General features: G+C 45.9%; 1 protein-coding gene across 30 annotated transcripts; it reads right to left on the bottom strand.

Moving 5' to 3' along the window:
• Window positions 1-22759: 22759 nt before the first annotated feature.
• tcf7l2 (transcription factor 7 like 2) lies at window positions 22760-131668 on the bottom strand. 30 transcript variants are annotated; one of them, XM_035404423.1, is made up of 16 exons: window positions 130784-131667; window positions 130556-130622; window positions 130278-130402; window positions 93409-93510; window positions 86380-86439; window positions 46077-46209; window positions 41681-41783; window positions 40532-40618; window positions 35025-35165; window positions 34199-34361; window positions 32919-33026; window positions 31673-31736; window positions 30849-30899; window positions 29463-29535; window positions 27474-27501; window positions 23317-23453 (listed from the first exon to the last, which is right to left on the bottom strand). In XM_035404423.1, exons 1-15 carry the CDS (start codon window positions 130970-130972, stop codon window positions 27492-27494), a joined length of 1476 nt encoding a protein of 491 aa, XP_035260314.1. In that variant the 5' UTR covers window positions 130973-131667; the 3' UTR covers window positions 23317-23453; window positions 27474-27491. The 30 variants fall into 30 exon arrangements, with proteins under 30 accessions (XP_035260294.1, XP_035260293.1, XP_035260296.1 ...); XM_035404421.1 differs by lacking the exon at window positions 27474-27501 and adding an exon at window positions 28413-28485 and having other exon boundaries at window positions 23324-23453; window positions 130784-131668; XM_035404403.1 differs by lacking the exons at window positions 27474-27501; window positions 29463-29535 and adding an exon at window positions 28413-28485 and having other exon boundaries at window positions 22760-23453; window positions 130784-131665.
• Between the last annotated feature and the right edge of the window lie 12511 nt (window positions 131669-144179).

Genomic DNA, 144179 nt, shown 5'->3' with positions numbered 1-144179 from the left:
ATATCTGCAAGATTTTCACAAAATTCACAAAGAACTTGCAATAGAAACCAGCTACTCAGCAATAACTGCCTTTCTTATACCACACTTAATTCCAGTAGGAATGAGTAGGTACACACATGAGAGTGTAAACATCCAATATGTTCCAGCCAGTAAGTGAACATAGCACATTAGATGCCCTTTCCTTTTAAAACTTCTGCTGTGTGGGTAACTACAATAGCTACAGACTCTCACACTCCTTGCAAACATTAACTTCGGTGCCCTCTGACCTCATGCAAAGACACATAATTCAGATTACAACTTCACACAGAAAAACAGACTCTGACTCTTCAACAACAGGCTCTTTGAAAGCAGGTTTGAATCTTAAGCAATCTACCCTCTGGTGAGTATATGTTGATGGAAGAACAGTAGAGCTGTAGCATTTGTCAATGATCTGTGCTAATACACCTTGATGGATAGCAGGCTGATGTTACAGTAGCATTAGGGTTAATTTAATTTCCTCTCTTTTGAAGCTTGGGCAAATGCAAACACTTCACTTAAAATATAGTTTTTTGTGATTAATTGCTTCAGTTTTTACACCAGGGAATTTAATTAATACTTGGTATTATTTTGCATGTAACCTTCACTGGAAATATGAAATTCAACACATCATCTTAAAACAAATAGATTTAATCATCATATATCAAATGTTTAAATCATAAAATACTACACTGCATATGTACATTCAGTATAGCACTATAGGTGCACAAAATATCACTTTGAAACAGTGTGTCTACAAGCCTGAATTCAGCACCATGGGGCACAAAGTCACCATTTAACACCCCCCAACACACCACATTACTTTCTGCAAGCAATCAGCCGGATATTTTGAATTTCAAATAACAAATTTGAATTTCTCATTTATGAAATTATTTTCATGGATCAAATATAATGGAATTTCACATTTCTGTCAAAAACTAAATTAAATTTTGTTATGTTTGTTCGTTCTGTCACAGAAGTCGCAGGTGCCACGGATTCAGAGACTTTTTTGGAATCGCCATTTTGCAATTTCATTTCCATTTTTAATGTATTTTCCCCTTAGAATCATCAAAATTTCACAGTGTGAGTTCTCATTCAAATTTAATAAAGTCTAGAAGTGATTAAATTATATCAGGTTCCAAAATCACTGTTTTACATTGGAGAGCTGACCAACGCAAACACGCTTAATGTAATTACTTTAAACTGATTATATTAAATTTTCATGATTATGACAAAGAAATTGTGGGTTGGACATTAATTGAAAAGCAGTGACAGAGATCATTCAACATTAAATCTACGGAGATATTTTTACTACATTAGGAACAGAGGAAAAATGTAATCAGCTGATCCTCAAGAAAATCATCTTACAAGAACCTTTTTTCTTTTGCATGCCTGGGCCTCTTCTATCATGCCTTAAATCACAGACCATTAAAACCAGGGAGATATGGTTAATTTGCAATATGATTATAATTACACAATAAGTACTACACATGCACCTCTTCTACATGATACAAGGTTCATGGTTTGTTTCATATTTTTTGTCACAATACCTTACATCCTATATCTTTTCCCGAATGACTGGGTGAAATACGTAAAATGATTGCACTTTGGAGTTTAACCATGTGTTCAAGTTTGTATTCTTTATTTCCCAATAGGCCTCTTTGCCTTTGCATGATACCAAGACCTGCTTAGAGTGTCTTTGTTTATTCTTTATCCAAACTGATCCCAAACTAACCATTACTGTAGTTTCACTATGTGGATTTTAAAAGAGAGGATTAACAAGGGTGGATTTTAGACTCCTGAATCTCTCCTCTGAATCATCCACGTGTAATGGTGTACTTCGTAGCACCTCACTTTGGGCAGATAGCTAGAGTGACCTTTGACCTCTCCCGGCCCCCCCAAGAAATGCTGCAAGGAATAAGGTGGCATATCAAAGGAGGGGGTGTGTTTCCCCGGCATAATAATCTTAATAAATAAATATCAGAAGAAGAAGAAGCCGTCGGGTAAAGCTTTGAACCGGAGGGGGGTCTGACCCATTCATCCCAAACACGGCTCACGTTTGCCAATGACCCACGCCCCCGAGCCTGTCTCCCAAATCTGAGCCTTTCTCTCTGATGACCAGTGAAATATCAAGTGGCTTTGAGGTTCAACGCTGCAGAGAGCACAAACAAGCTACTTTTTTGCATTCCTTTCATTGGCGTTGTATATCGACATATAATTAGAGTGTTCACATTTCCTGTTTTATGCTTCTTGAATAGAATAAAAAGGCAAAATAATTTTTATATAATATTGGCACAAAATAAGCAAATGTAAGCTGGGATCAGCTTACAAAAATGGGCCTGAGTGAGGGACATTTCCAGATTTCAAACATCCTCAGTATCTAAAACTAAACTTATTTCCTGTATGGCTCAATGTCAATCCTCATGTCCATCGAACCTACAACCTCCTGGTTTCAGAAGGATTTCATGGCAGGTATGTGAGCTGTAGTGTGTACAGAATAGACAGGGAGATTATATACAACCAAATCCAAGATCATTTGAATCAGTCAGTTTAACCAACCAGTGAGCAAGACAGGTAGTTTGCTTGAAAAACACTGTACTGTTTTGCAAATTAATCTTAATTTATTCTGCTTTGTTCATCTCTTTTTGATCTTTAATTGGCTCTAACATGAGCAAGCCCATTGGTGCATTTCTTCAGTTTGACAGTGTTGAGGTTTTTAAGCACATCTGAATACAGCTTGATTTGATTGATTTATTAAATACAGTGTTCAGTTCCAGAGCAAGCTCTTGTTCTGGAATAGAATTTTTGTTAAATAATTTTAACTAAATTTTCTCTATATTACTAAAGAACATTTTTCCAAAAGTGCATACACTGCAAAACGCACACACACACACACACGCATGTACACACACACACACACACACACACACACATAAATGACTACAGGTACTCAGACCAAAATATATTTTTTAAATGTAAAATTTTTAAAAGTGCCACATTCTTTTTGGATTTAAAATAATACCAAAATAAAGAGGGGAATCTCTCTTAAAAACTGAAATGTTAATGTAATTCTGCAGATGTTGAATCAGTTTTTTTTTTTTTTTTTTTTTTTTGCATCACATTTGGAAAACAGCAAAAAAAGATGTTAAATGATAAAAACCAAACAGATGTTGAAGAAAGGTTCAGGTAAACAAAAAGAAAGTTGAAAAGAAAGAGGAGCATTGTGGGTAATTTATTGTTGCCCTGGCAGTTTTATGTCTACATATGTATATGCACAAGATACAGGATTCCCTTGGCCTGTAGTGATGGAATGTATGCACAATGGAATGAGTGGCCTATTATTCTCTGCCCACTGAGTTCTTTTAATACAATTTTAAAATATATAACCAGCCACAGTTGATTTCTCATTCTGTGCAGGCATTTAAGCAAAAACCCAAGGAAATCTCACCACCCACCCCCATAGGTCACATACATTCTCATGTTACTGTAATACTTCAGTGATGTTCGCAGACCAAAGCAATGGGCCTCATTCATACAATCACATTTGATTGTGCTTACGATGCTTCCATGAATGTTTTGGCAATCATCTTTTTTTTTCTCGTCTGAATTAGTTCATTGGTGAGGTCATAATCTACTGCGTGTGCATTGGAAAAATGCGTAAAGGCATACCCATGAGTTGTTTCTATTTAGAATACTTTATTATTCATGCAATGTCATTTTAAGTAGTTACAGACCTCCTGTTAACAGATAATATGTTTGAATACAATTATTATATAAATATGATATATTAATATTAAAATGCCATTGATTTGAACTACATTAACTTATCTGAATAACCTCTAATTTTTCACAAGCTTTTCATTTCGATTGCTATAAATAGCTATATTTAGTTTTAAGAGCAGGTTTTGTTGTTTTAGTTTAGTTGAGGTGTTTCAAAAACTGGCTTTTATTTTCATTTCAGTTTACAATTATGTTTTCTTTTTTTCCCATGCACTTTTCATCTTAATTTTATTTTGTGATAATAACCTTGTCGGGAACACATGTAATACATTTAGTTTATTGATGAAAGTGATTTATGATGGTTGATAATGATGTGATTGATATATGCAAATCAACATGGACAGGCACACGCATTAGATCTACGAACAGTTGGCACTCATCATCATACACATGGGATACACACAAAATCAAAGGCATACGTATGTTTTGTGAATCCCGTGTCGGTTTTTTGTAAGAACTTTTCTTAAGAGCTAAAGTAAGAAGAATTTAAGAAATGTTTTGTGAACGAGGCCCAATATTTCAATGGGAAATTGTGCTGAATGTGTTTTCCTTCTGAAGCGCATACCCCTGTTTAACCACTACTTTCTTCTGTCCCTTTATGTGACGGTTTTATAAATAGAAGCCGCCACTTTAATCCCCAGGAAAGTGCTTCCATCACTCAGAAGTGCGTCCATGTTTATGATCCTTAAGACTAATCTTAATCTTAAAGTACACCGGGAACACCCCAATATATTTAACTTTCCACCAGGCTCTTTCTCCACGGGACAACTGCGTACAGTTTCAACCAGTCCCCAAGGTTCTATTACACAAACTAAATGTAGACGCCACGTAGATTGCAGAACACAAATATGCATATAGTTGTGTAATGATTGGGGCAATTACCTGTGTAATCCGGGAATTACAGTTACAATTTCTATTATTGGGCCAATCAGCATGAGACTGCTCATTTTGTGGGGGGAATAATTGTGGAATCGGAGCAGCTGCGAGTTACTGTGTGTAATTTCATGGGCATTTCCAGTCATTGCCTCATTCTCAGAGAGCAGAAGCCTCTCTTGTGTCATAAGTGTTTCCTCTGCAGCATTTTAGCTGTGTTCCTATCAAACTAAAGTGTTGAAAGCTACAGCAGTTTAAAATGCATAGTCTACATTAATTTGAATTATTTATTTCATTGTCATTGGATTTAGTATATTTTCCCCCATGCATTACATGATTTTAACACTGTAGCATGCATTTTTTATTGTTATTTCTCAGAGTTGCTCCAAGAGGAAAAGATATGAAAGATATTTATGACAATCCTTATTGCTGAATATTTTCAAGTCTAGCTCTTCTAGAACATTCAGTGCGTACTTAAAAAAAGATGCAAATAAAACAGCAAATATACGCAGCCCAATTATCAATCTACAACAGCAACAGCAACAGCAGAGAGAGAGAGAAAGAGAGAGAGAGAGAGAGAGAGAGAGAGAGAGAGAGAGAGAGTGTTTGTCTATTTGCCTTGGAGGAGGAGGGGTGGGGTGGGGGGGGGGGGGGTCCACTCTGTCCTGGAAGCAATCAATAACACTTAGCCCTTCAACATGGAGAGGAGAAGTAAATGCTTCATGACTGATGTTCATAGTATATAACTACATTGCTCCAGGGAGTTTATTATTGACTACAGAAAAAAAAAAAACTGTTGAACTGTGAAATTAATTTAAGACGAAATAACCTTCAGCTTCTAAACGCCTTCGTGTTATCGGCTAAGGATGCGCATCAACCAGAGGGCTCTGCAGGAGGACGAAATAATTATTATTCAAGCAAACAAGACACTTACTGAGGCTTCAGCCTTCATGTGTACATTCTTTACTGAACGCGCAGAGATCGTTACAAACACACTAACAGAGATGCTTGGGGTGTAAATGTCTGACGTCGAGTTTATTTTATTATCTAAACACAGCAAATGCTTTGCGGATGTGACGATTTACCAGATGTTTTTGGATCCTCAGATTTCCAGACATTCAGACCTACTGTAAGCTCGGCAAAACAAAAAGTGACGCATTATAGCGGTGTTCTGAGCAGCTTCACCTTAAAGCAGAGCCCTACCTTTGAATGAGGCCAGACAGGCACTGCAGTGTAATCACTGACTTTCCCCCTACATATTCCCCTTTATTTTTAGGAAATCGTGAACCCGTCCCTTCATTGTTGATGTCCTCCATCAGTATGGAAGGTGGCATGCTAGCGTGCACATCTGCCAACATACGCAGCCAGTCGCTTCTTCGCACAGCGGCTGAACTGCGTAGTCACCACAGTGCCAAAGGGTGCAGCTGTGGCACACTCTATCAACTTGGGGAGTTGCTTTTTGTTTGGGATGAGGCAAGGAATTGGCTCTCTCAGGGCAATGCTATGGCCAATTACGCGTTGCCCTGTGGGACTGCCAGCTGCAATCGACGCTGGCATGCAGTGACATTGCAGCCGGAGCCACAGAGGTGTTTTTACAAAAGGCGGCCCTGTTTCATATCAACATTACTACAGCATGCAAACCATATTTGTGCCATCCGACCTACAACATGCAGCTTTTTAAAAATTAAAAAAAAAAAAAAATTTTTTTACTGTAAACTGTGTTGTGTTTATTCTTTAAGTGATAAGGCCCATAACTTATCCCATGCTAGCTTAATGCAGTTTGGTTGGGGGGAGGGGGGAGAGGAAAAGTATTCATATTCACCACTGATTGTAAATCTGCGTCACACCAGAGATTTAACTGTTTAAAAGTAACCAGGTTTTGAAGCTGACTGCATTAGGCTTGGATGGGGCCGTGTGAAGCCTTGTGTGTCTATGTGCTCATGGACAGACTTTTTGCTGGATCATCACTCGCCGCTCACAGGGAGATTCTCTTGCGATACTTGGATATGCAGAACTCCACGGCATTGTTTAAACCTGAAAACAGATACTGGATTGAACCTCAGGGCACAATCAGGAGTCGGACCATAGGGTCACAAAGAGGTGAAAACCATTTTTGGCTCTCCAGACTTTCCATCCTTTCTTTCTTTCTTTCTTTCTTTCTTTCAGCGTCAAGTGAGGATGCATTTCTGTCCTCCACCTGGAACAAAGTACAAGATCCCCTATTGTTCCTGATAACCTCAGTGAAAAGATGCTCATGATGCACAGATACTACTGGCCAGTTAGTATTGGATCCTAGACCAATGAGCACATGCCTGCACTAAGTACTTTAGCTGGATGGATATGCCGCCCTTGAGTCCTTCTTAAGAAGAATTCATTCAAAACTGAAAACATGTGAGACCTTGTTGTGCCGTGATATAATGAACTGACCTTTTTGTAGTGAATGATGATTCGTAAATGATTTCACTCAAAGTATATTATTCTATGTGTACTCAAAAGATCTACTCATTCAGTTGGATGCAGGTATTTCTGGTGATGAAACCTGTCTATATGGGTCAATACAGGGTATTATAAGACCTCCCATTTTGAATTCCATTTTTAATTCCATATGTTTTATTCTTGTCAGTTTAGACAGCGATGGATTTTTGAACAACATCAATGTCCATTTTTCAAGCCTACGAGTTTTAATGGGCAGTGTACTGGAACAAACGCAACCACAGAGCAACTACATAGATAGAATGTCAGCCTAACAACTGCTGTTCTTTACAGAGTCTGTCACCCCAGCAATTACTACCCCATACTCGGATTCTGTCACTCCGGGAACTACTCTCCTGCCGTTAATTTAAAATGACCGCACGCTCAAATCCTCCACCTGTTCACCCAGCGAACAGATCGGGAAAAAAAGCGTGGTAAAAAGAAAAAGAAGAAGAAAAAAAAAAAAACACAAACACACAGAATCGGATCTCCTATACTGGCAACCCTTTATAAAAAAACAAACAGGAACCAGACTGAAGATTGAAGGACATGATGCGACGCTGGCTCCTGGTTTTCAGGGCAGATCGTTTTCGGCGGTTCATCTGCGACGCCCCGGAAAAGCAGCAGCCTCCCTGCAGATTGCTCTTGCCGCCCGCGGGACGGATCGCGGGCCGGCCAGCGGCCGAGCAGCTTGGCCGGGAGCCAAGCTCCTCTGATCCCCGAGATCGCGCCTCTTAAGACCCGCTAAGGTTCCTCCTCACACCGAGTCTTGTTGACGCACACAGGAGCGCGCACATGAATGGGGAGGCACATCAAAGGGAAGCATCCCCGACCCCCGCCCCCTCGCAATCTTCCCTAATTTTTGCAGATGAAATGAAAGAGATTAATTTCCCCCTGTCCTGTGAAGTGGCGCGCCGAGGCGCCGGGCGCGTACGCAAAATCAATCTGGTCCTAAGTGACAGATCAAACCGAGCGGGAGGGGCTCGCTTTTTGGTGACCACGTCTTGATTACACTGAACGAATGTCTAAGGAAAGGGGGGGGGGGCATTGGGAGGGAGGGAGGGAGTGGGCTGGGGGGAGGGGGGGGTGCTTGTGAGATGATGGGGTTTATTTTTAGATTTAGTTTTGTTGTTCCTGTTTGTATGTCAGCATTTCATCTGTGTTAATGCTGGGTCAATCATCACAGACACCTCTTCACTGAATGGTCATATTCTCAACCATCTTATAAATATATATGAATGTGTATATGTGTGTGTGTAACACTAGTTATGCTAAATTATTATTATTATTATTATTATTATTATTATTTTATTATTATTACTATTACTATTATTATTATTATTATTATTATTATTATTATTATTATTATTATTATTGTTATTATTATTATAAATTCACTTAGCAGATATTTAGCAACAATAATAGTTGTTTTGTTATTGCTGTTATTACCACAGTCCAAGAAGATCATTTTGGTAGAAATATAAGCATTGTACATATTCTTGTAATATTCTCAGAATATTGATTGCAATGATTATCTAAAAATCAAAGGGGACCAAAGAAGTGTTTTTGTTTGTTTGTTTGTTTAAAAAAATTTTTTTTACAGCTTTTAAAATCGGATAAAATGTAAGCCCTTTCTAAAAATTCAAGCATGCAGACCTGAACAGAAACAAATGTTTGTACTTGCAATATCGAAGGACAAAACTTTGTGGCAAAAAAAGAAAGAAAAAGAAAAGAACACACTCTTTTTGAATTTATATTTCATTTTTATTGTGAGATTGTGGAGTTTTTTTTTTTTTGGAGGTGGGGGGGGGGCATTGTATGGAAGGGGATGAAGACCAGCCTTGACGAGTCTGCAGAGAGGGATTAGCCTGAGGCTAGAGCACTGCCTACTCACTGCCATCATTAGGGACAATGACAGGTCTGAGGAGATGACATAAAATAACTGCTCTTTCAAATGACGGCAGGATTCTTCTCGCCTCAATTACAAATGAGCTGAATCGACTTCACACATCCTCAACATGCACACACAAGCACACCCACACTCACGTGTGTGTGCACGCGCGCACACACACACACACACACACACACACACACACACACACTGGTATATAATCACACCTGTATGCTAAAGCACCACAACACCCTTGCATACACCAAGACACACATATGTACACACACAGACCGGAAGTGAAACAAAAGATTAGCATTTATCACACCAATTTAAACTGTATATTTGAACCCCCCTTTTTAAAAAAAAAATAAAATAAGCTCTTTGTTCCATGTATGAACAATGCTTATACATTGTGAGCTTGCAGTACACACCTTGCCTCATATTTTGGCCTGATTATCAACAGCTAAATAATTTCATGGAGAGATTCCTGAACGAATTGTACACATCACAATATATCCATCTATAGCAAGCCGTCATTTACGATATTTAAGTCAAAGCATTTAGGAAATGTATAACAATGACTATGGCATTCTGCTCAGCATTTATCCTTCTCTATTATGCTCTTTGCTCAAGTGTGCTTTATCCTTTTTCTAGAAATTTCTTTGGAAATGTAAAATTTCACCCACATATTAACCTTTTGTGTGCTTTATTGTGTACTTCAAGGTTGTGAGATATTTGCCTCCTTAAAAAAAGACATGGAAACCCAGCTCTTTTCCAAATAATGTAAGATCTTTTCTTTATGGGCACGAAAATAAATCCTTCGGAAAAACGGAGGCAAAGCACGCCACACTTCTGTCAGCAAAATTCCAAATTCAACCTTAAAGGAACGAAACGAATAAACGAGAAGGTAGTACTCAGAAAGGAGCCGGGATACGTTTCTGCCATCAGCAGGAGCGCTGAAGCTGAGTGTGCATGTATGTACGTGCTCGTGTGCGTTCCCTCCTCAAACTTAACCACAGCTTATCACCCTAATGAGGACCATATCCACCAATCACGGCGGAGCAGCAGGCTGCTGGGAGTCTTCCATGAGAATATTAATGCGGCGTGCGGCTCGTAACATTAAACAAGATAAATGTGCAGAATAAGAATGTGCTCAGAGAAGGTGCGAGCGTGCAGCATTTGGCTAATGGGACAGGAGAACCTCACACAGCGTAATGTGCGCGTTTCCGTCATTTTTAGACCCTTGACCGATACTTTTCACATTCTATCCCCCTTTCCAGCAAACCACACGCACGCACGCACGCACGCGCGCACACACACACACACACACATTCGTGTGGCTGCCAAAACTCATCTTTGTTCACACAGCATTTATTTCCAATCAAAGTCAACACATCATGTCATCCATGACTTCTGGGCTAGCGGCGACTGTGTCTCTCCAGTCATTAGAAAACTACATGGAGTCACCATGGGATTTCTACCTTGTCTGGTTCCTTTCCACTGAAATAAAAAAAGAAAAAAATGAGAAAAGAAAAGAAAAGAAAGAAGGAAAGAAAGAAACTTTTCTCTTTTTTTGTTAAAAAGTATTAAGTCTCCCAGGAAAGTGGTGACAGCTTGAGGCCATTACTGGAGGAAGTGACAGAAGTATCAGTACAACTGGCTCTCATTACCATTCTGGCTGCTCTCTCTTTCTCTTCTGCGTATTGATGTACTGCACTTCCCCCCCCACCCCCCAAACCCAACCCAACCCCCACCCCCCCACCCCACACCACAACCAGTCATGATTTATTAACTGTTACTACCACAAGTGTCATCTTATCAACCCAAAGTGGAGCTCCAGGCCTGGCGTTCACACTGACTCCGGGGGCTATAATGGGAGGGCTTTTTTGGGGTGGTTTAGGGGATGGGGGTGGGAGGGGTGGGGGTTGTGATGCTGTTACTCCTGTACTTTGTCCTGCCTCGACAGCGGCGCAAGAGGACGTACATCCTGAAGTTTCCTTTTATGGAGATTCACCTGTGGCGACTGTCCGGTGAAGGGACATAAACTCTGTGGGAATGCAGGGGGATGGGGTGAGGGTGCTTTCGCCACGCCACGTACGCCTTTAGGAGCGCCAGATCTGAGCAGTCAGTGCTCAGTCACCCCTACTTGCATTCATTAAACGTGTCTGGAAAAGCACCCTCTGAGCAGGATTCCAATTACGCTCTGGCTTTCCGGAGTTCTGTGAGATCATGGATTGAGGGGAAGGGTTGGGGGGGTCGAACTCAATTCTTTTCAGGGAAGCTCAGGTATGTTTTGAGGGACCTCAGCTCCCTCTGGCTCCCCCATAACCATGTGGTACATTGTCTCCTAATGCACTAATGTAATAATTGAGTCAACCTTGCTCAGGCAATTTCAACGGTTAAGAAATGGTATGACCCACCATAGGGGTGTTTGAAATTGTCGAAGAATTTTACTTCAGACAGGGCTGGGGAAATAAATTTGAATATTTACTGTTAGAATTACTTACTGTAGTTTGTGTGAAGATTGAAGAACTCCCCATAATCTTTTGTTTTTACTTTCAGGGGGGTTACAGTCTCAGTTAGGGGGAGTCAGACCTGAATATAGACGGGTGCATGTTCCAGCATACACTGCAATAGGAAAACCATTCATGTTAAATTTCCCTTTCATTTTGTAAACAAAGTGAGACAGCCCAGAAGGAGTCAATTGCAGCATGCTTAGGTGGCTTTTAAAACTCAGATTTGAACCCCTAAACCACAGATCTGCATTACAACTGTTACAGCTATCCAAATCTATCTAATATGGATTATCTGTTCCACTTGTAATGCAGTTTTGTGGTGTAGGGGTATAAACCTGCAGCTAAGCACACTACAATTGACCCAAGGTGTTTTTCTCATACAGGAAATATAACTTCCTCTTTTGTCTCTACCATTTATTCTCTACCATGGTCTCTTACACTGTATAACCTAGCGTGAGTATTAATGTGCTAGATCTGTCGGTATTCCTGACAGTTATTATTCTTTGAAAAAAATACGACCAAAATTTATACATTTTCCAGATACCCAGAAAAAGGGACTGTGTCATAAAAAGATGTTCCATGTTGCATTCCCAGGGCAATGATAACATGGGAACATTGTGCAGTTGCAGTTAACAGTCCTGCCCTCTCTGGGGTGATGGCAAAGTGACAGAATGACTCCGCTTCAGCTGAGGCAGTGACACTTGCAGGGTAGCTCTCCTTCTTTGAAGACTGTGGTCGGACGTGGATCTTTTGATCTCTCCCTCCCACCCATCACCAGACAGATCCCAGGAAACACAGTGAAAATACAAGACTTACGGGACACCTGTGACAACTTCACACAGCCAGCTGAAGAACCCACAGTATGAAACAAATTTGACTAAACCCAGAGCCACATCCGTTTCCAACCTATTTCAAGGGAATTAGCTTTTTAGTAGGTTCGATTCTCTTACATCTTACTTGTTTGTTGGGAAGAGTCAGGGATTAATTTCAAGATTATATCATATTTGTGCAACCTCAATATTATTAAAGGACAGATGATGTGTAGGATCTGTTTTTCAGTGCTGATGGTAAAAACAAAAGCACATTTCTATGATTGTTGAATTGATCTGATGTCTGTAGCAGTGTTGGAGAACTTCATGACTTTGCCCAGGCCAACAATTTGTGGAAACATAGATGTCAATCCCTTCAAGATCGTATGAGGAGGCTGGGAAAGGAAGGAGATGGAGAGATGGCAGTTATAAAGAGGAGGGATGCTGTAATAATAATAATAATAATAATAATAATAATAACAACAACAACAACAACAATAATAATAATAATAATAATAATAATAAAAATACTGTATTATATTTCAAATAACAAAATTATATTTGATCCAGTGTAAACTGCATGAGTGAATAATAAAATCAGAAAATCAGCTAGCAGAAATGCATTAGGCATAAATCATATAAATGCAAATAATAAAAAATACCAGATTCATTATTATAGAGTACTTGATTGTATATATTGTACACTCTTTCTTATGAATTGACTGCAGGTCATTCATGTGTAGATGGAGGTTTTAGAGAGTGGATCTGTCCCATGATTCAGCTTAATTCAGCTATGGAAATAGCAAAACAAAAGTGAGGGTTTTCAAAAGCCTGACCCAATCATGCCTATGAATAAGTTTATACTTCTTTCATCCTGTATTGATCAGAAATATGTTTTTCAAAAGCATGAAAGCAAGAGAAAGCTTATATATTTAAGGAAATGCAATGAATTGAATACTGAAAAGACATTTTGAAATACCACAGTAGGGACATTGTTGAAATAGTCATAATGGGAAGGATGCACATTGACAAGGCAATGAATGCATGCACATGTCAGTAGAAAGGCTTTATTTCCTACAATAACTTTCCAGGAGGGACTTTTACACAGAGAGAGTTGTAATTACTGCACAGCCAGACTTACAGCTATCAAAGCCTTTTGTGGATATCAACTATCGCTTTAAAAAGGATGCCCCATCCACTCTCCTTTCAGAAGTGATTGTTTTCATCATAAGGCAGTGAACATATGAAGTGATTCTGAAAAGATATGTTCATGTTAGGTAAATGAGCCATTTGAAATAATAATAATAATAATAATAATTATTATTATTATTATTATTATTATTGTTATTATTATTATTGATTATTGATTATTGTTAGAATTAATTATGAATTAAAAGACTGTGTGAATATTATATGTTTTGATCACAGCACACAACAAAGTGGCAACAGGTGCTTAAAAATGCATCAAGGCTGCTAAAACACAGAGTGGGTATAGAAGTGTCAAAATTGCTGCATTTACAAAAATGTATTCTGAGAAAGAATGAGAAATACAGCAGAGCACCATTAATACCAGGTGAATATAAAAACCTTTTCCATCCTTAACCACAATTAACCACATAAATGAACTGGGCTTTCAGGCAGTCAACATTTAATTTATAAAGTTTTATGTATTTATTCATCTTAAAATTTTATATTTTACTTAAGAATAAATGGATATTAGACAAAAGTAAAACAAAAGTTAAAGTTATTTCTTTACAGTAAGGTATTGGAATGCAATCTTGGTAAATGAAGTAAACAGAATTCAGACCCTTATGAAAATATTAATTTGTGGCTGAAATTGAAAATGGCTGATGAAAAGCAGGTACATCACATTCTCACATTCATCAGATGATGCCCAGGTCTCCAACTTCCACATTGTTGTTCACTATACAATGAAGAAAAACATAAAGAGCACAGGCTGAACCATGAGGCTCATCCTATGTATTGTTAACGTTATTCTATGGCCAGAACTTTACGTGCTGCCTCTCATAAGCAAATTAAATGCTTATTTGTGTTTGTCACTTTCATGTTGCAAACTCATTCACTCATGAAAAAGAGGAAGATAGAAAGAGTGAGAGGGGAAGATAGAGAGGGAGAGAGAGAGACAAAAACAGAGAGAGAGAGAGCGAGAGTGACAGGGAGAGAGAGAGAGAGAGCGAGAGAGAGAGAGGACAAGATTATCAGAAACATGTTTTAAAATGTGAAATATTTATTCAATAGTTCAAGCTGAGAGTATAATTATGTTCTTTGGGGAGATTAAAAAGAACATCAGTCTTGATAAAATTCCGCTTTGAAATGAAGACTAGTTTAAAACGATAGCCCATCTTACACATGCAATAATACATTTACAAGCACTGTAATACATTCACAATACACACCAAGTGGACATGGTCTGTGACATATTCATGCAGCTTTTTCAGAAGTCTGATGCCTCATTCAAATGAGAAATTCTTCCCAGAAATTGAAAAAAAAAAACAAAAAAACGGAACAGTACTCATTTAAATATTATCAAATATCATGCTTACAATTTTAATATATTTATGTTCACGTCAAGTGATTTGCTGTTACAAAAAAGTGCAACAAAAAGACACAGCCAGAAGGCATAGGACCATGTTGGGTGATTTTAAGGCTAACTGCACAGGTGCAATGCTTTTGTGCTTTCACAGACATTGAACTGAAGCATAAGTTAAAAATGCAAACATGATTTACAGAGTTGATTTACAGAAAGAAAGAAAGAAAGAAAGAAGAAAGAAAGAAAGATCTGTTTAGTTCAGGGCCATCACATGGAGAGGGATGTTTGAAGGCGTGCCTGAGTTTCTGTTGAATTGTTCTTCCCAGACAGACAGAAACCTCCCGCCTGTGTATTCTGTGAACAATGCCTAAAGCTGCAGAGAAAGACCCCCCTGTATCTGTCTCGTGCCTGATGGCTGAAGCAGAGCAGGATTAGGCTTGGTTAACACTTGGATGGCAGATCTCTTGGGAGAACCAGGAAGTGGTGTTGTTTGGGGAGCGGTCATCATGGCAAGAGGGTTTTGTTAGGTGTGAGTGAAAGTTGAATGCTTGCACCCTCTGAGTCATGCCAATGTTCATGACATGTCACAGCCTCTCACGTCAAATTGTTTTAATAAACCCCATCACCCAAGTTGATGACACATAGCCCTCTGGGAAATGAAAAGCTGAGGCCTGACATAGTGGCCTGGCTCTGTGAGCATTGACTCCTACCTCAGGGTGCACCATGTAGCAGCACCAAGAGCAAAGCATTGTGGATGTGTTTTAAGCTTCCTCAAAAACAAATGCTGTTCATTCATTTTTTCACTTTGAGGAAACTCTTTTAACTTGGCAATGCACATTTTCATAGATTTAATTAGTCCATGGCTCCAGAAGTCCGTTAGTCCATTTCAGAACCAAAGTCAGTGGATGAGGAAGATCCAGCCAAGATTCAACACTAAAATCTCCTCAAAATGTCCAAAATAATAAAAAAACAACAGTATTTTTAGTTTTGTTAAATTGTCTTTTGATTAAAAAAAAAAGAAATAAAATCCTAGCAAGCCAGTCACTGCTCATTTTCACATTGTAGTCCACAGGTTGACCTTGCACTGATATAAATCAGAGGACACCTTCCTCCCCCACAACACACGCACACACTGTGAGCATTGGCAATGACTACATTCCATACCAGACTGTGAGGCCCATCCACACACTGGAACGTTGCCAGGGCTTTATTAAGACGAGCCACCCAGCAGCTCCTGTGAAACCTTTCTGATGGACTAATTTTTTAAAATTTTTAATTCAGTGGAGAGCTGCCATTGTCAGGTCAAAATATATTCCTCAAAGGTAGAAAATGAATAACAGACATTTTAAGGGGAACCTTCAACAAATGTTAAAAAAAACCCTGTAATTAATCATTTCTTTATTATCTTGAAATGAAAAAATGATGAAAGTTGACAACTCCAACCTCCCCACCCCCCACAATGGCCAACTGGTCGCATGGGCCACTACCTTACCTGGACAGACTGTCAGCCTGAGTTCTTTACATCAGCTTACTTCATCTACACTCAAATTTCCTTTTTAAACTTTAGGTGCCAATTACAGTAAGTAGTTATAATCTACTTATTCTCATGGTAGCAGAGACCTAAAACGTTCTCATATGCATTTTCCATATTGCTATATGTGGTAGATTGTTAAGTGAGTCATTAAAATGTAACCTTGACAACCTAAAGGATTTTATTGAGTCCAATTAAAATGATGCCACCTGACCCTACCACAGAGACAGAGGGGTGGCGTGATTGTTACCATTTGGAAAACATGGAGACAGAGCGAAAAATGAGATTGGTTAAAAAAAAATTAAACAAAAATGTAAAGCTAAAATGTTTATGTTGAGCTGGTGGCCGGGTGTTCTCTTTTGTACGAGAAAAGAACAGAAAAACAGACGGAAATAACCATTTGACCGGAGGAAAACGACCCAGCTCTGCTGGTCTTGCCGTTTTCTCAAGTTTATTTGGTGCTGTTCCAAGACAAGAAGACCGAAGAAACCAAAAATGCAAGTATCAGACATAAGAAAACTCATTTCATTTTTCAAAAATAGCCTAAAGGAATATTCCCTCTTGAGAGAGTCATTCTGAACACTGAGAACAGTGGGCTGGAGGACTTCAGTGATTCATTCAGAGGCTATGTGTAGTTACAGCCATATTCCTGATGACACAACCTTTTAAATTGCCTTGTTTTCATTTAAAAAATGCTAACAACCTAAAATGACAAAGGAGCAGCTGCTTGTTTTCGCACTGCAGTCCACGGGTTGACCTTGGACAGATAGGAGACAGAGGAAACGGCTTCTTATGCAGCTTAAACATCAGGCCGTGAGTGATTTGGTCAGCAGGGGTGGCTGGTTATGGTCATCCTGGAAGACTGAACCCTCTCTACCTGGGCGGTGTTACGGGCACATAACTACGCATTGCCCTGCAAGACTGTCAGCCAGGGGTGTGACCCGGGAATCTGGGCCCCATGAAAGGAATTGGGCCCCAGCACCACAGACAATCCAATGTTCCGATATTATTTGAGGGCTCCTGTGAGTCAGGGCCCCTGGAATCATTCCCCTGCTTCATTCACATTGCACAGATCTCATGCACTTATTGCAAAGGTGAGGGGTGTTCCCCAGTGTCCCTTCCTAATGCCCTATCAAGTACAAATACAGTATCTCTCAATCCTCCCACACCCCTTTACATCCTGTGAAATGGCCACTGTAACACAAATATAGCACAGGTCTCATCATGAACAGCTACCCTGTCATTTAGGACAAGCACAATACCTGGACAGACAAGTAAACTGTTGCTTCTCAAGTTTTCAACAGCACCCAAACAGTCTGTTCAGTACAATGCAATGTGACAATTCTGCATTCCACCACATCCTACTGTTTTACCACAACTCGGATAAGCTAGTTCATCCCCTAAATGGTGCACTGACAATAAGCTGATAGCCAAAGAATTTTTGTAAGATACTTGTTGTACAGCTCCCTAAAGGTTGTACAGACACGTTTTAAGAGACATCTTCAATGACTCCATTAGCTACAAAGAGAAAATATTAAAGGTAAGAAAAAGGATATGTAGATACAGTAATTCAGCTTTGGATCTGACAGAGTGAAGACGAGGAAAAGTTTGTTCAACTGCAGTATCTGTAGGAAAATCCATAAATTTAATGTGCATTTTACCAATATTATCAACAGTAAGTGTTCTTAAATGTATGATGTTCAAGACACGATTTAAAAGCAGTTGAATGTCTTCAGCATCCTATCTAATTTCTAACATTTATGTTTATAATGTGGACCAAAAATGAGCTGAAACATATGCTAACGCTACTTTAGCGAATTAACTGGCTTAATTACCCCTCCGGGCTGTCCCGGTTATTAGAAAATAATGTAGGCTACTTCGGTGGTAGTATGGGGTTACAGAAGAAATCATAGGACAGATGGACCGACGACAACGTCGCTTTTTCATACGTCAGTGGGCTAATTTGCCTAATCTTCGCGGGACTTTAGACCGCGGTGGAAACGCAGACAACAATGGGCTGAAGGAACCTTTTAGTTCCTTGAAAAGTAGTTCCTGGCACGGGTACTTTTGGTGGAAACGCGGCTTTAGAAATAGCTATAAAGAAATGGGCAAGTCACTTAAAAGTTAAATGAATTCCTTACATACACCTTCATTTCACATAATCAATTGGATTATTGTTAATGAGGACCAGGTTTATGATTATTATTATGTATTAAAAAAGCCTACAGTATATAAATTATATACTATCTATTTAGCTCATACTATTAAATGTTTTATTGCGAAGGGTCAAGAAGGTATTGATTATTATCCGATTACCAGCACAAAGAAACTGTACAATTTCTTCAGCATCTGGTGACACACAATTACATTTTTGATCGTGAAACATTGTTAGTCCACGACAAATGCTGTCTTCTTACTCTGCAGAACTGCATAGTAAACATGCGTTATGAATACCAAACAGACCCATATTCAGAATAATGCACATTTGTTTTATTTGCTAGAGATGTTTCCCTTAACTGCTATAGATTTTACTGCCTACTCAGTTTCAGGTTAAAATGAATGAAGAACGCTGCTCACAAACCTATTATTGCAGACATTCTACCAGCTATAAAAAATTAAAAAAATTATTCACATTAATAAACATATTACTGCTGATGCTGATGCATAACGTACTTATGAAACATATTCAGCAGTTGCTTTATTTATTTTGTGAAAAATGTATGAAATCAGTGCAGTAATCATGTGAGCATTCGTGACAACTTCATGGTGACCACACCAATTCCACTTTCAATGACACAAACTGATAACACTGGATTTGAGGGGGCTTATCCTTTATGTCTACACAAGCCTTTGTAACACCACACAGACCTTTATGATGATTATATTCCATGTCTTTGCCACAAATGACATCATGAATAAATGAATTTTGAAAGAAGTTATTTTCCCACAACCTTTGAGAATTCACTATGATTGTATTATGCTTGGTGTTATGAATGACGACTGGGAACCCGGTGCCAACATAAAGAAGATGAGTAATTAAAAATACGCATTATTGTAATTGTTATGTCAAGAACAGTGGTCCTGGAGGTTGATAAGGCAATCGTTTTTCAAAAACATTATGTGGAACATGGGATCTATCCAGCTTGAAGATTAAAACATGGTCCCTGCAGTTTACCCCACTGTATAAAGCCAGCACAGTAAACCACATTATGCAGTCTGCAGAGCAAAGCTCATACCTGTAGTTAGCCTAGGTTTGCCTTGCTTGGCTACTGTTCATTTTATATTGGACAGGCAGAGAGGTATTACTGATAAAAGGAAATGAGCAACATCTTATTCTGTGATATAAAAAAACAGGGAATCATAGGATTAAGAAAGACCATGGAGAAAATAAATCTTAAAAAACAAAAATGTAATAATGGATATCTATTAATGGGTGCAGATGAATAATCTGTTGTAACATCAAATAGGCTACAACTGAATAATAGCTAAAGCTAACTTATGGTTGTCTTGGGGGATGCCAACAATTTTCCTTTCTAAACTTTTGATCCTTAGGTTGTCTCACTTTGGACAGGTGTCCAGAACCCCCCTGTTCCGGACACCTGTACAAAGTCGTGTACCATTAGGACTGCAGGCACTGGCTAGTATCCTTTATCCATACTGTAGTATGAATGCAATAGAATAAACTAGGAGTGTATCCAAATCTGAATACCCTACAGCAGTGGTCGCCAACCCTGGTCCTGGGGAGCTACAGGGTCTGCTGGTTTTTGTTTTCACCTTAAATCAGCACCCAATTGAGACCCAAGACGCCACGTGAATTGAGTTTAACTGTGTAATCAACTGCTCTAATTGACTCATGAAGTGCAGAGTCACTATGAAAACCAGCAGACCCTGTAGCTCTCCAGGACCAGGGTTGGAGACCACTGCCCTACAGTATATGGAAATGCAGATATTGACTTGATATATGTTTAATATATTTTTTGATACATGCGGATGCATTTACTAAATAACAGTGCAAGTTGAACAGATACACTACCCCCCATAAAAATCCATCGCATTGCAGGTATGTAGGAAAACGTTTAATTGTTTCTTCTTTAAGAACTTGGTAATATCTATAAAAGTGGAATACTGTAGTAGGTAATGATTTTCTTCTTGCACAAACACACAAATACATACACTACATGGCCAAAAGTATGTGGACAACATCTCTAAAATTATGGACATTAATATGGCAGTGGTCCACTCTGCTGGCATGACAACTTCCATTCTTCTGGAAAAGCTGAAAACTAGATGTTGAGGCATTGCTGCCGGGATTTGCTTAACCAGAAGAGCATTAGTGAAGTCATGATTAGGCCTGGCTCACAGTTGGCTTTCCAATTCGTAAAAGGTGTAGGATGGGGTTGAGGTCAGGGCTCTGTGCAGCACAGTCAAGTTCTTCTAAACAAAACCATTTCCATATGGACCGCGCTGTGTGCCCAGGGACGCTGTCACGATGAAACAGAAAAGGGCCTTCCCCAGACTGTTGGGCAAGCACAGAATTGTGTACAGTGTGACTGTATGCTTTAGCATTAAGATTTTCCTTCACCGAAACTAAGGGGCCAAGCCCAAACCATGAAAAACAGCCTCAGACCAAGGGGTGTCCAGATACATTTAGTCATATAGTGTATATTTTGGGGGCAAATTTCCACTTTAAAACTAACAAAAAACAACAGGAGAGTTTGCACATACTAACTCGCTTTTATTAATACATACAGAACTGCATGCTACAGATACTGTACAGCATAAACATTTATTCATTACAAAAAATGGTTTTGGAACCATTAAAAATAACAAAAAACAAACAAAAAAAGAAAAAAGAAAAAGAATAAGAGCATAAAATAGAACAGGAACATCATCACAGCCGTTAGGAAACATTCAAACTATTCATCATTAGCATCTTAATAAACCAGAGAAAAATTGACAGTTTACAGTCGCGTCATGTCAACTACAATGGCACCGAATGGATGATTTTCTTGTAGCTTTTTTTTACAGCCTCTTGCAACATCAACATGCCTATTTTTTGCTACCTACCTATATGTAGTAGTGTACTTAAAAGTGGCAGTTTGTGTTTTTTTTTTTTCCATTTAACATTTTTTTTTATGAACCTCCTAATATACAGAGTTTGGCCCGAGTGGGATTATACAGTACAACGTCCGTCGTTTGTTCAGTTTAGATTTAATATTTGACAATCTGCTACCAAACACATTTGTTATAGCAACATTTATACTACATACATAGCAATCTATGTAACGTCACAGCAAAATATGGTAAAAAAACAAAAAAAAAAAAAACAAAAAAAAAAACAAAACCAAATACCTACAGCGTTAAGGAGGGGGCGAAGGAAATTATCACAAATTTTGGCACGGAAATCTGTACACAATTCTACAGTCTGGAAGAGATAAGACTGTGCATTAAAAAAAGAAGGGCTTTAGACATTTTTCCCACTAGTGAAGACGCTGTCCCCTACACACTTTCAAGTTTTTTATTCTTTTTGTATAATGGCTTATAGTTGTGTTTCTTGAAGTATTGTTGTGCACTTATCTATTCTTAAAATGAATCTACACTGTTCATTTGGTGGAATCCAGGTTTCATTGAGGAAAAACAAAAACAAAACTTCAAAAATCCTTGTAAAAATGGATCATTTTCATATATATATAAGCTGCTTACGCTAAGGAAAAAAAATATTTATACAATGTATTATGAAAAAAAAAATATTTAAAAAGGGACAACATACAAGAAACAACAAGCAATCTCTAAAGCAATAAATACTACTGGTCCTAGCGTTGTGACTTTTTGAATTTAACAACCCACCCCACCCACCCACCCTAACCCGCACCCTGCCCGATTCCCTGCCCTTCCCCACCCCACCCCACCTCCCTCCCTCCCCCAACAAACAACAAAATAAAAAAGATTTTAAAAGACAACGCCATGGAACGATGCATATTAACACAGTTTCCCCCAAATATTTCTGTACATTTAAACAATAACAAGTAACATCACAATTAAAGTTGTTCCGCACAGTTGAAGAGGTGACAATGCTTTCCACATGCCCTCTGTATCTGAACTGATGGAAAATGATTGGTTCGCAAGCTCGTATTTAATACAAATAATAAAGAACCACAAACTCTTTTGGAAAGGGCTAACGCAATTCATCAATTATCTCCGAAACCTCTGCTTTCTTTTCTATATCTAGTTTTTGTCGTAATTTCCTGTTGACAATTTCCTTGTCTTTTGAATGCATCTATGTGGAACTACACAACCTTGAACATATTTTCCGTTTCATCGTTAAACACTAAAAAGACTCAAAACAGTTGCTGATAAAAATTTTGGCAGATTCACAAAGCTTATAATCTACAATTCATTGTACTTAACTTTTTTAATATTTTTTTTTTTCCCGAGATAATGATGGGTCAAATATTGACCAATGAACTTGGTTTAACGAACTAAAAAAGAAAGAAAAAAAGGCACACGCACAGACAGAAAAAGTATAAACATACTGGAAAACCAGGAGGGGAAAAAAAAAAAGCCAAACAAACAAATAACTATAAGAGACTGCCGAGTGCTAAAAGGGCTATTCTACTCTATAGACTTGGTTACGAGCGAGAGAGGCTGGGGTAGCAGAGAGTGGGTGTGGCACAGGGTTGGAGAGGGCCTGGCCAGCGCGGAGGAGGACCCCGCCTGTCGCGGGGAAATGGTGGGGCGCTCCAAAGGCCCGTTGGTGGCGCCGGCTTTGCCGGCCGCCGCCGCGGTTTCCAACAGGACTAAAGACGTGGGCATGGAGAGGTGCGCGGCCAGGGGCGGCGGCTTCATAGTCAGTGAGAGTGGCTGCGTTTGATCTGCCTGCTGTTTGGAGTCTTTCGAGGGGGAGCCGATGAGGGAGGGGGAGGAGGGCGGGGAGTCTAACAAGCTTCCGTCCGAAGAGGGGGGGCTGGCACAGCTGCCTTCACCTTGAATGTAGCGGATACACTTTTTTTTTCTCCTGCGGGGGGGGAGGGGGGGGGGGAAGAAAGCGGAAAAAGGATGAAATCAAACGAGTTAAAAAAGAAAAAAGGGAAGCATCATCCCACGTGTGGGGGGGGACGACGGTACAAATGGAGGTCAGCTCAATGACTGTCAGGCTGTGCGACTAATCTATTCCCATTTTAAAACAACCCCTCCCACTCCCGTAATGACAGTTACCTGGACGTGTATTCTCGAACCCAATTCTGGGACCCATTAATTACTTAGTTAAATGTTCAACTCCCACCCTTCAGCCCCTGCCTAGTCTCTCTGTTCCGCTAAATCTAGAGCGGAAAAACATGGCGACTTCAAGACTGAATCTTGAGATCGTGAAGATTTTTCTGGATAAGTGCGGGTGCAAACCCGTGACAATAAACCCAGACACTGCACTGACACTGGCCACAGGACGGGAGAGATGGAACGGACAAAAGAGAGAGAGAGAGAGAGAAAGAGCGAGAGAGAGAGAGAGAGTAAAAGGTTTATTCACATTGAGGAGGTGGAGGTAGTGGTAGGGGTAGGGGTAGGGGTAGGGGTGGGGTGGGGTGGGGATAGGTTCCGTGGAACTGTGAAATTCTAATTCATGCCCTTAACGGGTCTATTAAAAGCGTACGTAAAACGTCGCGCACAGACACGAACAAGAGACGCTCTGAACTGTGCAGATGCCGAAGCGGACAGAGATTTAAGAAAAACGAGCAACGACTCCTCATCCTCCTCCTTCAAAAAATACAAATAATAATAATAATAATAATAATAATAAAAAAAACTCTTTCTTCCCCCGGTTATTTCCTTTTTGCCTTCTTCTTCTCCTTTTTTTGTTTTTTTTGTGTTTGGTTTCTTTGGGGAATCCGGATGTGGAGGTTAGCAGAACGGCGCCGCGCGGCAACCTGCCTCACAGACATGTCTGCTGCGCTGCGCGCGGGTCAGGGCCGGGGCGGCCATGTTTGCATTTCCGCTGCTTTTTTTCCCCAGCCAGGTCAAGGTTCCCCCCTCGTCTGCTACGCCTAGAGCCAGAGGAGCGCGACTGCGGGTGAAGTCTCGCCGACCCCAGAAACGCCGGAGCTCGGCTAACGCTCCGCGCGCGGGAGGGAGGGAGGGAGGGAGGCAGCAGTCTCTCTGAGGGGGCTAAAGGCTCAGTGTGTTTGGGGGGGGGGGAGGTGGGGGGGTTGTCTGGATGGAGTGGCAAGAGAGAGCACCTCCCCCCCCTTCCTCCCCCAACACCACCCAACCCCCCCCCACCCCCCACCCCCCCCCCTACCCTGACCCCCCACAGCTCCTCCCCATGAGGCATCTGCCTGCCCGAGGGCCAAATTCAGCTGGGCACAAGAACAAACGAAACGGAAAGATTCAACATTTAACTCAGGCTATGCGCTGTTCATACCAAGAGCGTGAAGAAAGGAAATGAGGGAAAGAGAAAGAAAAACTAAGAGAAAGAGCAAGGGAGAGAAAGAAAAAAGAAAAGAGACCGAGCAAGAGAGAGAGATAGAGAAAGACATTTCTGGCTTGGTTGAGTCCCTGCGTATGCATTTCCTTGACTACTGAAAGCCACCTCCACACAGTGGTCAAAGAACAGGACAATTTTTTGAGAGCGAGAGAAAAAAGGAAGGAACAGAGCGACCGCACGGAATGGCGGAAAGAGAAGGTAAGGTACGTTTCTTAAAGTCATACCCCTGCCTGCAAACCTGTGGACTTGGGTGCCAGACAAAAAAAAGTCATAGAAAAAGGAGAAGAGGGAGACACAGACACAGAGAGGGAGAGGGGGAGAGAGAGAGAGAGAGAGAAGGAGGAAGCGAGAGAGAGAAAGAGAGAGAGGGAGAAAAAGAGAGATTTTGGGAGGTGATTCTGGAACAGCCACATCAGCCCACAGTTTATGTAAATTGCATGCTGTACTGGAAGGAGCTCATGCAGTTCTCCAAGAGCGGAGAGGGAGGGCACACAGACAACGATGCGCAACGACAAACACAGCTACGACGCCGAGGTAAAAAAAACAACAAAGAGATGACTCATGTAAGAGCTACGGTACTGAAACCGGCAGGCAGAGAGAGCGAGAGAGGGGGAAAAAAAGAGGGAGAGAGAGAGAGAGCGATCTGACACGCCCTCATCACGGCGCTAATAAAGTGATTTGGAAGGACAGCGTCCCAGGCCAGGGAAGCGATCCCAGAGCCGATCGGGCTAATGCCGCAATAACCGCCTGTCAAACAGTTGCAAATAAGGTGATATCCATTTTTAAATAGGCGCATCGATCGCGGCCATTTGCCTGCGCGCTGTATTGATTGCGGGGTATCGCTGGGGATTCCCCCGAACGCGCGCGAAGGCCACGGGCTCTTTTAACCCCCCCCCCCGCACCTCAAATTTACACACCATTACCGCCGGCTGGCGTCCTCCGAGCCGAGAACCGGCGGCTCTTCGGAAACGGGCGCGGGCGCCGATCCGCTCGCTCCCCGTACCGCCCTGCGCTCCGACCTCTCAGTCAGCAGACCACGATGCCATCAGCGAGCGCGGACTCCCATGCATACGCGCATTTTACAATCTCCCCGTTCCGTTTTCATATCGACTGCTACCTCAGCTGAACCGTCGCTAAACGCTAATTCGCGTTTGATCCTTGCCAAACGCGGTTTGGCGAAGACCGCAATCGCTGAAACTAACTTTGACAAACTCGCGAGTCAAAGTTACGGGTGAATACGGGTTTGGCGCAGTCCAGCCGAAGGGCATAGGCGCCGAGACCTTCCGCTGCCGGGTTGCTAAGGAAACGGAGTTGGTGCGCGCGCCTCCTGATGGAGCGTTCCGTTCGGGACCGCGGTGGGGAGCTCTGGGAGCGGTCGCAGTGAACGCGCTAGCGCGCACCGGCCTCAGCGCGGATTTACACGCGGAGTGTTCGCGCCGCGCGTTCTGGCTCCGGGGCGAGAGAAGTGGGGCGAGGGGTCGAGACCCAGACAGGCGGTCCCATGTCTCGGCGTGCGGGCGGCGGCGGGCTCGGAACCCTGGCCTTGGCCCCACGAGCGCGCGGGTTAAATTTTAATGCCGGAGAAGGGATCGCGCAGAGGGAATCAAAGCAGAGGGCACGGAACTGCGCTCGCCCTGTTCTGAGGGGGCCGGCCCTGTTTCAACCCCACCTTCTGCACCTCGACCTGAGGAAAGCCCTTCGAACGCGCCGGTAAGCTGCCGGGTGAGGCCACGCCGGACTGAGCGAGAGCCGAGGGGAGAGCGCCACGACAGGATGGGACCGGTCCCCAGAATGACCACACTGTGACCGCGCGTGTGCGCATGTCAAAATGCCCGCGTGCGTAAGTGAACGTGTGCCGCCATTATACGTGTGTGTGTGTATATGTACCATTATACATGCGCATGTGTATACTGTATGTGAGTGTGTACCCTTATATATGCAACTCATGGATGGTGGCACTTGTCAAATGCCTAAATAGGAAATTGTGGACACATGGCCAAAATAACAGCATGTGCGCTTTTAACCGGTTTAAACCAAATTCCGGTTCAAAAATATTAATGACTCCAGATACACAAATGAAACATTACCAAATGAAAAAGGAAATAATGAATTCTGACCACACCGTGCGGAGAAGGGCTTTTTAGCGATACACACAGAGGAACTGTTCCATCTGCTGTAGAAATCTGCTTTCTGTGCCTCCCTTACAGACGCCGACGCTACTGAACAACGCACAATAATGCAACACAGAAAACCGTCCATCTCTGCCAGCCGCCTGAAATTAGATAGATCTCAAACGGTGGAGTGGGGTTCGTCCACACGAGAGACCTGGAAACCAGACTCGACAGTAAATGAAATGAAGAAATAACTCCACAGCTAATAATGGGACAGCGATGGAAAGTTATGGGGCACAGCATGCCTCTAAACATACAGTATGGATTTGATTCACAGAACCAGGACCTACATTGGAGTGCGGTGGTGTGGGGGTGGGGGTGGGGGGGGTGGGTGAAAGAGCAAGCGGGTCACAGAGAAGGGTATTACTTATCAGAAACAAATACCTACCATGAAAATATTCCAAATTCAAAGACTGCTTGTGTCAGAACAGAAAAACAACAGATTGGGACTAAGTAAGGTTATTGGGAAAAGAGACTGTGTAATGAGAAGGGAGAAGACAACAACAGTCCCTCCATCTAAAAATTAAGCTAAACAAATCAGACAGTTGAAAGGTACAGAGCAAATTGACAGAGTTATGAAAGCAAAGTTAGCAGGTATTTACCCTGGTGCAGGATTGCAGAAAATGCATTTTTTTACAGATTTGAATAAGTTACTTTTTAAATATATTTCAATAGTTATGTAGATATATTTGACATATTAGAGAAAGAAACTGCATTTAAAATCTCAGAACATCTCCCCATAAACAAAAAAGAGAGGGGAAAGTAATTTAAAATCTTCATATTTATGGAATTCTGGACATGTACAGAATTGTTAAAGTCTGACTAAATGTGTTCACTGAAAAAAGAAAAGAAAAAGGACAACGAAGGGTTTTTCTTTGGAAAAAAATCTACATAATTTACCTATATTTGGTTGGCGCTTCCTTGGTAAGGCCAAGACTTTGCACAGGTTTATTTTTAAAAAATGAACTCAGACTAGGAAAAGATTTCCGTTGAAGACCCATAAAAGTCCAATACACTACATTAAAGTCTAAAATTACGAGGTTTCAGATATATCACACAAAGAAATGTGAACAGGGTTCAAATCCATTTCATGCCACAGGACACATGTTACATACAAGCATGTAAATGGTTATGGGTGTTTTGTCCAAGTTTTTCATGTTGCAGGCTCCAATTCACAAAGAGAACTCTGTTTAAGAGTGAGTGAGAGTTTAAGGAAAGTAACAGGGGAAGAAAAAAAGGCAGACATTTTATAGAGAAGAAAATAGAGGTGGATTTCATTTTGTTCACCATCATCACCATGGGCCCAGAGGTACTACAGGGAATATACCTGCATGGTTTGCACCATGAACTCAGCTGCTCAAGGCCGAACAAGGCACGACACTTCTTTGGGGTATTTGCATCTGTTAGCCAAGAGGTAAACACAGAAATACAACAGGGAGGAAAAAAAAAAAAAAAAAACACACACAAGAAGTGGACATGGTCATTGGGGCACACACTGCAAGGGAGGCGGAGCTTTGGTTTCAGCTGGTGCAAATGGCAGCTCCCTCTGACTTACCGAGCTTTCCGCCCCACCCTCCGCTATCAACCAATCAATATGCACTGACCCACCCCGCCCCCAAAAACGCATACACGTACAGCTCTCCCTCAACGCTTGAGCCTTAACGAAGGCGTTATGGGTTGCTCTCTGCAAATGTGTGTGCCGTGAGATGTTATGACCTACACAGTGTACTATGAACCTTACTAGCCCGTGCTCCGTAAACCACTGAGGCATTACAAGCAGCTCTCTGCACGTCTGGACTTTCAGATGTTATTACATGTTCCTGACAGCATTCTGCTATAAGGCGTTATAACCTGTTCTCTGCTATGAGACATGGTGACCTGTGTTTTGCAAACATCTCTACTATGAGATGTTATGACCTATCTGTAATCATCTCTATTATATGACCGTATCTTCAGGCTTTAAAACCTATTCTCAGCAAGTCTCCTCTGTGAGGCCTTTTGATCTATTCTTTGTAAACATGCCATTATGAGAAGATAAATCCACTTTCTCTGTAAACACCCACTATCAGATGTTACAATTTGCAGATGCATGACCCAGAGATGGTTCGTGTGGAGGGAGGGCTGTATGTGGACGAGATCTATAATCCTGCTGCTCGGATTTTGGCCTAGGGACGGGAAACAAACACACACATACACACACACACAGACACACACATTCACGCACGCGGGCCTGTTTGAAATCACCCAAAAGGAGAGGCAGAGAAAAACGGGAAGGCTTCGGAGGGCGGGAGCAATAGCCAGAAAAGGGGAGAGGGGCGCCAATTTGTAAACCAGCTGCAACCTGCCCCGGCCAGTGTGCGAGCACCATCATACACACCTGCATGGACCGCACCAGTTATTCTGCTGATCAAGGCCAAAGCGCGCTCTGCATTTCTTAGGAGCGCTCAGATCTGATCAAATCAGAGAGAGAGAGAGAGAGAGACAGACAGACAGAGAGAGAGAGGGAGAGAGAGACAGCAAGGGAGAAACAGAGAGAGCAAGAGAGAGAGAGAGAGAGAGAGAGCAAGGGAGTGAGAGAGAAAGAGCAAGAAAGAGAGAGCGCAAGAGAGAGAGAAAGAGCAAGAAAGAGAGAAAGAGAGAGAGAGAGAGAAGCCAGCAGCAGGAGAGAGGGAGGAAACAGAACAAAAGTGAAATAAAGGAAAAACGGAAACAAATGAATCTGCTTAGTTCCATATTATGTAAATTATGCATTTTTCCCCCTTTTTATTCCCAAGTGGGAGCACTTAAACAGCAAAAGGTAGAAATGAGTTCTGCAGTGTCCCTTTTACTGTGAAGATCGATAGAGGATGCAGTTAGTGTACTCCACAAGCAAGATCAGATGTCGAGCAAAAACAAATCAAAACTTTAATTTTTAAAAATTTCTGGCTTAACTTTTCTCCGAGTGACGGAGAATCCATCTCAAACGATGCCTGTTCAAATGATATTCATAGGCTAGGCAGTATATATATATATATATTTTTTTTAAAACTCAACCGTTAAGGAAAAAAAATCAGAACATAACATAATGGGGAAGTGGCAGATTTGATTTCTGGTCTGCTATGTATGATTTTAACTGGAAAGAGGAAGTGTAGTAGCGACAGCGAGGAGGGCAGCCTGCAGAGTGAAGTGAGTTTGAAGGGGGCGAGTCGAGACCCAGGCGGGGAAGCGTGTGGATGTGCACCCAGACAAATGCAGTAGCAAGTCTCGTTCCGCCGAGCATTTGAGCAGAGAGAGCGCGTGTGGTTAGCTACGTGTTCATGCTAGTGTAAAAAGAGGACAGGTAAGGCTACTGAAGCAGACAGATTAAGGAGGTTTACTCTGACTGAATATATCACTTAATCCTCAATATCTGCGTATTCCTTTCAGTCAATTATTCGCTTATGTTAACATACTGCGTGTACAATTTGCCAAAACGGGGAATGCTGTTAAGTTATGTATGACTTTACAGAGAAACACTGTTGTTAATTTAATTAATTAATCAATCCATTATTAAAAAGCATACTTGTGGTGGAAGTAGCATAAATGAACAGTGAGCTTTTAAATCTTAGAAAAATTATAAACAAATCAAAAAAAACAACCATCGTGTCCAAAAATTACATTTTCGTTTTAAGTAATTGAATATATACACGGTACAAACATACATAAATATACATAATTAACCAAAGGAGAGAGAGAAATGAAATAAACAAGTTAGTAATTTAAGACTCAAAATGACATTAAGCACCTGTAATCGGAGGGAGGGAAAGGCAAGGATTTGGAAAATATTCTCTGTGGTCTGTAAAAAAAAAAAGAACAGACACAAAGCCTTAAAAACGGGTTCTGCAGCCAAATGGACTGCAATTACATTTACTCTACACTTCAAAATTTTTCAACGCACAAAAAAGAAAAATGATGATGATGATGATAATAATAATAATAATAATAATAATAATGATAATAATAATAATAATAAAGGAATAAATTATAGAATTAGCAAACCTCCTTAATTTAAAGACGAGGGTGATTTTTGACCCAAAAAGCATGCATCAAAGCAAACAGGCACAGCCCCAGCTAATACACTCAACACAGGGGAGGGGGGCGGGGAAGGAGGCGGGGTTCGGAGGGGGAGAGGGGGGGCAAGTCAGGACCAAGGCACAGGCAAGTAAAACACACAACAGTAGCATGTTAACAGCTTCCAGGACAATAAACTTTAGGACATCTTTAAAAACATACACACATCACGACATCAAAATAACAGGATGCTTGGGTCAATGGTGAAAGGGGTGGGGGGGGGGGGGGGGTGTGTGGTGGAAGCAGTTGCAGCGGAGGAGGGGTTGGGGGTGTTTGGACATGCATGGTGACTGTTGTTAGCATTTAACAAGGGGTAGTAACAAGCAGTCTAACATTTTAAACGTTGCATTAGATAGCATAGTCGCATACAGGAACAAAAGATGCCAGGCAATAAATGGATAAAAATGAGAGGAAAAGGCTTGACTTTTATCTGGGAGATGCCATGGCTTGACACATGATGCTCTCCTCCATTACGAGAGATAATTGCTGTGGACTCACCACTGCCCTCTCCTGGCTGCTTGTCCCTTTTCCGCTTCTTCTTCTTGCCCTGTTGGTTACCCGCCAAAAACAGAGAAATAGACAGGCACCTTAGTTATTATATTGCAGAAGACAAAGACACCGGAACTGAAAGGAAAAGAAGGAGCCGCATATTTTCTTTCCGTCTCTCTGCGTCGAGGCCCAGGCGTTTTACACAGCCACCCCCAAAACCATAACGAGGCTTCTTTCACCCTACACTTCTCACACTTGCTTCGCCCTGTCCTTTTGAAGGCCAGACTGGCCAAGTTGCAATTCTCCAATTCATGGATAGGTCATTGCCTAAAATGTAAACTTTATCAGAATGGGTAGAAAAAGTTTAGGGGCTTGGATTATTTTAATCATTTGAAATGTCAATAAGGGGTCGACTTCACACTAAAAATTTATTTTTTGTTTCATCATCACTTTATTGATAAGCAGACCAAAAAGCATAACTATATGTAATTATACAGACTGTACAACAAAAAACTGTTTAATGCCTTTTACATTTTACAAGCAAAGGTGAGAGCAATTTTGAGAGCAATGTCCACTGAGTAAGGATTTCACATCACTGAATGCATACAATTTGACATGTCATAGTTAAAATGACCTCTGAGGACTACAGACCTGTAGGTCAGTAGTTCTCATCCTCACATGATCAACTGACTTCAATACTGGTACAGGGAAACTAGGGTCTGAAAACCACATCCTGTCCCAAAAACACCCAGTAGAAACATTTCCCCGGAGGAAGACAAAGTGCGATTCACAGGCTGGTATCTTAAGATGAAAGACAGGTGACAAAACACCTCTGTTTGGAAAGTACTTAACCTGAATTTCAGCAGTTAAAATCCAGCCATACAAATGGATTGTAAAAAGAATGTAAATGTGTAAATGTAACGCTCATCTTTCCCGAGTACAGAGTCTCAGGCCCGTGCCAAAACTTTATCACTGGAGCAGACATTTAGGCCTTGCCTCCTCCACCTGGACACAGGTGTATAGTCCCCGCACCCTTTTAGCAAGGTAAAAATGCTTAGTCCCCACCCCCCTCCACCTGGACACAAATGTTTAGGCCCTGCCCTTTTTTAATCAGGGTACAGATGTTTAGGCACTGCGCCCTTCCACCAGGGTGCAGTGGTTTAGGCCATGTCCTCTTTAACAAGGGAACAGATGATAATGTAAAGAAGGGAAACAGCGTTAAAAACCTATACAACTTGAAAACTTAAAAACTTACATAGTTGTCTCGCGCCGACCAGCCGGGGTACAGCTGCATGTGCAGTTGTCGCTCTTTTCTGGCCAGCTCGTAGTATTTCGCCTGTTCTTCCCTGGATAGTGCGTGCCACTGAGGAGAGAGGGAGAAAGGGAGGGAGGGAGGGAGAGAGGATTCAAAGGATAAGCACAGAATCAAGGGTGAGACGCTATAATTAAAACTAATGAAACATGAGACAAAAGTTACGCGAGCCTCTACCTCAGACTGATTTCAAAAACACATTGTGCCGTCACCAGATGCTTCTTTAACCCGCCGCAGACTGCAGCGTAGCTCATAGTGCGGAGTCAGAGGAAGACCTTTCATTTGCGGTTTTCACTGCAATCTATGGGCACCCAATGGACCAGCAGGGGTCACTAGACAGCGATGGCCGCAGAAACGTATCCCACTGAACCCTCCCATTCCCTGGGCGATGCATTCCCCAATTGCGCGTCGCCCTATGGAGCTACCGGCCACAGCCGGGACTGGCGCAGTCCGGATTCGATTGGAGGCCCTGAGGTCATACATCATCTTTTAGAAAGCAAACCTTTTTTATTTATGCTGTACTATTTGTAACTATCAAGTGTCATATTTTAGAATCCTGTATCGTTTGTAAATGCTGACCATACACCCGAACATTTGAAAACCAAATTCAAACGCACTGACTGCCTGGAGTTGTTACTGACCACAGTTTAAAACATACGCACATGCACAGGAGCTCTACTCTGTGCCCATCTGTATCCCTCATCTGTTACAAATGCCCTGAGTGTGAAAAGTGTTACCTCCCCTCAGGAGAGAACAAAGGTAAATAATAAAGGTAAAACCCCAAAATTGTATGCTGCAATTCAGCTTCCATCTCTGTTCAGAACAGGCCTTGGAGCAGTAACTAACAATTTATCCACTGTCTACACGACCAAATAGATATTGGACAGAATTCACATATTGTATCATGAATTCTTTAACATTTTTAAGGCGACAAAACCAAAATGTTTAGAAGATTAAATGGCAAAACCTCCGATCTGATGGTATAAAAACAAAAAAACATACTTTTTTCATAATATATAATATAAATATCACATAAATATTTTGAAATTAGACGCAAAAACTACTTATCACTCATGGTTACTGGGTGGATGAAGAACAATTCCATGTACAGCCACCAGAGCATCAGCTGAGTTAAACCCACACACTCCCGCCCAATCAGTGGTGACTGCGGCGTTAGCCCCGCCCAATCAGTGCTGATTGCGGTGTTAGCCCCGCCCGCTTACCCGCCGCCCCAGAATCTGATTGATGGCCGCGCTCTCCTTCAGCGTACACTCGGCGACCACCTTGGCCCTCATCTCCTTCATGTAGAGCATGAAGGCGTTCAGCGGCTTCTTTATGTGCGGCTGCTTCTTCTTCTCGTCCTCCTTTTTCGAGTCCTGATGTTTCCTGGGGAGGGAGGAAGAGAGCGAGGGCGGGAGGGTTATTCAACGTCCATTATTTGTCTCATAAATGCCATCATCTAAGCATTTGCTTCTTTAACAGTGCGGGTTGTCTTATAAGGTAGATGCAGCATATTTCAAACTGAGAGGCAATTCAGCTTCTACTTCAGTGAAAGTTGGCAGGATGACTATCTGCTCCTTATATATACAGTGATCAACGCTGTGTGTGTGTTGTGAGTATTTAAAAATAAATAAAAACTGAGAAAACCTTCCTGTGAATTAGAGGGCAGAAAGACCTATGGGCAAACTGACCTTAACCTCGGACCTCAGTATAAGCAAAGACACTTTCTCCATGAGAGAGGCACGATACACAATAGCGAAGGACACATCACCACAACATCATTGACTGGCTTCAGAAAATTAGAAGACTGATATGGTGGTGCTGGAAGTGTTGTTTGTACACGGAGAAAGGACAAGGAGGCATGGGTCATGGGTTCAGACTGCATGTGTACAAAGCCATTGTGCCCCTGGGTAATCTAGGAACAGATATTTCTAAGCGACGGGCAGCAGAGAGAGAGATGTGGTGTTTTCCCTCGCTGGAGAACAAGCTAACAGTGAACTGGGGGCAACAAAGAGGACAGAAAGAGAGAGGGGGGAGAGAGAGACTCACGAGCTGTTGAGGGAGCCGATGTCGCTGTGGGAGGACTCCTGCTTGACGTTGGGGGTGACGATGGCTGGGTGGGGGATGCCCGTGGTGTGCAAACTGTGATGGGGGGGCACCATGTGGGGGGGGAACCTGGAGGCGAGAAAACTGTGTAAATCGTCAGAATGGACACAGGTGAAATGGGAGATGAACACACATGCACACACACACACTCTCCAATACAATAGCATTTATAAAGATATGCACCTTAACAAACATTCACTAAAAGGAACATACAGTACATCTGCAACTGAACACAGACACGCACATGCATACACACACACACACACACACACACACACACATACACACGCACTATAGCAGCAACAAACATGCACACTAAAGCCCCTGTCACACATCGCATCTAAACCCATAAACGCTCTGGCAGATTTTTGTGTCGCTGTCATGTGAGAACAGGAACCAGAGTCAATATTTCCCGCAAGAAAGTCGTCCAATTTGCCAGGTCAGGACCAATTAAGATTTATGGAAATCTTTCACCGTGGCTATAGTGTGAACAAAAGCAGCAACATTTTCTGATAAAGCATGTAAAAGATAACATTCTCATGCAAGACCTTTTGATTCAGAACAAGACCAGGTCAAAACCTAGTATATGGCTGGACCGGCGACCAATGGTGTAGCTTCATAACTTAGCCAACCAATGGTGTGACTTCATCACTCAGTGACCCAGTCACAGACATTCGCGTTTGTAGGGCTGGCCCCGCTGTTGCGGTCCAGCCAAAAAATATTTCTTTAATATTTTGCCGAATCTTCCCAACACGAACTTGAATAAATATGCCTTGTGTGATTTTATGAGAAAAATGTGAACATTTTAGGAATGAAATAAACAGTGTTGCTTTGCCAATTGTAAAAAACCATTACCACTATCATCAAAGTTTCCATAATAGCCTCACTATGTGATTGGGTGCTATGTTGTACTTCTCGCTGGTAAACATCTATGTCATGCTCTTTCAGTTTTAAGTTTCTTTTTATCCCATGTCGCAAGATCTAGGTACCCATTTAACTGGGCTAACAAAATTATTTTTGCTGCATTTTACCAAAACATCTCAAGATTTTTAGCTGATAGACCATGCTTCCATTCCATTAACGTTAATTCGTTGGGATCATATAACTGGGCAATACTGGCTAAAGATGTTACCGTTATCTTAAAACTATCACTATTCAACTGTCTTGTGTTTGTAGGGTTTATATCTTTGCCTGAAGTATTATTCAGCAAAATATCTGGCTCGTAAAGACGTAAAGACGAACTAACATAATGTTAACATTTGTTCTGCATTGCTTAGGTGGGTAGACATCCTGCCTTGCCTAATCTATCTGGAGCAGTCTTGTCACGTGTCACATGTGACACAACATGGAATTTTTCTACTTTGGACACCAATGCCTGAACGGGGAAACCCGCTACCCAACCCTGATAACGGACCCTGGCAGTGCTGTGGGTTCCATGTGTGAAAGGGGCGTAAGGAACACACCAACAGGATCATTGGCAAACATGCTAAAACACGCACGTACGCACGCACACACACGCTTATCCATGCTCACCGACACTCACACACACTCACTGACACATACTCAAAACTCAATGAGTGACACGATTAGATAAGACAGCTGAGAGGTAATGGGTTGGACTGGTGCTGAATCCTTTACCCCTGAACCCCAGCTAGTAAGGCTAACACAATGTACACTGACATCACACAATCAACAGCAGCAACAAATGTCAATTTCACAATGTGAGAATAAAATACACATTCCTAAACCCCTCTTTACAGATCATCACATACATTTCTTCCCAGTGTGGAAGCTCTGTAAGAAGTCACATGCTGGTGTGAGAACTTAACACCATGATAACCTTGACATATTACAATACCTATCATGGTATCATGATATTAACATGTTCTAACAAATGTCTTTTTTTGCCAATAAAAATAATTTTAAAAAGCAACTGAAACGTGTTCTATTTGTTTATATATTCTGATGGAAATTTAAACAGTTTCAAATCTGGGAATTTTTAAACTGTGAAAACTGGGAACTGGACCACGAGGAGCGGTGATATGAATAAACTGGTCGAAGTCACAAGCATGGGTATGGACATGGGTGCAAGTATAGGTTTAGGCATGGGTATAGTTTTGGATGTAGATATAGGTACAGCTGTTGGTGCAGTTAGGGGTGTAGTAGTGCATGGTGGAGGGCTGTTAGGGTTGGAGACGATGGTGTAAATATATGGTATGCGGATCTGGGTATGGGTAAGTGGATAAGTGTCCGTGAAGGCTACAATGTAAATGTGTGTGGTTACTATACGTGTGCATGTAGGCGTTTGTTTTTACAGAAGATTCTGATGCAAAGTCACCCTATACTGAGTTGGAGAGAGAGGGCACTCTATGGGCAGCTTTATGAGTCTCTTACTGTGAATTCTTGTTTCAGAACTTTTTTCACACCGTGATTCCCAGTCCAAGCTGAGAATTGTTTCCCTAATCCTCAGATCTTTTCCTGTCTGTATCGGCGCTGCTATTATAATTATCCCCGTTATATTATTATTAGCATCGCCTTGCTTATCGTTAGCATATCGTTAGCATCCTGTGTCCTGTCTTAATACAGCCATTAGCCCCATCTCCCTTTTGGATCACTGTTTGTGTGTGTGTATGCATGTGCGTGAGTGTGTGTGTTTGTGTGTGTGTGTGGAAGTGAGTATGTGTATCAGAGACCGCGCGAGTGCGAATGCGTATAGGCGCGTGCGAGCGCGAATGTGTCAGCTACGTATGACTGTACACAAATCAGCACGGAAGATTGGCTGATGATAAAAAAAAAGGGAAAAAAAAGGCAGCTCATTACCAGGCCAGTGTCTGGCTGCATGGCTCCGAGCCAGAATATAACGATGAGCCTAAACTTGCGAGGAACAACTATTTTGTGTTGGAGGCTGTCTCTGGGGGATCCCGCTTCCCTCTCCGCGCCCCGCCTGCACCCCTCGCCTCCTCTCTTCATCACTGTCATGTTCCCGCGCGACGCCACCCCGCCCGAGCACGGGCTGCGGGGACGAGCGGCCTCTTCCTCCCCAGACACGGGCCCCTTTGAGCTGCCTCGCATCCGCCATCATTATCTCCTCTCTCCCCCTGCACTTGTTACGTTCCGTCTTTTCCCCAATCCAATTTTTTTTCCTTCTTCTTTCTCTTTCTCTCTCTCTCTCTCGCTCTCGCTCTCTCTCAGTCTCCCTTCCCCCCTCCCCCCCCCTGCCCCCCCCCCCCCCCGCCCCCCTCCCCTCGGCGCGGCCCAGGTTATGGTTTAAACATGACGCTCCTCTCTTTGAAGCCGGCCGGGGCGCGGAATCGGCCCTCATCAGCAAGCCCGGCGCCTCGGACCAATTTAGCCGGGCGGAAGGGGCCCCGCGGCTCCCTCGCCTCCGTCTGAAGGGGGCGACCGCGCCTGTCCGCGCCGCTCCGGCCCGGCGTCGGCCAGGAGCCGTTTAATTGCCAACCTGAGGCGGCGGCGCGGCTGCTTAATGGATAATGACCCGTCCGCTCCTTCCCGGAAGCCCCCGGTCCCGGCTCGGCCACCTGGCGGCCATCAAAGGCCGAGCGCCTCCTCTGGCCGACACGCCGGCGGTCCGTTTAAAAAATGATCCGTTTAATTTGCCCTACCTTTCCCTGAATGTTCCCGGTGCGTCTCCTTTTCTATTATAAGAACGGGATACGGGATCCTTATAAGGAGGTCTGCTGAGGGAGTGGCCTGCGATATGTAGCGGCGGCTATCTGAATGCTAACGTGCTCAGAAATGCGCCAAAAGGCGCTCGTCTACGGTCCCCGCTGCGTTCGTGCGGTAACGCAAGGCGCAGGTCTACGGTCCCCGCTGCGTTCGTGCGGTAACACAAGGCGCAGATCCGGAACAAAAGACGGGGGGGCTCATCTCTCGACCTCGCCGTCCGCGCCTCAGTCCAATTCCGGACGTTAAACCAGCGGAAGCCCCCTCCCCCTCGTGTTGTATTCGGGAAATTTTCTCTCTCCTTTTCTCTAAACGCGCACTTCTGCGGATCAGGGAGTCCGCCCCCTTTCCGTTTTAACACAAACATGCAAAACTGCGCTCTCGCCAGACGCGTGGACCTCTACCTATTAATCTGCGCTAATTCAATTAGGGATTATCAAAATGCATTAGCCGTCCTCAGCCCGTCGCTAGCTCCCAGACCCTCCACCAATTCAATTAGCCGCACTGGAAATAAGATGATCACAATATAAACCCCTCATTAAGGCCAATTAGTCGTCACTTAAACACAGGTCCGCTGGCTGCCCAGTAAACACTGCGCCAGATACCCCAGATTCGGCTGAAATTACCCAGGGCGCAACCAACGGCAGAGGCGTACAAGTATGTGTACGCGTGTGTACGCGTGCGCGCGTGTTTGTGTGTGTGTTTGTATTTGTGTGTGTGTGTGTGTATGTATTGTGCATGTGTGTGAGTGTGTGTGTGTGTGTGTGTGTGTGTGTGCGCGCACATACGCGCGTTTGCGAACACCATGCATCTCACATGACTACCCGTAGAACTGCGGGCGATATGAGGAGCGGCAGTGTTATTTTAAAAATGTTGACCATCCCCCCGCAAGAACAAACAGACCTCCCTTTCAGGAACTTGTGGATGTTTCTCAGTGTCAGAGGAGTAGTCGGGGGGGGGATCCGGCCCCACAGAGCCGGTTTCTACATTTACGGTGCAATTACATGCCAGCGTTCCGCTGTCTGGAGGCTAGCCTGACACATATTTCACCCTCCTCTCATGACTATAAACCATGTGTGTTTTCTGACATTCAAAAATGGTAATACCATCATTACTGGAATGGGCCCTGTGCTTTGGGCTCACAGGGGCTGTGCGTGGGGGTGGGGGGGGCAGGCGAGTCGACAACCATATGTTTTTTTTTCTTCTCCTCGGCCTCTGTTATTTCTTTTTAAAGACGCTAAGACGAACCTCGGGGTGTTTGTCGTCTGCAGTTAACCCGTAGCCGCGTGTGCGCGGCGGGCCCCGGCCGATTCCCCGAGGAGAATCGGCGAAAAAGAAAAACACTGAGCACAAATACGGGCCCGGACCCCGCCCTCCCCGCGGCCCCGGCCCTCCGAACGCGCCCCGCGCGCCTCTTAACTGGCTGCGCCGGGCTCCGCGCTCCAGATGCCTTCCCCCGCCCGCATCATCCGGCGGGGGTAAACGTGCATCAGGGGCCTCATTACGGAAACGCTCGTAATAATTAATATTTTAATATCTACGCGGGGCCACTGTGGGGATTGCCTTTATTAATAGGAAGGCAAAGAGAGCTCTTCCTTCGGGGGAAAGCTCTGGTGGATCGGAGCAGATGGAGTAACATCGCTTCTGGGCCCCCTGGTGTTTCAAAAGGGTGTGAACAACCCCCGCCCCCTCACCCCCACGCACACACACTACCACCACCATCACTCCTGCATATACCCCGTTTCCCTTCCCAGAAAGCAACTCACCTTGACATGGACGCGTTGACGGTAAGTGCAGTGGGGTAGGGGTGTCTAAATCCGCCCGTTGTGATTGGATACACTGGCTGACCTTGCCTGGAAAGAAGAAAGAAAAGGTAAAAGCGCTCCCCATGCGGCCGGCTTTATTCTCATTTGATCAGAACAAAAAATCTTGGGGATTGCAGAGCGGGGATCAAAGAGAGCAAACTCCGAACAATTTGAATGCCACAAATCTGATAGGAATGGCTAATTAAATTTTATAACCCTTGCTTATGTCAATGGAAACCCTTTTCCCCGAGCTGGGGCTAGGTGTTTTGTTGTGATAATTAAAGACGAAGCTCGGAACGCTTTAATGGAGCCATCACGCTAATTGAGCTCTACACATCCAAAGGAAAACAATAATGAATGTAAATTTATACCAAAATAAAGCGCAGCGAATCAAAGAGCGGCAGACCGGCTCCGGGCCTCTCCCGGTATTTAGATCGCGGTGAGAAAACATTAAATTAACAGAGCTTAATTTGTAGCCTTTTGTCATATTAACAAGTGTTGACATGGGTTACCAGGGGAAGGGTCCCCGTGCGGAATTGTGGGTAAAATACTGGCAATCACAGTTCATTACTTTAATTGGACAATACAGCAACATGCAAAATAGCATTCTTGCCACAAAGAAGCAACTCGGGGCTGAGAGGGGGAAAATAAGGCAGTGTGTGCATTTTATTTATTTATTTATTTTTGTACAGGCGGTGAAAGCACCGGTGCACCAGCGGAATGTATAAGGTGAGCAGGGAGTAACCGGCTGCAATGCTGCAGGCCTCTGTAATGTTACTCCGGAGGGGGGTGCTAAGGAAATACTAGCAAAGCAATCTTTCAAGATGGCAGCACATAAAACTGATATTTACTCATGGGCAACTGATGTAAAAAATTAATTAAAAAGCAAAAAGAGTGGATAATATGCCTCTTAACAGATGGGGTGGGGCAACTACCCCCCCCCCCCCTCCCCATTCAAACCCAACTGATTAACAGAAGAGCAACAGCATATTAAAATTACATAAACATTCAAAGCCATTGGCACAGGCATGTCTGTAGACAGCATAAGGTAGCTGCTGGTAAAATCTCATTAGGAACTGTTAGAGAAGAAAAAAAATGGCGTTTGCTTACTGTGGTACTAACCATCCTAGCGGATGGGGGATTTGGCCTACTGTGCCCGGAGACAAGGGGTAATATGGTGATATATCAGGGGGGTGTGGAGGTCTTGGAATTCCTGTGAAAAGAAAGAGATAAAGAAGGAAGAGAGCAAAAGAGGGAGCGGGTGAAAGAAGAAGAGAGAGAGAACAAGTGTTCAAACGTTTATCCCCTCAGTCTGACGACCCTATTCCCCCCATGAAGGCTACGGCGGCGCTAAATTCATCTGTTGTGAGTTCCACAATTGAACAAAGTCAAACATCACAGAGAACCAGCGCACGCTTGTATGGCGCTAAACCGCACGTTTTGATCAAAGCCCTTTGAGGTGCAGGCGCCGTAATGAGAGGATGAAAACACTGCCCTGTCATCCACATCATCACGCCGACCGAATCAGAGAACCAGCGTGCGCAATAATCAAAGATTTAAAGTGAAACGGCGCACGGGTGCGGCATGGCGCATTTTCTAAACCAGTTTCCAGACCTGGGCTTTAAAGCAGTCAAATAGCAAATGAACTACACACCTTTCAAAGGGTTTTGTCCATTATTACAGTAACATTTAGACATAAAAAACGCACACAGAAAAACAACACACGATATTTCAGAGAGGTCTGTTGCCACAGAAGCCCTTAAAGCACACAACGATCTATTGCCGCGGAGACCGCAGCTACATGACTTTGTGGAGTGTTCCAACTCGATTAAAAAAAAAAAAAAAAAAATAGAAAGAAAACGGGAGCGTGTACTCTGGAATTTACGGTAATCCAAACACAAAAGTGTAAGGAGCAGGGCCCGCACTGGGGGAGACAGCTGAAGCAGCGATTCGGCCCCCTGCTCCCCGACAGCTGTCCGCTGTGGCCACCCGCTTCCTGTTCGCATTGCGCTCGTTCCTGCGTTTTCGTTTAGAAATTATTGCCGTCGCGTTATTCATTCACACTGCGGCTCTGCTGGGCCCACGTGTGAAAACAAGCGGCCCACTGTCTGGCCCCCTCTATGAATACTCCAGGACTATTTTTTAAACGCGTAATAACACTTAAGAAATCGTTTTCACATGTACAAATTCAATTTGAAATTCAAAAATACAAATGAGTCAAGCTCATCTGGAGAAGACTCACCGAATCGAACACACCAACAGAGAGATTGCTAACCTTTTTTTAAAAAATTAGCATTTTTTTCCCTGTGTGCTCATTTTCATTACAGAGCGGGGGGATATGCTATGTTCGCAAACATCCCTAAATGTTTGACATCTCAGAGTAAAATATGGCCTCGTAAAAATAAAAAGATGGATTTTCCAGCGGTGCGAAAGCATGTGCACGGACGCTGTGGAAGCACTTAGCATCCACCGCCTGGACAGCTCTTAAAACTGGCTGACGCACTTCAGTAGGCTGAGCCAAGAGCACGGTGTGACATTTATGTGCCTCAGTGCATACTTCCTTCTGCTCTCTTCCCCAGCTGCGGCTAGGACAGTAGGAAGACCGTAGGTGGGGAAAAACACTACATGCTGTCGTACAGCAGGCCTTGTACTATATGCTGTCCTACTGTATGCCCTGCACTACTTGCTGTCATTTTGTAGGTCCTGAACTAAAGATGTACTAATGTAGGCCATGTACTACAAGTAGTACTACTGTAGGCCCTGTACTACATGCTGTACTACTGTAGGACCAGCACTACATGCTGTACTACTGTAGGCCCTGCACTACATGCTGTACTACTGTAGGCCATGTACTACATGTTGTCCTACTGTAGGCCATGTACTACATGCTGTACTACTGTAGGCCATGTACTACATGCTGTACTACTGTAGGCCATGTACTACATGCTGTACTACTGTAGGCCCTGTACTACATGCTGTACTACTGTAGGCCCTGCACTACAAGTGGTACTACTGTAGGCCCTGTACTACATGCTGTACTACTGTAGGCCCTGTACTAAAATCTGTACTACATGCTGTACTACTGTAGGCCCTGCACTACATGCTGTACTACTGTATGCCCTGTACTACAAGTGGTACTGCTGTAGGCCATGTACTACAAGTGGTACTACTGCAGGCCCTGCACTACATGCTGTACTACTATAGGCCCTGTACTACATGCTGTCCTACTGTAGGCCCTGCACTACAAGTGGTACTACTGTAGGCCATGTACTACATGCTGTACTACTGTAGGCCCTGTACTACAAGTGGTACTACTGTAGGCCCTGTACTAAAATCTGTACTACATGCTGTACTACTGTAGGCCCTGCACTACATGCTGTACTACTGTAGGCCATGTACTAAATGCTGTACTACTGTATGCCCTGCACTACATGCTGTACTACTGTATGCCCTGCACTACATGCTGTACTACTGTAGGCCCTGCACTACATGTTGTACTACTGTAGGCCATGTACTACATGCTGTACTACTGTAGGCCATGTACTACATGCTGTACTACTGTAGGCCCTGTACTACATGCTGTACTACTGTAGGCCCTGCACTACATGCTGTACTACTGTAGGCCCTGCACTACATGCTGTACTACTGTAGGCCATGTACTACATGTTTTCCTACTGTATGCCATGTACTACATGTTTTCCTACTGAAGGCCATGCACTACAAGTGGTACTACTGTAGGCCCTGGCTACATGCTCTCGCACTGCAGACTCTGTAGTACATGCAGTCATTCTGAAGGCCCTGTATTACATGCTGTCCTACTGCAGGCTCTGTACTGCATGCTGTCCTAGTATAGGCCATGTACTACAAGCGGTACTACAGTACACCTTGTAATACAGTACTACCACATTAATACTACCGTACAGCCACACACTATTACTAATGTACCACTACTGTACCACCAATTACTACTGCGTACTCTCACACTACCACTACTGTACCACAACACACTACTGTAGTACCACCAGAATACAACTGTGTACTCTCATACACATTACTACTACTGTACCACCATAATATACTCCTACTGTACCACCACACAGTTACTGCGTACTCTCACACACTACCACTACTGTACCACCACACTCCAATATTACTGTTCCACCAGTCTACTACTACTGTCCCACTACACACTCTCCTAACAAAAATAAATGAAACATCTGAAAAACATCAGCTGTTATAAAAAAAAGTTGTGAGTTAATTTGGCTTCGGTTGGCACAGTCCAGACGACGTTCAGAAACTACGGAGGAATGCTGTGGGAACGTCAAATCCAGCGCCTGTGCAAGCGCACGACAGCTTTAATATCGCTGGAGGATTAATTAAGCGCTAAGCTCAATTAAGCAATGCCATTAAGCGCTGCATTTAACAGGATCCGGGCCATTACTGGCACCTGCGACGCGGAAGCCGTAACTGAAGACAGCATCGGAGTCAGGCGAGGCGAGAACCAGAGCGCGCTCGCATCCCTCCAAGAGAGGTCACAGAGCAGCCACGGAGCGAGGCACGAAACGAAACAGGTTTACACCGCCATCGTGTCAAGTCCTGGGCAATATCTACGGATAGGATCTCTCTCTCTCACACACGCACACACGCTCGCAACAAAACTTACATCCAGCGCAATGTGCGGTTCATTACGGACCAGAGCCGACGCTGCTTTGGGATTAAACCACACGCCCCGCTGGATCAAAGTCTGGCCTTCTACTTCATTTTAAATTGCGGAGTTGTGGAGATAATCGTGTTGCCTGACTGACAGACTGCATCGACTAAAAGAGAGATCGAGTCACTGACTGAATTGTAGCCCCTGTTGATATCTTGCATTCATAACGGGGGTTTGTTTTATTCGGATTCAAGTACAACTGAAACGGGAAAAGAGCTGCGCTGGTCTCCACTCCAGCCTATGTTGAGCCAAAACGTCCTCAATCTCAAATAAAAACACGCAAATTTTGCTTGGGAAAGGGCAGAGCGACAACCAGATAAATGAGAAGCGCCCTCACGGAAGGGAAGCCACAATGAGCCCGAGGTCATCGTTCACTGCTTCAGCCCAAAACGGACCGCGGCCGTGCGCCACCTCGCTGGCTTCCGTGACTTCCAGGTGAAGCTCCGACTGCTTCAGGAGTCACTACAGTGAGCTAAGGAGTCACTCCACTGAATTAAGGAGTCATTCTACTGAATTAAGGAGTCACTCCACTGAATTAAGGAGTCACTCCATTGAATTAAGGAGTCACTCCACTGAATTAAAAAGTCTCTCCATTGAGTTAAGGAGTCACTCCACTGAATTCAGGAGTCTCTCCACTGAATTAAGGAGTCACTCCACTGAATTAAACAGTCACTCCACTGAGTTAAGGAGTCGTCCCAGTTGAAGTGAGTCACAGCATGATTAAGGTGCTCAAGGTGTGTGAGGTATGTGAGCTCAGTTGAACGGACTGTGCTGGCAAGGAGGTGCCACTCTTACCTGTTTTGGGGTCCACGTCGGTCTGTAGGTGGGGTGGGGGGTTCCCGGGAGTAAAATGCTCATTGCTGTAGGTGATCAGGGGGGTGAGGGGGTGCACATGATGGGGGTGCTGTACCACAGGGACTTTATTCGACTGAGAAAGAGAGAGAAAAAGAAAGGGGGGTGGGGATGGGGGAATCACGTTAATCTTGGACAGGAAAGAGAACCCCACTCCAAAAAATAAATAAATAAATAAATAAATAAATAAATAAATAAATAAATAAATAAATTCAGTTCACACTTGACCACAGGAAAGAGGAGGAAGACCACCTCAAAGTCTTGCTTGGTGTGTTATTAACCCTGAGGTAAAGGGCTACTTCATCCTCTGCTCTGGTAGGCGGTCGTGACAAGAAACAGGCACATTAACAGGGCGGTAAACCAACGTGCCGGTCTGCCCCTCCAATCCACCCCCCCCCTCCCCCCTTCTCCTCCCGCCCCCCGGTGTTTCTAGGGTCTCCGCTCCGACGCCCCTAAGCCTGGCAAGCCCCGTGCGAGTTTGGGCAGGGATTTGGCACCGTGAAGGAAAAAGACTCATCTCCAACATTTTGCCAAATTGGTTTTAGTGATGTAATCTGCTCTTTGTGGCAAAAGCCCTTTTTCAATTACATTAAGATTACAGTATAACAGGGAGGGGGAAGTCCGAGGGGGGATCTGGCAGGGGGAGGAGGTGCTCGAGCGTAACATGGCATTAAACGGCTGCGGGGAGAAGCAAATTCCCAGTGCACCCGAAGGTAACCAGATTAGGCGGGGGTGCAGATTAGACAGGCCGGGAGAAGGTGATGGATGGATTAGGGTCCGCTCTCATTTCTGCCACTGTCTTAGAGGCCTTTCATCTCAGGAGTAGGGGGAACACAGACCCAACACAGGCCCAACCTAGCCCCAACACAAGCCCAGCACAGGCCCAGGACATGCTCGACATGGGCTCAACCTGGCCCCAACACAAGCCCAACACAGGCCCAACGCAGGCCCAACCCAAGCAACATGGTGCAGTGCAGACAGTCGACTCAGAACAGCATCGAACTGCCGATGGACAGGAAACGACCACAGGACATGACCACCAGGCAATCTTCTGCCTGTCTGAAGGTCACACCCCCTCCCCCCGATACACCTTAAAAAAATGTCTTAAAACCATAAAAAATATATGTTTTTAAAGCATTTATCTGACTGAACGCACTGTACATGGGGGGTTAAAGGTTTAAGCCCTTCAGAAGACAGCTAAACTGTTCATTTAAATTAAATTAAGAAACGGCACAATAAATTATACAAAAGGTACAGTACCTCTCACACATATGTGCATCTCTAGCATATAGGCATTTATGCTACAGTTTATCATTTTCTTGATTTTGCAGTGACATTCATTCCTTACAATGACACGTGATTGGTTGACTGTTCAAAATGGAACTTCCTGGAAAATGGCAGTAGAGGGAGAGGAGGATAACTACCAAATGAAAAAAAAAAAGTTAAATTCAGTTGAGAACAGAAATGGAAAAAGCAAGCGAAGGTGTGCGCTACATCCCTGCTCCTCTCGTATGGGTCAATCTTGAAGTTCAGTCCATCAAGAAGAAGAACAAGAAAAAAAAAAAAAAAGAAGTACGCTCTGGTAGCCGTTGCACACGCCTACCGAGTCCACCATTGAGCAAGGCCTGCGGTGCACTGCCCCTTCCCCCAACACCCCCCCCCCCACCACCCCACTCCCCCTTGGTAATGATGTGAAAGAATGCTGTCCATTCTCCTCTGCTGAAAGGCTTTAGTACGACCATTGAAATGGGTTCCTTTGTCAGGGTCTCTATTCAGGATTCGTCCGAATGGCCATCTACTGCCCGCGCATTCAGCAGACGAGCAATTGATTTACATCACAGTCAGCGCAGGGTGCGTACGTCTTTTAAAACACAGTCCGCGAATGATCGCCAGCGATATAGTTTATCTGCCTTGTCCCCAGGGCCCTGCATGGACATAATGAGCTACAGTTGCCCTGTGCTCTCTCTCTCTCTCTCTCTCTCTCTCTCTCTGCTCAGGAAATAAAGAATATTCTGACTGGTAATGGGGGCCCCTGTTTAAAGGCACCCCGCTTCGTCTTTGTTTGGCCCCGTTTTTTTTGACGGACGCATGTTCTCGGCCTACCGTCCACCTTCACACACGTGTACGCGCGCAGCGGCCACGCTGCAACCGCTCGTCCGCGGGTCATCCAGGGCTGGGGAGGGGGGTAATGACCCGTTGACGGTCATTACACAATCCCCCTCCGCCACGCAAAGACACTAAAATGAGGGGAAGGGAAGGTGTGTCTGGGGGGGGGAACCACTGTGCTAAAATGCTCAGAGAAAGGATCTCTTTTCTTTTGGAAGTCCGTTACTCACGGAATACCATTGTCAACCCGCTGACCTATGACCTTGGGGGAGCTAACATGTTTACTGAAGAACCAAAATGGAAGAAGAAGCGGTGGGAGGAGGGATACCACCCTCACCCAGACTACCAACACTCCCAACCCCAACCCCCCCCCCCCCCAAAAAGAAAAAACATCCTATTTTGCTGACCGGTCCTATTTTATTTTATTTTAAGAAATACAAGAACTGAAAAAATCCTAAAAATCTTTTAACTACCAAAAGACAAGACAAGTTTATATACAAAAATGAAGAAATACTCACATTTCAACTCCCATAAACCACATACATCCTGGTTAATTCAGTATGACATTTCCATAGTAGCATTAATCAAAAATAACCCCAGTTCACTTAGCTATCTTTAACCCAACAATAATCCCTCAAATGGACTTCACATTTGACCGGGCATTCAAACCCCCAACTCCCACGTCCCACACCAGCTAGCACAAATCACCCTTATACTTCCATCCTCACACGAACCCCGTCCCATTGTTCCCGCACCCTCGTCCTGCCCGGGACAAAAACCCTCCCTGGGACTTACTCACAGGCGAGCTGCATCCCGCTCCCTAACCACCACACAACACTAAACACAATGGCTAAACCGCAACACACTGCTCTGCAAGTGGACAATACCACTTAATTATGCCAAGGGAAAAATGAAACAAAACACAGAGGAAATACATAGGAGTCTTTTCACTCCTACCTCTTTTAAAGGAGAAAAAAGTAAATAAAAGACACTTCCTGGCTACCGCACAGCCAGTACCACCCACTGATAAACCCCCACCCCCCCCGCCCCACACAATCCTCACAACCCAACCTCCAACAACCAAAAAGAAACCAAAAAAGAAAACGAAAGAAAGAAAAAAGAATCAGCTGGTCTGAACTCTGAACTCCTGAGAAGTGTTTCGGCCCGCCACCCGCACAGATCTTGAGGTAATAATAAAAAATACACATTAAAAGCAAACGTGAAGTGAAACGCTGAGGTAAAAGGAAGCGGGAAGACCGTGACCGTGCGCTGGGCGAACGCAGGCGAACGCAGGCGTACTGCGAACAGAACCGCGGCTCGGCTCGGCTCGGCCTGGCGCTCCGCGGGAAGCGTGTGTGCGTGTGCGCCAGTGCGCGCGCGTGAGCGTGTCACTCCAGCGCGGCCATTACACAGAATGGCGGTTCATTAATGGTAATTGACAGGAGTCTGTGGGGGGCCGGGGGGCCGGGGGGCCGGGGGGCCGCAGCCCGTCGCCGTGGCGCGCCGGGGCCCTCGTGATGAGGTGAGCCTGCGCTCCACGCCGACACTGAGGAGGTCAGCGCGTCTCCGGGCTCCACGGGCAGAGCGCGGCCAGCCAGCGTCACGTCCCATTCACAACCTCTCACACAGGAAAGAGAAACACCTCAACAGTTCCTCAACATGTTTTTCCCAGTCGTTGTGTTAAGACAGAGTGCACACACACACGCATGCGCACACGCGCACGCATGCACACAGACGCACGCACACACGCACACAAATAACACATACACACGCACACGCACACACGCACACACACACACACACACACACTGCACTCTAAACAGAAGGCTGCCGTAACACCAAGCTCCACTCAGCATGGTGCACAACAGAGCGGCAGCAGCGGTCCGGCCGACTCTTTATAAAAGCCAAAAACGCCACCCTTAAACCTCCAACCCCCTGCCCCCCGCCCCCCTGCCCCCCACCCCCCCAAACAGCGGCCTTCTAAAAACAGGAGGCAGAGGAGCGGAGGGCGAGCCAGAGACGGGAACGAGGGAAGCGCGCAGAGGAGAAGGCCGGAGGAGGAGGGACGGGCGGAAAAGGCCTGCGCGCTCGCGTCTCTGCTCCTCCTGAGGAAATTTAAAGACCAAATGTGAAGGTGCCGACCTCCAGGGGCCCCTGGGAAGTGGGGGGTGGGGGGGATGGGGGGGTGCGCACCTCTGCGCTTTTACAGCATGATATGATGAGCTGTCACTGGCGCTTGAGGGGCCTAATGAGCTGTTGTGCTGTTCTTGGGGGGGGGGGGGGGGCAGCCTGACAGCGCTATGATGGATTGGAGGGGGGGGGGGGGGGGGGGGCTCTCAGACTGACAAATTCCAGCACAAGCAGCAAAGCTGCCAAACACGTGAAGCGATAAGGGACGCGTCAAGGGCCACCATCCAAGCGCTCGCGGTGACAAACTACGGCAAACGTGTGTGTGTCAGTATGTGTGTGTGTGTGTGTGTGTGTGTGTGTGTGTGTCTGTATGTGTGCATGTGTGTCAATATGTGTGTGTGTGTCTGTATGTGTGCATGTGTGTCTGTATGTGTGCGTGTGTGTGTCTGTATGTGTGCATGTGTGTCAGTGTGTGTGCGTGCGTGCGTGCGTGCGTGCGTGCGTGCTTGTGTTACAAACAAGGTTGAGGGAGATTCCACGCCCCTGCTTCTCTTAAGTTGTTGCATTGTTTGCTCTAATGTATATAAAGTACTTACCCTTTATGAATGTGTGTGTGTGTATATGTCATGACTGAGTGTCTGTGTATCTGTATTGCATACATGAGTGTGTGTGTTCGTAGTCAGTTTCACAAGCAAAGATGCATGCCACCTTAAACAACAGAAGCAACCTAAGAAAGGAGTTTCTAGAAATGCTCTGCTGATACGTGCACTGATGTGCCCAGCTATAAACACCATTAAAACAGACCATCACAACAAAAACAACAAAAAAAACTGTATGATGATGTTATAATGAAATAAAGCAGCCAATCAGAAAACTTTTCTGCTGTTTCTATGAATGGTCACATGTTTCAGGGTTTTAGAATGCTCTTTCTCTTCATCTGAGGACCAAAAGCCTAGTAGCTACTGTACGCTTCTACTTTATGAGTTAATTGCAGTGGAGATGCATCACCCAAACCATGCAGATACAGACCGCACCCGCTACAAAATAAGCCTCTGCAATGACACACAGGTCAGAGCAGGTCAAATTCAAATTAAAGAAATATTGTGGAAAACCAAGGTAGTTTTGCTGAATATGACTGGAGAAGAATTGCCACATTATTTCATGTACATGTTTTATAAGGCATAAAAGGAATTACATTTCCAATTTAAAAAAGGGAAATCAGTAAGACCTGTGCATCACACATGCACACACACACATAAAAACACGCAAACACACACACACACATACACACGCAAACGCACGCACAGGCACACACACACACACACACTACTGTTGCCCATAAGCCTTACATAAACAAACCCTTGGGGAGTTATGTAGGCCTCTTGGAATCCCTCATTCCCTCATTTCAGATCCTACCAGCATTTCTATTTGAGAAAAACTAGAAAAATCAGACAGCCCTTTGCTCCAGGGACTAGAGTAGATTTAAAAGTTAATCTATTCACTTTACTGCAATGACAGGCTGGCTTCTGTGATCTGGGGAGAGCAGAGAAAATTTTATCTGGGCCAAAGACTTCACTGTCATTTGCATGGGTATATTTCTCCGCTTTCATTATTATTTTTGGCTTTTACATAAAGTAATATATCGATACGAAGTACTAAAACAATGCTTTTGTGTACATAATTTTGGAGAAATACCTCATTTTAAATTGCTTTAAAAATGACAATGACAATGACAATAATAACAATTTGTTTTTCAAATGAGCAAATATAAACGTAGCACAAAATAAGTATTACATAATAATAATAACAATAATAATAACAATAATAATAATAATAATAACAATATAACAATCATAATAATAATAATAATAATTATTACTATTATTTCATTGTTAACTTTTCCTATGAAGAAAGGGATGCTGGGACGGCCTATTGCCCATTATTCCAGCACTTCAGGAGCGATGGAGGAAGAGAAGAGGAGGACGAGGCGCGTCACTCACTCATCCCGGCTTAATGCGGCGAAGCCTTCGCGCGTACCGGAACCCAGCCTGGCGCTTCGGCAAGCCCCCCTCCTGCTCACGCCGGAGGGCCAACCGCCCGGCCTCCGAGGGGCCAACCGCCCGGCCACCGAGGGCCAACTCCCCGAGCGGCGAAGAGCTCCTGGGTCTGGGCCGGAAGGCTCCCGGTTTCACAGTAACCGGCCAATCACAATAACCGAGTCTCAGTCCCTCTCAGATAAAAAAACGTCTCCAGTGAAATGCCCTTCTTGCCATCGTCTTTCGATAGTAGCAGTGTTTTGGCCGAAAGAAACGCACAACTAGTTTTTAATTAAACAGCAACATGAGCAGGAATACATTCATTACTAATGGCAAATGTATGACTGTGTGTGTCTAAATCCAGTCCTGCACGTCTTCTTCGCTGCTTTCATTTTTTGCAGGCACACGTTTGATAGCATTTGAAAGAAAATGAAAGAGAGAATTGCACTTCTCAGCCAAACAAACAGATGATCTGAATAACGGATAAAAGAACGATGTGTGTGTGTGTGTGTGCGTGTGTGTGCGTGTGCTGGGGGGCCGGGGTCAAATGTGACCCCAACCACACACAGAGGATTATCTTTAATCCTCAAATGCAACACAATACTAATTGTGCAACAAAAATTAAGTAGTAGCTTCTGCGAAAATGCCTGCAAAGTATTTCCCACTGAAGTACCACTTGTACTGTGTATTAAAACCACTTGCACCTGACACTCATTTTACCACACACACACACACACACACACCGACACACACACACACACACACACACGCGCACGCGCACAAATACACACACACCGTCTCTCTTAAATGCATACCGCCCTCCCCCACAAAAAAAGAAATGCTTTTTAAGAACTAAATAAAGAAAGAAAATTCACGGTACTTTCAGGAAGCTTTAAAGGCGTCGTTCCGACCTCCCTGTCCATGCCCGCTCCTTCCGCCCCCCCCACCTCACCCGCCCCAGCCTCGCCGCGCCACCCGAGGCCGAGAAAAAGAACGAGGGGCGAGACGGGCGAGGGGAAGAGAGAGAGAGCGACTCACCCAGCAGTTGAGGTTGAGGTGCCAGCAGCCCAGCTGCTGCAGGAGGGAGAAGCCGGAGGGGGAGAGGGGGCCTTTGCAGCCCAGCTCGTCCATCGCCGCGGAAACGCCGTCCTGCGCGTACATGGCGGCTCCCCTCCGCTCCCCCGTCCGACGCTGGCGACTGATCTCCCCTCCCCGACGGGTGGCCGACACGCAGAGGCCCACCGCCGCCGCGCTTCTGCCTTCGCCGCGCCCCCGCTCTCTCCTGCCCGCGGAAAACGCCGCTGTCCCGTAGCTCTCCCCCCGCCTTCTCCGCCGCACGCGCTATCACCCAACCGCCCCCCCGTTTATCTTTTTCTTCCCGCCTGTTACTCGTTTATTTTAAAAAGTATTTTCTTACAAAAAATGCGCTTCAAAAAAAACAAACCAAAAAAAGACGCGCCTCGCTTGAGACGAAGAGGTCGGCGGTTTTGGAGGCCCGACCCGCCGAAGGGGTGAGGGGGGGGGGGGCGCGGGGGGGGGGGCGTGGGCCGGCGGTGAGGCGAGCCTCTCGCCCTCCCGGCGCATGCCAAACCGCGTCAGCGCCGCCCGCTGCTCCTCGGTCCGGTCAAACTTTGTGCCGTATCTTTGTTTTTTTTTTGTTTTTTAAATTCAAAAAGTAAAAGAGCGATACGGAAAAAGATGGGGGGTCTTTGGGTCGTGACTCCTGGTACAGGAGAAAAGTACTCGGATGTAATCTTCCCGCCAGCAGCAACCAAAAAAAAACAAACAAAAAAACCACAAAACAACTCAAAACAAAAGGCTGAATTACCCGACCCCGGAAACGCGCCCCGACATGTGCAGGCTAAGCATCGACGGGGGGGTGCGGCGGGGGGGTGGGGGGGCTCCACCGGGGCGCCCCGAAACGCACCGCCGGCCGGAGGGCTCGGGCTACAGCGGCGCGGAGGAGCGCGCGGGGAGGCGAGCAGAGGAGGAGCGGGGACGAAGGGGGAGAAAGAAAGGAAGGAGACGGAACGGCATCCGCGAAGCCGACGCGAGATCAGCAAACTGGAGCGAGCAGTCATTTATCCGCGCTCCGGCGGGTCCCCTCGCACACACACAGAAAAGCGCGACACAAGCGCACGGCGCACACAGCGCACACGCGCTCCCTCCGAGACCGCGGAGGGGACTTTTCTCTTGTCACTTTGACACGGCTGTGACATCTACATCACGGGCTTTTTCATTTCTCTCTCTCAGCCTTTTTTTTTTTTTTTTTAAACGAACGGCTTGCCTTTTCTTTTCCTTTTTTTAAAGAAGCAGAACAAGGAGAGGAAGAGGAGGGTGAAGAAGAAAAGATAGGGGAGAAAAAAAACGTAGGCGCTAAAAATTTTGACTAACCTGTCCCCGAAGCTCTCTGCTCTTCTACCAGGCCTCTTATCTACCTGCCAGTGTGCCTTTCATTTTCTACCTACTGTACATAAATAATACCCCATAACATTTAGCCCTCAAAGACCCTTTGGCACAGCAAGGTTACAGGCCATCAAACAACTGTAATGTCACTGCAATTCTGATTTACAGCACGTCACCTTCACGGCTCGCACTTTTTCCTATTTTTAAACATGTTTTCATCTCTTTCTTTTAATTTAATTTAAATAATATTATTTTAAAAGGAGAAAGAGAAGAGAAAAAAGCTACAATTACAATTACAAAACTGCAATAAACAAAATACAGCTGAGGTGTACATTCATTTGAAAGACTGCATATTCAACGAGCTGTGAAAAAGCTCACTGAAAATCTTTATTAAAAATTTTCAGCAAGCTATTTTTCTTTTTTTTTTACAGTGAGATTTTAAATTTTGAATTAAATCAATTCATAAAGTAATTACTTCGTTCGCTGAACATCAGTCAAAATACAAAGCTGTAATGAAGGTGGGGAGGGACTGCAAAGGCAGGATCCCAAATAGCACAGAAAACAAAAATTAAAACTAAAACAAATCAAACAAACAAACAAAAAAAAAGGGGCCAGCAACAAAACTAAAAATGGTATGCTCTTCCTCTGCTTTTCCAGTTTGCGTTCCCCGTGCCCACAGAACATCCGCCAGAAAACTCTGGGCCCTCAACAGCCGAAATGCCTAAACAAAACTGGCAGAATTTCCTTTACATGGGAACAACAAAAGCAAGGAGCGCCCGGCTTGACAAGCCAAAGAGCCCCAACAACACGGCGGCTAATTACCACCCCTCCTTCCATTCAGGCGCCCGCCGCACTCCCGCCGACCCCTTTGTCACACGCGCGATTCCTTAAGCAAACTGCCAGTTCGCCTGCCGCTAACCGACAGCTCCCAATCAGTTTGGACACAATGGCCGCGCGCCGGCCCGCGAGCCAGAGGGAAGCACGCGGAGTCGGCAAAGCCCCCTCACTCCCGCCGGCTCCACCCCGAACCAGGACAGGGAAGCGCAGACAAAAAGAAAATGAAACGAAACGAAACAAAACAAAGCAAACAAACAAACATTTACAGGAACCAGAACAAAACTACAACGGAGTGTCACCCCCCTCAAATGCCAAATTCGCACTCAACTTTGAAGTAAATCAGACGAGACAATTTAAGAGATTCGCACTCGCACACACACACACCTGTGCACGTACAGACACACGCGTGCGCAAAACAGACAAAACACACGCAGCTGCTCACCTGCTAGAACTTTTTTTTTTGGCAAAAAAAAAACAAAAAACTTCTTACAGTAATTTTGAAGATGCTGACTTGTGATATACAACTTTCAAACAGTCCATAAGGGCAATTTAAAAAATATATAAACTTCAGAAAACAAAAAATATTTACTTAAATTTCGCTTAAGATGATTTCATGGAATCTGTATAAGAAAATTTGAATTCTGAATTTAAATTATGGCAATACCATACAAAAGCATGATAAAGAGGGGCTGTAGAATTGTAAACACAAGATTTCTCATGGAAATTAGTACCTTAAAAATGAAACCTACACAATTTATCAATGCAAGATTACAAACACATCTATCCGTATATATCTATCCCTTATAAATATACCACATCCAAAAAGGAAAACAACCTTAAACTGTAATACAAAACTACGCTCTCATTACCAAAATTCAAACATGTTCCTACATAATTGAACTACCCAAATGTAAAAAAAAAAGAGTAAAAAAGATATATAGTAATATAATCAATAATAGTAATTATTATTACACTTACACACACACACACACACACACACACACACACATATATATATATATCTATATATAATCATTTATATATGTGATATATATAAAACACAACCTTAATAAAAATTTAGCCAACAAAGTGGTACTCAGAATTAAAAAAAAAAAAAAAAGAGAGAGAGAGAGCGCTTACCATTTACGCCAGCTTGGTTTGGGATAGGTACCGATGCGTCTGGTTTCCTGGTTACAACAAGCATGCCGACGCTCGCTGTGGCGCTCAGACTACACAAGACGCGCATCGCGCTCTCATCAGCTATTCCACTGGAGGGCAGCACCTTCCCGACTGCGGTCCGGCGGCCAGATCGCCCCAGCCGATAACACAAAAAAGCCGAGGGGGAGACGGGCCGAGGCGAGCCACCCAGGCGCCCGTCCCCGAGCCCTGCGCCGGAGTACGCGCCGCGCTCGCACTCCCCCATTCACCGGAATCAGGGGCGCGCGGCGAGAAAGACCGCACCGGCGCAACCCTCTCCCCCCGCCGCTCATCCGCATATCCCTCTTAATAAGCCCTTTTGTGTCCATCTTCCTTTCTTTGATAAGTTGAAAGAACAAAAAAAAAAAAAAAAAGGCTCCCTCTTCTTTCCAGGGCTTGGCAAACATAAAGGTACTCGAGAGCGTTCTATAGAACTTTCCCTAACTTGGCTAAACTTGAGCAGTGGGTGTCCTCCACCGTGTCATTAATCCTAAACACATCGCTCGGTTTCAGAGGTCGGCAACGAAAACAAAACTAAAAACAAAGCAGGAAAAAAAAAAAAAGGCAAAAGAAGAATAAAATGGCGAGCGGCGTCGGCGCGCTCCGCTTCGGCTCCTGGCTCACTCACAATTTCGACGCAGACACAGGCAAAACATAAACACGGCAAACATAAACCAGAACCTTTAAAAAAAAAAAAAAAGAAAACAACATATTGTCGCTGCTTTGCGAACGGCGCCGCTTTCTTTAAAGACGGCGACGCAAACGAAGCGAACTCCAAAATCAAACCGACAAACCGCGTTCGATTAAAAAGAAAAAAGAAAAAGGAAAAAAAAAAAAGAAAAACAGAAACAAGTCACATTAATTTCAGAAGCGATTGGCAATTGAAAATTTAGCACGGGCAACTAATGGCAATAAGAGAGGGACCCAGCTCTTAAAGCCGTGATCCGAACACACCACCGAACCACCGCTGTGCGCCTTTTAACCATAGTAGAAAAAAATGACTATTGATCTTCAAATAGCGATAATTGAAAAGATCAAAAAGATTAAACAAAATCGAGAATGTGCTGACTTACCATGTTATGCTCTTTTTTTTTTGTTGCAACTTTTTTGTTAAAAAAAAAAAAATTGTGCTCAAAGATGCTGCATCGGAGGTGTCAAATTTTAGCAGTGACTCTTGATCGCGTTACTTCCACAGTCCTGCCTTGCAATGCTTCAGAACTTTTCCCTTTCTCTTTTATTTTGTTTGTGGTACCTCGCTTTTTTTTCTCGCTAAAGACTTTAAAAGCCTTCAGCTCAGTAAACCAGCACAAATTATCTTGCCACCTTGCACAGCTCTGATGCTTTGGCCGCTAACTTTGGAAGGCCCTTTACTACTGCATCAAAATTAGCATTGTCAAAGCAGTTAATGAATATTAATATTGTATTTGTCATTGGAGCTGGCCCGTTGCTGAACTCCAAGTCATCCATCAGGGACAAGATTAAGAACACAATTATTTCTGACTGACAGGGACCAAATCTGGTAGATTTTTTTCCCCCCCCAACAATTTAAAGAAAAAGACACAATATCATCTTAAGGTGTCTCCCTTGAGACAAGAGACCAGATTAATACACTTTTAATGAAGCAAGATTTTATTGTGCGTGAACTGGGAGGGTGGAGGGAGGGGGGGGGGGGGGGGGAAATATTCCAACTCACAAATTCAGCATTTTACTGAAAGCATTCAACCCACAAATGGCACATCTTATGCGACAGCTATCCAAAAAAATTTTGTTCAATAGTTCAGTGGAGACTTTTTTCCGACAGAATCTGTGTTCTAAGGCCTCATATTTATTCACAAACAGGATCATTTCCCCAAGCATTTTTTTTAGCTGAGGGGAATTAATGACACACAGAACAGTAAATAATTCCTATACAAATTCGGCAAAAAAAACACCGTAATCAATCGCTTCAACCACAGCCACCACTGCCTGTGTCCGGGCCCCCGACCCTGCGTCTCACCCCCCTTCAGACCACACAATCTGCTTACGCCAAAACCCACAAACACAATCGCAACCACAAACAGCACTTTAACCCAGAGACCGACTTTCAAAATGATTTCCCATGATAAAACAGGAAAAAAAATGAAACATCTCTGCAGTGCCAGCATAAAATGAAAAGAAGTGTCACACACTCATCGCTTTTGGCAAGAAAGTATTGTTTACACAAATTACACTACATAAACGCTATCGCCCAACATCCCATCTACCGCGACGGGCTCTCATTAACAGCGTCCTTACCTGCGACTGCCTCTTTGAGAAATTAGCCGCGTAACATGCCATTTAGTACGATTCCGTCCTCGCAGAAAAGACCGTCCTCACGGCGCGCATCTCACGAAGCGCAAAAGCTCAAGGACGCGGGCGTTTCCAAATTCGGCTTTTTTTTATTTTTGGAATTCCGCAACTTAAATAATTAAGCGGGGAAAACAAACAGAACTTAAGCGCGAGGCTACGCTGACTGGAAACGGCTCTCCCCGCCCGCGATTTCGCTCCGTTTACCGATCTCCGCCTCGCTTTCTTTTCCCCGTCGGGGGAAGGCGACCGCGAAACCTTGAAGTTTCGAATTGTTTGGTTTTTTTGTTCCCGCTCGTTTCAATAAAATAAAAAAAAAACATATATATTGCGAAAAGCTAGAGGGGGGTGGGGTGGGGGGGGGACGGAAAATGACAGATGCAGGCGCTAATGCTATCAGACCGATGAATCGCCGAAGGTCTGGGTCAAACAGTGGGCTCATCGCAGAATGGCCGGCTCCTGCTGGCCAAGCCGTCGGCCCCCTAATACCATTAGCAACCCTTAGATGAACATTCTAAATTGGAGTTTTGTTCTGGAGGTGCCAACCTGACCCCCCGTTCCATCAGCCCAAGGCTGCAAATGCAGATGGTGGAGTCTTTTACTAAAATGAGGGGAAGAAAAGAAGGAGAAAAAAGCCGCAGATTAAATTCTACCGATTTTTTTTTTGTTGCGCGTTTCGCACCAAAGCCGCCGGCATCGCCGGTTTTCTTTTCTCGAACGCGTCTTTCCCAATTGCGATATTTGCTATAAAAAAAAGTAAAAAGTAATTTATTTCTAAAATTTGGTATGGCTTCTAAAACTATAAAACAAAAATTCCAAATCAACCTGCAAGTAACACTATAGTCAAATTTACCCAAAATGATTTTGAACCTCACTGTGCCTGGTTATAAATGTAAGGAGGGGTAAACACTAAGTGCGTGACAGACCACAGGCTAAAATACCAGAATAATATAAGAATTAAGAATAATGTGGAGTGGATTTAAAATATTGTTCAAAACAAAGCAGCTTTTTGTTCGCTCGTTTAGTGTGTCTCTTAATGTGGATCAATGGAACCTGTAACTGTCATTTTCATTTTTATCTCTCTTTTGGTGCTGCCATTAAACAGGATCCAAAATATTTCTGTGTTTGTTTATTAAAAATGGATTAGGTAAAAGAGATCATTAATATAAATTGTTTTGTCAAATAATAATAATAATAATAATAATAATAATAATAGCAAAAACAATAAGTAATATTATTATTATAATTGTTGTTATTGCTATTACTATTATTACTACTAATAATAATAATATTGTTGTTGTTTTGCTGTTGATGCTACTCTTATTATAATTAACAGTATGCATTATGGTGACATTCTTATCTTATAAAATGTATTATATGCATGACTATTATTATTAGTTGTACCACTATTAATTTCAATTCAGCTATATGCATGATTTTTAGATGGTGAAAAACAGAATAAAAACAAAATTCACCTAATCTGACGTTAATATACAGTTTGCTTGCACGCACTCCCATGCACGTCAACGCACGGACACAGACACACACACACAGATGCACAAATACACACAGACAGATTCACACACACACACACACAGATGCACGCAGACACACACACACGCATACGTACACAAAACACAGTGTGCTATGCGCCAGCATTCACGAGCACACATAAAAAAAACAGAATCACGATGCACGCGTGCATATTAAACGCGCGGAGGACGGAAAATGCGGTTTGTGTGCAAGAGCGCACGGCCCCGTGACGGAGCGGACGCCGCCGCCGCCGCCGCCGGGCCGCTCTCTCCCCTCCTCGCCCGCCGCTCCGCCGCTCGCCCAGCGCTCCGGCGGCACAGCGTGACGGCATCAGCCCGAGTATCAAATTAACTCTCCGACTTTGAAACGTATTGATCTGCTATTAAGACAGCACTGAACTTGATGAAGTGAGTGCTGTAGGTGACTCCGAGACTTCAAAGTCTCGCGCAGCCACATAAAACAAGCCGCTTTGATCCCCGGCGCCGATCTGGAGAGGGCTTTGGAAACCCCCCGAAACCCGGCTAAGCCCGTCCTTCGCCGCGAGTCACGTCCGATTCGCGCCCGGCCGACACCTCGATGGTGTTAATTGCGCGAGATTTAACGAGCGGCGAACGCTATGGACAGTGTCGCGCGTACGGACCTCCCTCTCGCGAAACCGGCGCGCCCCGCTCCGACCGGTCGGGCGGTCGGCCTTCCGGTTCACGCGGCGATCGCTCCCCTCTCTCCCTCGCTCTCTCCCGCCGTCCTCCCGCTTGGCTCGGGGAAGCGCGCGCGTCGCTTCCCCAACGGCCGACGCGCAGAAACATCTTATTAAATTCCGCGACGCGGATAACGAAAGGCCGATTCTACTCAATCAAAGGGGGCCGCCTTTAAAAAATTCCATATTGTTCAGGCGGCGCGGTTTCCAAACAGAATTTCCAATGTGTAATACTATGTGTTTATGAAGAACAATGAATAATTCTGAATAAAATATGCCGGTTGTGAAGTGAACTATTCCTGCTCGGCCTGGGGCACCCCAACACGCTTCCCGTTTGAAGAGGCGTGCTGACGATCCCCACTCAGACTCCCGCCTAACACCACTGGGTGGAGATGCTCACTGACTCAGACCGAAAAAGAAGAAAACAATTTGAGATGTATTAGATTGATCATAAGGAGGAAAAAAAGAGAGTTAAAATCCGAGAAAATAAATGAAAGAACACTGCTCTGTTTTTTGTGCGCAGTCCAAATAGAAATATCACGAAACAATCCAGGGTTATCAGATTATCAAGTTTTACATTTTCATTACATTTCCTTTTCATGATTAATAAAAAAAAAAAAAAAAAAAAAAAGCATCTCACAACTAAACTTAAAAAAACCAGGTTGCCTTCTAGATTTTTGGAGAAGACTTAAATATCATAATCGTGTTTAGAAGCACACGTACATTTTACATATATTGACAAAAATTAATACAGAACATTGACCCATGTCTACATTCTTGCCAATATCACCTTTTCTACAATCTTTTTGTAAACATAAGATAAGACAAAAATTATTCCGGACCCACAAAAACTGCACCGTGTGTGTAAAGTGATGTAGGACAGCCAAATTAACAGATGACAGATGACAAGAGTTCAGTTCTCAAGGTATGCCCTCCCTCATTCTCAAGTGGAAATTGGTTAGGCTAAGAGACACCATTTAAAGTAGAAATTTCCCATTTCGTTTACTTCATCCACAATACGAGTGCACGTGTAGGGGGTTCACTCAGTCATAAAGAAAATGAGAGAATGTCAGAAGTGTTAACAGTCACGTCACAGTGAAATCTCCCTGAATCGCTCGGCATTCTAAACAAAAAATAGTGACCGGATGTCAGCAGGCCACCATGCAGAGAACAAGCTCAATATCTGTTCTCCATAATCAAAAACTGAAAACACATTCATGCATTCACACAATGATGTATCTATTAATATTATTAGTTGTTGTTACTGTTGCTACCAGCTAATACTGATCGTCATCAAACCGTGAGCACTATCAATGCTGAGAACATAGACGCATATGCCATTCACACTACATGTGCATTTATACAATGCATTTATTACAGCACTTAATAACCAGATACGTACCATTGCCTTCAGCAGAGACATTTCTTTATTTTTTAACCCGCTTGCAACATCTAACTTAAAGGTATCACTTCCAATCTGACAACGTAAAAGTAAAAAAAAAAAAAAAGAAGAAATAAAAAAAAAACTGGGGGGTGGGAAGAGAAAAAGAACAAGAAGGAAAAAATAAAATAATAATAATAAAAAATAAAAAAAACCCCATGCCACAAGCACACATACGAGAACTTTCACCAATTAGTGTGGGGAGATGGGAGAGGGAGAAGGCACAGCGCTGGTGCTCAAAGAACCGGGCCTCGCGGCAAAGCTGTCATGTCGGCAGGATTGATCAACAGCCCCACTATTTCTAATGGCATCTTGTCATGAAGCCTCAGCCATGGGGAGCCACCTGCCTAACTCCTCACAGACAGACGAGGGTGTGTGTGCGTGCGTGCGTGTGTGTGTGTGTGTGTGTGTGTTTGGGGGGGGGGGGGCATACGTATTCCATGCCAATGCCTTTTACTAACAATTTGAGAAGAGGCTTCACCCCCCTAGTCCCCACCTATCCACCCCCCTGAACACGCATATCCCTCAGTTGAAATGTGACAGGTGCGCTGCACTGCCTCAACTCGCCTAGTCCTACTAAACAAAGCACATATAACGCCCGGAAACACGCTGAATGCTAATGGGGGAGGTACAGGGGGAGAAATAGCACCGCGTCAAATACATGCAGTAAAAAAATTTTTTTTAAATAAAAATAATAATTTAAAGTATTCCACGTGTACAGTAAAAAAAAAATGGCAAAAAGATATCTTTTTACCTTCAGTCAGGTCGACTAGTGGTCATGTCATTTTTATGAAAACAAAAGAAATCGATAAAAAACGAAATTTATAATACTGTCAATTACGACAGTCAAAATTCATATGACAAGCCAAAGATTCTTTAAAATAAATATCTGCCTGACACGGGTGTAGCTATTACCCATAATACTAATACTAATGCATGTTTATTTTATTTTAAAAATATTTTTTTAAAAAGCTTTCCTGTGGTCACTGGATAGCATATGTGGTAAAAAATGCATACGCTAACTTTCGCAAAAACGATACGACAAAGTAATTTTTTTTATTACACATTTAAAGAAAAACTATGTGGTGAGCTTCATTATGTCCTCTACTGCCACACACAATTCTTACCTTGCTAACAAAAAAAGTCAAATAAAAGTTACAGAACTTTCGAGTTCAAGGTAGCGCCCGATTTCGGCTGCATGTCACGTACGCTAACCTTTTTATCGGTGCTGCCTCTGGTCTCGTCAGTCGATGAAATTCTCCGCCCGCGGCTATGGCTTAGCCGAGGGACACAGACCAATGAAAAAATATTTCATTGTGTTAGCATTTCAAATAGTGGGTATATGGGGGGGGGATTGGGGGGACGCAGAAGAAGCGCTAACCGATCATTGCCAGAGGAATTAATTGGCTATTCCGAGAATAATGTCCCTTGCCCAAGCTCCTCCGAGGCCGAGCTCTGACGGAGGCCACATTTTGTTCGGTGTCTTCAAAAAGAGACCGCTTGGGGGTAGCTGGCCATATTCGGGGTGTTAGCGCATTCCCCTAAAGGCCAGAAAATTAATCAGAGCCGCTGAACCAGACTCGGCTAATCCGTCCCCTAATTAAAACGCAGAAAAAACCCATTACACTTTGCCATAGCACGAATCGACGAAATAAATAAATCAATAAATAAATACTTTAGCGAAAAACATGTCACAATTGGAAAAACTGGAACTTCAACTCATTCATCGTCAAGAAAAACGCAAATACATTTTTTTTATGAAAACGTACATCTATTATATACAAACCTAGAGGAGGGAGAGATTTAGAACAATGGACTCAGCTCGGCTCTCGGCCAACGCTCAATAAATGGCTCAAGATGGAGCTACCTTGGTGGTGCTTCTATCCTTTTATTCAGAGGGATTTAAGTTCGAGCTCTATTTCACATCGCCCAAGCATATGCAATGACCCTGACTGATATTAGTGTATCTGTAGACACATCTTAATCTAACCTTTTAAAGCTCTGTGGCTTTCAAACTCAAAACAGCATAAACAATGAGTATTGTTGGGGGGCCCTGGGAGACTCTTCAGAAGTGTTGGCTTGGTCTGGGGCAGGAACCCTCCGGATAAACAGCTGCTTATACGCCCGAATCAGCAGCTCCACACACCAAAGCGGGAAAACAACAGCAAAAAAAAAAAAAAAAAAAAAAAAAAGAAAAGAAAAAAAAAGAAAAAGAGAAACAACAAAAAGGGATCGAGATTAGGGAACCTTCCCAAATGTTCCATCTTTCCATATCGACCGCGGGCCTATAGCGCAAGGTGTCGATTTCGCTCCCCCTAAGACGGCGTACGAATTCGCAGCGGTCCCATTATGCCGTCTCTGCGCTCATTGTGAATTCCGCCAACGAAGTCAATCTTATTAACTTCCGCGCCGGTTCACACATGACATTTTCTTCAATTTTCTCGCCAACATCAAAAACATCAATTAGCAGCTCGAAAATAGGAAGGAGCGAATGAGAGAGCCCGATAACGCAGACTTATTTGAAGCTGAGGGTAAATCTATTCTCCGGTTTCTGAATGTGTTCATTACAATTGCATTTTCAAAGAAGACCTCCAAATAGCAAAGAAATTAAATTTATCTTCTAGAAATGTCCAGAAATTGTTTTTTTTAATCCTGTGTCTATCTCCTGGTCTCAGTGTGCAACACAAAGTATAGCGGGTGGATTTTTTTCTCTCTCTCATTATAACAGATCACAACTCTCACAGAGGTAGAAACCAGGGACACAAACCGAACCCATTCCCATCACCGAAAATAAATAAATAAAGACAAACAATGCGATACTGACTATCAAACGGGTCAGCTCAAAAGATTGTGTCGATTAGAATTTCGCTAAAATAAGCTTGAGCTTAAATGCGGTTTCCCACAGAAATAAAGTTTCAGAATTTGTCGTAAAATATAATCGCCCAGTCGAAACTAACAATTTTTCGAAAATTTCAGTACATAGCTAGAACCTGATTTGCTCAAACAGCAAATCACAATATACACAAATACGTACAATAATTCTGCTTTTATAACAAAATAATAAATACTTATTTTGAATGTTACAAAACACTGTAGAAATTTGCAGCTCAATGCCTGCCCATGTCAGTGGTATTTCAGTATTTATAAATAAAATATACTGATAGATTTGCTAACAATAGTGCTCTTTGAAATTAAAATGAAGATAAAATGTGTCTTTTTGTTTGTGTTTTTACAGATAGAAAAGATAACACTGAAAGGACAGTTTGTTCCAACAAACTACCCTGACGTAAATTAGTGTCTTAATGTTTTATTGCAACCCCCCCCCCCCCCCCTCCGAATTAGGTACTAGCCTACCCTGTAAATTGCAACAGAAATCAGATCCGTCGCATTAAAAATCCTGCTTTGCTGAAATTATGAACCCTCGACATTGTTTTAAAGCCATGATGAACGTGTAACTCAATAAACCTTGGTTCGTAACCTTTAAGTAAAAGCCTATTTTTTGCTGATATCCAAACATGGTAAGAAGCCTTCCGAATGCTAGGGTTACATCTCGGAGAGGGTGAACAAAAGCGACTCCGGGCTCCTGCAGAAGACGCTCCGGTGGACTTAATGCGGGGGGGAAACGCGCGCGCTTACACCCAGACCGGGATCGGGTTCCTACGCCACATCGATTTCTGATCTTTTGACATTATTTAGTTGCTTTTTATTTTCTTGCCTGTCTTTTTTTCCCATGTCACAAAAGACAGAAATGTCCAAACAGCCGACGGTGGGGATATCTACTATCTGTCAAGGCGCAGGTCTTCCCGGCACTGGAACAATACGGGCCCCTGATACAGTGCCGAGAATCGGCGAGGTGAAAATATCACTCTTTAATGGGCTAGTCGGATTTCGTAGCCATTTGCTTTTGTGAAGGAGAAAAGGGTGATGGGTAACAAGTGCAATGAAACCAATATACTTCACACAGCGCCTCAGAGTACTGAGCCCAATCCTGCTCTCCAAAGCCTAAATTTATCTCCCTGACGACAGCCACAAGGCTGCATTGAGTCACTATTCTATTATTTATCCAAACAGTAAAAACACTATTTTGGGTTCTGTTATTAAACATATACCAAATATTTTATACAGAGATGATGCATTATGTTAATGAAGAATAAATCCTGCATGATACAAATACGCGCTAATTCTTTTTCTGATCTGAATTCATAGGCGTATACATTTTTATTAAAGTACATCACATGAAATATCAAAGCATGTATTTTGTCAACATAAAGGCCTGTCTTAAAAAAAAGAGTGTATGCGTGTGCGTTCATGTGTGTTTGAGTGTGTGTGTGTGTGTGTGTGTGAGAGAGTGTATGTGTGTGCACTGAGTATATTAATACTGTTCATATTTAAGTAAATACTGTTTATTGATTTATTATGATTCGTAAAATGTTGCGTGTTTATCAAGACTTTGTGAAATGACAATCAATATTACTTACCACCAGGAAGCTATAAATGTCGTGAGCACAAGTGAATTAGGAGAATCATTCAACGGCAGGACTTAGCCACGGCGCATTCTCCTTCAGCCTGGGTAACGATGTTTCATACGCAGCTCTCCAGCTACCATCTCTATTCGCCACTTAACATTAGCGTTAGTATATATCGCTCCCCTTAAGGCCTAAATCATAACATGAGCCCACGCTAAGGAGGATGGCACTAGAGATTGCGTATCTGGCGTTCAGTAAGGAGGTGACCTTACAACACCAAAGAAAGGAGGTGCACAAACATTGGGAGAGTGGGGCTCAGAAATAGATGTAAATCCCATTATCTGATTAGCACATTTATAAAAAAGGGCAAATAAAAAAGAGAGAGAGAGAACTATGGGCGCAGGGTTAATTATTTGTAATGTCTGTAAGGAGCAGGCATTGACGTGGTCACATCCTATCTGTGAATAAACAGCAACGTGCTGATAATGCCTGCTACCGTGAGACGAATGGACTTTCAATGAGATGGAGAAACACAGGGAACGGAGAGGAAGCCATGCACTGCAGGTGATGGAACAGAGCCCCCCCCCCCCCCTTCCAGACACACACCACACACAAAGGCAGTATCCAGGCGCGGCCACACAGGTAGAAAATGTACAGTTTGAGAGGTATTACCAAAAGAGTTAAACAGTATGGCCGACTGAACGCCTTCCGCGAGTTTACGCTTGCAGAAATGGATTCCCCCCCCCCCCCCCCCCCCAGAGAACCTCGAGTTGAATCTCGGTTTAAGGGTTAGCGTTAAGGCAAGCACCGAACGCAGGCTGTGTTAAGGAGAAGCGGCCACTAGGTGTTCCACTGGCGGTCTTGGGCAGCACCTCGGGGCGTCCTTGAAGCTGAACCGCATGCTGCACGCGCGCGCATTCACGCTCACGGGAGGTTATTAGACTGGGCGCGGAGGAACGGCTACCGCACTTTAATAAAGCTCCTTTACTCAAGTGCTTCCTTAGACCTCCTTTCAATTACAGGAAAATACGAAGGAGAAACATAACTAAACAATTTCTCTTCCAATTCACCTGTGAAGCCACTTATCTTTTCAGAATCTGTTCCACAGCGTATTTGTACTAAGACGGTTTAATTTTTTTAAATTTTTTTTTTAACGTTTAACTCCAATTACATTACAAACCGCAGATATATTTACGGGAAGGAATTAGATTGACAGCTTTAAAAAAAAGAAGGTTTTCCAAATTAATTTATTTTTTAAATGTAAAATCAATGGGCGATTGTCCTTCTGAGAATGGCTGTATCCCAGCATCACAGACGGCACTTCACTCACACAGAAAGGCCACTGAAGAATATCACAGCATCACAGCCAACCCTCAGCTTTCAGCTATTCAAACCAGCTTAATGTTACTGTCGAGATACAGACCAAGAATTTCATACGGTAATCAAAGAAATGTGTGTGTGAAATACACACACACACACACACACACACACACACACACACACACACACACACACACACACACACACACACACACACACACACACACACACACACACACACACACACACACACACACACACACACACACACACACACACACACACACACACACATATATATAATATATAGGTTTCTTTCATCCACGTACTGTATTTTTATCCTTAAAATTTAGTTTTCTAAAATCATATTAAGACAACATGATAATGACTTTTTTATTTCTACCATTATTAGTTTTAGTTTTTATGCCAGTTCAACTATGTCAGTTCATTAACGGTTGTTCCTATCTACCCTTCCAATTACAGCCAGATTTTGGAGTTTACAAATTCTGTCTTTCATGTCCTTGTGTTCACAGATAAGTCACTCTTCTACACCATGAAAGAATGTTTTAATGAGCTGAGCCAAGGTTAATTGGTTAGCTAAGATCCTGTGGTCCGATGTTTTCATATGAAATTAAGACATTTCCTGGACTTCCCAAGACTTAGGCTATTTAATTAGATAGACTTCAGCACAATTTTAATTTCTTACACAGTCTATACTGTGATTTTTTTAAGATCCCTAAATCACTTGGACACTATACCAGGGTATGAGAAACACAGGAAATAACGTTCCCGGCTTATACACAGAACCATGATAGCAATGAGCATCAAAGCCTCAACACCTGCTGCACTGCTGTCTGGTACCCAACACTGCCATACTAGGAAATATTCTGGAAATGCTGTTTGATAAAAAAATAAAATTAAAAAAAAAAGAGGAGACATGAGGAAATTGCATTTGAAAACCGCACTCTTTAGTTTGTTTATGTATGTATGTGTGTGTGTGTGTGTGTGTCTGTCTGTCTGTCTGTCTGTCTGTCTGTCTGTCTGTCTGTCTGTCTGAATGTCTGTCTTTCTGTGAGAGACAGCAAAAGACAAATGCGCATTAATTGTTAAAAAAAAGACAGCAACAAAGTTTCTGAATTCTCTTGTATTAACACACCCTCTCTCTCTCTCACTCAGACACACACCCTAAATAAACGAATCCTTCCTAAACGACTGTAACAGTCACTTGTTATTAGGAGCTTCATGGGGTGAATCTGCCCATATGAGGGACCGCGTAATTAACAGCGCTGGCTGTGTTAAGGTTGCGCGTGGGGTACCCCGACAGCATAATTACGCGTCTTCACTGAACCCTCTCCCTCGACGCTAATTCAATCCATCTTCAGCGCGCGGCCGCTGCTCGAGCTGATGGATGGTCATCATTAGGGAGGACAAAACACGGCGCAATGAGCGAGGGACGGAGGAGGGAGGAGAGGCGCGGGCCGGGGTGTGACGGGGTGCACACCATTGCCTCCGACGGAGCGGGGCCCATACATAACTTTTGGGGCTGGGCTGGGGACGAGGAGGGGGTGGGACTCGGGAGTGTGAGTGTGGAGGGGGGCGAGGGGGCTTCTCAGCACTCGGCAGGGGTAGCCGAGCGGTTAAGGGAGGCTAACCTGACCACAGCCTGGAACCACAGCAGGCTGCTGCGGTAACAAACCCAAAGACACTGCAACAGCCACTGAGATACACACACGCGTAAACTTTATTATTATTATTTTTTAAAGGGGCACTTTATGGTGAAACCACGCTCCCCAGCAGACACAATTAAAGCGGGAAACTTGGCAAACATAAACAAAACAAAAAAGAAACAAACGAGACCCTGTTGCCATTCTCTGGACTGCCGCTGTCCAAAGACAAGGACATGTAGAAAGGTCAATTCACAAACAGGAAATTCTCGACGTCCACCGAGTCACGTTCAGGGCATTCAATTAATAAGCTGCCATCTTTATTTTACTTTTAACAGTCACTTCCATCACAGCCCACATAAGCTTGTCTATCTTCTGCAGCCTGTCCCCTACAAATGGATATACAGTATTTCTGAATATTCTTAGAGGCCGCCAAGTGATTCACAGCAAGAACGTAATTTGAAATAAAACGCAACTTGCTCACCAACAATAATAGTAGCCTATATTTAGCATTTCTGCTGGGATTAGAAAAAATACACAATATTTAAAATACACAAGGTTTGGTGAACAAAGCAATTTCCATTGACTATCACTGAAAACAGAAAGCTAATCAACAGCTAGCCTATTTTCAAGGTGATGTGATATTGCAAGCTCCACTTTAGATATTCAGCTAGCTAGCTACCTACAGTGTAAAAGCATTGTCAAATGAGCCACATTCATATTGGTCCAGGTAGCCAGCTAATTAACTCCATGTTTTATGCCAACAAAGGCACTAGTTTGCCAGATGGTTATTGAACATTAACAGGCATTCAATAGAGTTGAAACGTGGGCGTGGTTATTTTGAGGGTCTTAGTTTCCGGAAGCAAAAACTCCATTCACTTTTTACCTTGACAGTCTAACATGATGCACAGTTCAGGCATTTCTCAATCTGAGATGGGCATAAAACTCATGGATGAATCATCACCCTGGAAAATTAGCAAGCGTTGAAAAAATTTCGGTTCATTGAAAAAAAGGCAAATATACACATCTGTGTACATGATTTTAGAAGATACATAAAATATTCATCCTGAGTATTGCATTAAGAAACATCCAATCACAGAGCTCAATTTCTGTAGGTCTGCTATTTTGTTGAGGTTAAGTTGGTTAGACTGGACAATGAGGATGCCATCTGGAATTCTTTGATTTCACAGGCTGTGGACTGTGCTATCACCATAGTGACAGGCACTGAGGCTCATGGGCACTGTAGTATTTTGAAATACCGAACTAACAAAAAAACATGATTTCTCCAAAATGAAATTGAAACATTGGTAACCAAGGGCTATAAAACATCAATCTATCATAGCTTTTCTGGATACAGGAGACTCCTGGGATTCTCTGTAGAGTAATATTGTAGTTATTGCTTAGAATAAAGCTATGATCAGGAGAATCTGCACTGAATAACCTCTTCCGTAACCCTTAGCCCAGCTCACGTTTCCAATCTATAAGCAAAGAAGAGAGTCATCTATCAAATGAAGAGGAAGTTAAACAGTTTTACCACGACCGTTTTTTAGTCTGCTGCAAGGAATGATGCCCCACCAGAATCAGTAATCATAACCAGGGGCTAGCAAGTGACCTCGAATTCGCCAGTCAGTGGCAAAGAAGAACCAAGGCAATGTGAGTTAACTTCTCCCCCTCATGAAAATTCATAGCCGGGTGAGCATTTTTTGGAATAAGCCCTGAAGCACAGAACAGTGTTCATCAGTCCTCAGTGACATCACAATTCTGTGACATCACACAGTCCTCAGCGTTCAAGTGCCGACTCGTAGATACTCTGTACGTAAGCCTCCAGCTCTATAAAAAGACCCAGGCAGGATGTGTATCTTAAGTATGCTTATTTTTTACTTCTTTTTTTCTAGTGCCCCTGGTGGGATGGGGGGGGGGGGGGGGGTAGAGGGTGCAAAGTGATTTTCAACATGATCCAGCCCGATCACGCCCGGGCTCCCCGCTCTTTACAAGCTCTGCACTGTGTGTTTCTGTGGACCTGCCAACTGCTTTTCACATTTCACCTCCTCGCGGCTCTGCAGCCTGTCTCCGGCGCACGCACCACATCCACATCGCCAGCGCTCGGAGGAAACGCCAGGTCACGCGCAGCAACGCTCCCTCTCCCTGCTAGGCCGCGACTGGCAGCCCCATAACATCTCCTCCATCCACCAACAGAGGATGGAGACGCATAGATGTGGGTGGAGTTGTGTAGATCTGGGAGGAGTTGTGTACATGTAGGCAAAGCTGAGTAGATTTGGGTGGAGTTGTGGAGATGTAGGCAGAGGTATGTAGATTTGGGTGGAGTTGAGTAGATGTAGGCAGAGTTGTGTAGATGTGGGTTGAGTTGAGTAGATGTAAGCAGAGATGTGTAGATTGGGGTGGAGTTGTGGATATGTAGGCAGAGTTGTGTAGATGTGGGTGGAGTCGTGTAGATGTAAGCAGAGATGTGTAGATACAGGTGGTATTGTGTAGATGTAGGCAGAGTTGGGTAGATGTGGTTGGAGTCGTGTAGATGTAAGCAGAGATGTGTAGATACAGGTGGTGCTGTGGAGATGTAGGCGGGAGTGTAGATGGAGTAGTACAGAGGAAGTGGAGCCGCACGTGCAGTGGTGCAGGCCTCAATCCGATTCTCCAAAGCCGCCCTGGGGTCACGGATGCAGGATGAAGGTGGGCAAGTTCTGCCATTTCACGAGATTGAATTTCGCCCAATTCACCCATATGATTAAGGTTGGTGAACCCCAAAGACCCCTGCACATTTCGTCGTCCCCCTCCTCCACCCCGGCAAGCTCCAGCACACCCCGCCAGGCTCCTCCACCAATACAGGCGCTTTAAACACTAAATAACACCCCAAAAAACCCTAAATTAGTGGCGACAAGATTATAAGACATACAGCATTACAAAAAGGCAAAACACAGACACGGCTCCAAACTATAATTAAACAAAGTACTAACTTGAGGAAAAAATTGCATTTTCAAATATTCTTTAATGCTTTTCAATATAAGTGTGTGAACAGATTGTACCGGAAGAAAACAGATGAACGATAATCCAAAAAAGTAATCGAGAAGATCTAGACTATTCACTGGTTGTGCTTCATCCCCAAGGCACAACCAGCCTCCATGTAACGGAAATGAAAGCAGGAAACACACCTAACTGTGCTGCGTAAGAGTCACAGGCGGATAGAATCAGTACCCCTGGGGAAAAAACAAAAGGGGAAACTTGTGTACACAAGTTTGGCTGGAGGACGAGCCAACTTACTGAAATAGACATGGTGTGAGAGGGGGGGGGGGGGGGGCAGGGGGAGAGAGAGAGAGAGAGAGAGAGGACATGAGGGGATGAAAAAGACATTGAGGAAGAGAAAGACTGAGGGCAAGAGGAAGAAAAACAGATCAGGGCTGGGAGAGAGAGAGAGAGAGAGAGAGATTGGTGAAAGGGGAGAGAGAAAGAGAGAGGAATGCAAGCCCTTTCTCCTGAGCGAATTCCCCTCAGAGACCGGCGCAGGGAGCTGCAAGCTGGAACGCGAACGCCTCCACGCCCCACAAACACCGAGTGAGACGGATGGAGAGAGACAAATCTGGGGTGGGGAGCTAATGACGCATGGGCTGGGCCCCATCTCCACTCAGACCCAGAAAACCGGCAAACTGGCCTCTGCACCCTGTCCCTGCTCAGCACCCCCCCATCCCCACCCCGCCGCCAACCCCCCCACCCGCCGCGCCGCGCCGCCCCTCGCCGCCGGATGGCGACACCCTGCTGTTTGCGCGGTAGCGACGCTACGAGCGGTGCCCCTAAGGGTGCAATTGCCTTTCGGTTAAACGTTCATTACGCCTCAATTACACCTCAACTACACCTCAATTACAGGCAGTCGGGTTTACGGAGACGCGCACGAGGGCCACACGGAGGAGAGGAGAGGGGCGGGGCCGGGACATGAACCCTGTCACCCGTCTGGACATCCCAGAGACGCCCTCAAACCCTCCCCAACTTCCACCCCCCGCTCCCCTTGAAGACATAGTCCAGACAGTGCTGCTAGACTTCTCAGCAAGGAATAGGATGTGAAATATTACAATGAAGAAAAGAAATATTATAAATATACATAAATAACCTCATCAGGAAATAAAACAAATGTAATTCTTATTTTTCATAAACATGGCCTTCCCCACAAAAATTAAATAGCTTGTGTCAAACACAATCAAAACTGCTCTATGAACAGTTACATAAAGTAAACATGTATTTTATTTTAACAGCATAAGAACAATATACAGAAAAAAATATATAAAAAATACATAAATGCCAGGCCACAGTAGGTCACAGGAGAAGTGTCCACCAGCTGTTCAGCCGCACACATAGAAAAAAAAAATCTGACAAACTGAATATCCGACAGTGAAAATGGCTTGAAAAGAATCTCGTGCAACTCTGGTCTCAACTTCCCGCATATTTACAGTGAGGGGGACCTGACACAAGCGATTTCAGCTTTGAGTAAACAAAACACAAATACAGAATAAAATAGCTACATCTTGAGAAAGGCCAACTGCCAATGCTTGCAGGTCAGCACCTCTTCCAAACACTCCTGCTGGAGGGTTTGGTGTCACCTGACCTCCCCCTCTTCGGCGATGTCATAATCAGAGACAGAACACCTCGGCAGAAATGTGTCTGCAGTACGTCCTAGTCTTTCCTGCAGGAGACTTCACCCACGACTGCAAAAGCCACCTCTCCGCAGATAAAACAAAACAGAAAAGAATAAAGCCACAATCGGCGTGACGCGGATGTATTAGCTCAAACAAAAAATCTGGACCCGACCTATTCTACAAACTGTTTCGCAGCAGTTTCAGATTTGATCTTTTTACGTTCATAAACAGAATACCGGCATGCATCAAAATGACCAATTGAAAAATACTTAGCATAGATAAATAATTTTTTGTCTGGGTGTGGTACCTGCGGTAAAAATATTTACAGATTTAATCAATCAACATGTAATAAAAATAAAAATGGCCTAAAAGCTTGAGTTTCAAAGAGCTATTAAAAACCTGAAGTTAAGCGTTATGTTACAAAATTCACAAAGCATGGCTGGAAGGTGGAAGGATCACAATGTAAGCCTTGCACATGACCCAGCAGATCCAAAACCGGTGTGTGAAGCCAGGCACCACAGTAAGCACAAATAACGACCCTTGGTTTAACTCATCACAAAATTAAAAGCATGGGGTTCCTTGTCCTACGTTTACCCTGTGTCCACCCCTCCCCCTCACCACCATCCCCACTACACGACCGCTTACTGATAAGGATCTCTCCGTTCGTCCCATGCTGCACTTGGACGGCTTTCAAAAGGACACGGGTTCTCTCTCCCGGTGAGGAAACTCGCATCCTTAATGGGTTTCAAAACAGGAAGTTGAAAGAAAGAAATGAAAAACAAAGCAAAATAAAAGAAAAAAAACAAAACAAAAACAAAAACAGTAACAGTTCTCTGAGGACCCCAGGGGAGGGGACTCCTGTGAACTACAGGAGCGCCACGATCAAGAAGGATTCAGGAAGCCCACTTCAGCACACCGGGGTGAGCCACGCAACACCGCGATTACACATTCACTGTCCTCACTAAACCAAGGCCAGGGCCTCTTACTGGGCAGGCCAACACACAGCCACAACAGATGGAAACGCATACACACACACACACACACACACACACTCTCTCACACACACACACACACACACACACTCTCTCACACACACACACATGCATGTGCACACACACACACACACACTCTCACACACACACACACATATACACACGTACACACACACACACACTCACACACACACTCTCACACACACACACACACACACATATACACACGTACTCACACATACACACATGCATGCGCACACACATACAAGCGTAAGCACGTGTGCACACATACACAGGCACACACACACACAAACAAACGTGTGCAAATGCCACACACACACACACACACACACACGTGTGCACACAATGCTTCCTGCCGTAAATGTGGGATTACAGGGGACTACAGCAACGAGTAAACCATGACTGTGATTACCTACAGGTGATCAAAGTGAAACCTGAACTTGTGATTCACACCTTGGTTCCCAGATGCAAGCTCAGAATCTTCTGGCAAAACTTACGACAGAATATATAAAAAGAAAAGCATTCTATGCCACATCTTAGAATTACTGTAAGAGATATCTCAGAGTAGAAGGCAACAAGCTTGCCGCTGGCCTGGCAGCAGCGCGAGTGTTTCACGTACAGTCAAAGCTGTCGCTAATCAATTGATAATTCATTAACACTCACAATTAGCAAATCATTTCCTCAATTTAAGCGAGGGGAGTGGGTCCGGCTACGTGAACCACAGCCCCCCCCCCTCCGGGACGGTCTGCTGACGGTGGCCCGTTCCACAGTCCCTAGTCACAAAAAAATCGATTAGAGTCAGCCCAGGGCACGTGGAACTGCACCCCCCCCCCCACCCCCACCCCCACCCACCCTCCACAGAACAGATCACGCGTTGTTTGCCGCTCAAGTTTACCCTCGCTGGCACCTCCTCCTTCACTGGGCCAATATTTACAGCCCAGGGCTTTCGCTACAAACCATACTTCACCAGAAGCACCCTGGTGTACCGCTCACTGTTCCAGGGGATTCTCTTCACAGGGTTAAGGAGTCATTTCGCAGTTTACGCGGAGCTCGCTGCTAGACTCTCCGCGGAAAACAGACCGACAGGCGTTTGGGCGAGAACGGCGATAAAAATATATTACAAAAAAATAAAAAATAATAATTTATTAGGGGGCCAAGCACCATAGGTGCGCAGACACCCCGCTGTTATTGTATGGATTTTTATTTTAATTCTCTTCTGCCAGCTTGGCTATAACGTGTTTATCATTTGTCAAAAACTTGGCAGGCTTGTAAAAGGCCCTCATGGTGGCGCTGTAGCGGTGTGTCTTGGTATGTTATTTTAACCGTAAACCACACCGTGAGTTGGAGAACTCAGAAAATTGGTTCAAGTCTGCCATACGGGATTTTCCACCATATTAGCTTTTGTGGAAAACATCTAAATCCCCTCTGAGACGGTTTAAGGTATCAATATGAGACTAACGCATTTGTTTTTTGGACTTTTCTTGCAAACTTATAAGTTATTAAAGTGATGGAATAACCTTGCATAAACAACCGTAGACCTATCTAAAGACAGATTTTGGATGTATTATGCAAATTAGGTTAAACAACATACTAACTGTTGGGGATATAAGCACAAATTGATTACAGTATCACAAATAGAAACGAGTCTCCAAGGTTTGTGCCGATAATTTGAGAAAAAGAACTATTATGAGGCCTTAAAATATTGAGGACTGGTTTTCATCCAGGAACCGCAAATATGCACAGCCTTTGCAACCGTTTTCAAAGGTGGCAATAAAGACACAAAAGTTTTCTTATTGTTTGCAACTTGCTTATTGCAAATGTCTCGGCAGTGTTTTTCTTGACACGTAAAGAAAGTGCTTACTGCTTTGACATCTTCAGAACAGTACCAAACCTTCAATCCTCAGGGATATCTACTTTTGCTTACTGCCTTTGACAGACAGGCAAACTTTACTCAGGAATCCTGCTTGTTGTTTATTTTGAGAATTAATCCATTAAATGCAGTTATATAATCACTTACTGCATGTAAAGGACGTACAGTATATTTATCATATTTATAAAATCAAATAAGCAAAATGATACATTTAGAGAAATGTGGGAAACGTTCAGTACGTCCTTCATAGCGTAAACGATTGCGTAATTACGTTCGGCGAACGGACGGCGGGAAACGGCCCCCTGTGGTCCCGCCACCTCGACTCGTCTTGCTCAACGGCGCGTTCGCCCCCCCCCCCCCCCCGACATTCTGCCCAGGTCCGCAGAACGCACCCGCCGCCGGTGAACCTGAACTCACGCATCATCAATCACCGCCGCACACAAAAACCGCCCCGCGACCAAGGAGAGAGAGAAACCACGACGACGACGACAAGCGGCGGGACGACAGCCACAAACGCTCCTGCGCGGCTGGATGAAACTAATTTAGGCAGTCCTTTCTTCCCCATATCCTTTGTTTTTTTTTTTTACTTTTCTGACAGACTTGGATGTTTTACTTTATTTATATTTATATATATATATATATTTTTTTTTGTACGGGTGAAACCAGTCCATCATTTTCAAAAACTATTTTTCCCCTCATGCGCCGTCTCCACGTGTGTAAAAACAGCCGTCCGCTGATTTCCTGCGAGCCGCCCGGATCCCATGCGGCGTCGTCTCCTCGACAACCTTCTCTAACGAACAAATGATTGTGGGGGGGAGTTGGGAGGGTTGAGAAAAAGTGATACACGTGCCTTGCGAAGTTTCGTTTATCGATTTCTTTTTGATGCAGACAGAAAAAGAGAAAGTTCAAAGCTGAGGGGATCCTTTTTTTTTTTTGGATCGCTACAGCCGTACGGAATGCCTGTGCCAGCTCCTTTGTTATGAAGGCTCACCTCGCGCTCCGGCTCCATTGGCCCGATGCAGACCGAACGCACCGGCCCGCTGCATTAAAGCAGCCCGGCTTAACAGGCTAATAAAGACCAATGGGCAAACCACACATAGCCCCGAAAGCCCTTATGAGGAAGGACAGCCACGGAACATGTAGATGGGTGAGCATTCAAACATACGGAAGGAAGATGACCGCAGTAAATCGAGAATGAGACAATAAGTGCAAACCAATCGCCGTATTTCAGCAAAAAAGGGGTCCACCTAATTAATGTCATAATCGACTTACAAAAATACGATTCAAGTAATCATATCAGAAAAGAAAACGGAAGCGTTTCGTTTCTACCTGCAGGAGGCACCACGTCGCCGTGACGACGAGTCAACAACGCTGAAACGGCGTCGCTACGACATTGCGTCAACGTTCTGAGAACGCTCGCGTGCGATTGGCTCCACTCCAGTCCCTGAAGGGAGGAGGAGGAGGGGTTCGGGAGTGACGGCAGAGTGGCAGCGGGGCCTAGGGTGGCCAGGTGTTTCTGTGTTCCCGCCTCATTTCCATCAGACGCCCTTTTGACCGCCGCGCCGTTCCGCTCCGCGCACCAGGAAGCGCTCCCTGTGACTTCCTGGTCCGACGTGCCCCTGCCCGTCGCGGCACAAGTTTACGTCCCCTCCAGACAAATTTGCGTCCCCTTCAGACCAACACTCTGACGGCGGAAGAATCAAGAACAAAATGAATGAAATTTAAAAGTTTGTACACCGCACAGCTGCTAACGGGCGAGGCCCAGGTGCAAGTCTGGCACTAATGGCCGAGGGGCGGCATCGCATGTCAGACACGCACCGACCTTCCGACCATCCTCGGATTTGGAAAATGTGTAAAAGTAGACTTTACGCATTATCATAAACCGTACTTCGTTACGGTTTTCTCTGCCAGCATTCCGTCGAAGAGCAGCTGCACAGTTCGCCACTACAGCTACGCCCCCCCCCCCCCCCCCGAGCCATTCCGGTGCTACACTTTCCAAGCGATTACATCACAGGGAATTAAAGCAGAGCAGGCAAGGATTGTCTGGGCCTGACCGTACAACCAAACACATGTCGTCTCTTGCATGTGCATACAAACACACACAACGCAGGGAAATCGCGATTGCACCGCATTTCTTTACATAAGCGTCGGTGGGAGTCCTGCTGAAAGCTAGGCTCTGATTCAGCCAATCACAAGTGAGCTGCTAAACTCCAACCGCCGTTCCAATGCCGAGCCAAAATAAGAGCCCCTTCCCCGGCTACTTCACGCAAGTTAAGAGTTCCGGCCACTTGCCTAATCACAAATTGTTCTTTCCTCTTGGCTTTCAAGGTATGGCTTTCTCCATGAGACAGAGAGAGGGAGGAAGACAGACAGACAGAGTGAGAAAGAGGGAGAGTCAGACGGAGAGACAGAAAACGAAGCGAGAGAGAAGGAGAGAGAGAGAGAGAGAGAGACCTAAACAGAAGACGAGAGCATGCTTTGTGCGCTCGCATCAGAAAAAGAGGCGCCGTCTCGTCACAGAGAAACGGGGAGCGCTCGAGATAACGGGCCTCCGACGCTCAAAGTGTCCCTTCCGCCGACGCAACGCGTCGCCTTAATGAGACAGGAAACGCAACGCGCGGCGCGTCCAAAACCACACAACCCCCCCCCCCCCCCCCGCCGCAGCTGTCACGCGCGTGCGACGCACCACTCCTTTATTTATTTATTTATCTACTTATTTATTTTTGCTTAAGAAGAGGATGTTAACAAGACAAATGAGCGAATAAATACACAGACTGTATGTTTAGGTAATGTTAATAACGGATGACGAGCGAGCTTTATTTTGACAGTTTCTCATTCCTTTCCCCTCCCCCAGCTCGTCAGAGACGCTCCGGAGAACTCAGGACTTATTTATATTGTTCGGGTTGTTTGTTTATAGTCCCAGCATGCACCGCTTCTACCCAGCTCCCTCCTGACGAGGCGACAATCTGGCGCGACGCTGTTCTCCGCGGGTTGCTATGACGCGTGGCCCAACCGGGTCCGTGCACAAGGCAATTGTGCATTACGACCTTTGACCTTTGACCTGTGACAAGCTCATCCTCAGACATCGTCGGCCTTCCCTTTCCCGAGAGTGAGATATCGGTTGCCGACCCAGGCGGGACATCCAGACACCACTGTCAATGCTTCTTTATCATACTCGTGCGCTCAAATTTCTATCTCACCTCAATTTAAACTTTGCAAATTTAAAATGTATCCGCAAATGTCGGCGAGGGCAAAAGCATAGCATCCAAATCCAAGCAGCCTACCTGCTGTCCCCATAGGCTAATTCCCACAACGTTCCCTCCATGTGCAGCACACATGCAACGGTGCCAGATTTACTGCAGCTGAACGTATGAAAAACATTTTTTTTTTAAACACGCACACCTGCACTCCGTGGAAAGGAGGTTACGACCCCAATTTTCTAAAGGTCATCAAAATATTTCAGGGGGCGAGAAAAATAATAATTCCGAAAAATAAAACATGAATTTTAGTCGACTTTATTATTTTTTTTAAAGCGCCTGTAACGGTCATGTGTTGGCGGCAGACCCGATTGGCGCCCTTGTCATGGGCCGCAGAAGGATCGGGCGAGAGTAACGGTCACCACCGGCCGCCACGGCGCCCAGCTCGATCAGACCGAAACCGAAAATGAAAGGCCGGGACCGGCCCTCGGAGCAGTGGAGGGGACACGCCCGCGAGCAGCGAGGCACGCCGCGGCGCACACGCTACTCAAAACGACACGGCGAGAGCCGCTAAATAACTCCCTCAGCGCGCCGTCTAACACCTCACAAGTACACGCAGGCTGGGGCAGCTCAAGAGCTCCGTCCGCCAACTCACACTCTCACCCTCACCCTCACCCTCACTCTCACTCTCACACTCACTCACACTCTCTCACTCACACTCTCTCACTCACTCACACACACACACACACACTCTCTCACTCACACTCACTCACTCACTCACTCACTCACTCACTCACTCACTCACTCACTCACTCACTCACTCACTCACTCACTCACTCACTCACTCACTCACTCACTCACTCACTCACTCACTCACTCACTCACTCACTCACTCACACACTCTCTCACACACACTCTCTCACACTCTCACACTCTCACACTCTCACACTCTCACACTCTCACACTCACTCACACACACTCACACACACTCACACTCTCACTCACTCACACACACTCTCTCTCACACACACACACACACACACACACACTCACTCACTCACTCACTCACACACTCTCTCTCACACACACACACTCACACACACACACACACTCTCACACACATACACACACTCTCACACACACACACACACACACACTCTCACACACTGTGTTAATATAATATTTTTTGGGGGGGTAATAAAAGCAAGTTCCCTTGGCGACTAGAGCAACCCTGTCAAAATCCTCGCCGCAAACTGATGGGCCCGTCTCCAATCAAAACAGCGGGTCGGCCATCAAAACCCTGTGGGCTTTTCGGGCGAGGTTAATTTGACCGAGAGCCACTTAGCGAATTGATTTCTTTATTTCACACCGCCATTCATTATATAATAGCAGGTTTTGCGGAAAAAAAGATCTTAATTCCTGGACGAGACCCCTCCACATCTAGAGATGTAGCCTGTGTGATAGACCAGGTCACACCTTTTCTGAAGCATTAAAACAATGGAATTTTCTTTCCTTTCAATTACCATTTCATACAGACTAATGGGCATAGAAACAAGTGTGTCCCCTCAGCCACTGGAGGGGCCGTGTTATTTCAAAACCTCAGGGAATACAAAGGACACCTCGGTTCATAACTTCACAGCCTGGCGATTTATTTCTAACGGCTTCGCGGGTCCGTCTTTGTAACAATGAAAACAGCGCTCAAAAGAGGAAGGTGAAGTTTTTAAAAAGGCAGGCAAGGAGAATAAAATACAAATCGGGAGCTCAAAGCCACCAAGGTCTCAGAACCGGGACTAGACTCGGTACAAAGACAACGCGTAAAAAAAACAGGACAAGACGTTGCGTAACCAGGAGCGTAAGAAAGGCGGTGCCAGGAGGGGAGGAGGTTGCCGATTGGACCCCTGGGGGTCGGGGGTTAGAAGCGCGTAGTTTCACATGCCATTAGAACACTCAGTGGCACGTGACGTTCTCCTAACGTTACTGCAGCGCTGTGTCAGGGTTCCCACACTGCTGCTTTTAGCCACAGGCTCCGGGCAGGGCCCCCCTGTGGAATCCTCGCCTTGCCCCCTCCGCCGGAAGGCTCCGCCCACTGCGCGCTGGCCAAACTTTCCCAAGACACTTCCATTACAGCTCCCTAAGAGGGGGCCTGTATCACTTTACCCTATGTCCCTTTCACCACATGACCTTCCAGAGTCCTGCGCCGCCACCCCCCCCCCCTCCCCCCCCACAGCCCCGGACTGCAGCCCCCCCCCCCCCCCCCAGGCCTGACGCTAATTGGTGAATCTTCTGAACCATAGCAGGCTACAACAATGAGACACCTGGAGTTCTGTCAAAACAAGTTTCGCTGTGGAAAACGCTCAAGCACCAATACAGTACACGCTCTCTCGACAACTCCCCCCCCCCCAGGGGGGAAAAAAAACCACACGGCAAGGGGTCTAGAGTAGAGGGAGGAGGAGAAAAAATTAGGAAAAATGTCTCGCGGGTCAGTCAGCTGTAGACAAATTAGGGAGTTAAAGATTGCGCTACAAATTTGCCCATTGTGCCACAGCCTGATCGCTCAGACTCTGACCTTCAGCGCAGCCGACATTCCTGCAATCGACACTCCGTGTGTGTCTGTGTGTACGCACGTGTGTGTACACGCGCGTTCAACCTGTGTGCGTGTGTGTGTGAAGGAGAGCGAGCGCATGCGAGTGTGTGAGCGTGTATGTATGCACGTGCATGTCATTTAAAAAACGTGTGAATGATGCATTAACATAATGGGGTTCATGATCAGTGGGTTGCAGGTTTAAAATGCAGTGGAACTTCCACCATATGAAATATTTGTTACAGCAGTATGTGGGGTGGGGGGCTCTCTGGGGTACACACATAATAACAGCAGTACAATGCAGCCCACTCTCAGATGATCTTCAGCTCTCCCTCTCTCTCTCTCTCTCTCTCTCTCTCTCTCTCACACACACACACTCATTCGCACAAGCTCACCCTCATTCTTATACTACCAGTTTAACACATATCAGAAGTCACAGCAATGTCATGGCCCTCCCCCATAGGGACACTCCATTCAGACACAGCAATCAATCAATCAATCAATCAATCAAATATGTCATCACAGACAGATGTAACAATTATCAGCATTTACTAATGTATCCAGCAGGGGGAGCCATGTTCCCACCCCCTCCTCCCCCATTAAGACCAATGGGAAATGGATTTGGGGGGGGGGGGGGGGGGGATAACACAGCTGCTGATGCAAGACAGGGGAAAGAATTAGCAATAATACTATTTTATTAGTTACATAATTAATCATATTAAATCATAATCTGTTATAAACGATCATAAGTATCCTAAAATTTTAGGCCACACTCCCGAACAGCACTGCAGGACTTTTCACAGAAGAGACATCTAGAGATCTGAAAGGAGGGGGCGGGGCTAAGGGCACTGGGCGGGCTCACATGCAGGACAGGAAGTGACGGAGGTGTTTGGATGGCTCAGCATCCTTACCCCCTCCTCACACAACAAATTCAGGACTCACACTGCCACGGCGCGCACGCACAGAGCGTGTGCGAGAGGCCGTGTGCGGGAGACACGATGAGGCACAGAGCGTGTGCGACAGGCCGTGTGCCGGCGACAGGGAAAGGCACAGGCGAGCAGGCGCACGCGTGCGCGCGCAGAGCCAGGCCCAACCAGGTTTGACGAGTTTTAGCCGCCAGTCTTCGCGACAGAGCGAAAAAAAGCAAGAGGAGCAACTCCAGCCAGTTTCTGACAGTGCCGTGACTTGCACTTCACGAAAAGATGGGGGGGGGGGGGGGGGGGGGGGAGTCGAACTTCGCCGGCGCTCAAAGAAAACAACGATCAATTTATCGGCCGCCAATTAAAACCCGGAGAGAGGGAGCAGAGACAAACGCCACGCGCGACTAATACCCAGCAGGCCCGGGTGTCACTCACGGCACAATAACCCGGGCTTCCAGGGCCGAGACGAAGAGGAGCGAGGTGGGCTAAACGGCCGCGGCTAACTGATCTCCACAGCGCTCCGGCTGCCGCGCCAAGGCTAACTATTGTGTCCCCCCTTTTTATTCGCCAATAACGCCGTGTCCCTCGAGGGGGGCCGGAGCTCGATTGAGACGCTTGCTAACTCGCGCCGCAGAGGCTAAACCGGCCGCACAAAAGCAACAGGGGGAGACGACAAAAAAAAAAAAAAAAAAGACAAAACCTTTTTAAATGTCTACAGGCTGACTGCGCGGGGCCTTGGATCCTCCTGCTGACAGACAATGAGAAACGCATTAGAATAGACCGCCTTGTCTCACTGCAAACTTCTCCCTGCCTCACACTCAGCCGCCCAAGCACTCAACAGAACGTTCTCACACACACACACATGCACACACACGCACCCACACACAGACACACACGCTCATGAACAGGCACGCACGGACATGCGCATTCACATACACACTGACGCACATAGGTACTGACGCACGCAGACAGGCACACACACACAAACATTCACAGACACACACATACACACAGACGCAAACACACAAACAAACATTCACAGACACACACATACACACAGACACAAACATTCACAGACACACATACACACAGACGCAAACACACAAACAAACACTCACAGGCGCACACCACATACACATAGGCACATACACACAAGCACACGCACACAAATAACCTGGAAGGGTGGCACCAGAACAGCAGTTTGGGACAGTGGGCTGGAATCCTCCAGCTGCAGGAAGCACAAACTCACCAACCGACCAAGACAACGATGCCAGTCTGAGGACCGAGACTGTGCTGCATTCGACTGAGACCACAGACCGAAGCAGCTTCCCACCAACCCTAATCTACATTGAAAACACTGTTCTACCATTCTGTACCCACAAGCAACACACCAGCTCAACTCCGTAGTTTCATCATGCAATGAAGAGACAAACCTCGGCAAAGCCGCCAAGTAAACCAGGAAGCATACACAGTGCAGGTGTAAACATTGCTCCAGAGAGACAAAAACGCATCTCCCTCCAACCCCGTGACCCAGAGCTCCCATCAAAAAACACAACAGCCTCAAAGTTTAAACAGGCAAATAAAACAGAGAAAGACAGAGAGAGAGAATCCTTCAGATATCTACGAAATCTACAAGCACTACAGCAGAAGGTAGAACATCAGCAGCAGCAGGTCTCACACACACACGCACACACGCACACACGCGCACACGCACGCACGCACACACACACACACACACACACACATGCAGACACACAGCAGCAGTAGCAGAAGAAGGATGTATAGACAACATTGCATGTATATCAGAAATGTTTTTTGTTATTTTTTTTTTAACCAGCTACAAGATACGTGGAATTTAAATTCTCACCAACTGAAATTGGTGAAGGCTCAGATCTGTCTGTCCAGGGAATTCCAAACAGAGGGGACCCTGAAATGCAAAGACGCACGTCCCGAGTCACATCATTAGAAACGCACACTTCACTTATTTATTTATTTTATTCTGCTAGGGCATGAATGCAATGCATTTTAAAAAAAGAAATCTCACAGTCTTTCTATCTCTCTCTCTCACACACACAAGCACACACACACATTTTCTCTTTCTGTCTGTCTTGCTGTCACTCTCTCTCTCTTTCCCTCTCCCTTTCTATCTCTCTCTCTCTCTCTCTCTCACACACACACATTTTCTCTCTCTGTCTGTCTTGCTGTCACTCTCTCTCTCTTTCCCTCTCCCTTTCTATCTCTCTCTCTCTCTCACACAAACACACACATTTTCTCTCTCTGTCTGTCTTGCTGTCACTCTCTCTCTCTCTTTCCCTCTCTCTCCCTTTCTCCCATCCAGTCTCTCTGGCCCCTTGTGCCAGGTCTCCACAGCGATGCCAGTTAAAAACAAGAGAATAATTCCTGCGTGTTTGGCATCTCTCAGTCACTACGCTCAGACCTTTAACTCCGCTCTCCTGCGCACAGGACAGGCTCTCCCTGAAAACACAACACAGTAACACAGTGTGAAGCAGAGCATGCGCGGGGCCAAACCCGCACGCCGCCGCGGAGAAATCACACCACTGCCAGCGGGAAGAAGAGGAAAGAGGAAAAGGGAAAGGCAGAGAAGGAGAGAGGGAGGAAAGAGGGAAGTGGGGAGACGAAACCTGACGCTACCCCCGGCGACTTTCTCTCCTGCCAAACCCAGCGGTAGGAGTTTAACGGGCTTCCTCACGGCAAATTACACGGCTAAAAAAGTGACTGGTTTCCGCTCTGGGTTGCTAGCGAGCCGCTGTCCTCGGATACGGTGCGACAGGCCGGACGGGCGGAGGAGGGGCGACGCGCGCGTGAGGAGCGCGTGTTCCGTTATCCGCGCACCCCTCGCCCCGCGCTAGTCAAACATTCTCCCACCCCTCCCGCGGGCTCGCCCGCCTGCCCTGGTTCACACCGTTACGTAACAGCTACGCTACGGCGATGCACTGCTGACCGGGCTGCCCTCCCCCCCCCCCCCCCCCCCCCCTGCCCGTCTGCCTGCCTGCCCACGCGCACCGCTCAGCACCCCCAGTGGCCGGGAGACGTCACTGCGGGAGCTCGCGCAGTGGGTCGGTGAGACGGTCGGGGGACGGGTTAGAGTGAAGGAATGCCTCCCTGGACAGACCTCAGTCGAACACGGCGAATCCCCTCTCCGGACGTTTTCCCAAATGAACTATTGTGAAATGGACTCGTCTGTCGACTGCTACGAATGCAACGCTGTCAACGCCCGCCAGAGTCCATCCCCCCCCCCCCCCCCCCACCCTTCAGTAACCGTTACCTACGCCTCGCCACAACGCCAAATGATGTCATGCGTGCGGTCATTCAGGCGCATCTCGACACCTCTGACACCCTGAAGTGGGGCCTACTGACGCCTCATTGTCCTTCTGCTAAACAAAGGGTGGAGCCTGAGAGCAAGAAGGAGGGAGGGGGAGGGGGGTGAGGAAGGGGGGGGGGAGAGGGAGAGAGAGAGAGACAGAGACAGAGAGAGAGAGAGAGAGAGAGAAAGAGAGAGACACACAGAGAGAGAGAGAGAGAGGCCCCACAGAAACAGTTGGGTTGGTGTCTGGTCAGGGGAGCGGGGCTGAGCGTGCTCATTAGCGGCTGAGGGGCTTCTGTGTGGCGAGGCCTTTGCTGCTCACAGCTATTATCAGAACAGCCCAGGTGCACAGCTCTAAAGGAAACACAAAGCCTAAAGTATGCTCTGTCCTACAAAAAACCAAACAATAATACTAAATATATATACATTAAAACACTGACCCTGACCGTGTTCATCTGCTAGCTACGGCCAGAAGCTGGGAGATTATGGTGCCCATTTCCTACCTGCATCAAACCCTTACATCAAACTTTTGTTTCCCCCACTCCCCATTTTTTATTTATTTTTTTAAACGTAGGAGAAGGGAATGCAGTAACAACACCTGCACTACCTGAAGGAGCGCAGCATTACTGATAAGGTCCCGTAAGCCACACTTTCCCGCTTGCGTTCCTGCTCTCGTAATTAAGACCAACGGCGCTGTACAATGAACTTCTCACTTTCTCTCTCTCTCTCTCTCTCTCTCCGTTTCTCTCCCTCTGTCTCTCCGCTTCCCTCCCTCCCTCCCTCACTCGCTCGCGCGCGACCGCCCAGCTCCAGGCAGGAAGTGGTTAACATTCCCCTGTTGCCTGCAGCCCAGTGAATGCCCAAGAAAACAAAGGAGACATTGTCCGGCCAAACAAGACTCCTCGGGAAGGACTTTTTTTTCCTTTTTTTTCTTTTTTCTGCCCCAGTTCCCAGCATGTCAATTTTAACAACTATCATTAAAACCTGACACACACCAGCATGCTGCCCTGGGCAGGCCGGGAGCGCCAAGTCTCACCCCGCTTATTTACTTTATTTATTTCATTTCGTTTAGTCACCCTGCTGAGGAGCCCTTATCTGGGGAGGGGGGGGGGAGGTGGGGGTCAACGGAGGGGGTGGACCCGGTTCAACAGCTGGGTCAGGTTCAATCTCAGGGTTCATCGACGCTCGCCTTAGGAGGCGAAGCTTCGCAAAGCCCGATGTCGGCGGAGACGCTGGACTGGCGATGACGTGTCCGATGCCGCGTTTCTTGCGAGCCGGTGACCGACAGCACGCGTTGGCTCCGCCCATTATGGCGGCTCACGAAGCCTTGTTGCTAAAGGCGTCCGTCGAAGGCAAGGTCAAACCCTCCCCTCCTAAACCCACACGATTGGCTGTCAGTCAGACATCCGGATAACTTAAAAACAAGTACCGTGCCTGGTTTACATTTTTTCAAACAAAGTTGAAAAGAATTAGACGAAAAATTAACGGTAGGCACGTGTGGGTCGAGGTGGGGGGGTGGTGGGTGTGATTCACAGATCCAGATCGTTCTCTGCTAGCGCTGAACGCGGTTTGACCGACTGGCGGTTCTTTCTGACGGGCGACGGTCGTACGCCATCGGACGCAGCGGGCGCTGAACGGGCCGTAAATCCCAGATTATCAGACTAATCCCGGCCTGCCAAATGCAACCCTTCCCGAATTACCCACCGGCGCCCGCCGTTTTATTAAAAAGCAAAAAAAAAGTTTTAAAAAAAACCCCTGGAGAGACCGTCTGCCCCCATAAACAACTGAACCCGAGATCGGCTTAGGAAACCTAACGAATCCTGACCCCCGAATCTCGAGGGGAGAAAACGGGGTAGCTGATCCGAGGTTCACGCTTAAAGTAGAGGCGGATGTGTCAATGGGAGCGGGGGGGAGGAGGAGGAGGAGGGCAAAATCTCAAAATGATTTAGCCCCCTATGGCTTTAAGGAGGGCCCGTTCCCATAATGGGGGGGGGGGGGGGGGGGGGGCTCACACCTGCTCGCCGCGCGAGCGTGCAGGAATGCGGCGGGCGGCTCTGTGCGCGGGGTCTCTCTCTCTGAATGGCGGAAGCGACGGCGTCGTGCTGCTTCACGTCAAAACCTGTCACTTCACTCAGGGGAGGTCGTCCCCGCCCCCGCCCGCTCCCATTGGCCGAGGAAGGGGCCTGAATGCTCCCGCGGGACCGGCGAGTTCACTCTCCTTTCACATTGTCCCCGAGCTTTCTTTCCTTTCCTTTCTCTGCCCCTTTTTCTCTTTCTCACTTTTTCTTAATGGGAAAAAAAAATATGTGACAAACAATAAAATCAAAAACAAGATTCTTTAAAAAAATGTTTTTCTCTTTTTTTTTTTTTTTTTTACAAATTAACACAAGAATAAAACTGGCACAAAACTGAAACTGGTTCAGCAGTTTCAAAACATTTAATTGAATTGCATATAATCTTAATTTACCTTGAAATATTATTATTATTATTATTATTATGATGATGATGATGATGATGATGAGACCATGATGAGCAGGACACTGAACGCAGTGAGCCCGTGTGAGGCAGACGGTGTGCCCAGTCTGACGCGCGGAGGTGCGTTTCGCTCCGGCTCTCTGAGGCGGGAGGAGGGAGACGCCTAAGGGGCGGAGCTCCGCCTACGCGGCGGCCGTTGACACGGTCGCTTCGGGGCCCGCGCGCAGGGTGCAAGGTGCAGGGGACCCGGGGCGCGGTTAGGAGGGAGCAGCGTGCCCTGGGAGGGAGCGGTCGAATTAGGGCCCGAACCCCTTTACTGCCGATTCTACCTTCAAAGCCACACCTCCCCGTCTGCTCTGGCCTCCATAATCCTGTTAGCTCCCTCTCTCTCTCCTTTTACTTCTCACCCAATCTGCGCTCTCACTCTCTCCCTCTCTCTCTCTCTCTCACCCCAACCACCTTCCCTCTCTCTCTCTCTCTCTCTCACCTTCCCTCTCTCTCTCTCTCTCTCTCTCGCTCTAGCTCTCTCTCTCCAACCATCTTCCCTCTCTCTCTCTCTCTCTCACCTTCCCTCCCTCTCTCTCTCCTTTTCCTTCTCACCCAATCTGCTCTCTCTCTCTCTCTCACTAAAACCACCATCTCTCTCTCTCTCTCTCTCTCTCTCTCTCCCTCTCTCTGCATCTCTCTTCCTTTATTAAGAGACACTTGAACTTCGGATCCTGCTCCTTATCTCCCTGGGCTATCTGCGGTGTCTTATCGCGCCGGTTCAGACGCACATTCTTCACTCGAAAGGTCACCGTGTCCCATTTCTCCCATTCGAAAGAAAAACAGAAAAAAAAGGGCTACTGTTTACACTGGAGTTTATTAACAGACGGAGGAACATGCTGGGGGTGGGGTAATAAACAGGGGGCATTATCTGACTGCAGAGCAGGGTCGTCCCCTGGGGTAATTGGGGGAACCTTTGCAAAATAACACAAATAACCCCCCCCCTGCATACAACTCCCGAGCCCACAATTTCCCTCTCGCACTGCGAGGCCAGACAAATCACTGGAAAGGTGCGAAGGTCCACACGGCATGATGCAAACGGCTGCAACGCCCAATCAAACAGGCGTAAACTCTCCAAGAAAGAGACGATGCGCGATGCACTTCACGTTCGATTCCGTAACATGAATGAGCGTGCGACCTGTTGCAACCCCCAGACCCCCCTCCACCCCCCCTCCACACTCCCCAATGTTCTTCACGGTGTTACAAATGCAGGCCTGTTTGAATCGAACCCGCCAAACTGTGGCAAACGGGGCCGCTTCGCGAAAACCTTAACGAGCGGCACTTCCGCGCGTACGTCGGGGCTAAGGCGCGTCTTCACAAAACGCCCAGTCAACCGGGGGCAACTTCCAACGCCCGTCTCACAAAACGCCCCTTCCCGAGCAGCAATAAAAGAGCGACCTTGATAAGCGTTTATAACGCCCAACTCTCGAGCAGGATGAAACTTAAATATTTACCTGCCAGTTAACTGCCTCGGGCTTTTATTTCACAGCACCGTGAAAATAACTTTCCTTGCTCGTTCTCTCTCGTCTTAAAATAAGCACGTGGGCTGGCCCATTAAGCCCCCGAGAAGCAGAAAATATACCGGTGCCACCACGTTTCTGCACAGGAAAGACTTCTCTCTTCCTTTGTCTTTTTTTTGTTTATTACCGCGCCCGGCAGCACCACTCCGGAGCGCCGTGTAACTTTTGACAAGTTTCCGTTTCAAATATAATCCCAGTTTTACCGTCAGGGTTATTTTTAGCGCTGCTCGGATCAAATTGGCAGAAATCCGCGGTTCTTTTGTTTGTCGCTCCCCCCCCCCCCCCCCCCCCGTTTGCCAGATCTGTCTTTATCTGCGGCTCAAGGCAAAGCTCCAAAATGGGACCTTATCATACAGATGCAAACCACCTCTAATGGCAGACTTTTAAAAAATAAATAATTGAAAGGGCTTAAAAAAACTAACTAACTGCCTGAATTGCTTATGGCTAACTTTTAATTAACTGAATGTAAAAATGTGAATTTATTTATTTTAGAAATTCCAAAAGGCCATTTCCCCCCCAAAAAGGCATCCTTTGCAGACACGTATGTCTTATTGTTAAAACAGTTTAAGGTGCTACTTTATCCCAATACAACAAAGACTTAAAAAAGGCAAAGTTAAAACCACAACCTCGATTCTCTCAATTATAACAAACCATCTGCTCTTATTACCACAAAACGCTATAAAGCCAAAAAAACACGGTTCTCTCTTCACTGGCTTTTCCCACACGTAAATGAAATTAATCAAACACAGGCGTAGACTCACACGAGCTATCAATATTGATCTTTCTCTTTTTTTTTTTTTTTTTGACAGACAGCCACGGTGAAAACATTTTCTCACTGAATACATCCTGTTCAGTGTCTCGAGACTGCGAGCCAGTCAGCTTTTCCTCTATGGATTCATTTTTGCTTTTTTTTTGTGTTCATTAAAACTGCGAAGCGAAGCAGCCCCAGCGTAACCCGGCCCGAGTCACGCTCATAAAACCAGAATAAACATTCCAGAGAGCAGCAGGTCATCTTTATAAGCGGGGCTGGCTCCTAAGTTTGTTCGCCTAATTACCTGGTTCAACAGGTACGCGGCGTCCCCGCGCCTCCCAGCTTCTTGTTAAAGGTAGGCGTTCGTGGAAGCAGGACCAGAATGCACTGGGGCTTCCGTCTAGAGGCAGACTCGAGCCTACGCTGCGTCGAAAGTGCGCTGCTTCTATTTTCCGCGCATGGGAGGGGAGGGGAGGGGGGGGGCAGCTTGTTTAAAGCAGCAGTGGCATTTTCCCAGAATGCATCAGTTCCACAGCCCAAAAAAAAAAAAAAGCACTTTTACAAAAACTACCGAATTTAGCGAATTATCGACAAATTCAACGCCCGCGTTCCAGTGGCCGAAGGAGGGGAACGAGGGCGCTCCTCCAGCGTGACATCATAACATCCGTCCCAGTCGCTCACTCAGAAGCCTGTGTAGGTAGTAACGTAGAAGGGTGCAAAAGGAACAGACAGAAGTAGTCTAAAAAAAGGTAAACATAATGACTAGCGGGTGTTACTTACAACAATGTGTGCCGGCGATGGAGAGCGAGCGTCTTTGAGGGCCTGTCTGCTCTGTAGGCTTCCTGTTTGAACATCTAGTAAGGGCCATTTCATCTGCAGGTACTGAGTGGCAGAAAGAAACAAAAAAACGGAGAAACAAAGAATAAGCATGTTAACAATGCAGAAAAGAAAAACAAAACAGAAACAAATGAGCGTTAAAAAAAAAGAAAGCAAATATTTCCCAAAAAATGATCACATGATTTCAAAAAAAAAAAGGAATTCAAATGAAGTTCAGGAGGGAAAGGATGGCACATGAGCTGCGATTGAGGAAGTGAGGCTTTTGATGAATCATCACATCTGGAATTGGCTGGAATATATATATATATATATATATTTTTTTTTTTAATCACATATCTCCTAATTCTGCAATATCACTGAATTTGTAGTTGAGGGAGGGGGGGGGGGGGTGATTCTGAATTATTTCAGTGTAATGACACCTCTATTCAGCCAATCCCTCTCATACAATGTCTAATGCTCCTCTGTGCAACACTGTCATAACATGTATTTGCCCAGTTCCACTAAAAAAACGCAATTCCAAAACGTAATTCAGCACAAGTGCATCCTAACATGCCGAGACTCTGCTGCCAGCACTAAAGCACTGGGGCTTACACAGACACACACAGATTCATTTTTTAGAAACTAATTAACTAACGAAATTAAATAATCAAGGTGCTGGAGAATTAAGTGGCCACTCTTTCAAATTCCTCTTCCAAGTCCGGTATCTGAAGTGCCCACCCACACAGTCTGCCCCACCTACACTCTGTCTGCCCCACCCACACAGTCTGCCCCGCCCACACTCTGTCTGCCCCGCCCTCTCTACTACCAGAGAATTACCGAAGAGGCGTAACAATATGATCCCTCACCGAGCTCGATTTCCTGCCACTCTCCACTTTACAATAAAGACCTTAAACCTCATTATGCCTCATATAGCAGGCAGCCAGCTAACTTCCCAGTACTTCCTTAAATAAAAACATGATCCAGCTGGCCTGCAAAAATTAACCCTTTATGGTGTAAGATCACTAAAATGAGATTAGAATGTTCTTAACTTGCACATTCTGAAGCAGATGTAACACTGCTGGCAACTGAGAGCAATGGAGTTCTAGAACACTGACATGTGATTCAGAAGAAAAAATATTCCAAAAAAAAAAACCTACTCATCTAAAAGTTTGCCTTTCCAGATGTCAGATTTCCTTGCCCCCGAGACATAGAATGACAGCCACTTTCCCACAAGTTTGTGTCCCGCATCCTTTAGCCTGCCTAATATTACCATTTTCGTGATAAGACAAACAATCATGAGGCGAGACTGCAAATGTCAGCCCTTTAGAAAAGTTTCCGCAGTGCAGTGGTTGCACGAGCGGGTACAAACTTCCATAACCAAACTAACCACCAACCCAAACCAGAAGCTTGAAACCAAACAAAAACCCAAACCCTAATCTCAAAAAACCCCAGATCTGGCCCTACACCCCTCTTCAGGTTGGTAACAGGAGGGGGTGAATCAGATGGGACACCGATGTCCGTGTATCAGTGTCACCCAGCATCCTCGCCCCCCCCCGGCTCCAACGCATTACGCCGCTCAACAAGTGCGCCGCTGAGCTGGCGCCCCCAAGCTAACTCTCGCCTTAATGGCCGCACGTTCCCATGCCGATAAGCTATCGCCACAGCGACAGGGGGCATCGCAGCCATCTGAGGTCGCCCTGGAGGCTGGAGAGGGGGCTGGCCCTCCAGAGAGCAGGCCAATGGGAGTGAGGGGGTGGCACTATCCAATGGGAAACCGCGCACGCCAAGAAACAGCCAAGCGAACGCGACGTGGGAAGGGCCTAGCACCACAGTTCGTACACCCACCCCTCTGGGGAAGCATCACCGCATTAAAAATAAAAGGGAAAAACCTACGTAACCCTATAAGGTGCAAGTGTGATTTGCGATTATAATATTCTTATTTGAACGTTCTAATGCTGATGTAACAACCAGCGCTGGTAACCGAAAGCAATGGAGTTCCAGAACACTGACTTAGAATTCTGAAAGAAAAAAAAAAACATTCCAAAAAACCTGTATTGGCAACCCGGTCACCTGCATGCTTTGACAGCACTCCCTGACCCTGAACGAGTCCGGGAAAGAGACATGGGGCAGAGGGATGGGGCTGGGGGCGGGGGGGTCAGAATGATGCGTAGGGGTGGATTTGGGGAGGGGGGAGGGGGGGGTGGCCTTTGCCACTATTCTGGCAGCGCGCTGGCTGGAGGAAATGAGGCCGTTGCTCCCACCGCTGAGAGAGCAAAGCGAAAGCAGATGGTCGGCGCGGCGTGCCTGCGGAGAGACGCTGCGCCGGCCGCCCCTAATCCGCCCTCCACCGCCGGCCTGCCGCCCCCAATCCGCCCTCCACCGCCGGCCTGCCGCGGCAACCGACGCTCGCACGCAACGCCCGGCCTAACGACCCCACACACACAATGCACGCGCGTACGCAAGTGTGTACCTGGGGAGAAAAATAGTATGCGAGCGTCTGAATGTTTCCAGTTTCTGTGTGTGTGCGTGTGTGTGTGTGTGTGTGTGCGCATGTGTGTGTCCGCACGGGGGGTGAGGTTGTGTGCAAGTCACAGTCATCATCCCCTGTGATTAAGAGGCCAAGAGACAGTCGATGTCTCTCGGTTTCTCTTCTCCAAGAGGTACCCTCCGACCTGCGCTAAATCTTTCCTGCAGTGCTGTGTGCACTTCCGAGTGTAAAACTCTGGCTCAGAGTGTATCAGCAGAACGCATCCTCTTTAGCCACAGCGCTCCACTCACAAGTGCGGGCGGAACAAGCACAGATCCAAAAAAGAGGGGGACTAAAAATAAATTAAAAATATGTGGAAAATTCCCAAATTTCAAATAATTGCCCCGCAAAGTCATGGAAGGCCAGTGGGCCAATAGGGCGCGAGCGGCGGGACGGCACCGCTACAGACGGCGGCCGCCGGGCTCCTCGGCGGCGGGCGGGGCTCACGGAGACCGCGCCTGGTTTCCCAGAGCAGACTCCGCACCTCGGCGGCAGGACTCCAGACCTCAAGGCGAGAGGAAGCGGTGTTTGGCTGGCGTGTGCAGGCCTGCGCAGGGCCCCGCTTTTCAAAAAACATCCCCCGCGGCGACCGAACGAACGACCGCGGCTTCGGCTGCGGCCGAACGTCAGCCGGACCCGGTCTTCTGCCGGGGTTCACGCGGTGAGACCGAAAGGACGGCACAGATCCAGGATCAGCCGGCACCGCCCCACGTGACAGGCCCAAACAAATGATGCGCGGTAAACGCTGTTCTGAGATCAGTGCCTGCGGGGCAGAACGTATCTGTAATGAAGAGGCTCCGCTTTCCCTTCAACTGCAGGGAAGTTTGTGACAGCCAATAAAACAAGAGGAAGACCTGCCGGGTCTTCTCGACAAACTACTGGGAAAGAAGGAGAAAAAAAAAATGTTTTTACAAACCGTTCGACAGACTAACACACCACTTGCACCACCCCCTATGTGCTGACACCATGGTAACCTTCTTCTGCAGATGGTTGGGGGTGTGGGGCAAGGGGGGGGGAGGGGGGGTTATTATCTAACAACATCTGTCAAATGAAATCAGAATGCTGCCTGTTAGGCAGTGACGGTATACTTGGAAAAAGTTAAGTTAAAATTCAAAACCTATACTTTTAGTAAATAAGGCCAGTGCTTTCTGGTCCTCCACTGGTCACTAGACCACCACTGACAGTGGGGTCTTGGGGCCTTTATAACGAAAGTAGGCCGGGGCTAACACTGAACAACAGCAAGATAAAAACAAAGCCCTTCAGCTACATTTCAGGGGGAAATAACTCATTCTAAACGCGCTATCGAAGTTAAACCCCACCCCCCGTTCCTTACACCCCACCTACACATGCCCTAAACCACACCTACACGCCGTCAACCCCGCCCAACGTGCCGTGGCTCAGGACCCCGCCCGTGGAGAAGCGGGCCGCGCGCCTCGCGCAGAAGAGACCGGGGCGTTCCTCTCCGCGCCGCGACCCGCCGTCGCCCTCTGAAGAGCGAAGATAAATTAACCCAGGCGCTCTCCGTGTCACGACGGCTGGAGCCGGGGACAGGATCATGTGTCCCGACCCCCACCCCCCCCGCCCCCTCAGCTGCGTTCAGCGGGCTGGGCCACCTGCCCGCTCGCGGCCATCCCCCGCCGCCAGCCTACCGGCGACCCCTGACCTTTTGCGAACCGTGCGAGCTCTCGGCAGACGGGCCTCACGCGCGGCACTCTCTCCCCCCCCCACCGTGTGATGTCAGCGCGGCACGCTTCCAAAGTCCAAACAAAACAATCCCGCTTACTTAGAACATGAAAAATAGATGGGGGGAAAAGGAACCGAACAAAATAAATTAATTAGACAAGTTTACTTAAAGAAACTGTCAAAATGGCAAACAGAAAACTTAAAATATAAAATAGCAAACTGTTTTCAGCTGCCAAAGGGAAGGTGTGAAATACCTTTGTATGAAGAATACAGTGAGTAGTAAAGCACACAGATACTACTGCCAACAATATGGAACACCCTGAACAGCAGCATTCTTACACAGACAAACACAGACAGACAGACAGACAGACACACACACACACACACACACACACACACACACAACACACAAAAACCTACTTCAAAAATGGTGAACATAAAACAAAACAAAAGGATAAAGACTGATATGCTCCTTTCTGTACGTATGGCAATACAAACGCATAAGGAATGATCATCAGAAAGAGATCAATCTACATTTCTCCCTTCAAATAAGCCTACCTTTCTCACAGCGAGTTTCACAACAGGAAAGAAAGGACTTAAGAGACAATGAGAGACGGAAAGGATTTAGTAGGCTGACCACTGCTTGTTCCCCTTCTATATACCCCACTGGATCCCCCTGCCATACCCTACTGGATCCCCCTGCCATACCCTACTGGATCCCCCCTGTCATACCCCACTGGATCTCCCATGCCATACCCCACTGGATCTCCCCTGCTATACCCCACTGGATCCCCCTGCCATATCCTACTGGATCTCCCATGCCATACCCCACTGGATCCCCCTGCCATACCCTACTGGATCCCCCCCTGTCATACCCTACTGGATCCCCCCATGCCATACCCTACTGGATCCCCCTGCCATGCCCCACTGGATCCCACTGCCATACCCACTGGATCCCCCCTCTATACCCCAATGGATCCCCCCTCTATACCCCACTGGATCCCCCCTCTATACCCTACTGGATTCCTGATCTGTACCACATCGGATGTGAGCCCACTGAAAGCTTTTAAAGGCAGTTGTCCCCAAACCTTGACCTGCAAAGCAACCAGGAGATCCGCAACAGGCTGGGATTTAAAAAACAAACTAGGAGCACAAGAGCGAGCCTGAATCTCCTACCACTCCACCCAGACACAGCCCCGCCTCTGCTACTTTTTAAAGTGTGCATTTTTTAAATATTATTTTTTTGCATTTTATCCAAATTGTAATCCCTCGAGAAACGACAGCTGGCTTCAGCCGCTTGATTTACGTATCGATATCAGCGCCTTGGCCTGCGCCTCGCAGAAACTTGCTTGGCGAGTTCCACAGCGGAGCGCCTGCTCCCGTAAACACGCCAAGCGCTGCCCGCGAAGCGGAGGCAGTCAATCTTCTTAGCTCAACTTGGCAGGAATGCATTTCTCCCAACTTAAACAGAAACAGGTTTTTGAGTAAAATGAGGGGGGGGGGGGGGAAAGGTGAATGAGTGAAATCCCCGACCCCGAGCCCACCCCCAGCCCCAGCCAGGAAAACACAGCTAGAACCCACTGTGCATTGCAGTCACTTGAGGAAAAAAAACAAAAAAAAAAACAAGTTACAGCCACACAATCCCAAAACATTAGGGCACAGCCTCTGGATTCTATACAACAAAAAAAAAATACACCGTTCCGATCTTGAACATTTGCGCCACAGACCGACTTCCTCAGTTTCTACTGCCATTTCTCTCCTCTCTTTCTCTCTCTCTCTCTCTCCCTCCCTCCCCTCTCTTTCTTTCTCTCTCTCTCCCTCCCTCTCCACTCTTTCTCTCTCCCTCTCCTCTCTTTTTCTCTCTCTCTCTCTCTCCCTCTCCACTCTTTCTCTTTCTCTCTCTCTCTCTCTCTCTCTCTCTCCTCTCCTCTCCTCTCTTTCTCTCTCTCTCTTCTCCCCTCACACTCCCTCTTTTAAAAGCATTGCTCAATGGCAGATGGCGTAATGAGGCGAGTTCACTGCAGGATACCGGCCTGCGGTTTCTGCTGCAGTGGAGTTATTGACTCACCCTCCTCCGGCTCAGTTGACTTAATTGTCAGGTAAAGTGACAAAGCAACAATTATCACCAGTTTTATTTGTTTTGTTATTTTTCGTATTTTCCAGCTTGGTGGAAAATACGGGTCGGGGGGGGGGGGGTACAGCAGGGTGTCTCCGAAGGAAGCCGAATCCAGGAAACGAAACGGCGCAGGGAACGCCGGTCGCCGCGCCGGCGCGTCTTTAACCGCAGGGGCGCAGGCCCCAGCCGCAGGGAGCCCCGTGGCCGCAGCCAATAAGGGGGGGGGGCGTCGAACGAGCTCGCGTTTTTCTTCGCCTTGTTTTGGAGGGTGCGTCCGAACAGGCGTATTTGTTGTGCTGTTTTAAAGCGCACGCAAGGGAGCACACTCGCGGTCTCTGGAACTCTTCAGACAGGCGACACCTCCCCCCCCCCCCCCCCCCCCCACCCACCCCCCCCACCCCGTGCCTCCGCCCCTCGCCTCGGGCCCCGCCCTCAGCGGCCCGTCAATCATACTGAAAAGCAGCGGAGAATTACAGTGCACGGTGCGCGCATGTACGGGCAGGCCGAGCGCTCCTCCACTGGGGCTCCTCCTGCACCAATCCTGCAGGCTTCACTGCGTGACAGTCAGAGAAAGGAACAGGTCTGCACACTCCCCCCTCCCTCCTCACCCCCACCCCCACCCCGACCGCACGAACGCACCTGACAATGGACGGGCGGACGACGGGCGCGACGCACGTCGGCCCATGACCCCCTGACCCTCGACCCCTGACCTCTGCCCCATTCAGGCCACGGCTTCTCCCATCTGCAGCCCCGTTGCTCAAGTGCCAACACCCACCATCGCCTGCCAGAAACACCCAGGGGTTTCCCCTCAGTCTAATCCCCCCCTGCCTCCGTGCCAAAGGCCTCACAATGGGAACTGAATGACTCAATTGTCTCTGATGAACTGGAAGGAGGAGGGAGCTAAACCCTTCTAGAAGTGCTGAAATATCTAACGCCTCACATGAACTATCCAGAGAGAGAAAGAGAGGGAGAGCTTGTTTTTCGTACACTATAATAACAATAATTATTACTATTATTGAAATAAAAACAATAATAGTAATAATAACAATATTTCGTTGTTTTTGCGGTCACCATTATGCTAACATATACATAGCCGCTTTTTCATCTGCATTTGTGTACAGATATGTTGCTGCATGCTTTGGCATTGACAGATTTCTGGCCAATAAAGCACTTTTTAATTTGAATTTATGGAAGTGAGAGAGAGGAGAGTGAATGAAAAGAAATCGCCAGAGCAACCCCACATCCAGGGAATGAACCCATCCACATACTTCACATAACACACAAAAAAATCCATTAAATAAATGTTGAAAAATGTACCCAAAATCGGCGCTTTAGCAAAACTTTAGTTGGTTATTTTGTTTTCCTCGTCTCGTGAAGCGCGCTCTTTTGGACCCCTCTATTGGACGCCGCAGTCTCCAGCGTGACCCTGGCATGTGCGAGCTGTCATCGCAGCGCTAACAAGCCTCCACCAAATCCAGCAGGATCTCCTCGCCACAGCGGCCGGCCAGACAGACATCAGAGCGCTTAATGAATCATCGGCAATAACGCTGAAACTGACGCCCAGGGAAACATGCTACGGATCCAGCTCCGCGTCCCCGGGCCCCCGAGGGCGCGACGGACAGGCGGCGCGGCGGCTCTGGCTCCTCCCCTTCCTCCAAAAGCATGACGGCAAACTTATAAACGAGTGCGACGGACCAGCTGACACGGTTGCAGACTGGGGGGGGGGGGGGGGGGGGCTGGGGGGGGGGGGGCGGCCGCCATCAGATACAGTCTGTGCAGCAGCAGCAGTAATGGGTCTTACTCTCTCTGGCAACCCTTTACCCGGTCAAGGTCAAAAACATGAGCCGTTACTGCTCAGGTCAGGCCTGTGCTTTCCCCTGGATCCTGCGGTCACTCGACCCAAAGGCCCAGCGAACGGGGAAACAGCGAGTGAGGCTCGGCCCGTAGCGAGCCGGGCGGCCAGCAGACCAGCGCGGGGGGGGGGGGGGGTCGCTACGGCGACGCAGAGAGGCTCGTAACATTTAAGCTCCCCGGGGCAGGGGAACGGCGACGCGTGGCGACGGCGACGCGGCCGCTCTGCCGCGAAGCATTTGAGCAACGCGAGCCATTCCAGAACGACCCGCCTCCCGCTCGGGACAAAATTTACAGCCAGCACATGGAGCTCCCGGAGTCGCCACGGAGACCGAGCTTTCCATTCCAACCATGCATGGGGGGGTGGGGGGGGAGGGGGGGCGCAACGACACTTGTGGCAGTTATGGCACGAGGGCGAGACAAACGCAACTGGCCTGTTGCCGGGGGGGGGGGGGGGTCAGTACAGGGGGGGTTTGGACAGTACAGGACAGGGCCACAGCTCGCAGACAGAACACACACTCTTACACTTGTCACACGGCCTGACCTATTCACAGCGCAAAATAACAATCACACACATTCCAGCAAACGAGCGCAGGCCATTTACATAAGTGTACGTACGTTTCAAACACCAAAAACAAGCTTATCATGTGTCACACATATATATATATATATATATATATACTTATATATATACACATACATATACACATGTGTGAGGTATATATATGCATGTGGTATTTACGTGTGTGTGTGCTTTATTCCTATGTACATTACTATCTACTAAAGAATAATCCATTTAATTTAGAAGGCAAATAAATGAACGCATACACTTTTGATTGTTTTCTATATATTAAGCGCTCGCAGTAACGATGCACTAATTGAGAAACGGAAGGGGCGAACGTTCTTCCAGGCACGGCGAGTAACGTTGTCATGTTGCGGCGGCGTCAGGGCGGGGAGCACTGCGCGTGCATAAACCCGCCTCCCGCAACTCGAGCGCGGACGCAATCTTGTGTAATAAAAATAACAACGCACTCTAATAGCTTCCGAAGGGGAGGGGCAGCCGTGAGTGGGGGGTACTAACGCGGGGGAGACCTTTATATCGGACTACTCGTACGAGGAGGAAGGCAAGATTTCGGGGGTGGGGGGTGGGGGCGTCGGTGGAGCTAAGAGCCAGAAGTCGGCATAAAACTGAAAGTTAGGGTTACACGAGGGCTCTTCAAATCTGCTTAGTTCTCCTAATACACATTTTATGAGTAAATAAAAAAAAAAAAGAATAAAAAAAAAAGGCCCCACCAGCTCTGACAGCCAGAGGCACTTTCGCAAGCAGGAAAATAAAAGTGGAATTGTGGGAAGGCCGGCGGATTGAGCGCCTCGGGGCAGGAGGAGCTCCGCCGGGCCCACGTTTACTCCAAAGCCAGAACCGCGAGGGGCTTCCTGCAGCTGACAGCACAGGGCACAAGGCGCTGCGCTACCCCTCTCTCTCTCTCCCCCCCTTCCCGCTCCCTCGCTCTCTCTCCCTCCCCGAGTTCTCACTGCAAGGTCTCCCTCCTTTTTTTCCCCCGACCCCACCTTTCCCTCCTTCTAGAAATTTTTTTTTTTCCTTTTTCTTTGTATTTCTGTTTTTTTCGCGCTTCCCGGGTATCGATGCGGCTGCGGGCCGGCGCGGTGGGCTGCCTAGCCCGTTAACTTTGGTACACTTTCAGACCCCCGAAACAAAGGGACGAGGGACGAGGGGGAGGCGAGGCCCGGTAGCGCCACGTTCCTTCTCTCCGCCGCCCGCCGCCACCCTGCTGACGACAAGACGGGACACGGAGCGCCGGCCCTGCCGCGTCGGCGGCGGACGGGTTTGCCTCGGCGGCTGTTTGCTTTGCAGGCGGGGTGACGGCACGCTACTCAAACACACAGAGATTACGGAGGCCTTCGGGCCCTAATGCAACACTCCTACAGCCCGCCGCTCGGGGGAAAGGAAAACAACAGACCGCCTGCAACTTCGCGTTTCCATTTCCCGTTCGTTAGGACAGAACCGAAGCGCAAAAAAACATCGGGCCCGATTCGCTCGGACCTTCAGCACGCGCGGCACCTCTCAGGACATGCGAAACCAACAGCGCAGCCGACGGCTGGCGCGAAACAAGCACCGCGAACAATCGCTGCGTCGCGTTATCGGTCTTCCGCGCACTAAAAGGTCTGGCATGTGCTAAAGGTCTCGATGAACAGGGCCCGGGTGGATAATTAGGCTAGCGTGCGCGCGCAGAAGCAGGACGGGCACAGACGGCAGACGCACCGGGGCGGTAAAACATGGGACACGCCCACCGCTCCGCGGGACTCTGTCTGAAACCAAAAGGAAGGCACGCGAACCCGACCACCTCCCGGGCGGGACGCGGGGTCGGGGTCACGAGGTCGCGACCTCTGCCCCCACACCCCCCTCGTTACTACAAGCGCCGGGCGTCAGGGGGAAGCTGCCGGAGCACCGGCCGGCCGGCTGGCCGTTTGAAACGCGGGCGGAGCGAACGGCGCTGGCGTTGGCCGCGGCTGCAGACGGCTCTAAATATAGAGCGGGGAGCAGACGCCGAGCGCGGGGGGGGGCGGGGGGGGATGGGGTAGGGGGGAAGGGTGAAACCAAGCGACCCCGTGTCAGAGAGAGCACGACAACCATCCCATAGTTCACGCCTCTCTTTTTTCAGGGCGGGTTTCAGCCGACGGAGATGGCGACCGCGGTTTGGTGGCAGACGGGTTTGCCTACGGGCGCATTCTGGCCGCGCCGCGGCGGGTACGGGAACACGCCGCGCCGCGGGCTAACGCCGCGGGGACGGACGGGAAAGCGCAGCGGGTCCGAGTTCGCTTTTCACCCGCCAACAAACACCTTACCGGGCCGGGCAGAGGACGCTGCGCCACACACAAGCACAAAAAAGGTAATGAAATAAGTATTAAATTAATGAATAATAAATATATATATTAAATAAAGGAGCGAATTAAGCACAGGCGGCTATTAGAGCTCATTAAAATGCAGGACTCTTCGCCTGCAATGTGACACCGGAGGTCAGAGACCGCCCCCCCCCCTCTCCCCAAGAACCAAACCCCTCACCTCCAAATCAACCCTTATAATGACCCCCCACCACCTCCCGTCTCCCCCCCCCCCCCCCCCCGCGACCCCCCCCCGCCTGCACCCTTGACCGCCCCTACGCGGTCTGACATTGGCTTTTTCAGAAGAACAGACTCGCGGCTAATTACAGCAGCGCTCAATCACTCCACAATCCATCTAAAACCTCCAGTCCACAAACACCGCTGACAGACATCATCACACCAGCCAATTATCGATAAATCTTTAATACGCTCTTTTAACCGGCTCATTTTTCTGAGAGCGAAACCTAATCCTTCGGTTCTACGAGGAGAGAAAAAACAGCCTTCCACAGATAGAGGGAGAGAGAAAGAGAAAGAGACAGGCAGAGAGAGAGAGAGAGAGCGCGAGAGAGAGAGAGAGAGAGAGATAGAGAGAGAGAGCACGAGAGAGAGAGAGAGAGAGAGAGAGATAGAGAGAGAGAGATAGAGAGAGAGAGAGAGAGAGAGAGAGAAAGAGACAGGCAGAGAGAGAGAGAGAGAGAGAGAGAGAAAGAGACAGGCAGAGAGAGAGAGAGAGAGAGAGAGCGAGAGAGCGAGAGAGAGAGAGAGAGAGAGAGAGAGAGAGAGAGAGAGCACGAGAGAGAGAGAGAGAGAGAGGGACCCAAGGTTTAAATATCCTGCAACAGACATACGGGCAGGATCTCTCTACCCAAAACCCATTTCAGGTCCCATCAGGGAGATTCCCCCCACCCCCCCCCCCACCCCCAACTCAAACCCCCCTTAACCAAGAAGATCATTCTGGCAACACAGACGGGTGAACGGGGTGGGGACGGGACACGTCCCGTAAAAAGGGGGCTGTTCTCCGTGAACGGGGTAGACCTCCTCCCCACGTCCCGTCCCACTGACACACACACCGCTTTAACCACGGAATATCAACCTCGCCACCCTTCTCTGTGTCTCAAATGCATGGAGGGAACTCTGAAGGATACGCAACCAGTCTCAACAAAAAACCTTCAGGCTGGGTCTACTCCAGTGATCAGCCAGACCCCTTACCAGACACGAACCTGGATGAGACAAGCGCAAATGCACAGCTAGGACAGAGGCTTCAGTCAATGTCAATGACAGGGAGGCTTATGTGCACGTTTAAAACAAACTAGGCCTGGAGTAACACAGCCGTGCTAATGTTTGTAATAAAACAGACTAGGCCTTGGGAAACAGCCATGCTAACGCTTGTATTAAAACGGGCTAGGCCTTGGGAAACAGCCATGCTAACGCTTGTATTCAGACAGGCTAGGCCTTGGGAAACAGCCATGCTAACACTTGTATTCAGACAGGCTAAGCCTTGGGAAACACAGCCATGCTAATACTTGTATTAAAACAGGCTAGGCCTGGTGAAGCATAGCCATGCTAACGCTTGTATTCAGACAGGCTAGGCCTGGGGAAACACAGCCATGCTAATACTTGTATTAAAACGGGCTAGGCCTGCTGAAACATAGCCATCCTAACGCTTGTATTCAGACAGGCTAGGCCTTGGGAAACAGCCATGCTAACGCTTGTATTCAGACAGGCTAAGCCTTGGGAAACACAGCCATGCTAATACTTGTATTAAAACAGGCTAGGCCTGGTGAAGCATAGCCATGCTAACGCTTGTATTCAGACAGGCTAGGCCTGGGGAAACACAGCCATGCTAACGCTTGTATTCAGACAGGCTAGGCCTTGGGAAACACAGCCATGCTAATGCTTGTATTAAAACGGGCTAGGCCTGCTGAAACATAGCCATGCTAAGGCTTGTATTCAGACAGTCTAGGCCTTGGGAAACACAGCCATGCTAACGCTTGTATTCAGACAGTCTAGGCCTGGGGAAACACAGCCATGCTAACGCTTGTATTCAGACAGTCTAGGCCTTGGGAAACACAGCCATGCTAACGCTTGTATTCAGACAGTCTAGGCCTTGGGAAACACAGCCATGCTAACGCTTGTATTCAGACAGGCTAGGCCTGGGGAAACACAGCCATGCTAACGCTTGTATTAAACCAGGTTAGGCCTGGGGAAACACAGCCATGCTAACACTTGTATTCAGACAGTCTAGGCCTTGGGAAACACAGCCATGCTAACGCTTGAATTCAGACAGTCTAGGCCTTGGGAAACACAGCCATGCTAACGCTTGTATTCAGACAGTCTAGGCCTGGGGAAACACAGCCATGCTAACGCTTGAATGAACACAGGTCGGGTCCAGTGAAACAGACGACCGTGCTGACGCGCATTAGAACTGAACAGGCATGCAGAAAGACAGGCTTGCTAAAGCAGCCAGGGTAACAGGACAGACCCACATTTCCATGTTAATTTGAGTGCAGCGAGATGGTGTTTAAGAGGGGAGGGGGGGTGAGGAACGTAATTATAGATACACTTAAACACTTCATGCCTGTATTTACAGAGCAGAAAACACCCCCTTTCTCCCCCCCTTACATCCGTAGTAAATTATCACGTCTGAAAACCCAGGGACCCAACCATCATGAAATGTGCTCCCATTCAGGGGAGACAGATCCAGATTTTCTTCACAGAGCTCATAAGAGACCCTGCTCATACGATTATGATACTGCTGCACGTGTAATTGAATATACAGAGTGGGGGGGGGGGGGGGGGGGGGGGAATTTACCACTGGCCCAACAGCCCCGCCCCCCCCCCGCCAGCCCACAACGTGTCATCCCATGACATCGCTTCCACTTCAAATAAAACGAGAACCGCGATTCTTCCAAAATACAGTTTTTGTGTTAATGAGACTGAGATTTCCCATTTGTTCGTTAGATGCGATTTCAAACTCGTCCGAACGCCCCGTCGGCTTTGCGTACATGTAGATTTAGCACGTTTTCAGTTCAACTCAGATCTCATAAAGGTTAACATGCATTGGGGGGGGGGGGGGAGCCTTGGCTACAAACTGTGGGTTTTTTGTCAATCGAGGCGAAGCAGTACAGCAGCACCAGCGAAAATAAAAAAATAAATAAAAAAAATAAAAAATAAAAAAAGCCCTCAGTCGAGCCATCAAGCCGAACATTGAAGTTCACAGTAGTAGCTCCCTTTCTCTGCTCGCGTTTGATGTTACCTCCAAAGGAAAAGATCAAAGCGCTGAAGTGTGGCGTGGGGAAGTCCCGAGCTCTTAGCCTGCCAGTCTGTGATACATGCAAAAGTCTACGCCAAAAAAGAGAGAGAGAGAGAGAAAGGGAAAGAGAGGGAGGGAGGGACAGAGAGAGAGAGAGCGAGCGAGGGAGGGAGGGAGGGAGGAGAGAGAAAGAGGGAGAAGGGGTGAGACAGAAAGGGAAAACAGCACAAGGTTTGCGAGGAATGCGGTTGAATAGCGTGTTTTTACCTCGTGGAACGCGGCGCGTGATGCAACAGAAACCCGGCTATTTAATGGAGGAAAACCGACAGAGGAAAAGGCTTCTTGCGGCCCACTTGCGCCGAGGGGCGTCGCAAGCCGCTGACCGCAGGCACCGCCAAACGACGGCATTTTAGGGCGGGGGGGGGGGGGGGGGTGCGGCGGTAACCTGGTGCCTACGTTCTCTTAAGGAAGAGGGTTTATCTGCTGATAACTGAAATAAACACATGCCAGGCAAGAATGGCAGAAAGGTAGTCCTGGTCTCTCTCTCGCACGCACACGCTCACACACGTACACACACACACACACACACACACACACACGCGCGCACACACATGCGCACACACGTACACAGACACACACACACACGCGCACACGCTCACACACGTACACACGTACACACGCGCACAGCCTGGCAGCACATGCACGCATCTTTTCCATTGGGAAGTAGGATAAAGAAGCCCAGCACGCTGACAGGAGCAGCTTCCACAAATGACAGCAGACCGTGACACGCCCGAGTGTGGCGTCAACCTGCCCCGAGAGAGAGAGAGAGAGAGAGAGAGAGAGAGAGAGAGAGAGCGAGAGAGAGAGAGCAAGCCCGCACCCCGAACCCCACTTTAAGGTGGCGGCACGTGTCAGAAAACAAGCTGGTGTTTCAGGGCAAACCAAATCAGAGTCCTCAAAGCGAGGGAAGGGGGGAGGGGAGGGTGACGGCAAGGGGGCGTAGGAGCAGGAGGAGGAGGAGGAGGAGGAGGAGGGGAAGGGGGGCGGTTCGGCGAGAGCGGGAAGACAGCCCAGAACCTTGGGGAGAACGCAGGCAGTTCAACAGCAGGAGCCCGACCCCCATGCCCCCCCCCTTCCCCCCCGCCTCCCCAACCCCCCCCCACCAGCCAGCGGAGCAGTGTGTGGGAATGAAACCCACCTCCCGCAGCTGGAGGCCTCAGACCCAGAGCGCCTCGCCTGCTGCCGTGGACGACCGGCGCCCCACAAACAGGAAACTACCCCCACCCCCCGAAAAACCTGGCCACCCCCCCCAGACGCACAGCTACCTGTACCTGGCACCGCGGGAGAAAGGCCTGCATTCGCTCAGCTCTGGTCTTTAACTTCGCCTTGCAGGTGAAGCAGGCGGTACGCTGTCTCTTCAGAAACTCCGGAGAGTCGCTGTTAGCGATTGCTGAACGCGCCAAATTGCATTTGTGAAGGAAATTTATTTGATTCTTGCTTTAAAGTCTTTTTAAAGTCAAAGTTAAGGACAAATGTCGACTGAATCCCACCCACACTAAGAGAGTGAGGGAGGGAGGGAGAGAGAGAGAGAGGCAGAGTGTGCTTATGAATAAATGCGCACGTACACACACTATATGAAATGCAAAGTGAAATTATTTTATGTCTGTATGACAGTAGGAGCCACAGAGGAGAGGTAAGCAGGTCTTGCTCTTTCTTTGTCATCTATTCGCTTCTTTTCAAGTCTTCTTTTTTCCTTTCTTTCTCTCCTTTCAGCCCACGGGCCTTGGTGTTCTGATGTTCAGTCCTCATTACACTGGGCCGACACCCGCCACCCCCCCCCCCCTCCCACACGCCTCTCTAACAGTGTCATCACGAATGGCGGGCAGGGTAGTGAGGGGGAGGGGGGGTGTGGGGCCGGCGCTGTGGGGGTTACGGGATCGTTAAGGGGGCAACGTGCTTGGGCCTTTGGGGGGGGGGGGGGGGGGGCAGGTACAATGGGCCCAGTGTTACAGAAGGGGACGAACCAGAGGGCAGAAACACACATAACATCACTGTATCTCATTTCAATGCAGCTGCCAGGACATATTGGGGGAGAAGGCAGGGGTGGGGGGGGGGGGGGGTGTCTGGATTTCAATTTCCTTACCCCTTTGGGGTGGGGGGGAGGGGGTGTTGAGGAGAACGCAGTTTGGAGTTTGCATCAACCACACTGTAAAACTACCCTGGTGCCCTTCAGATGCGGCTGCTTTTTGTCCCGCGCCGCTCGGACGAGTCAAAGACTCATCAAGGAACTCAAACGCCGCTCTTCGCGTTCGCCATGGCAACGTCACAGCCTTCTCGCCCCAAAACTAAACAAAAAAAATAATAATGCGGTGGTGGCTGTTGACAAAGAAAATAAAGAAATAAATGCCCGACTATTCAGGGATTCGGGGGGAGGGACAGGTGGGGGGGGGGGGGGGGGGGGTCTCATCCGAAGCCTCGTTTGGGCAGGGAACGCGAGCGGCGCGCCTCACACAATGAGCGGCCTTGGTTCGAGAGCTCCGCCGACTCGCCGGATATCGCGATTGTCCGCGCAGCCGCGCGCCCGGGCCGGGTTCAATCCGTTCTTTCAAACTTCGATAATAACGCTTCCAGTTTGAGGAGCTGTATTCAGCATTAAGAAAACCCAGGTACATTTTTAGGAAGAAAGCTGCAGCCACCACACATTACGCAGGGCCGCAACCACTATAGGGGAAAAGCATCTAAAAAAATGAAATACCGTAAAATGAAATTCAGACTGCGGAACTCTGCTTCCTCCTAACTGCTGTCATCCGGTGTTAGCAAGGTGGGTTTCACTTCGCTCTGCTGCGGTGGTTAACTAATGAGAGAAACCCCCCCCAGGCACCTCGGCGAAATATCACTGACACTGCAGAACGCTCACCGCACATTTCTCAGCGATGGGTTAAAGAAATGCGGAGGGAGAGGGAAAGAGAGGGAGGGAGACTGACTGAGAGGAGGAGAGAGGAAAAAAAAAATCACAATAGTGACATGCAAGAGGGAAGACCGATTAAGGATTTACTTTCAAAAGAGCCGTCATTGATCTTTTTTGATAGACCTGCAATAAATCAAATCAGATTGACTCACATGAGAACCGAGTGTAATCCTTTAGTCAGATCCAGAAGAACTCAAACCAAACCAGCTGTTAATTTAGGCTTTACAAGATAAAGCAGGAGAAATCCTACCTGATGTACCCTTGGGCAAAGGCTTACATCATCTCTGTAAAGCAATCAACTTATTGCCAGTTCAGAGAGACAATCGGAGCACGGAGCGCAGGGAAGGAGGCAGGGAGGGAGGGAGAGGAGAGGAGAGGAGAAAGAGAGGGAGGGAGGGAGAAAGAGAGGGAGGAGAAGGAGGGAGGGAAGACAGGAAGACTTAGCAGCTTTCGCAGATCTGGCTACCCGAAGGGGACAGGCCATGCTCAAACAGGCGTTGAGACATTATAAAATGGCAGAAACACAGTAAGATATAGGCTGCCGTGCATTTCTGCCCGGCAGGACCAGAGAAACCGGGAGCGACGGGCAAGCGTTACTCATTCACTTTAATGTTCCCGTGATCCGCTTCTGTTAGTACTATCACCATTTCACTTCATCACGGCTTCCACAAGGACTGTGGTTAAGGCGGGAGGAGTCTGTGGTTAAGGTGGCAGGAGAGAGACAGAAAGAGAGAGAAGAGACAGGGAGAGGAGGGGAGGGAGAGAGAGAGAGAGAGAGCGAGAGATAGAGAGAGAGGTCATCTCGTAGCCTGAACAGGTGGCTTAAGGGAAAGAAGAAGAAACACACAGGGCCAGATTGTCAATGTTTTAAAAAGCGTCTGAAAAACCGCTTTTTAAATACTTATCAGACGCAGCCCTCACTGGGGCCCTAAAGCTGGATGATGCTCGTTTCCTTTGTTTAGCTTTGCTGGTCAGTGGCTTGTATTGCATATTTCATGACAAAGGCGCTCAGAAATCCAATATTTTAGGTGAGTAGCAAGTGTTTTTTTCTTTTTTTTTTGTAACTACTGTGATGGCTTGCGTTATTTGATTCTTTGTCAGCTACTGGATCCATTCATCTTCGCCCATTTATAAACTCAAACTAGGCTTCTGTCGGGCCTTCACGATTCCTGACCTGATTTTTATTGGCCTTTAAATTCGGTGTGAATAGTTACTTTGTTCACATCCCTTTTCTCACCCTCTCAGTATGCTTATGTCAATTAAAAGGCCATCTTGGCAGTCCTATATTTTTTTTTTTAAATCAATAAATAAAACTGAATAAATCCTTCCTGGACCCAACGTATCAGTGCTCTTTGGGCCTGGCTAACGGAATCGCAGGACGAATGGCAAGACGGCAGAGCTCATCCAGAAAACATAACAAACAAGAGAAGACCCAGAGAACAAACAAACTCCACGCACCGGAACTGCCTCTTTGCCGTTTGACTTTCCCCTTCTCTTCCTGTTATTTGCTCGTCCCAGTGCCACCTCCGTCACTTCCAGCGACAGCAGCGCAACTGAATCTTTATTTCTGCGTTTCCTCCAGAGAAGACCACGCCCTCCACGGTCGTGCTCCTGCAGCTCATTTTCAGAAGAGTTTACCTTCCGTCCCTCAGTCTTCCCCTGACGTGTTCAGCGCTTTATGTTCAGCGCGGACTGCCTCAACGCTTGGTCCACGTTTACTCGCGTTCAGGATTCTCCAGCCAGGATAGTTTTCTGTGCGGTTGATGTCCTCTTGCTAACATACACACACACACACACACACACACACACACGTGTACGCAAGCATGCACACACATACACACACACAAAGCCACACATACACACAAGGGCACAAAAGCACACGCACACACAATCACACACACACGGGCAGGGTCATTAGCCCCATCTCCTTGCCTTTAATGTTCTGTTTACTGCGCGCAACAAGATCAAATCTGAAATCCAATTTGGGGAATTACAGGGGCCTTGGTATTGGCCGTAAGGAAGGCAGAAACAGAGCAGACCTGCATCTCTGGAAACTGTCCAAAGGGACAGGGAACAAAAACCACACGTGAAGCAGGAGTTAAAGCAGCACCCCCCCCGCCCCCCCCCCCCCCCCCCCCCCCCCCCCCCAAACCCCCCGCCCCTTCCCGATCCTTGGCGGTTTCAGTGACTGCTCACAGGGATCAGGGGGGGACTACGCTGGGGCCGCACCGCCGCCCAAATTGAACTCTGGGAAAAAGCGGGGCGGGACGGCGTCCCCGCGCCGCGCGAACGCGTTCGGCGCAGACGCGACGCGGCGCGAAGGGAAGGGAAGGGAAGGCCGCCACAAGCCCCGCTCCGCCTCGCTTTTATTTTTATCAGCCGAGCCATTTCCTCCGTTTTGTTTTTCCGTTTTTTTTTGTTTTGTTTTGTTTTTAAGTTTCGCTTCGGCGAAGAAAACAGCGGCGGCTCAAACTCCTCGCCGGCGCCTCCCACGACAGCCGCGGGGGTCACACTTTTAATTACACGGAAACAGTAATCCTACCAGACAGACGGCAAACGGGCGGCCTCTCGATCGCTTTAAGCCCAGTCGAGTCGTTACCGATGTTATTTGCGGAATTACGGCGCGCGCAAAAAAATGACTCAAAACACGGAGTCTGAGGAAAAAGGGGGGGAGAGACGGGCGAGCTGCGGTTCGTCCAATCGCCTGTCACAGGGGGCGCAGGGGTGTCGAGAGCAGAAAGGTTTAATAATATCGACGCTAAATACGCCCTGTCTCTCCTGAGGGACCCGGTCTAAATCTTTGCCTTAAAAAAAATAAAAATAAAAATAAAAAATAGCCCAGTCGGGCAAACCACATAATGAGCTCGGTTTAGAAGTGACGAAAGTGCGCTCTTCTCCGAGTTTGTTTTACGAGCGCCTGCTCGGCACCGCGGTTTGTCTACGGGGAGCGTCGAGGGCCCTCGTTCGCTCCCGATGGCGCGGTGCTCGATGCGGTTCGCTCGCTGCTGCGCGTCTCTCGTGCCAGAGGCCTCTGTAGCCAATTAGAGCTCAGTTTCTGACCACAGGATCCGAGCATCCAATCATAATTCAAAAATCGAGCTTGTCACCAAGAAATGCGCATGGAAATGGAGGTAGAGAGAGGTAGAGAGAGAGACAGAGAGAGAGAGATGGGGTGCGGGGGGGTGGGGAGGGGGGCGGTGTAGATCGGACCACCCCAGACAGTTCAGCAGGATGGGGGGGCTTAGCAGTAAAGTGCGTGCCTCCAGTGAAAAAAAAAAGCCTTCACCAGGTCATAGGGCTTGCAGCACCACAGTATGTTTAACCACAGAACCAGAACCAGAACCAGAACCAGAAATCCTCTGGACTAAATCCCCACAACTGAAGCTGGCCACTTCTCAACTTGACAGGGACAGTTAAAAAAAAGAGAGAGAGAAAAAAAGAAAGAAAACAAATTAGGGGCCTCAGAATGTCCAGTCCTGGCCCCTACGGGCTGGTGCCCATGGGGGGGGACACGGGGCCAAGGGCCGATGGGGAGCAATAAATCTAACATTCACAGAGCATCCATCCGGAGGGGAAAAACTCACTGGCGATGCAAGATAAATATTTCCCCTTTCTGCAAACGCAGGGCTGTGCACCGCAGTGTGACGATGCTCAGCCAGAGCCACAGGGGGCGCTGTGGCTTTCCGCCGGACGCCGTAAAAAATGTAGATCTCGACCGGGATGCTAAATCAACCCGACTCAGAAACTGGACTTGGTTATTATTTTTTCAGTCAGGGTGCCAGTACGAAACCCCACGCCAGCGAGGGTGCACACCTTATAAGGGCACGGCCTGAGGGCATGGCTTCTTCTTCCCCTTTTTCTTTTTAACCCAGAGATTTTAGCTGCATGGGAAAACCTCCCGCCGTCCGGACTGAAACTGCGTCATCGGCCCCCAAGCAGGGAGGGGGTTCGGGCGGGGGGGGGGGGGGGGGGGGGGGGGGTTGTTGGGCTGCGGGGCCTGTAAAATGATCTGGAGCACCGTACAGAAACCTTCCAGGCTGCTTTTCGAGGGAGGGTGTAGAATTCCACCGGTGTACTGAGAGACGGGCAGTTGTTCTCCAGAGAGGGCGTGCGAGATGGAGGGGTAGGGTGTGCTTGGGGGGGGGGGGGGGGGGGGGGGGTTGGGGGGTATTGGGATGTCCCAACGTTGCCAGGCATAAAACCAAAAATGCAAGTGTGGGCGTTAAAACCGGACTCTGGGGCTCTAGTTACACATAATCTGGGGTAGGCATCACGGTAACGATATAACACAACCTCGCATCCAGTACTGCATCCACTACACAACATAACATCACGCCCAGCATACGCAACAGAAAATCAAATCCATCACTCTAACCACTGCACAACTCACCATTCCACATTACGGTTTTTTTTTTTTCACACTTGCCCAAATTGGAAAGTTAGAATAAAAACACATCGTTTTTTTTTTTTTTAATCTACTTGCCTTAACTACATTCATACTTGCCTAGACGTGACAAAAAATTACAGTACCCATCACAGAAACACCACAGAAAATACCAAGTCTCTGTAATAATATTTATTATTTATTCTCTGGTATCATGAGATATTAAAAAAGTTAGAAATGTAGAAATTATTAGATTAATCATGAAGATTCATCTTCGATTAGTCAATAGATTTTGTAATTGAACTCCATTAATAACCATTTATCTATATAGTAGTGGCAGATACTGACACACAGCTAGCTATTTCCAGTTAAACTGACAACTTCACACTGATCGCTGAAGACACAAACCACAAATTTCAACAATGGCACTACACTAACCATAAGGACTGAGAAAAGTTGTATTTTCATTAAAATAAATTTTGTTAAGATGTACCAACTGCTTGGCTAACTAGATTAACCATGTTTTTTTGCTAGCGAAGTTGCCCATTAACATTGAACTTACATTTGCTTGGCTCATATTCAAATTTTAAATCACTTGCATGAAAAAGAAGTGAAATTAAAAGTACCAATGTTGCCTGCACTGTATTCCAGTTTAGTATGTTATACCTATTAGATTAGCCTTACCCTTAAACATTAATGTGATGTCATGTGAACTAACGTGAGGCACAGTCCAGTATCCACAGTGCCAGAGGCTAATACTACTACCACCGCTGACTGACCCAACACAGCAGCTCTATGATTGTTGTCAGTGCTCTTTCATAACGAATGTGATCCCGCCTCGCTACAGTTTTCCCTTTTCACGCATAACTCTGCTTCTGCGCTAGCTTAGCGGCACCAAACCGAAACTGAACAGCTCACTCTGTCCAACACAATATCCCACCCAGTGCTCTCAGCACTCTCCAACACAACATGAAACTCAGTGATCTAACCACTCTGTACTACACCCTGCACTCTACCCACTATACAACACAACATGAAACTCAGTGATCTAACCATTATACAGCACACCTTGAGCTCTACCTACTATACAACACAACATGAAACTCAGTGATCTACCCATTCTGCACTACACCCTGCACTCTACCCACTATACAACACAACATGAAACTCAGTGATCTAACCATTATGCACTACACCCTGCACTCTACCCACTATACAACACAACATGAAACTCAGTGATCTAACGACTATGCAGCACACCCTGCGCTCTACCTACTATACAACACAACATGAAACTCACTGATCTACCCATTATACAGCACACCCTGAGCTCTACCTACTATACAACACAACATGAAACTCAGTGATCTAACCATTCTGCACTACACCCTGCGCTCTACCCACTATGCACTACACCCTGCGCTCTACCTACTATACAATACAACATGAAACTCAGTGATCTAACCACTATATAGCACACCCTGAGCTCTACCTACTATACAACACAACATGAAACTCAGTGATCTAACCATTCTGCACTACACCCTGCGCTCTACCCACTATGCACTACACCCTGCGCTCTACCTACTATACAATACAACATGAAACTCAGTGATCTAACCACTATATAGCACACCCTGAGCTCTACCTACTATACAACACAACATGAAACTCAGTGATCTAACCACTCTGCACTACACCCTGCACTCTACCCACTATACAACACAACATGAAACTCAGTGATCTAACCATTATGCACTACACCCTGCACTCTACCCACTATACAACACAACATGAAACTCAGTGATCTAACCATTCTGCACTACACCCTGCGCTCTACCCACTATACAACACACCCTGCACTCTACCCACTATACAACACAACATGAAACTCTAACCACTATACAGCATGATATGAAACACAGTGTTCCGACCACCAAGCAGCGCACCCAGTGCTCTACCCACTAAACAATGCAAAACGAAACCCGGCGCTCAAACCACTGCGCTGCGCAACATGAACCCCGGCGCTCTAACCGCCGCGCAACACATGGGCAGCTTGCTCCCCTTTAGGACGCCAGGCCTCCGCTCCCTCGCCGGCTGAAAGAAGGTGATGAACTCTCCGCCGATCCTGCGGCCCCTAAAGCCACAGTCACAGATCTAACAACCCCGAAGAGAACCCGCCAAGGTTAAAAAAATATGAGAAGCAGGGGAGGCGTCTCCCTCTCTCTCCCTCTCTCTCCCTCTCCCTCTCTCTCTCACTCTCCCTCTCTCTCTCACTCTCCCTCTCTCTCCCTCTCCCTCTCCCTCACTCTCCCTCCCTCTCTCCCTCTCCCTCTCTCTCACTCTCTCACTCTCTCCCTCTCTCTCTCACTCTCTCCCTCTCTCTCTCACTCTCTCTCCCTCTCTCTCACTCTCCCACTCTCTCTCACTCTCCCTCTCTCCCTCTCCCTCTCCCTCTCCCTCACTCTCCCTCTCTCTCTCCCTCTCTCTCTCTCACTCTCCCTCACTCTCCCTCCCTCTCTCCCTCTCCCTCTCTCTCACTCTCTCCATCTCTCTCTCTCCCTCACTCTCTCTCTCCCTCACTCTCTCCCTCACTCTCACTCTCTCACTCTCACTCTCTCTCTCTCTCTCTCTCCCTCTCTCTCTCCGAGTCCTTGTTGATGGTGAACCCCTATCTCCCGCAGTCAGAAATCAAAACCTTCACCACGCTTTTGCTATCGGCGGCTTTTTGCGCCGCTAAGCGGCTCCGCGCCGGGCTCTCCCGGGCCGCCGCGCTGTAACCGCCGCATTTGCATGTCCGCGCTGGCGTAGCGGTGGAACAGCTGGGCGCGCGGCCCCGCCTCGCCCGGCGGGCGCCACGGAGACCCGCGCGTCTGCTGCGCCCGCGTTTCGCACCGTCTGGCAAACCCTGCGCACAAACACGCAAACGCAGCACGCTCACAACACACATCTAAATCATTCTGACGTAACGCCTATGGAACATCAGCTGTTAAAAATGCTCACTGCTTAACATACACTGCATAGCTGTATGTGTTTATATACATAAACGCCTCAAATATCTCTTAAACCTCAAGTGAGATTCTTCTCACCAATGTACTGCTTTTTGTAAAAAAAAAAATTTTTTAAAAAACATGCCTCAGTTTAGAGTTAAACACAACAATATGAACAAGCAAAATGAAATCGTTGAGACCGAAATGACACGAGGCCATTTCTGAGCCTCTCTGAGGGAGCTCTGCGTGCAGCGGCGAGGTCGAGGTTGCGTAATCGCCACTCGATGGCGAGCGCCGCCGGAGCCTCGTTTGGAGGGTTCGCTCCGAGCGCCGGAGTCAGGCCGGGTCACGGACGCCGCTAGGCTAACGGCGCGGCCTACCCACGGAGGCCAGATTCCGGCTCGGGGGTTCCGCGGCTCGGGCCCACGATCCTGTGCGGTTTGTTAGCCGGGGGGGGTGAAATAAGGTGAGGCCGACGCCCCTGTCTGTCCTGCTTCCTGCTTCCTGTCACCGGCTCATTGGCACAGCGACTCCCTCTCTCTGCACCCAGTGCATCTTTCTGCCATTTTAGAGCATTTCAGACCGCGGCATCCATCTGTATCACTCACTCACAAGGGAGGAACGGGTGGAGATGGAGGGGGGGGGGAGCCCTCAGAGACAGCTTAAGAGCGCCATACCACGCTCTCTCTCCCCCCCCGCCCGCCACCCCCCCCCCCAACCCCCCTGACTAATGCTCCCCAACACTCGTACATCACCCGCAAATTGGCCAAATGAATTAACCACGGCCTCTGCTTAGCGTTACGAGCTTTAAATGGGTTTTCGCTCTCCAGGCCGGCCCAATAATTGCATTTATCCATCTTGTTGAAGTACGGTTTACACGCGCTAGCATCTCACCCATCCAGCCCACATTTTCTGCTCCAGTGGCGGGAGTGCGGCGGGGATTTGTCATTGGATCATAACAGGTAATTCAAACAACAATTAGTTCCATGACTCGCCCGTATGTCAACGTCTGTCTGAAGCCCCCCCGTCCCCCGTCCCCGCCCCCGCCCGGCCCCCCCGCGCGCCCGACGCTCAGGCGGCTCCGCCCGGCTGAGCGCCGCTCGCTGTTCTTCAATTTCAATCAGGGCGAGCTGGAGCTGGAGCTGGAGCTGGAGCTGGAGCGAGCGCGGGCCGCACAGAGAGGCCCTGTGCCTGATGCTGCACTGACACGGAGTTACACAAGCAAACACACACAGCCTCTCACATACACACACACACACACACACACACAGACTCTCACACACACACACACACACACACACACACACACAGTCTCACACACACACTCACACACACAGTCTCTCACACACACACACACACACACACACACACAGTCTCGCTCACATACACACACAAATACACACACACAGTCTCTCACATACACACACTCACACACACACACACAGTCTCACACACAAGAGTCTCTCTCACACACACACAAAAATATACACACACACACACACAGAGTCTCTCTCACATACACACACACACAAATATACACACACACACACACACACACACACACTCTCACTCTCACCCACACACAAGCATGTCCGCCACGTGTGTGGTGAGTGTGGGGGGGGTCATTCCAGCACTCGTGTGTGTTTGAACAGCAGTGCATTAGGCGAACAGAGGCCGGCAGGACAATCGAGCTGTGTAAACAGAGGGTAAGCTCTCCCTCCTCGGACCTGCGCTGGGGGGCCGGGGGCTATCTAAACATCCCGCCACTCTTCCGCCGGGCTCCAATAAACACCGCCGCTCTCCGGCCCCCGCCGGCACCGCCAACGCCACCCGGCTTTCAAACCGACCGCGCCGGGCCACGGCCGCGTCGCCAGGGCACCGTACGGCCTCCTCGCGCAATCGATCATGTGACTTAGGAAGAACTAAGTTTCCCCAGTGAGAGGTCATGTCGAAAGTGTTCAAGGAGATTCGACTGTCACCGCAATGACCACCGCCCCCGTGCCCGAAAAAGGCAGCGTCACAACGAGGAAAGGAAACACTTTTAACTTCCTGAAAACTCAGCTTTTGACACAGCGGGCCAAGACAAACGTCAGTCGTCAAAGTTGTCCATCTTTATTAATACGGTACCCTTTGCACATTCCAGCACCAAATATCTATGGTAAAAAGGAAAGCGTAAGCCCCCTGATTCGGTGAGGGAATCCCTGGCTGATCTATGATGTCAGCACTGATTGGATAAAGAGCTCACTAGAGGTTTGGGTAGGTAGTGAAATGAAAAGGCCTCCCTTGCAGGTCTGTGGGTGAGCTCTGATTGGATAAACCAGCTCCACAGCCAGAACAGGGGTTATTCGCCCCGCCCCCTTTTCATCCAGTCACCCACCCCCCCCCCCCCCACTCCTACAGCTTGCCCAACAATCACCTCAGCAGCACAGCTTGATCAATTTCCGGCAATTTCCGATTCCCCCCTCCGACAAACCACGTCATTCCGCACCTGCGTCCCGGAACGGGACTGACCCCTCACACGCTCCAGGGAATCAATTACTTCGAGTCAGGATTCATTTGGGAAAAGGCAGCCTCCGCCCCGGCGGTCCGCTCCGCGGCAAAATCCGGAACGATGGCGGCGCGTCCGACAGGAAGGCATTACCGCGCGTTATCGGAAAACCCGCAAACACCTTGTGGCCGACGTCACCCGCCCCAGCCACACACGCACCAAGCTGCGGTCGAAGACGTTTGGAGAAGAGCGGGCGGCCTCCGGTACTTCACCCATAAAGACTGCGTCTGCTTACACCTTAATGATACCAATTATGTACATAAAACTTCAGTTCTATGGATACATTCAAATACATATGGAAATATTCAATGGCTTTCTTTTTGCTGATAAGTCTGTCTCGGAGACATTTTTCTTTATTTTAGCAAAGTGAAAATGCTCATCGCATGCCAACACCAACACATCAGCCCAGAGGCCCTTTTATCGCACGTTAACCTTGCATACATTCGGTTCGAAATCCCACGGAAATCCCGCAATTAATACATTCGTTTATTTGCTGCTTCGGCAATACAGTCTCCTTCACCTTTCGTGTTGATGTGAATTAAGCACCTTGACGAGCAAACAGGATAACGAGTGGCTCATTAGCGCATGCACACGAGCGCGCGGGGCCCCATCGAGGCTATTACGCCAAAATTAAAAATTGAATCGGAAGATTAAAAATACATGTCGGACTACGCAACCTTTCCCCTCTGCTGCAGCGTTACATTCCACATAGCCTACTATAGTCTCGCAGACGGAATTTCTACTCCACTTTTTAAAAAAAACCCAAACAGAATCAAATCTTAAAAACCAGAATCAAAAAGCATCAAACCCTGGCAGGCAGAGAATTTTCTAAGCTTCTGGAAGAAACAAAGGTTTGCCTGGGAATATTTGAGAAAGAGTTTTAAGAAGACACAGCGAATAGGACTCCATATTTCCAGGCAGCCAGGACCTGGTTTTAAACGTTACCACAGCTTTCTTCACATCTCAATGATTTCTCTTTTTTATGGGCCGTTTCCTCACTCGACAGGCCAGTTTAATTTCTTTCCACACGGTTCTAGCAGCCGACTAATAAAGTCCACAAAGTCTCACCAATTAGCGACACCCTGCCCCTTGGAAGAAGGTTCGAGGCCCAACCAGCATCTCTGAGCATCACCATCACTCCCTTACATTGTGGCACCATTATAAATCATACACAAGCACAGGCTCACAAAACGTCCTTTATATCAGAACATCACACCATCATTCTGTACAATAAGCCAATGCTGGTATTAATGAATAAAAACATAAGTTGATCGTTATTGTGTTTAAAGCACTGTCATGGTCCTCCCACACCGTGGCTGGATCGCTGCATTCGAGCGCAAAGCAGAAGCAGACCCAATCGACCGGCCCGGGCGGCCAGCGAACGCGACGCGCGCGGCGGGACGGGCGAAGCGCGCACGGCCACGCCCCGGGGTTACCCCGGCGGAACCCCCAATCCCCTCCCCCGAACCGCGCGCCCCCAAAAGGTAAGGGTCCAGAGCTCAAGCCGCCGCACCCGCGCCGCACCCGCGTTCCCCCGCACCCAGCGGCGCGCCCCGAACCCAGGGGCCGAGCGTCGGCCTGCACTCTGGCCCGACCCCAGCTCGCTCCAGTCCAAACACACGCGCCGCTCCTCCGCCCTCAAACAATGCTTTCCTTTGAGGTTTTTTTCCTTTTTCTAAAGGTGGTGGTGGGGTGGGGAATGGGGGGTGGGGGGGGGGGTTGGTCCTGTGGACATCATTACTGAGAGGGAGAGGAGGTGGAGGCAGAGGCGTTTGGAGAAAGACCGAGGTGAACGGGCGAGGGTTCGGAGAAGATACAAAATAAAATTCTTAAAAACGGAAAGTTAAGAGGAAGCTCGAGCCGTGCGCGTCGCCTGCCAGTCAAGCCCGGCGATAAACGACGCCTCCCTCTCTCTCGCGGCCCCCCGCGCCGATTAAAAATAAATAAAAAAGGAAGAGAGAGAGAGATAAATGCAGCCCCCGAAGGCTCCATTGTTTGGACAGCTAACCGCGAGCGGCCTCTGCTCTCATTACGGCGGCATTACCGCCAATTACGCGCCTCGCTCCGCCACCTTTGGAGTCCAGCGCACACGACGCTCCGTGGGACGGAGCAGCCGCCCAGGTCACCGGGTTTCTTTACTCCGTCAGTCCGTAACACACTTTCCCTGTCTCCGTTTCTCACCTGCATAATGCTGTGAGATAATGTATTTAGCCTCCCACCTGTTTATGTAAAATACACATTTTATATGTATGTACACGTATGCATGTGCGCATCTACAGTAAGTATGTATGTATGTAAGTATGCATACACATGCATTCTCACATATATGCGAACACACAAACGCATACATCATACACACTCTCTTACCATATATATATATATATATATATATAGACTTATTATTATTAACGGAAGTTATTAACGTTGTCGTTATTATTGGGATTAAAATGCTCTTACAAATGACATCTCAATTATGAGTATCCAGTCCACTGTTACATGCTCACCAGCATCTAAGCGTGATTAATGACCGAACATGGGCTTTCGTACCCTTCCAATACACACGTCAACCAGCGAAAAACACGAGCTTCATCCGAATTTCTCCACTTCCGCAGCCAATTCAAAACGAAGAACATTCCCAGGGTCACCACGGCTAAAACATTTTCACCACACAATCAGACGCGCGTTCTGTCTGGTTACGATTCACTGATCGGCACAAAAAAAAGAAAATAAATAAATAAATAAATAAATAAATAATGTCTCCATGCACAGAAAATCACTCCACAACAATCCAATTGCTTCAGAAAAGTTACTGCAGGACCTGTGAAATTGAACAAATATATATTTTATTATATAAAATAATAATATTATTATTATTATTACTACTATTTAAACAAACAAAAAAACCACTGCAGCTTCTAGACCAGTGCCTTCAAATGGCTGACCTTCCACAAAGCATAGCCAGAGTCTGTTTGCAGTGAGTAGTTCAGCACAGTGCATAAGGCAGATAGTGGCATTTGGTAAAAGTATATTTCCCTGTTTACGATCAAGAGAATAATTCTCTTCACCCAAGACTTACCAAGGGAATAAAGAAAAGAGAAAATGAAGAGGGAAAAAAATAATTCAAACTTTTTTGTCTGTGGCATTTAACAAAAACTATTTTGCTAAAAAAATATTTTTATTGGTACTTATAAAAAGGAAAGGAATGCCTTCTTTCACCTGAAATCTGGAGCTTTCCGCACACCCCCACACCCCCCACTGAGAATAATTTAATTTCCATGTTTCGAGCGGCCTAGCCATGTGGGCCAGTAGCCTATATTTAACAGATGACAAAAGTTGCATTCCAGATGTACAGAGTGATCTTTGTGTGAAGCATTATGGAAATGCATTAGAGACCCCAGTTCGCCACAGCTGCTAAGCTAATGCTTGTGTGTGTGTGTGTGTGTGTGTGTGTGAGAGAAAGAGAGAGAGAGAATTCAGCCACAACTTCACTCACCGAGTCACTCTCTCACACACACACACACAAAAATGCAGACATAATGCAAACACTCACGTGTACACTGAAAGCTGCAGGCACAAGAACACAAGCACAAAAGCACACACACTCCCAGCCTCTACTTACAAGTCTCATTTCATTTTCCTTTCCTAGCTAAGAAATAAAAACACACCAACACTTAGTCTAATATGAGGCCATGAATGGATTTAAAAACAAGGGTGCCATAATTATGGGGACACTGGCCACTGCGGTATTAATTATTTAAGACTCATGCCTTCTAGAAGGACAAAACCTGTTTATTGGAATAAATATTTTACTCTTTATTATCATTCAGTCAATGATTATGCCCCAGCAATAAATAAATAATAAACAAATGAATTACAAAAAAATCTCAAACTAAATCAAACGGAACCTCACAACTGTCCAATTGTGACAGGTGAAAATTCAGACTGCTCTCTCAACAAGAAGGGTCGAGGTGCAGCTTTCGAGACACCCAGTGCACCTTTACAACACCGAACAGCAAACGGACAAAACCAGCGGGCCAGACGAAACGACCGCGACCAATTTCCACGCGCTCTCAGGTAAATCAAACCGCCGACATCGCCAACGCCAGGTAATTAATGGGCTCGGGCGGAGAGGGGGGAGAAAAAGTCCCGTAATCTCAGTAAATATTTACAGCGCAAATCTTTTCCACTCGATCCCCAGAGCTCACAAAACATTACTGTACTCCCCACATCTGCAATTCATTGACTTTTACAATTTACCACATGTCGTGATGGGAGAGGTCTCGACTCCATCTGAATCACTCCACAAATATGCGAGTGATTTATTGTTTTAAAACTGCAGGCCGGTTTCGCGCAAACTCTGCTTTCCGCTTGACACTGCTCCTATTGGCGGCGCGCGAACAATTACAGTTTCGCACTAATTAGCCAAGTCCTGAAAATATGCGGCCGGCCACTAATGCCGAGCAGGTCCCGCGTTTATTTTAACGGTGCCAAACTTTAGTCCTGAACTTAACTCCCTCAAATCCAAACCAGACTGCAGTTTTATGGGCGTTCATCAAGTTCAGCGAAACACAAGAGTCACTTTTCCTTTCGGCCCGCTGGCTGCGATGGGAAAATGGAGGGGAGGAGAGGGAGAGGGGGGAAAGTGCAAAACGCGCAGCGAACGGACCCGGGGCCGGTACGTCGTAAACACGCTGCGATTTGCAAAACAAAACGACGTCAACCCTCCGAATAAACCCAGCGTGCGTCTCGCGACCGCCGACACAGGACGACACAATGCCCGCCCAATAAACCCCCCAACGGGCGACAATTAGGAGTCATTAGCATGTAAAGCCAATTTGATAAGGTGCAGTCCGTCCCCGAGTCTTATTCACCTCACGGGCGCCAGCCATTCAGAGCGGCAGCACCACACACATAATCCATACGAGCTCCATTGTTCCGCTTATCCTCCCGAATTAGAGGGAGAGATACTGTCCTCGTGAATTACAGAAATAAAAGATCTCTCCAGACCTTTCCCTCAGACCAGGCGTTGCGGAAACACAATTGCTCCACCTCAAGCTAAAAAAGATTTTTTTTAATTCAGCCCCGAATTAACAAATAACTACACAATATAGTCTTCCCGAAGCCAGCAGTATACTTAATTCGTCATTTGCCTTCCCCCCCCCCCGCCCCCCCCCCCCGACCCCCCGACAAGCAGTTATTTTATTTCTCAATGGAAGCAACTGTGAGAGAAACCAGATACAAAACCAAACAACACAATGTCCTGCGAAATCTGCTTGGAATAGGCCATAGATTTTTTTTTTTTTTCCTTCTCGAGAAGATGGTTTTTTTTTTTTTTGTGTTTTTTTTTTTATTCTAAATTGAGAAGCGTGTTTGGGTGCCGTGTCTTTTTTTAAACTGCTGGTAATTACACATACGGGGCCGGGGCACTGCGAGGGCCCACTGCGGCGTCGGGTACCTCCGCGCTCACCGGCCCGGGCCGCTCTAAATAGCTCCAGCGGATTTATGGCCCCCGGTAATTTGCCGGGTGCGCGACTGTGGGCCCCCGTGCGTTTCCGCGCCACAGCCTGACGGCGCGGCGATTCGCCGCCGGGAGTCTCCAGGCCGCTCGGCTGTGGCGCTGCCGGCAAACGCTGGCGCACGCGGTGGAGAAGGAGAGAGAGGGGGAGAGAGAGAGAGAGAGAGAGAGTGGAGCGGATGTCAGCCGCGCGGTTATGGCTATCTGAACCTGCTCTGACTCAGAAGACTTGGGGGTGGGGGGGGGGGGGGGGGAGGGGGGTGCGGAGTTGAGTGGCAGGGTTGGATGGTGTGGGGCAGGGGTAGGGACAGGGCAAGGCAGCAGGGGTTAAACTCTGGATATGATTTCATGTTAAACTGTTAAATGATACCAAATTATAAAGCACTTCAGACTCAGGTGGTTGAAAAAACAAACTATGCGTCCTTATAGCTCTCTGAGGTCATACAAAATAGACAGGCTGTCAACCCCTACAACACACACATTCATATATATATATACATATATATATAAAAACACATATACATACATACTTACAAAAATAATTCTTCTTATGTGTGTGTGTAGGAGCTACATACTTTTTTTTTTTTTTAAATAAGGGAATATTATGCATCAGGAAGCATGCTTAGTCCAGCCAAAGGCCATCAAACTAAAACCTAAAACAACACTGCACTGCCAGAGTAAAACAGGACAATTTTCATTTCATTCACAATTTACACTCCGCACATACGGACCACATTCTTCTACGAAGCCGTCATGACCACACAGATTTTACTTTAACATAAATGTGCGTAAAATATCTTTTTTTTGGTGCAATTTCCAAGAGGAGAATGAATGAGAATGTCTCCCTTGGGTTAAAACAAAACCACTAAAAAGCCAGATGAACCATTAAGCAATAAAACAAAAAGAAATTTCTAAGTACATTCATTCTTAAAAGTACATTTGAGAGGGAAGCAAAAGAGGCAGTGTGTGACACATCTACCGGACAGGCAGCTGAAACCACACTGACAAATTCTGACACCAAACTGACTCCTGTAAGCTATGCATAGTACAATGCTTTAGGGCTAACAAACGCTTCAGAAAACTGCTCTGGGACCACCGGCATTTGACCCACTGTGTTTGTGACCAAACAGACGGGCAATCAATGCCCAGATAAAATATTTAGAATAAACCAAGTAACACGTTATGAAAACAGCAGTCGGAACATAAAAGCCGAGACGGTTTGACACCTAGTGCATTTACAGAAGTGAACAATAAGGGGGATTACGTGGGCAAACAGATTCATGGATTTACTAACAATCCAAAGTATTTACTGAAAGCCACTGGTCTCAAAACACAATTACAATTGAGCATTTATCAAATACTACACCTGGATGCATTAAAACGGCAATGCAATTATGGATGATAAAAAACCAGCCAACATTAACACACAATTCCTGAGCATGTTATTAAATTGACGTTCACTTCAAACAGGGACATGGCAAAAAAATTAAAATAAACAAATAAATAACTGGAATGGAATGTGTATATATATATATATATATATATATATATATATATATAATACATAAAGACAAAGAACTAAAAATACACAAAGTACCATCCCACAGTGACTGCTGTAGTCTGTATTGTAACCAACCAGTCAATCTGACAGAACACACAGCGGTCTGTGCTCTCATTGCTGACTCGAGCTGACTGCTATTCTGTTTAAAAATGCACACGGAGAAGACGCTAAACAAAGTAAGCGACAGCAAACATTCTCCAGGACTCTCGCAGCATTTCAGGCCTAGCACCTGAACGTTTTTTAAAATGGAGGAAGATCACTGCTGCGCACGAATGCACCCAACACAGACCATGTGCTAAGATATGTGACATTTGAGAGCGCATGTACGTATCCATATACATACACAGTACACTAAGTACAACGCAGGACTGTAGCACACTCTTTTTCAGTAAGCATATTAAATGCAGATTCAAAGCAAAGGCTTGTCCTTTTTTCAGTGTTTATTGCAAAAAGAGTGAAACCTTATGCAACTCTCATACAGTTATTACAATCAGAGCCCTGTCTCTCAGATTAGCTAACAGCAGCCTTGTGGTGAAAACAAACACACACACACACACACACACACACACACACACACAACCATGTTTGTGTGTAACACCCGACAAACAATGGCTCATGGGGACGAAGTAAACTCTGCAAGCCAGCAACAAATAAAACAAACTACAGCACAATGAAATACGTCACATTATAGCATTTTTAGATGGACAAAAATATATTATAAGACACACTGCGTTTGTTCTTTATAAATCAAATCAATCATCACTATCCTTTGCATACATCACAGGTTTTCAAAACTATGTCTTTTTTACCTCTATGTCTTGTTTATGTGCACTTTAGTTTTTCCAGTGTTTTTAAAATGTGTCCTTTCTTCTTTTATTTTATTATTTTTTTGCATAACATGTGCACAGCTAAAAGGCCTGTTATGATATTATGCCAAATTATCTTACAAATATTGAAACATAATGTAATGTCTGTTGTCACAGAAACCAAGTCGAACAAATTATAAGACCATCATCAATTTATTCATTACTTTCTATATCACACCATTTCATGACAAATAAAAAATGCAAATAATGAATTTGGTGTTAATAGGCTATTCAAAATAGAAATTGAAAAAACACATTTCTTTATGCAAAAGTGTAGGGTAAGTAGAATATTTCATGAAGTCTCGTTGTTGCTCTAGCCCTTTAATATGACATGACAGCTCGGGAAGCAGGGACTCGTAATTACAAACAAATTGAATAAAAAAAATAGTAGGTTTAGAAAATTGCCCCCCATGTGCAGTTATATTGCCCCACTGGGACTGGTATTTGGTGGAGGGTAAATTAGTATATATGCATAATTACACAAAGCTGCGCACGGAAAACAATTTCTGTGTCTTTACTGAACTACACTTTGAGAAAGCGTACGATTGCATTCGATATTTTAAAAATAAAAATGTCTATTATATACCATAAGACAACGTTATTTATGAGGAAAATAATTCAAACATTTCTTCACGCCTATTTACTACGTAGGTGACAACCTACCACGGAGGCATAAAACAAATGTGCAAATATTACAAACGTTTTATTTGGTCGTCATAATTAAGACGCAGATATTTGATAAATGGGAATTTATAATGACAAGCATGTACTTACATTTAGCAGACCAAATGCGTAATGATTGAATGAAGAATTAACATATAAATTTGCTTTTATTAATGTTTTTTATTTATTTACCCGAGTATAAATAAGATACAACATCTCAATAGCTTTATGTGACTAACAAGGTAAATTAGAAATTAAAAGTAAAACATTCTTCAGAGAGGTTGCACCATCTGCGCTCGTGAAACGCTTGGCGTAACTGTGCAAAACTGCACGGGTGAAATAGTTATTAATTGAGAGAAATGTCAGTGGTTTCAAATTCCCTTTATGTACGCTTCCTTAATTGAGAGATAAGGATTTGTTGCTGCAACAACAACAACAACAACAATAATAATAATAATAATAATAACAATAACAATTATAATAATAATAATAATAATAATAATAATAATAATAATAATAATAATAAATGCAACGCTAAGTAAACGTGTTACGTAAAATAACAAAATAAAATGATTTGAAAAACGCGTATTTAAAATAAATACATGCAACCATAAATTGTTATTAATCACTACAGAATAAAGGGTGGGTTTACAAAATATGATTATTTTATTATGTACAGCTCGTAAAACAATTGCTTGTGAAATAACATACCTAATCACATGCAACCTCAAATAGAATAGGCGATGGAAACGCGCGTTCGCTTCGGAGCTGAAAACTGCTCACTTATGCGCTCATAACACAAATACACATAGCTAGCTAGCTAAGACTCTGTACGTGCCATTATACAGTACTTGAAAAGTTGCGAAACTTTTGCTTTAGCTAGCTAGCTATATTAATAGCTAACATACCAAGCTCACTAGGAAGCAATGCGTGAATAACAACACACTGCCTTCAAATGCGTGTCTCCGTAAATATACATAAACAAACATTTAAGTAAATTAACTTACTGTGCGTGCTGTTGGAGAAAGTGATCCGTTTGGAAGGTAGGGGCTTGTAAGATCGGGGATCATTATAAATGGATAACCCGGGTACGGAGGGCTCTTGAACAAACCTCCATCTTGCCTTTTCGCAGCTAACATGGCGGGGGAAAAGAAGAAAACTTTTGTAAGTGCCTTGAAAAGTTTTTAAGCGTCTGAGAATCCGTTAGGATATCCACGACACGCTTACATTGTACAGTACTGTAAAAGTCCCAGAGACAGACCGTGAAGAAAAACGACAAACTCACCCTCCTCTAAACTTTCTCTGGTTTTGTCTCTGAAAGTTTCGGATCTAGGCGGAGGCCGTCTTTCCGCCTTGAAATGCAATGAAACACAAGGTTTGCATTAAAGACGTATAGCGCAAACGGTAACGTTTCAGTCGTACAAAAGCGGTTTCAACACAAAAAAACACACATTTAGGAAAACGTAGCATAGTGAACTAGGTGGACAAATGACCCGGTTAATTTCCCACTTACCTCTGAATCCGACGAGCTGTTTTGATTCGTTTCTGATTCATTTACAAGAGAAGATTTGACATCTGCTAAATCCCTTTCTGCCGAGGAGTTCTCCGAAATTTTTTCCTCCTGTTCCCCTTCGTCTTTGAAGGAGATCATTTCATCGTTCGCTCCCAGATCGTCCCCTCCACCGCCGTTGAGCTGCGGCATTTTCCCGAGCAATTTTGGGGGGCAAAAACACAAAGTTTTTAAACCCTTGATCTTTGTGATCCCGAATCCGAGTTAAAGTTTAGGGTCTGTATTAGCGTTTTCCAAGGACTGGCGGTTTGTACAAACTAAAAAGAGGGGAATCTTGGCAGAAAAAGGAGCCGGAGATGGAGCTGAGCCGCTCGGATTGAGTGAGTTGAAGTTGGTCGGAGTGGTTTTCAGTTCAAAGGCGGCGCTGATTGACAGATAGAGAGGGATGGAAATAGACTCTGGATTCGGGATTATTGACAGGGAGAAACACACAAGAAACTAATGAGATTCAAACAGGGAGGGACTTCAAGTGACGTTTTCATAAATAGAGAGGGGCAGGAAAGCATTGGAAAAAAACGGCTTGAGGAAGCCGGAGCACGACTGTGCCCTCTGAAAAGCGAGAGAGGAAGAGACAGTTTTGAGAGAGGCAGGAGAGTTAGCTATCCAGATAAGCGGTTCAGATCTGTGCCAAAAAACATAGAATAGTCGCAAAATACTATAATCCAATGCGAGGATTACATATTTGGGCGGTATCTGTGTCCCACTGTTATTTTTCACTTCCTCAATTTCTTAAATTTCAGTGGAGCTTGTTATCAACCGTAACGTTATTAGCATTAGCTAGCTCTGACGAGTTTTATCATGGATGGCTTAAAGTTTACCCTAAATCCTAAATACGGTGTTTGCTCGCTCTGAATATAGGACGTGACATTTTATCGCGTGGAATTAGCTGGCTTGCTAGCTAAATAGAACGCAATAAGTAATTGTGATGCTAATGGAATAACGAACATTTAGCGTTTGTTGTGTTTCAGTCATCTAGTTAATGTAATTTTCTTGCTGGCTTTAGTGATCGTGGTTCATAATCCAAGTATAAGAAGTTTTAAAAAACTAAAGCAAATCAAACCAGAGATCTAGCTGCATTGCGTGGAATTCATGGTCGTTGCTACATTTGAATTTTATCTCGTTACGCCAGCAAGCAAACTATTTTGAAATCCTCAACGCAGACTTGACAACTGGATAAGTAGTTGATTTTACCTAACCCGCAAATTACTCAATTACAAATTAATTTCGGTTGCTAGCCAGTTGGAAATAGGATGTTAAAATTGGATGTCTAAATAATTTGGCTGAAAAATATTTTTGACGTAACCTGCAGTAGAACTATAGTAAACGATCAGGTGAATTTGTGTCAAGGTAAAATTTCCATGTGTGGTTTTACAAGGATTTAGAACATGTTAGTAAAATGTTGCTAACGGTGGACTGTCGCTCCCATTCCAGAGGAGGGCCAGGCTGAGGGGGGGGGGGGAAACTGTGGGAAAATGCGTTGAGGGATCCAGCGATCAGCACCGAGGTCTCAACACAATACCGTGTGGACTCAACGCACGGTGCTAATGAGGCTCCGCAGGTCTGGGCACTAACCTGTATTCATTATAAATAAAAGAACAGGGTCTTGGTTTGTGTAGGATTCTTTTCTCCTCAGTGTCTGCGCAGTAGGCCTATGTGATATCTTTCCAAAGCCCGGGGAAAAATGGCACTAATAAAAGTTTTTCTTTGTATCACTGGAATTTCCAGTCCAATCAAATGATGCCTTTAAATGGTGTCGTTAAAAAAGTGGTACAGTGCAGCTTAAATTACGCAGCGAATGTGGGTGTGTGTAAATTGACATTAAAATATATACAATTTATAGTAGGTTAACAATTTAGTGATAGTTATTTCTTTATGCGTTGCCTAATTACCTGCTTTATGTGCAATTACGTGACCTAAAATCTTCCGTGTAATTATTTTATGTAGGAGGCCAATGCGTGCATATTATGAACATCATGATGAGCTGTACACCAGACCGTTGGCACTGAAATAAGGACTTTGAGATGGGGTGGTTGGTGTTATCGTGTACAAAAATAATATCCGAACGTTGAAATGGTAAAAAATAAAAAAGAAACAAATAGCATAACATTTTCATACGCTTCTCTTAATTTTTTATGAATAGGGAATAAACGATGGACGTGATTTTTTTTTTTTTTTGCTTTAAAGGTTATTTTAAAGATTTATTTATTGGCTTTGTTGTCTTTAGATGTTTTGTTTTATATTTCATTATGTACTTAACGTTGTCATAGAATGTATCCTACGGATGAGCCCGCATCTCGAGGAATTTTTTTTACACTTGGCTGTTTTTTTTTTTGTGCGCGCAAGCCTGATGGGGTTCTAAAGTAGCCTAACTTAAAGTGGCCAAATCTTGTCTGAAAATAATAACAAACTAATTAAACATGAGAGCCCCGTTCAATTTGTTGCGAACACACACATACAACAGACACACACACTAGCGGCTCCTGCTTAGACTAGCCTGGTTAAAATAAACGATCTAGAAATAATCAGATTATGAAGACTTGCTTGGCTATCCTGGAAATATTAAGTGCGCCGACAGCAGAGCAAACTATTTAACTGGCATATTCCCAGAAACAGACAAACAAACCGCTTGCTGCAGTAACAAATTCGGAAATCATACCCCATTACCTGCACTCTGAATAGGTTAACAAAGGCGGGGGGAAATACGGTCTTTTTGTATGTGTGTGTGTGTATGTGTAAAGCAACATTTTAACAGATAGATGAGAGATCTAAGATCACATTTTTGTCCATATTAAAGTCGCATTACCCCACAACATTACTTTGGGAAATGATTTGAAAACAACAGGCTGGTGTTGTTAATTAAAGCATTGTAGGCTATTTAATTTAACAGGATAAAATAAACTACATGGAGTGATGTCATGCAGTTGCATTTGTAGATGTTCAGCCTGTTCAAAACTAACAAAGAATCGTAATTCCCACAATTAGCGGGCGTTACGTTTTTCTTGCGTTGTGTAGATAATGGTGCTATGCTGGGTGACCCGATGAGGTTATTCAGTAGCCTAGCCTATGTACCTTGCCTCCCTTTCCGTCTCATTGAATTTATGCAGTGAGGAAATCGTGTGACCGGCACACGTCTCTGTGCCAATGCGCTGGGAAAGTACCACTCGGCAGCTCACCATTAATGTGGCTACAATCTTCGGACTAGACCAAAGCAGTCGATCCATATGGTCTGACGCTTCTCTGGATTACCCCAGCAGGTATCCTCAGAGCGAAGTCTGCGAGTGGGTCATTTTAATAGCAGCTACAAACAAACTGCATTTACTCAGTCATTCATTAGCGTTTGTCTCATTTGGACAGTCTCAAGGGGCTGGTTAATAAGTAAATATGATTCAGTCCCAAGGGACCAAAGCCATTTAATTAGTTGATGTCTGCATAAAAGCTGAAAAACATTTTTTTATTGCTTAGGTTCTGATTAGTATTTTTTTGTTCTCATATATTCATAACTGGTGAATTGGTGTAATAGGCCTACATGTAGTCTGAAGCTTGAGTGTTTTCTAATCTAACAATCCGCTGTAGCACCTGAAATCTGGCTATCATCAGAGATGCAGCGCTCCCATTGTTAAGAGCCTTAATAGATTTCCCACAAGACCTTGCGTTCAATAGTATCAGTATCACAATGGAAAAGATATGATTGCTGGAGTATCTATGGATAGTTTAAAAAATAGAGAAAAGTGGGATTTTATAAAGGATATCTATATGGAATTGGTTAATTGCAAACATACTCCAGTGCAAATGCGGTCTTGGTTGAATGTTTCTGTTCTTAATTAAAGTATTGTAGGGTCTGTTAATGGTCTACATCACCCTTGTTTTCATAGCAACATTGTGTGCATTTTACATGCTGTTTTGTAGTTACCATTGCATGATTCATACAAAATCCCCCCAGAGCAAGATTAATATAAACTATTAAGGCTTCTGTTTTAACAAATGGAACTTGGCACTTAACCTAACCTAATTAGTCAATTGCAAAATGTTCCTATTGTGAAGCTACCTCAGGTAATCATTTTAGCATTCTTTCCAAAAGATTCAGATAAATTATGTCATGAATAATATCCTGGTTAACCACAATTATGTGCTTATAATGGCTTTATGTATTGTGTATTTTACCATAATGAGTGTTTTCATAGAATTTTTTATCCAATTATGAAAAGTATTAGTGTATGTTGTGTAGTCATTATTCAGAAAATGAACTGGTTTGAAAAGCAGAATCAAAGAAGTTTTCCTAGCTGGTTTGTGACTGCTTTGCATTGGTGTGGGAGAACTCATAGGATACAAAACTCATAGGATAGAAGAAGTAATTTAAATTTCTACAGCTAAAAAATTTGATCAAAAGAAAATAATTTAAAAAACAAACTTGACTTTAAAAATCCTAATGAAGACATTGACATCAATTGATGCTGTTTTTTGCAATGCCAAACTTCTGCCTTCCTGTAATGAAATTTAAACCAGAAAAATTAATAGCATTACTAAGTGTTAAAAAAAACTACTGGTCTGTAACCAGGAGGTTGCAGGTTTAATTCACAGGTGGAGAACTGCTGTTGTACCTTCAGAAAGCTACTTCATCTGAATTGTTTGGTGAATATCCAGCTGTGAAAATGTAGAATAGATGTAAAAATGCAAGCTCTGTGCACTGGCATATATGAGTGTATCTGGTAAGCAAATATGAAAACCTGCTACTCAAGAGAATATTCAAACAAACAGTTTTGTCTGACCAGAATGGTTTTTATGAGGTTTTGAACGCCTTGTCTGTTACTTTTCACTGCTTATTTCAATAGTGCTGAAGAGTACTAAACTGTGGAAGTGTTCTATTTGTGTCCCAGTTGAAGGATAACTTCACTTTACTTTTTAAGTTCAGTATAATATAATGGAAGTTAATTGCTAGCACAATAGGTTGGTGGGCATTTAAAAAAACAATAGTCTGCTATCAATATTAATCACCGAATAAGGCATTTAAGTCATGTAGGATGTTAAAATTGCTCTGTGTTGGTAAATAGTAATTGGTTGCTTAATTATATATATATGTGGTGCTTTGTCGATCATGCACAAGTTGTAGGCCCCCTAAGGGGATACGGGATGCATATTGATGGAATGTATATGTATATGAGCTGTGGATCCAGAGCCCTCATGGTTCCATGGTCTATGGATTCTACAGTCAGTGCAGATCTGCAACTCAACTCAGTAGAAATAGTTTTAAGCTCAACATTTCTGAAAGCAAAGGCCTCAGTTTTTGATGATTTGGCCAGAGCTCACTGTACACCAAAATAAGGCAAGATAATTTTTAATCTAGCAGAAAATGTAAAATGCCATTTTGCCTTACCTTTGCTATAGCAGCCATCTATTATTCAAAGCTCTTAATTTGTTTTAATAGCTCAAATATTCTTCATTTTAGCGGCACAATATTCCTAATTATAACAGGTAGGAGAGGCAAGACTCACATTCCCAATGGATTCTGGGAACTGGAGGCAGGCAAGCACAAAATGAGATGGAGTACACTTGGTTTTAGCCAAACCTGAAAAAGGCAAGCACTTGTATTATAAATAAAGTGTCCAGTTATGCATTAGAAGTCTCACATTAGTGTCATGTGTAAATAGTTCTGGAATGCAATGCAGATTTCTCCACTGTTAAACAAGTTCCTTTCTTTTAAATATGTATTTAAAGGTGCTTAACTTTAAGGATACAGAAATAAATACTAGATTTTGCATTAGGCCAAATTAGTTAAAGCCTGAAAAAAACAGATCAAGTCATTAACAAGGATACTTCTGTCTTTCAGTGAAATTTTTATAAAATTGTATGCATATAAATTTATATATATATATATATATATATATATATATATATACATTTTGCAAATAGTGATTATGTAATGATTTTACAATCTACTTCGTGTTCCAATCTGAATTAAATTTACTTTTATTTCATTTCTTTTGTATATTTTTAATGTAACCTTTTCAGAAGACGAGTTCATTTTTAAAATGTTTTTCTGTTTATTGGTGCATCTATTTTTTGGCAGCAGTTGGTCGCCCAGTGATTTAATGTTCCTATTGAAGCACTGCATCATTTGACTTTTATTTCATTTTATGAAACATTGAACAAATGTTGATTTTACAAAATAAATATCTCGATGTGAGAAATGAATATGACTGAATTAAGTGAGAAGGGTGTGGCATCCCAAACATTTCAACAAGGCTTTCTTTCAAACGAGCGCTTTGGGTCCAGACCAGAACCATGTCCTGGACAGGGGTATATGCGCTGGATTAGGACCATGTGTTGGATCAGGACCATGTAGGTTCTGTGAATGCCCTCCATGCATCTTGATTCTCAGGCCCCCTGCAGCACAGGCAAGTTATAGCGATAAACAATCAGTGGGTTTACATGATGTTTGAAAAAGTCAATTTATTGTATTAGTCCGACTAAAATCATGTAAACATCATAGTCGTACAAAGTCAAATTTTTCAAAGTCGGACTAACATACCTAGATAATGCGGCTGAGGGTCGATTTACTACGGCATGTATACGCTTCAATCGGACTACAATTGGCCTAAGCGTTCTGCGCATGTTCCGTAATTTACATAGCAACTTTGCGCTCACGGTGGCCAAGCGGAATCGATAACGTTTCAGAAAATATACAACCTTAAAAGATTTAATTCAATCTTCTACTGGGACTTTTGCCGTTTATTGAGGGTGTGACTGAAAATTTTGGTGCCGCTGACTATAATCAAATGTTTTTCACATTTACCGATCGATTGAGCAAGTAGCTTGCCATTCAAAGTATATTTTTATGGGTTAGTGGTGACCGATTGTACTTCACATTAACCTTGTACAGCGATCAATAAAGGCTAACAGCACAGTACCACTTAATTATTGTCACTTCTATCACCACTGTAATGAACTAAATAAAGGTGACAAACGACGTTTTCTGTGAGAAATGCATTGTCGAGCTCACGCGCATACACTGCTGGCGACATTCTAAAGCTCCGTTTTGCCCTCCCTAGTATCATGGGGAAAAAACATATTTCTGGACGGACAAGGAGACCAGCTTCATGCCATCGCAACTAAAGGAGTTAAATATTCTAAAATACATGGATGGAAGAAAAACGCGGAATGGCAAACTATTCAAAAAAGTTGGAGCAAAAAAAAAAAAAAAGGCAACAAAATTGGAGGAAGCAGGATTTATAAGAAGCCTTCGTCAGACACACCTCGGTCAATAATTCGATTCTTTCCGAGGCATGTATATTGGGACAACGACAATAATCCAATTAAATCTCATCTTTGGCCAAATCGAGCTATTAATATAGCTCGATTTCAACTGTGCATGTAAACATACTGACTGACAGCTTTAGCAGGAACAGCACCCCCCCCGCTCAGGGGCGAACTACGGGAGATTTGAGGGCCTGTGTATAAATTAGTGGCACTGTGATAAGTGTATTCAGGGATTTTTAGATGTTTGAAATTAGGTCGAAAATATTACATAAGAATCATATTTCCTCTCACCTTTACTTCGGTCAAGAAAATCAGGGGTGTCACAAGAGGACAGGGTGGGAGGGAGTTTGTAACGTAACGTTGCTGTCCTGACCCCAATTAGTGTTACTGACAGAAAGCTTGTGTCTCTGCTTTTTCGTCCTCCCCCATGCCTGCCTTTGGTCACGGTGGGCCCCCTTTGTCCCCGGGAAGCACAGGATGCGGAGGGCCCTTCACTCAAGAGGCAGCGGCCGGGGAAACGTTTAACCCGCGCGCAAACAAACGCAAGAAGCATTCTTACAACACGCAAGGATTCGCCAGCGTTTTGCCGTTCTGAAAGTCTCCAATCGCGATGGCCGTTTCTTTGTGTGTGTGCATGTTCGTGTTTGTGTGTGTGTGTGCACGCGTGTGCGTATATGTGCTTTGTTGTTCTTTTTTTTCTCTGTGCTAATGAAATGACTTTTTGAAGTAATATCTGTAGGGTTTTTAGCAAGGATCATGTATACATGCTTTACTTTAGCAGTCACAGTCCATCACTTGAGCAATTGTGCAGTGTCCTTGTGGCAAAGTGGGTGATCCCTGTTGCTAAAATTTAGGAAAGTATATTTTTTGTCAGGACTGAGAATGCTCTGTTGTAATGTTTGTGTTGGCCTTGCCTTCTGCTTTGTAGCAGTGGTTAGTTGGTCAGGTTTGTGGAGCGCTAGGCTGTTGTTGAGGTGTGTGGAGTGGGCTTGCATTGTGGATGAGCAGGTGTGTGGCATGCATGTGTGCTGGGCTAAGCATTTTCTCAGGTGTTTTTGCAGGCAGTCTTGTCCAAACAAGGATTTGCTCGGGACCGCTGGAGGGAGGAGTTGTGTTTGGGGTTTGTTTAAATCTCTGGTGAGGCGTGGTAGTGTACATGGTTTCTTCCAAGAAATCCAATTAAGAAATTAAAGAGAGAGAATCAATTTGCCTCGAATAAGTCACTCGTAATGGCTCCAAGAAAAAGGCAAGCCGATGGATTATAAATGATAAACGGAATTTCTTCTGAAGAACTGGAGCGTCTGGGACACCGAAGACATGATAAAATGGTCATTCACCAATTGTCTGGACGAACACAAAACAGCATAAAAGCATAACTGGGGAAAACAAATATGCAAATATGACACTGTTGAAATTAAAACCAAGAGGTGAAAACCCTTTACCAAGAGGTGGTTTGCATGTTAGCTGTTTTTCATGTTGATACACACACATGTTGAATGGTGAATAGTCCGTTTCATATTGTAGCAGCTTTCTGTTCCTGGCTGCCATGTTTTTGTGTGATACCCAGGGAAGCATCTCCACTGCATCTGCTCATTTACACTCTAACCTTTTCTGCCTTACACAGGAAATGGTCTCATACAGAGCCTTTGAGTGCCACACTTAATGAAACCTTTTGAATAAACAGTAGCCTTGAATTTCCTTGTGCGTACGGAACAATCGCAATCTCCAAACCTACTATATAGATTCAACAGTCCTCTGCATTGTGCCTCAAACCAAAGATGGTAAAAGGAGAAGGTGTGTTTCTTTACAAGGGGGGGGTGGGCGGGGGGGGGGGGAGAAATAATAAAGCGCCACAAATAAGTCATTCAGTGTGTGTGAAAGAGAAAGACGCATTAATCACTAATAGGACAGCGTTTACCCCCCAGTGTGTCAGCAAACACGGGAGAGACGTCACCTTTTTCAAAATTACGAACTTGCCCTCTGCAGCACCCTGTACACGAGGCTCGGGCTACCAAACGCCTCACGCCCCTCTTTGTTAATTAACCACCACTAAAATGCATTATATGTACACAGATCAGATAGTGTACATTTTATCAATATTAATAAGGATAGGGAAACTCTACGGGTAATTAAGAGAGTCCCTTAGCTTTGATTTAGCCCATTACCAACGCCTCTGCATCTTTAGATTAAAAAACCAACCTCTTTTATTTAATAATATTAAATCCCAACATGTATCTTCTAAAAGCTTTAATAAGACAAAGATAAGATTTGCATCCCTATGCAAGTGTCTTTTTCAATTGATTATGAAGCCGCCATTGATGTGTGAGAAATTGATGTTTTCCTCAGTTCTTAAGGGGGCTAATAGAGAAGGAGGGAATTGAGGAGGAGATTTTGCCCCTTTGATCTTCAATCAGCAAAAATTCCCTCTTCTTCTTTGTCAGACTATATTTGGTAAATAACGGTGACAATCCGTGCGCTTTAATAAGATGAAATAAAGCACCGTTTCGCTCATTCGTGATTTTCAAACGTTCCGAGGTGCAGGAAACAGGCAGGACCCGACTGCTCTCTGCCAGAAACCTTGTATGACTTCTGCGCGTGCACACACACACGCACATGCGCATGCACACACACGCATAGGCGTACGCACACGCACACACAAGCACATACACATACGGGTATGCATGTACACATGCGCACACACACATATATGCACATGAATGCATATCAGGAACATACATCCATGCATGTGCGTTTGCACGTGCGCATACAAACACGCTCTCATACCACATGCTTCATGTGCACACACACGCACTTTCTCACACACACACACACACACACACATATTGTTTCGGGTTGTTCACTGCAGCCGGTGGAAGCACTGGCCCAGCTGGGCCTGACGTGTGTAGGGAATTTAGCTTCCCTTTCATTAGTTTAGCGATAGCCAAGTGGCATGATGCTACCGCTACTACACAACTGTGGACACGTCACGGAGGCACTGTGGCCCACTTCTAGCAAAAGCAGTGCAGTCACAGTGTGTCTGAAGGCCATTACTGTGGATGATTAAGCACCTCCCCATAGCCAGGGGGATACTGGGGTACAACTCTAACTGTTTAACTATATAATAAAATGGAGACTTGACAGGCCCACAGTCAGGGACCTGTAGTGCTGTTATAAATACTCTTAGTGTAATTCTGGGGTATGTGTGTTGTGGCAATAGTGTTGTAGCAATGCTGTGCCAATGTTATGTTTGTTGCAATGATGTTATTGAATTGCAACAAAAGACATATTACTTACTATAGGGATAGAAATTAATTGGCATAAAAATTCAGGAATGACTTGTTGGTAACATATTTGGGTGAACACTACAACAATATGTTTATAAAATGTAATTGTCGCTTAAACTTCAGCTACAGTACAGTAGTTACTGAGGGCTAATCATTTGAAATACTGCATTAAGCAATGAGATGGCAAGAAAATTATATATAGACAGAATGAGAGTGATGGGGGTGGGAGAGAGAAAGGGTAGAAAGAGTGATCAAGAAAAGGTAGTGAGAGACCTGGGAACTGGGAAGAGAGGATGAAGAAAAAGACAGAGAGAAGAACAGAGAGTGGGTAGGGCAGGGAATGGTAGAGAGAGGGAATTAGTAATGCTAAAGAGAGAGAGAGGGAAGGATAGAGGGGGTAGGGGAGAGGCGGGATGTGGAGATGCTTGAGGCAGGCTTGAGGCAGTCATGGGTGAGGGGTGGGGGGGGATTTATTTTGCAGATCAACAATAGCACACTCAATAACCCCCCACAGACAGAGAAAACTGATACCAGTCTACACATGTGAGTGATTATGTACAAATGTTTACATCCTTTAAGGAAAAGAAAGGAATCGTTGACTCTGTTCAATATCTTCCGTACCGCCACAAAAAAAGCAGCAAAAACAACAAGCACAGCTATGGTTGTATCGTCTGTTCAGTCTCTTGAAATTCAGGTTGTTGTGGGTGGAATCATTGGGCAAAATGAACATGTCACTCATAGCAGAAGTCGAAGGTTTTGGGGTTGCAGAGTCGTATGTCTCATTAAAACTATTGCGAATCGATGTCTTGACACACCCCTCGGTCCGTTGCCAAATGTGTACCGGTGTCGACTGTGTCCAACAGCCCAGCATGGTGGCATGTAATTAACAGCGGTGTCACCCTGGAAGGGAGGGCTTTAGTTGGCAAGTTTGTCCTCATGTCATCGCGCAACAGTGACACCTCTGGTCAATCAGACGCCTACTCTCTGCTGCTGCTGAGCCCGCGGCTCAGCAGGTGGACTGCGCAGCGGAATGAAGTGGCAGCTGGCAAACTATCGGCTCGCCTGCCTTCTCCCTTGTTGGCCGAGAACTTTGCACCAATGAGATGGGCCCACAAATATGGCGGTGTATTCTAAATTGGAATAAAAGCAGGTTAAAAAAAGAAATAAACTTTCCAATACAGGTTAGTACTACAAGACCTTTCATTAGTCTGAGTCAATGGCACATTTATATAATTTTCTTATATGCTACAGGCTGAAAATGAGGATGTTAATGAATTAATTAATATTATTAATTACTCCAGCACATTAGATTTGACATGAAACAATGCATATGAGGTTAAAGAGCAGTCTGTCGGCTTAAATTTGAGGGTATTTGCACTCATGTTGGATAATCTGTGTCAGAAGCCCTTTTTTTGTACATAGGGGAGCTATAGTAATTGGACAGTTGGTTGCTCAGCTGTTTCTTGGCCAGTGGTGTGTCTTTGCATCATTAGTTCATGCACAAGAAAGCTAACAAAAGGTCTAGAGTTGATTCTGGGTGTGGAATTTGCATTTGGAGTCTTGCTGTTGTCTCTCATCATCAGAACCAAATAAGTATCAATGCCAGTAAAGCAGGCCACCATGAGGCTAAAACAACTGAAATAACTGATCAGAGACATAGCCAAAACATTAGGTGTGCCAAAATCAACAGTTTGATGCATTATTATGAAGTAAGAAAACAATGGTGTGCTCAGAAATTGCTGATAGACCACAGTAGTGGATGACTCCCTGCCAAACAGATCAAGAATACTCTCCAATACGTGGGCATGAATGTATCAAAAACTACCATGAAGAGGAGACTACACCAACATAACCTCAGAGGGTTCACCGCAAGATGCAAACCACTTGTAAGCTTCAAGAACAGAAATTTAAAATGGGAAAATGAATCCCATTACTGTAGTATGCATAAAAATCGTACAGCTAGCTGGTCGTAATGCCTCATTATTCCATTGCTCAACTACCCTCAAGCTAACGTATGTTTGCTCATAGAGACTGGTTAAAATCACATGACAACATTTCTTTGTTAGCATATATTTGTGGCTGTTAGCCATAATTCTATTTTCATAGCCCTTCCTGTCATTATGATTGGTGATATACAGTTAATATGTCACCGGGTTTTGTGGTCGTACTGGAGTAGCCTTGTGTGCCTGACATACCTTTCTGTTATAAGACGGGCAGCCTGTATTCACAACAATGGACTGTTCACATTTTGGGAGATACTAATATTTGCAGAAAAAAGTACATTTCAAGTTAGGCCAGTTTATCAGAGAAGATGGAGATTGAAACTGGAAAGTGAAAAGGTCTTCGAGTAAACAGGGTCATACAGGAAGTAGACAAAAATGGAATCATCTAAATGAGGCACACGAAAAAACAAAGGTTACTACATAAGTGTGGCTTATTCATTAATTAAGCAAAAAACATCTCAGTATTTTTAGGGTCATGTATAAAATGCCAAATAAAACAGGACTGGTTGCGTATAACTGAACTAGCATGACTGCAAAAGGAGATTTCAGTTACTCTGAAAGGACTGATTCCTGGGGGGTGCATTTGGAAAGAGCTTCTGTGACTAAGACTTTATGAAGTTTCACAAAGCGTGACTACGGTAAACTCTGAGAGAAAGACATCATCATGGTAATAGCGGGTAGAAGTGTACATCAGGAACATGGTGGCCGCGCATTGACAGTGCACAAACCGGTCAACCTACCTGACATTACAGGGTTGCATGTCCAGTGGTGCAAAGAGCACAGGCCATGGACTACAAA

The sequence above is a fragment of the Anguilla anguilla genome, chromosome 2 (assembly GCF_013347855.1).
Source record: "Anguilla anguilla isolate fAngAng1 chromosome 2, fAngAng1.pri, whole genome shotgun sequence".
In the NCBI taxonomy this organism is placed as follows: domain Eukaryota; kingdom Metazoa; phylum Chordata; class Actinopteri; order Anguilliformes; family Anguillidae; genus Anguilla; species Anguilla anguilla.
This window is presented reverse-complemented; position numbering and strand designations above follow the sequence as displayed.

Excerpts from the sequence above, each read along its gene's own strand:
- tcf7l2 (XM_035404403.1), bottom strand. The coding sequence starts at position 130,972 with ATGCCGCAGCTCAACGGCGGTGGAGGGGACGATCTGGGAGCGAACGAT. Across the intron at positions 30,900-31,672 it reads GCAGCCAGGAGAGGGCAGTG|ACCACAGAGAATATTTTCCA; the intron begins GTGAGTCCACAG and ends TTTTTTTTACAG. Across the intron at positions 28,486-30,848 it reads TTCCCTCCCTCCGATTACAG|ATGCAAATACCCCAAAGAAG; the intron begins GTGCTTAATGTC and ends CTTGGCTAACAG.